General features: G+C 35.8%; 7 protein-coding genes and 2 non-coding genes across 9 annotated transcripts; 4 read left to right on the top strand and 5 right to left on the bottom strand.

Moving 5' to 3' along the window:
- Positions 1 to 44,848: 44,848 nt before the first annotated feature.
- LOC111918707 (small nucleolar RNA R71) lies at positions 44,849 to 44,956 on the bottom strand. Its single transcript, XR_002859316.1, has one exon. It is a non-coding gene; the product is annotated as a small nucleolar RNA R71 (small nucleolar RNA).
- An 18,130-nt stretch (positions 44,957 to 63,086) lies between these two features.
- LOC111918679 (histidine kinase 2) lies at positions 63,087 to 68,631 on the top strand. The gene is made up of 11 exons (XM_023914308.3): positions 63,087 to 63,980; positions 64,067 to 64,609; positions 64,678 to 64,953; positions 65,100 to 65,482; positions 65,564 to 65,750; positions 65,859 to 66,140; positions 66,360 to 66,458; positions 66,550 to 67,187; positions 67,289 to 67,756; positions 67,847 to 68,280; positions 68,438 to 68,631. Exons 1-10 carry the CDS (start codon positions 63,612 to 63,614, stop codon positions 68,067 to 68,069), a joined length of 3,468 nt encoding a protein of 1,155 aa, XP_023770076.1. The 5' UTR covers positions 63,087 to 63,611; the 3' UTR covers positions 68,070 to 68,280; positions 68,438 to 68,631.
- Positions 68,570 to 70,066, bottom strand: LOC111918680 (F-box protein At3g07870). The gene has a single exon (XM_023914309.2). It carries the CDS (start codon positions 69,936 to 69,938, stop codon positions 68,688 to 68,690), a length of 1,251 nt encoding a protein of 416 aa, XP_023770077.1. The 5' UTR covers positions 69,939 to 70,066; the 3' UTR covers positions 68,570 to 68,687.
- A 926-nt stretch (positions 70,067 to 70,992) lies between these two features.
- LOC111918677 (major pollen allergen Ole e 10) lies at positions 70,993 to 72,661 on the top strand. The gene is made up of 3 exons (XM_023914306.2): positions 70,993 to 71,149; positions 71,521 to 71,772; positions 72,493 to 72,661. Exons 1-3 carry the CDS (start codon positions 71,080 to 71,082, stop codon positions 72,525 to 72,527), a joined length of 357 nt encoding a protein of 118 aa, XP_023770074.1. The 5' UTR covers positions 70,993 to 71,079; the 3' UTR covers positions 72,528 to 72,661.
- On the bottom strand, positions 72,618 to 73,981 carry LOC111918678 (uncharacterized). Its single transcript, XM_023914307.3, has 5 exons — positions 73,747 to 73,981; positions 73,557 to 73,627; positions 73,373 to 73,453; positions 73,121 to 73,164; positions 72,618 to 72,919 (listed from the first exon to the last, which is right to left on the bottom strand). Exons 1-5 carry the CDS (start codon positions 73,784 to 73,786, stop codon positions 72,820 to 72,822), a joined length of 336 nt encoding a protein of 111 aa, XP_023770075.1. The 5' UTR covers positions 73,787 to 73,981; the 3' UTR covers positions 72,618 to 72,819.
- A 2,563-nt stretch (positions 73,982 to 76,544) lies between these two features.
- LOC111918676 (uncharacterized) lies at positions 76,545 to 79,418 on the bottom strand. The gene is made up of 2 exons (XM_023914305.3): positions 79,059 to 79,418; positions 76,545 to 78,564 (listed from the first exon to the last, which is right to left on the bottom strand). Exon 2 carries the CDS (start codon positions 78,535 to 78,537, stop codon positions 76,777 to 76,779), a length of 1,761 nt encoding a protein of 586 aa, XP_023770073.2. The 5' UTR covers positions 78,538 to 78,564; positions 79,059 to 79,418; the 3' UTR covers positions 76,545 to 76,776.
- Positions 79,419 to 98,826: 19,408 nt separating this feature from the next.
- LOC111918675 (phosphoribosylglycinamide formyltransferase, chloroplastic) lies at positions 98,827 to 100,646 on the top strand. The gene is made up of 5 exons (XM_023914304.3): positions 98,827 to 99,594; positions 99,692 to 99,803; positions 99,876 to 100,052; positions 100,150 to 100,276; positions 100,356 to 100,646. Exons 1-5 carry the CDS (start codon positions 99,207 to 99,209, stop codon positions 100,467 to 100,469), a joined length of 918 nt encoding a protein of 305 aa, XP_023770072.1. The 5' UTR covers positions 98,827 to 99,206; the 3' UTR covers positions 100,470 to 100,646.
- A 12,318-nt stretch (positions 100,647 to 112,964) lies between these two features.
- Positions 112,965 to 113,932, bottom strand: LOC111918674 (F-box protein SNE). The gene has a single exon (XM_023914303.3). The coding sequence runs from the start codon at positions 113,685 to 113,687 to the stop codon at positions 113,169 to 113,171; it is 519 nt and encodes a 172-aa protein (XP_023770071.1). The 5' UTR covers positions 113,688 to 113,932; the 3' UTR covers positions 112,965 to 113,168.
- Positions 113,933 to 124,144: 10,212 nt separating this feature from the next.
- LOC111918708 (small nucleolar RNA R71) lies at positions 124,145 to 124,251 on the top strand. The gene has a single exon (XR_002859317.1). It is a non-coding gene; the product is annotated as a small nucleolar RNA R71 (small nucleolar RNA).
- Positions 124,252 to 144,179: the final 19,928 nt, after the last annotated feature.

Genomic DNA, 144,179 nt, shown 5'->3' with positions numbered 1-144,179 from the left:
CCTAATTTTTAGGGTTTGTGCTCTGTTTAAACACCTTAAGTTGCCTTTGGGGTTTATTATGACATACCCCCATCTCTTAAAACCCTTATAATGAAACCCTAGTGCTTATTTGATTGTTTGTGAGCCTTTTTGTGATTTGATGTGTTTATGGAGCCTTTGAAGGAATGGAAGCTTGGTAGTGAAGCTTTGGTGGACTTGGAGCTCGAAGATCCAGAATCTTCAACAACTTAGCAAGCTATTTTAGGTATAAAGATCCTAACTTGATGATTCCCTATGATAATATCTAGCTTAGAACTTGTTTTATTCCTTTTACGGTCCTTTAATCCATGTTTGAGAGTATAAGCTACTCCAGAAGCTAGGAAGAGCAGATCTTGGTATTTTTGAGGTCCCTTGTTCATAATAATGCAATATTTATGAATCATCTTTTCCCATGCATGAGTTAGACTTACTCTTATTGTTCTTTTCGAGTTATGGTTCCCATTAAGTCATAAAAGAGTGTAAAGTTGGTACCTTTACATGTTAAGACACCATTTTGGATCAGATTTGAGAGTTTGGCTTAATGGCTTAATCGATTAAGTGCTTAATAGAAGGGGTTGGTTGCCTGGGGAGTACGTTTGGCATACCCAGCTCGTACGTTGCACGTACTAGCCCCGGAGGGAGTATTTTAGGCGTAAGTTTGGGTACGCCGGACATACTTAGCAATTTGACTTTTGTTGACTTTCATGTTTTGGGCCATATTTGGACTTTTGAGGTTTGGGCCTTGTTGGTCTAATAGTCTTTTGACCTTTGTGCTATTGTATGGTATTATGCCTTCTTGGATTGGGCTTATAATGGGCTTTGGGTCCCTTTTAGGATTTTGGGCTATATTGGGCTTTTAGAGCTAATGGGTTGGGCTTTGGTTTTTGGGCCAATTGAGGAAAGGGTAAAATGGTCTTTTACCCTGGGAGTTGGACAATTGAATGAGATTCATAATTTTGACCCAACTTATTAATTGGGTTTATTTGATTGGATAGTGTGGAGATTTTCCGGATCAGCAGTTTGAGCTTTTATTTGAGAAATTCAGCAGCTTGAGGTGAGTTTCCTCACTATTCTTGGCAGGTCGAAGGCACCAATGTCGACCCGTGATTTATTATGGTTAGGATGCTAGTTTTCTGTGAGACTCTTTCATGCGTTGTATGTGATATGTATACCGGGCGAGGCTCGATGCCAGGCGGGGACTGATGAGTGTATTGTATGCTACTTGTCTGAATGATTATTCTGTTTATTTGATTGTATTTATACCGAGTAGGGCCTGATGAATACGATGAGGCAGGGCACATCACATGTTATTGATAGATTTGTTCCGAGTAGGTGTCACGACCCAAAAATCAAGGGTAAAAATTTCATTTTTCATTATAGTTAAAACGCATATATCTTTTAAATCCAAGTTTTCCAAAAACATTTCTAATTAAAAACATTTGTCAAAGTTCATCCCAAAATCAAATATTACAGATAACACAGGTGTGTGCGCTGCGATCAAACCAAGCCCTTCCTTTCCAAACCGATGATACCTGAAACTATAAACAAAACTGTAAGCACGAAGCTTAGTGAGTTCCCCAGAGCATACCCACATAATCCACATAAACCATATCAATCATATAAGCCATGCATATTAATAGATAGGGATGCCCTGGACACCCTCCAGGGTCTTACTCCAGGATGCCATGGGCACCCTCACATATTCTTACACCTATGTGCTATGGGCACCTCCATGGTCTTACTTGGAATTCCATGGGCACCCCCACATGGTTTTATAACCAAGTGCCATGGGCACCCCCATGTTATTTACCTAGAATGCCATGAGCACCCCCACATGGTCTTATAACCAAGTGTCATGGGCACCCCCATGGTCTTTCATGTAAGTATCACAAAGACAACTAACATATAACGTACCACATAATCAACTAGCATACAACCTAACACATAACCAACTAGCATACCACATAACACATAATGGGCTGACCTTGGTGCCTTCAACCCGTTGGTATGGTGAGGAGACTCACCTCGAATGCAAAATCTTTCTGAAGAAATCCCTAGTCGCTACCCTGACAACTTCCCGAACTAACAATACCAAATGACACCCAATTACAAATTTGGGTTCCAATCCATAACTATAACTTCATACCTGGGTAAAAAGTCCATTTTACCCTAACCTATCCATGTCCAAACCATGGTCAAAACTATAATCTAAAAGTCCCAAAGGCCAATTAATCAACCAGTGGCCCAATTTTCCAGATTGGGACCAAACCAACCTAAGGCCCACTCAAAGTCCTAAGGCCCAACCAGAGCCCAAAGAAATAATCCAACCCAACGAAAACCCATTTCAAGATTCCAAGTCCAAAAGCACACAAAAGCCATCTGACACACCCCCAAAACCAGAACGGCGGAAACGTTCGGGGGCGGAGGACGTCATGTCAAGTATCATAACAAATGAATAGTAAAGAAAGTACACTCCACCATAATATAAATATATTTTAAAAGTTTACATAATTGTATGTGTTACATGTTTGCAAAAGAAATCAAATACAATATGGTGATCCAAAATATGTTACTAACGCCAGCGCGTTAGTCTTCAAAAGTAGTTGCTACTTGGTTTAGTGGTTTCCTGGGAATACAAGTTATTTCAAAGAAAAAGTGTCAACATTTAAGTTGGTGAGTTCATAAGTAGTGTTTTGAGGAAATGTATGTCATTCGAAAGTGCGTGTGTGTTTTCCAGAAAATCCGATATTTTCTTATGAGTGTATGAAATGAATATGAATGATTGTTGTATAAATTGTATGTATTTGAACCAGGAAAATCCCTTATTTTCCTAAAAGTGAAATGCAGTCTCAAATGACCAAGACCGTAAGTTGTAAGCAACTATGACATGCTCAAAATATGTTGTAAATCGTTATTGTACAAAATGAATGTATATGAACCAGGAAAATCCTATATTTTCCTAAATGTGAAATGCAGTCTCAAATTACCAAGACCGTAACCTGTAAGCAATTATGACATGCTAAAAAGAAGATGTATAGTTTTATTGTTAAGTAAAACTAGTTGTGGAAGTGTTTATCCTGAGTTTTTGATTATGCTGATAATACCCTAGACTATAGTTATTACCCCCTAACAATGATTGAGTTATGTATTACTACGTGCTTGAGTCATTGTTTCCGCGTGTTGTGAGTTCCTCATAACCATACTAGACGCAGTACCTAATATTGACATTTGTCACCCCTAATGACGGACTGTAGCCAACAGTCAGGGTGCGGATTGTCAGCCCCGTATAGATCTATACACACTTGTCACGCTCTCCCTCCAAGAGACTCTGGTTATAGGTGGGGACTTTCTTTTGGTACAAACAAAGCCATATGACACCACATGATTGCTAACAACGAGTTCACGAGTAATATGATGAAAAATCGTTTGTATGAAATGATTTCCTTTTCTACCGTGTTACAAAGACGTGATGATGAGTTGAGTTTTCTTGTAAAAGCATCATCTTATAGTTGAAATGGTTACCCTTGAGATGATGTACTATGCAAACGTATAAATAAAACATATTTCTATTTGTAAAACATATTGTATCCCAAGAGGGTAAAGTTGTGTGGTGAGGTATTTTGCATGATAATAACTTCATAAGATAGTTAAAACAACAGTATCAAAAGTATAGCAAAAGATCGATGTTTCACACGATTTTAGTCGTGTGTTTACTTGTATCCCCCCTTAAAAGTGTATAAAAGCATTTACAAAACATTTGAAAGCGTAGTTATAGGGGTATGAACTCACTTGATTGAAGTGGTTGATTTGAAGTAGTCGAGAGAAGAATCGAGCAGAACTTCGACAGGAAGAGCTGAAAACGCGGGAAAATCTCAGGATTCTCGGGAACCTCGGGAACACAAAACCTTCCTTTGGGACTTGAAGGTGAAAACCCGGGGCTTTGGGAGGGTCTTGGGGGTTTAAACGCAGAGTTTCGGCGCGAGAAAGAAGGGAACTGAGCAATAAAACTCGGAGCCCTTGAAATCTATTTATAGGGGCATTTTTGGGGTGTGCCACGTCGTGGAAAGGTATGGCCACGTCGTGGGGAGTCAAACTTATCCTCTTCCATTGATTGGACGTCCTCGGTCACTTGCCGGGTTGCAGCAAGCTTGTGCCACGTCGTGGGGGCCTGACAGCCTCGGATTTTGGACCCCAAACTTGTAAAATCCGTAACTTTCGCATACGAGCTCAGTTTTCGACGTTCTTTATATGTACGCGTAGCTGAAAATGTTATCTACAACTCTCGTTTAGACTTCATTGGCAAATTTTGATTTATTTTTAATTATTTATTTTTAACGGGCCGGGACACGAAAAGTCCGTTAAAAATCCATAACTTCTTCATCCTATGTCCGTTTTCGTCAGACTTTTCACCGTTGCGCAACTAATGTTGAGACCTTCTATTCTCATTTAGGTTGTTTTGGTCAAAAGTAGCTCGAGCTCTATTTCGAGTTTTTAGCTGTCTACTGTTATATCCGAATCTTGGAAAAATCATAACTTCCTCATACAAAGTCAGATTTGGACGTTTTTTTATGTACGCTCACGGTTTGATGTTATATATAACTTTCATTTAGATACTTAAGGCTAAAAACTATTGTATTGAAACTTCGCGTTTTTCGTTTAATCGGTGTTGCCGGTTTTGTCGGGAATTTTAGAATGGTTATAACTTCTTCGTTATAACTCGGATTTTTGTGTTCTTTATATGTATGAAAATCTTGTTACGATTACTACCACTTGATTTAACCCAAATAAGATTTTATTAAAGTTATATTTTGACCTAAATTTGATTGGTTTTACATTACATTGTCTCTAAATATCGGGTTGTCACATCATCCCCCCGTTAGAGAGAATTTCGTCCCGAAATTAAAGTTTAAGCAGAATTGATAATCATGCTACAGTTAGAAGTTTTATTTGCTCCTCGTGTTCTTAAGTGAACTCAGGTCGTCGCTTAGCATTCCAGTGAACCTTTCACTATCGGGATATGGCTTTGCTTCTTTCGTTTGACTTCACTGGTGTGCTACTCTTCTTGGTCGAATGTATGTTGAATGTTTTTGTGGTCTGTGAGAGTATTACACCTTGTACCCTACCAGTAGTGTTTCCCAGATCTTCAGAGCAATTACCATTGCTCCTGACTCAAGATCATGTGTTGTATAGTTAACTTCTTGCATCTTAAGCTGTCTTGAGGTATAGGCAGTGGCCTTTCCTCTTGTATAAGAACGCAACCAAGCCCTTGATTGGATGCATCGCCTTTCACCACGAAATCTTCTATCCCCTTTGAGAGGGATAATATCGGTGTGGTACACCAAGCTCACTTTAGCTTTTGGAACGCTCTTTCTTGTTACATACAAGTCTGGTGCTCCTCCAAGTGAGAATCTTGGCCTAAAGAATCCTCTTCTGAGGAGTTTGTTAAACTCACTAGGAAGTTCCAGTATCTTAGTTGGAGTTAGACGATAAGGTGATTTGGCTACTGGGGTAGCCCCTGGAACTAAGTCGATTCTGAATTCGACTTGACGCTGTGGTGGTAATCCCGGTAGTTCTTCTGGAAAGGTGTTGGGGAAGTCGCGTACTTTTGGGATGTTCTGAATGTCCTTCACTTCTTGGCTCGTATCGACGATGTGTGCAAGGAATGCATGATATTCCTTTCATAAGCATTTCTGAGCTTGCATACACGAAATGATGAGAGGGTTCGTACTTGGTTCGTCGCTGTAAATAACTAGAGCTTCGTTGTTTAGGGAGGTTAGGATGAACTACTTTATCCAAGCACCTGATGTCGGCTCGATGTAGACTTAACCAACTCCTACTGATTATGATGTCAAAGCCTTGGGGTGGATTAGATGTCGTGAAGATCTAAAAGAAAGTATGACTACTCATGAATTAGGGAAAAGGATAGGTATTTCTAAGTTTATTCTCACGGAAGCACGACCACTCTCAGTCTTGGGCAGTCTCCGTCCTAAAGTTCATAGTAGAACCCATACCAGGTTCACCAATTATAGTCTCGGGTATACGAGTCGTATATAATTAAGATTGAAAAGGTGGGTCTTTGGATTGAACTTGACGTACTACACGAGTGGTACTTCGGGGAGGTTTGCTGAGGTTTCTTTGGAAAAGGATAAGAAACATAGGGTACTCTACGCATGAGTACTTCGGAGTTCTAAAGTGATAGTTTCGTTAGAAAGATGATTTTGGAGAAAGAGATTTACGCACGAAACTGGTATTGTGACGAACAAATAGACTCTGATCGTATGATGAAATCGGAATCACATGGAAATAAGGCACTAGATTTGATCACTAAGGCGTTACAGACAAAACACAACAATGCAACTTTTTAACAGAGTTACAGTACTTTAGAGTAACTACAGGAATACTGCTGCGAACAAAGTATACTACAAAAGGCAAGTATACGTAGCACGAGGGTCCCTTAACTGACGGGATCTCGCAAAAGATAAGACTCGAGTTGCACTAGTTTTACACATGTTTAAAAAACATACATAATACTGACGATTGGAAGTGAAACTATACTATAGTAGGGTCCTTCGTTGCCTCTTTCCATTATGAGGTCAAACTTCTCCGGATTCACCATCGCTCTCCTCTGTTGGACATTCCCTCTTTAAGTGTACCATTACGCCACATATATGGCATATTCAAGATATTTCGACATTGGTGGTTGAAGTAATGTGTTGGGTCCGAGTCTTGTAGTAACGTACAGTGTGTCCCTTTTTATTGCAGTTTAAGTACTGCATTTTCCGACAAGGTCCATGATGGTGATAGTTGCATTTGTTGAACTTTGGGAGATTGCAAGCATACTGTCTGGCCGGGTTAGGGATAACTGGGATACTAGAATGGATGGTAGTAGGAGGTACAGAAGTCGTGGTTTTGAAGGTTGCTACAGGTTGTTGTCTTTTGCTTGCCCCTTAGGGTGATTTGCCTTTAGCCTTAGCCCAAAACTTTCGTTTGTTATTCTTGGGCTTGGGATTCAGGGCGTCGTGGTAGTTTGTTGCTCGTTGAGGTACTTGATTGTTACTTGGATTGGAATTATCGTTAACAATCCCGCTAACATTCGCTTTGTTAGCGTTAAGGTGGGTCAGAACAGCTAACACGGCAGCCGAGACTGCAGCTTGAAAGGTAGCTGCATAAATCTGAAGAGTTGGTGTTTGGTTGATGGGTTGATCGTTTTTCTTCGGCGACATGATTCTGTTACACGGAAAAAAAATGAATTTGTGAGAGAGTATGGTTGAACCTAGACGTAGTTCGATCGTTCGTGTAAAGAATAAAAGTATGTTCTCGAAGGTTTGACCTACATCCCTATGATGCAGTCCCAGTATGGAGTAGAAGTAAATTAATAGAATGGTCTCAAAAATGCTTATCTTCCAAACCAGGGTATTATTGGTTGGTGGATAACATGATCCAACCTTTGCGAGAAACTTGGAAATGATCCCGGAGTTAAATTACCATAGTCCAATAACTTGACTAGATGGGGTTTTAGATAGACTCAAATGAAAGCATGATGAAAGCATTTGAATAAAGATTGACACGGAAGTTAGCCGACTGTCGATATCATTGATGTTTAAGACGCAATAGGTTTGGGAAAATTGACCTTGTTGTAGGTCTTACATCATATTCGGAGTAGAAAAGTCTTCGACAGCATAAAGACTTAAATAAAAGTACTTACAGTACAAGGTAATTACATAGAAAGTACTACACAGAACATAGACAGGAACACGGTATCTCCTACTGGCGACGGTCACCCCTATGGTGAACCCTTAGTTCGGTTAGTTGACGTTCCATATAAAGCAGGTATCTCTCGTACACCCTCTGGCGTACTTGGAGCTCTATGACTTCGGCTCGGGTTTCAGCTAGTGCTTGCAGCAGGGTCTCATGGTTTCTATCAGATCTCTCACTTGTGATCAAGGCGATTGGTGTGAATGGTATGCATTCTTGCATTAGTATTAACCTCTTTGATACATTGGAGAGCCATCATGCCCTGAATTTTGTTTCGGGCAGCTCTACGGATTAGGATTGGTAGAACTCTGTCTGCTGAGCTCCCTTCATTTAAGTTGTAGAAGCTTCGGTCTCCATTAAACGGCATAAGTTGATCTTGCTCTTCGCTCCATGTTTCCAAGCATTCTACCCAAGGAGGCGTCGGGCCATGAAAAGCGGGGCGAGGGTTAGGATTTAGAAATGGAGCTACCGGGGGTAGGTTCTCAACCTCAGGTTCGGAGTTATCAACATCCGAAAGTTTTTCAGCATAGTGATCATTCAAAGGGATTGGATGATCATTCTCGGGTTCTTCTTCAAACCCTCCAACATTGCCGTCGTTCGGAAGGTAAGGGTTGCCATGGGGATGGAGTCCAGCCACTGTGTTTGTACGAGAATAAGGAGATAAGGATTGTCTAGAACTAAGGCAGATAAGGTTGACATCAAAGTTAAACTATCGTATGCATAAAATACTCCTATAGTATTCTAAATGTTATGTTTGATTCTAAAGTTTATAAGTTTGGTAAGTTTTAGACTTGTTGTCCATTGTAGCTATCCCCAGGCATACACAGTTCGGCTCTCGGACAAATATAGTTGATCAGGCTATATTTATCCCAGTCCCGATTACATATCCCAAGGCATACATGTATTGCACAACTCATCTATAATACTTTTATATTGTTTTAATTATGACACTGACCTTGTTATTAATATGAAATGAATGCATGCCTACTTTACAAAAACTAAATAAATTTAATTTTAAAAGTATGACTCTTACTCAGAGTGTTTTTGCCCAGTTGTGTTTATAGTTGTATATCAAAAATGGTTTTGATATACTTAGTTCACTATAAACAATGCTCTGATACCAATCTGTCACACCCCCAAAACCAGAACGGTGGAAACGTTCGGGGGCGGAGGACGTCATGTCAAGTATCATAACAAATGAATAGTAAAGAAAGTACACTCCACCATAATATAAATATATTTTAAAAGTTTACATAATTGTATGTGTTACATGTTTGCAAAAGAAATCAAATACAATATGGTGATCCAAAATATGTTACTAACGCCAGCGCGTTAGTCTTCAAAAGTAGTTGCTACTTGGTTTAGCGGTTTCCTGAGAATACAAGTTATTTCAAATAAAAAGTGTCAACATTTAAGTTGGTGAGTTCATAAGTAGTGTTTTGAGGAAATGTATGCCATTCTAAAGTGCGTGTGTGTTTTCCAAAAAATCCGATATTTTCTTATGGGTGTATGAAATGAATATGAACGATTGTTGTATAAATTGTATGTATTTGAACCAGGAAAATCCCTTATTTTCCTAAAAGTGAAATGCAATCTCAAATGACCAAGACCGTAAGTTGTAAGCAACTATGACATGCTCAAAAGAATGATGTTGTAAATCGTTATTGTACAAAATGAATGTATATGAACCAGGAAAATCCTATATTTTCCTAAATGTGAAATGCAGTCTCAAATTACCAAGACCGTAACCTGTAAGCAATTATGACATGCTAAAAAGAAGATGTATAGTTTTATTGTTAAGTAAAACTAGTTGTGGAAGTGTTTATCCTGATTTTTTGACTATGCTGATAATACCCTAGAATATAGTTATTACCCCCTAACAATGATTGAGTTATGTATTACTACGTGCTTGAGTCATTGTTTCCGCGTGTTGTGAGTTCCTCATAACCATACTAGACGCAGTACCTAATATTGACATTTGTCACCCCTAATGACGGACTGTAGCCAACAGTCAGGGTGCGGATTGTCAGCCCCGTATAGATCTATACACACTTGTCACGCTCTCCCTCCAAGAGACTCTGGTTATAGGTGGGGACTTTCTTTTGGTACAAACAAAGCCATATGACACCACATGATTGCTAACAACGAGTTCACGAGTAATATGATGAAAAATCGTTTGTATGAAATGATTTCCTTTTCTACCGTGTTACAAAGACGTGATGATGAGTTGAGTTTTCTTGTAAAAGCATCATCTTATAGTTGAAATGGTTACCCTTGAGATGATGTACTATGCAAACGTATAAATAAAACATATTTCTATTTGTAAAACATATTGTATCCCAAGAGGGTAAAGTTGTGTGGTGAGGTATTTTGCATGATAATAACTTCATAAGATAGTTAAAACAACAGTATCAAAAGTATAGCAAAAGATCGATGTTTCACACGATTTTAGTCGTGTGTTTACTTGTATCCCCCCTTAAAAGTGTATAAAAGCATTTACAAAACATTTGAAAGCGTAGTTATAGGGGTATGAACTCACTTGATTGAAGTGGTTGATTTGAAGTAGTCGAGAGAAGAATCGAGCAGAACTTCGACAGGAAGAGCTGAAAACGCGGGAAAATCTCAGGATTCTCGGGAACCTCGGGAACACAAAACCTTCCTTTGGGACTTGAAGGTGAAAACCCGGGGCTTTGGGAGGGTCTTGGGGGTTTAAACGCAGAGTTTCGGCGCGAGAAAGAAGGGAACTGAGCAATAAAACTCGGAGCCCTTGAAATCTATTTATAGGGGCATTTTTGGGGTGTGCCATGTCGTGGAAAGGTATGGCCACGTCGTGGGGAGTCAAACTTATCCTCTTCCATTGATTGGACGTCCTCGGTCACTTGCCGGGTTGCAGCAAGCTTGTGCCACGTCGTGGGGGCCTGACAGCCTCGGATTTTGGACCCCAAACTTGTAAAATCCGTAACTTTCGCATACGAGCTCCGTTTTCGACGTTCTTTATATGCACGCGTAGCTGAAAATGTTATCTACAACTCTCGTTTAGACTTGATTGGCAAATTTTGACTTTATTTTTAATTATTTATTTTTAACGGGCCGGGACATGAAAAGTCCGTTAAAAATCCATAACTTCTTCATCCTATGTCCGTTTTCGTCAGACTTTTCGCCGTTGCGCTACTAATGTTGAGACCTTAGATTCTCATTTAGGTTGTTTTGGTAAAAAGTATCTCGAGCTCTATTTCGAGTTTTTAGCTGTCTACTGTTATACCCGAATCTTGGAAAAATCATAACTTCCTTATACGAAGTCAGATTTGGACGTTTTTTATGTACGGTCACAGTTTGATGTTATATATAACTTTTATTTAGATACTTAAGGCTAAAAACTATTGTATTGAAACTTCGCGTTTTTCGTTTAATCTGTGTTGCCGGTTTTGTCGGGAATTTTAGAATGGTTATAACTTCCTCGTTATAACTCGAATTTTTGTGTTCTTTAAATGTATGAAAATCTTGTTACGATTACTACCACTTGATTTAACCCAAATAAGATTTTATTAAAGTTATATTTTGACCTAAATTTGACTGGTTTTACATTACATTGTCTCTAAATATCGGGTTGTCACACCTACTGATGAGACGAACGCGTCGCGTTCCCTGGTGGAGCATTGGGTGTTCGTCGTTTGACCGAGGATCGGGACCGCCTGTCGGAACGCACTACGTTCCTGAGATGAATGTGTGGCGTTCTCGACCTTTGAACAAAAATTCACCCCAAGGTCTTAATACCTTAAGCCATGACGTCCAAGATTCAGAATAGCATAAACTCGGAGACTTAATCCATAAAGTCAAAGGATTTAAGCCTTTGCATGGCTTAATGAAGCCCAATCACTAAAGATGAACTCCAAAAGGTCAAAATTAGTTCAAAAGTGTCTTAAAACTTCTTAATACCTTAAGGCCTCAATCTAAACTTCTTGATCTAATTTATAGGGACCTCATCAAATGACTACCAAATTATGCATGGGAGGTTTATACCTATCAAGATCCAAACTGTATGACTACATAACCTCAACAAGGACCAAATATGAAGCTCAAAGGTCACGGAGTAACTTCTACTCACAAGGACCACCTCAAAGGGACCAAAACCATAACACAATACCACTTATCTAGATCTACATGAAAGAGTTGTCAAGGTTGAGACTTTATACCTCCATAAGATAGATCTAGGTGCACAAAGCCTGGATCTAAAAAGCTCCAAGTCAAGAAATGACTTGTCAGGAAGTTCCTTCTTCTTCCTCAAGCACCAAAACACTCATAAATCACCATAAGTCTCAAGAAATACACAAATGGAGGCTAGGGTTTCGTTCTTAGAGTTAGAGAGGATGGAGGTTGAAGAATGAAAGAGGTTTGGGTCCATAATGATGCTTATAAAGAGGAAAAACCCTAAAAACGAAGCTTTGAAACAGCATAGGGAACGCCCTGCGTTCCCAAGTTGGCCCACGTCCATTTCCCTTCTGAACGCCATGCATTCCCACTTGGTACGCCATGCGTACCTGATTTGGCCCAAAACCCTTCGAACTTCTAATGGTCATAAATTTTGCATCCTTTATCCGTTTTCGGCATTCTTTATATCCACGAAAAGGTAATGAGAAGCCCTACACTTCTATAAACTTTATTTAGTCTGAAAATCAATCGAAATTAAATCCAGAATTCATAAAATACCCAAACCAACGTGTTTACCAATACCCTTGGGCTTCGAAACACAAACCGAATACCCATATCACACAAACTACATCATCCACCTCCAAATGAGCCCATAATCAATTCTTCAAGGGTTCTAAGTCTACTAATACTCACTCCGTGATCATCACCCCGCAATAAGAAACAATTTGAAACACGGCATTATAGTAGGGCTCAATGTCGAGCAGGGCCCGATGGTGGTTGGGCATGGTCCATTATATGTTTGATATGTATGGTATGTGGTATATTGGGGAACTTAGTTAGCTTTGTTCTTATGGTTTTTAGTTTATGTTTAAGGTACTTCCGAATAGAGGGGAAAGAGCTCGGGATGATCGCATCACACACACCACATTGTTCCGCTTTTTATTGACTCTGATGTAGTTGGATGATTATTGTTATACTATGATTTCAGTATGGTTTTATGATACGATTTGGATGATGGTTTTATTATTATAAATTTAAATTTTTGGTCTTAAATTTTGGGACATTAAAGTTTAATTCCAGTGATTGTTCTCATGTGAGTACTCCCATGGATTCAAGTATGATATTAATGCCTAAAAATGGCATTCCTATTTCACAATTAGAATATTCTAAAGCTATTGATAGCTTGATGTATGGAATGACCAGAACCATGCCAGATATTGTTTATGTAGTGGGAAAGTTGAGCAGCTACACTAGTAATCCTAGTGCTCAACATTAGCAAGCAGTCAATAGAGTGTTTAAGTATCTCAAGGGAACCATGGACAATGGATTGAGTTATTTGGGAAGTCCTTCATTCTTAGAAGGTCATTCGGATGCAAGTTGGATAACCAACATGGAGGACCATCCCACAACAACTGGTTGGATATTTTTGCTTGGGGGAGGTGTTATTTCTTGGGCTTCCATGAAGCAATCTTTCATTAGAAACTTGACAATGGAATCTAAGTTTGATGCGTTAGCTGGTGGTGGTAAAGTGTGAGAACAAAAATCAATGCGCAAAGACAAGGTTTGAAAACTCAAACCTTGAGTTAATCTTTAAGATCAACGTCTGCTCTTAATATGTAGTTCCAGTCGAATATGGTAAACCAGTTAAGACTTGAAGATAAATAATCAACAAAGTATTTAAGTAATAAATGAAGTAAACGTGAGTATAATCAATGCATAGATAGTTTAAGAATAATAAGAATGTTAAGAAAGAACCTTGACTGGAAGGAAAGTTGAAAGTGATGTGAAGAGAATAATTGTTATTTGGATTAATACTTTGATATCAACTCATGAAACATTCACATCTTAAATAGTGAAGGAAGAACCCAATACAAACTGAAATACATTCAAAGGACTAGATAATGATCAGTGCTTGACAAACTAATATCTAAAAGATACATATGTTTAAGTCATATGAACTGTTACATCATAAAAAGACAAAATGCATTAAATGCATGTACAGACTTCTGACTTCTGAAGATCTTGAACTCGGAATTGAACTAGCTCGGAACTTCATCATATCTCAGAGACAAGCTAACTTCGGAACTTAATTTCTTAGGATTGCTATAGGTTCACTTTCCATGTATCAATAATCTCCCCGTAAGTGAATTTAGCAATCTTGTCAGCTTAGTTAGCTTCTTCTGATATGAAAAGGTAAGCACTGTAGAGCCAACTTCGGACTTCCACATACCACTTGAGATGATTGATAAACTTATTCTTCACGTGTTCTAGAGCATCACTTTTGGCAGCATTGGCGATGAACTTTTGCAGAATGGTTGTAGGAATGAGATTCTTGTCCATGACTCGGAAGAACTCTTTCTTGTTGGTCCTCTTTCTCCAATAGATGTATCCGAGTTTTGGTTCTTCAATCGGACCTTCTGTTAGAATTTGGGCTTTAGGAAGTTCACATGAAATTTTAGCCAACACTTTTTCAGTTCCGAACAAGTGTGAGAACTTAATGTAGGATCTACAGAATCCGGCTACATAATCCTTCAAAAAGTTGATTGCAATAGTGTATGCTATGCTCATTTGATCATTTTGATGACTTCGGAAATGAGCAACAATAGTGAGAATATCATTTGGGTTGATGGATGGGAAATCTGCATCTGTGATGGTGATGGTGGCTTCTTTTTTCCGATTGATGTGATATCTACACAACATGCAATTCAGGTCGAACTTGCTTTGAATCTTTCTTCCAAACCCAACAATCTTTATTATTCTCTTCCAATACCACACTTATTTTTGAGGACGTGCGTTAACGGAGTAAAATGTCTTCAATCTCTCTTGCTCAGTTCTGATGATTGTTTGAGGATCATCATTGGGATGAAGTGGAGCGAACATCATGTAATAGTTTCCAAATGGTGAGATTGAGAGATCGATCTGGTCGGAGTCTTGATTAGGAAGATCAAAGTACATGAAAGGCACTATGTCTTGATCATGAATTATCCCTTCTCGAAATATTGGCGATATCCCTAGCAAAGGATTGGGATTATCTTTTAGCACTTCAATCCAAATGCTCTCTTCAAGTGCTTGATCATTTTAAGCTTTTTACCAGCCTTCAGACTTTCTGAAGGTCCTTTGAGGGTTGTGAGGTTCCGAGGCAATGTTTTTCCCTTTGTCTTGATGTGGTTTGTTTAAGTCAGAGATGAATTTTTGAATGGTTCCAGGGATGACGAACTATGGAGGAGGAGGAATCAGAGGCTCTTCCGGAATATCGTCTGGTTTCCGAATAGGAGAACCTTCATCGATTGGAATGATTCTTGGAGAAGGAATAGGAGGCAGCATAGACTGAGTGACTCGGAATTCATCGACGGTGACGACTTCTTTGAAGAACGTCTGCCAAGGAAGATGGCCAAGTGACAACGAACCATATCTTTCTCTCTCCCTCAGATAGAACCTTAGCTGGAAATTTCCGAGGAGCTTGAAGTCCTACAACAACATTTATGATTAACTTTTCATCTTCTTCTTCATATTTCGATGGAGGGTCCATGGATATAACCTGTGTATCATCATCGGATTCATCTCAGAGACTGAACTCCGAGGCAGGTTTCCATTGAATGGTCTGGATATTTCGTCTAGGTCCTTCTCCCCCTCTTGCTTTGGAAGGCCCTGCATTTGTGGCAAGTCTACCTGTAGCTTGGACTTTAGACAACCTTTCGAATACTCTCTGGAAGCTCATGTTGATTTGCTTGGAGAGAGCATTATAGGCTTCAGAAGTGAGGGCTTGGGCTTTAAGATGATCAAACAATGTACTCAAGATGGATAACATTTCTTTGAACTTGTTGTTTGGAACATCAATGATGTTCCAACAAGCTTGGAGTAACTTGATGAGGACTTATTGCATGATGAGATTGATTTCGTCCTTCTTCCTGATTTCTTTCTTTAACCTTTGGATCTGCTTCTCATGATGGACATGTGTTTGTTGAATCATCGTGTTTGTCTCTTTGATCGTGTCGTCGTGGATTTTTATCATGATGGAGGTGGTTGAGATGTGGTGATCCAAGCTGTCGTTATACTTTTGTTCGAATTCTTCCAAAGTGTGATTGAATTGTAATGACATGAGCTTATCAAGTTGATCAACTCGCTCAGCTTCGGAGGCCCAATTTTTTTAATCTCGGAAAGAGACTGGAGAATGACATCAAGCTTAGAGTCGAGGATAGAAACTTTTTCATCAAGCTTGGAATCCAACTGTGCCACTGATTTGTCGATTGAGTCAACCTTGGATGCAGTTGTAGCCATGTTGTCTCGGAGTTCCAGATGGGAACATGGATCAACAATATTTTCATCTGATGATCCAGTGTTCGAGATGGAACTCTCGGACTTATCATCATTACCATATTTGTTGACTTGAGATTCGGAAGGAGAGGGATTATTTTCTATTTGATTTCCTTGAGAAGGATTTGTTTCAGTTTCACCTCGTAGACTTGCTTTGACATTGTCATCGATACGGATTTCTTCATCAACATGTTATGAGGAAGATGATGATAGTTCAAAGTCATATATAGGCTTTAAAGAAGAAGTCTTTGCAGAGACTTGAATGAGGAGAATAGTGGAAGAGCACCAATGGAAGCGTTATCATCATCACACATAAACTCCGTTGAGTGTTCTTCGGTCAAGTGAGGTTCGAAGACATCGGTACGAGGAGACTTAGGAGGATCATCCGAGATGATTGTGGTTTGATGAACTTCTCCTGTTGCAAATTCTTGATATGTTTCTTCGTCTGTGGGACCAACGAATGGCAGGTTGCTCTGAATTGCACATTTTCTCATGGAAATGAGAGTGATTCAACTTGAGCATGAGTCGGCTCAGGATGTCTAGTATGAGCCCTGTTAACAAAGTCAATCCAATCTTCATCAGTAGAACCTGGTCGTCCATTACTTGAACCAGGTATCAGACCGGTTAGGGCTCGAAAAGTCGGAGGGACAACCCTAACTTTCAAGAGCTTAGGATCCGAGGCAGGGGCCCCAAATCATGCTTGTGTTGAAGAAAATGGGATTTCAAATATGACACGTAGGTTTGTTCCAGGGGGTGCAAGGAACTTTGTTCAACACCGGCATCATCTTTTTGGGAAGATGGGGATGTATCATCTGGAGACTCCCCATGAGTGTGTGCAAGTAGTATTGAAACTCCAAAGGGTACTTCAGAAGAGTGTCTAGGTAGGGTAATCGGATGACCGAAGTCAGTCGAAATGTCAGTATGTGATTCCTTCCGAGAGAAACTACTGACTTTGGATCACTTTTTGGCAGGAACTTTGGAAGGAGATATTTTTTGTTTGGATGCCTTTTTCTTTTTGCCACTAGTCTTGGCTGGCTTAGTCACATTTGAGGGCTGATCACGAGAGAATGGGGTGGACTTTGTTGGGTCATACACAGTCAAAGTCTATAAGTGATGTTTAAGAAATTGTGAATCGGATGGAAGAACTGCAAGCACGTGTTGAGGCAACCTACGAATAGGTCCGAAAGTGGACTGATTCAGAAGTCTATACATCTTAATAGCTTTAAAAGATAGAAATACCTCTTTCGGTTTTGTGTTGATAGGGATTGACTCTTTTTTTTCCCTGTAGATTTATTGAAGTGTAAGAGCCCAAAACCTTGGGCTAGAAATCTCATGTGGCTTTCTCTTGATGGAAAACTTCTAAAAGTCTTTCCATAGGACCTCAGTTAAATAAACATTGTTGGTCCTTCCAGAGTAGATGTTGTAAACAACACACAGCCAGTCTTTTCTCATCGTATCTGTGTCACCATATTTTCCTGAAAGACCTCAAATAATGAGGTGCATCAACATTTTCCATAGTCCATGAACTGCGATTTCTTGAACTTCTTAGCCATAAACTCTTCGGTGTACCCAATTTCATTGAGGAATGTCTAAAACTCTTCAGACGTGGGTTCTTGCTCTTGAAAAACCATGGGGTTTTCTGGAATTCTAATGGCTTTGAGGAAAGTTTGCTTTGAAACAGGAACAATTCTATCTTCGGTGATTTTTGTCTCTAGAACATCATTCTGAATCTTGATTCTCTCGAAGGTAGTGTGAAGGATGCGTGGAGGGATTTAAGGGTTTGGGCTTTTGGTGAGTGGAATGACAATGAAGTGATGTGAGATGAACTCGATCATCACTCAAATGGATTCATCATAATCCATAGGATCGAGTGAGAAAAGTGGATCATTTCGCGAAGGATCGGTTCTTGGGATGAAGATGAGGCGAAACCTTTCGAAAATTTCTTCTTGGAGACAGGTTTGAGGATTTCTGTGACATTTTGACAGGAAGCCATTATTGCAGGTGTGAAAGCTTGAAGAACAGTTGCAGAGAGAATATTGGAGAAGAAGATGGTTTAAGCGTAAAACCTGAACAGTTGGATTTTAAAAACCTTTTACAGGTTGGACTTTCGATTCGTGTTAGTTAAAAGTGCAATGATGACACCCGATTGGAAAATGGATTGCATTCAATGTGTTGCCAAAATTGGCATGCATATAAACTGCAAGGGCAAAAGATGGGGTGTCCATTCGTGAGAAATAAGAAAACTGTCATTTCAGTTGAGTTGATGTGCACTTTATCGAGACGTGTGCAAAAACGCGTTTATTCAGGAGTTAAGGATAATCATTAAAAAAATTAACCTTTAATTCAATTAAGAAAACATTTTGGGAAAAAATTTGAATGAAAACCTTTAAACTTCTTTGCACAACAGTCGATCTCGGAATAAGGAAATTTCAAGACGAGATGTCATAAGATACTTCGAGGAAAAGATGAACACAACACTTGTTCATGATATAGACTTCACGATGGCACAATCTCGTACTGAATATTAGAGGTAAAATGAATGAAGATCTTAGAGGAAAACTTTTAAACAGATTTGAGATTCCGAGACATGAAGGATCAGATCTCGGACAAGGATAAGAGATGAATACTTATTACCATTTTAGATTTGAATTTCGGGATGAACCAAAATGTACTTCATTTGAGATAGATTTTGATGGGAGATCAAAGCAAAATACCAATGCAACTATATAGGTCATAATCTTCAAGAGATGAGGAAAGTTGTACAACTTAAAACTACAAGAAGAGGTTAGACAAAAAGATACGTAAAATGATCATATTTATTCCAAGATGAAAAAGATTTTGACTTCAGAATTATTTCACTTTTTGGTGTTTCCATAAGAGAGTACAAGCCTCTTGGAAGAATTGAGGATCAGGCAACATCATACCCATTTTGTTCAGAAAACCATTGAATTTGGTTTTGTCTAATGCCTTAGTAAAGACATCAGCAATTTCATCGTCGGATGGAACAAAAATAAGTTCAATGTTTCCTTTTAAAACATGATCTTTAATGAAATGGTATAGAATATCGATGTGCTTCGTCATGGAGTGTTGAATTGGATTGTGAGAAATCATAATGGCACTTCGATAATCATAATAGATTGGAATTTGTTGAAATCGATAACCATTGTCCAAAAGTTGAGATTTCATCTAAAGAACTTGAGAAGTGCAACTAGCAGCAACAATGTATTCCGCTTTGGCTGTTGAGAGAGCAATGCAACTCTATTTCTTAGATGACCAGCTAACCAATCTTCCACCCAAAAATGGACAGCCTCCTAAGGTGCTTTTTCTTTCCAATTGAAGACCTCCTGTAACATCCGAATTCCCAGGTATTATATTTTGTTCTTTTATTTTTGGATGTTGTGGGGAGACTCGGCGAGTTGGCGTCTAAACTCGCCGAGTATAGTCGCGGATTCGTATGCGAGTTCACAGCTGGACTCGGCAAGTTCATGAGTGGACTCGGCGAGTCCATGTTGTTTAATGAAACCCTAATTTCCAGGGTTTGAGACCTATTTAAAGGGTCTTAGGGCTGTCATTTGCGGCCACCAACCCCCAGAGAGAAACCCTAAGAGATCTAGAGTGTTTGTAAGGAAGGAGAGGCCATTCTTGATCCTTTTGTGGGTGTTTTTGCAAGAAGGAGGTGACCAAGGCAAGAGGAGGCTGAAGGAGGTGCGATTTTGGGGATTCCTGAGCTCATAGAGACCATATTGAGGTATTTTGCTCGGACCTTCTTCAGTTTTTGTGTTAATTCTTAGTGTTAGGGTTTTCTAACCCTTTTAGAGGTTGATTAAGTGGAGCATTTGGTCCCTTCTCGAGTTTATGTCTTGGATCTGGACATAAAGAGGTCCAGAGACCTTGGAACTTGGAGCTTTATGAGTCATTTTGGGAGCCATGGGCTTGGGATGTCATTTTTGGGGCTAAATCACAAATTTGGACCATTTAGATGTTATATGAGTGTCAAGGTCTGAACTTTACGTGATTATCATGCTTGGGAAGGCCAGATCTATGAATGTATGGAGCAGATCTGACCTTAGGAGTTGTATGGAGTTTGTGCATGGCATGAACTCGCCGAGTCTGAAGAACAGACTCGGCAAGTAGTATGAAGGTTTCCCGTAAATCACTCAGTGAATGGACTTGCCGAGTTGAGGAATAACTCAGTGAGTCAGGGAGAGTCAGGGGGGACTGAGTTCAAGGTGGAACTCGCCGAGTTGTTCTTAAGACTCGGCGAGTTGAGTCAGGGTGGCCCCGCGATTCATCCCAGGTGGAACTCGTCGAGTCAGGGGAAGTACCCGACGTGCCAAGAGAGGGACTAAGAGAGTCAGTGGACACGTGTAGACTCACCGAGTCGCCCTAGTGCACTCGACGAGTCGGGTCAAAGTTTGACCGTTGACCTTGTTGACTTTTAGGGTTGAGTACAGTTGTATTTATGAGATTATTTGCTTTGTGTGATTAGGCGGAGGCTAGATCACATTTCTACCGAGTCAGATATTTACCGAGACACCGAGGTGAGTCTTCTCACTATACGTTACCTAGATCGGTATATTGTGTGGACCAGAGGGTCTTATGTGTTATGTATGAGATTATGTGCTATGTGTTGTATGTATGTTGTATGATGTTATAGACCGGACCGAAGGGTCCAACGATACAGACCGGGCCGGAGGGCCCAACGAGTTATGACCGGACCAGAGGGTCCAACGAGCTACGGGACTGGAGGGTCCCGCTGAGACTCATCGACCAGAGGGTCGTATTCTAGCCTTGAGTGGCGTATGTGTTGTATTCGGTATTTTGGGGAACTCACTAAGCATTTATGCTTACAGTTGTTGTGTTATGTGTTTCAGGTACCAATGATGAGCACGGGAAGGCGCCAGCATGATTCGTACACACACACACACTTGTGGAGTTTATGTTTGAGATTTTGGGGAGATGTTTTGTGATGATAACATTTGATACAATATGTTTTGACATTATTTTATGAGTAAATGTATGTTTTAAAAATGAAAAATTGTTTTGAAAATTTACGTTGTTACGCCTCCATAGTTTGAATTGGAGTATGCCTGAAGAAGGAAACTCTCATTTGTTGGATACCAGATTCCGAGACTCCTTGTACCTTTAAGGTATTTGAATATTTTCTTGACTGTCAGAAGATGCGACATCTTCGGATTGACCACAAATCTGGCATACAGGCATGTGGAGAACATGATATCCGGACGAATTGTTTTAAGGTAGAGTAGTGATCCAATCATTCCCATGTACTTATTTTGATCAACAGCAACACCTGATGGGTCCGAGAAGATCTTGTGTCCAAAACCCATAGGAACCTTTGCAAAGGCACAGGTGTCCATTGAATACTTTTTTAGAAGCTCGGAAATGTATTTCTTGGTGAATAAAGATTCCTCTGTTGGTTTTCTTGACTTGGAGTCCGACGAAGAAATTTAATTCGCGGTTCATGCTCATTTGGAATCGACTAATCATTAACTTGGGAAAATCAGCAACCATTGATGAATCTGTGGATCCAAAAATGATATCGTCAACATAGATTTGGACTAACATGAGGTTGTTTCCATTTGATCTTCAAAATAGGGTAGGATCGAGAATTACTATTTGAAAACCAGAACACTTGAGAAAGTCGGTGAGAGTCTCGTACCAAGCACGAGGAACATGCTTAAGGCCATAAACATCTTTTTGGAGTTTGTAGCAATATTTGGGATAATAAAGATTGAAAAAACCGAGGGACTGTTAGAGATACACTTATGTATCGAGTTCTCCATTGAGAAAAGCACTTTTAACATCCATTTGGTAAACCTTAAAGCCTTTTTGAGCTGCATAAGCAAAAAAGATTCTAATGGCTTCAAGACGAGCAACAAGAGCAAAGGTCTTATCATAATCAAGTCCTTCAGTCTAAGTGTATCCTTTGGCCACTAGTCTTGCTTTGTTTTGGATAATAACTTTAGCATCGTTTAGCTTTTTTCGAAAGACCCATCTCGTACCAACAATAGGTTGATCCTGAGGAGGAGGGACGAGAGTCCACACTTCATTTCTATAAAATTCTACCAACTCTTCTTGCATGGTTGTAATCCAGTCAGCATGTTCTAATGCTTCCTTGATGGATTTTGGATCAACCATTGAGATAAATGCTGAAAAATGACATTCATTTTGGATATTAGTAGCAGAACGAGTTTCAACACCAGCGTTGAGATTTTTGATGACCTGATTTGGAGGATGATCCTTTGTCTAAATCTGTAATCTCGAAAGCTCCTGTGCAGCGGATGATCTGACATCAACAATGGGGTTGTGTTGCTCCCCCTGAATATTTTGAATTTGTGGATGATGCTCCCCCTGTACTTCTGAACTAGATAGGTTTACAGCATCTTCAAGTGGAAAGTCAAATAAGTGAGCATTGTCTTCGTTGTTGATCGGAGTGGGATTAAATTCAGCGACTTGATCTGCTGCATCTTGAAATCCATCCACATTTGATTCAAGGGAAGGATGACCCCCCCCCCCCCCCCCCCTCAAACCTAAGAAGGTTGAAATGGATCATAATCAAATGGAGGAAAAGTAGGTGTCGGACCAGAAACATTTTGAGAGATTAGAGCTACAGTTGATGAAGACGGTTTTGATCGAGATTCTGATGCAAGATTTGTTTCTAAAGGTCCGAACAGGGTATCGATGTCAACTTCATTGATAATTTTGGAATTCGGAAAACTTGGAGATGGACCATCAGACTCCATGATATGGATTGTGACATGAGTTGGGCCTGAATTATGAACATAGTTCTCATTGAAGGTGACATCAAAGATTTCTCCAAGAACATGAGTACGAAAATTCAGTACTCAGTAGGCTTTGGGTTTTGCTGAGTATCCCAAGAAGATTGCTTCATCGGCTTTAGGTTGAAACTTCGTGAGTTGAACATTGTTGTTTTTGATAAAGCACCTGTAGCCAAAAACATGTAAGAACGAGATACTCGGTTTGCGACCATTCATGGCTTCATACGGTGTCATGTTGAGGCGTCGATTGATGATGCTTTGATTTTGAGTGAAGCAGGCAGTGGACACAGCTTCAGCCCATAGATAAAGTGGAATATTTTCCAAGTTTAGCATTGATCAAGCAGCTTCAACGAGATTTTTGTTTCTTCTTTTAACTACACCGTTTTGTTGAGGAGTGTACGGAGCAGAGAAATTATGGTTGATGCCTTTATCGGAGAGGAATTTCTCAATGGTGACATTGATGAATTCTGAGCCATTATCACTTCAGACCCGTCTTACAGGAAGTTTGACGAGAACTTCAATTCCTTTCATAAAGTTGATAAGTTTCGAGGCTATCTCAGATTTCAGACTGAGTAAGAAGACCCAGGTGATCCTTGTAAAATCACCAACAATCACAAGAATGTACTTTTGTGATGCAAACTTTCTATAGTGGAGGGTCCACAAAGATCAATATGCAGAAGTTCTAATGGTTCCGAAATTCACTTTTCAATAATAAGAAGATGACCTTTTTTGGATTGCTTCCCACGTTCACATGCAACACATAAGTCTTCATTTTCGAACTTGAGGAGTGGTAGACCTTTGACCATTTCACCGGAAACAAGATCATTCATACATCGGAAGTTTAGATGAGCAAGTTTTCGATGCCATAACCAGCTGACCTCAGGAACAACCTTTGAGAGAATACAGAGTTGAGGCTTGCCAATGATCATGTTGATTTCTAACGGATACATGTTTTTGTTGTGATTTGACTTGATTAGACATTCTTTCCGATCTTCTGTCATGACGTAGCTATGCTTTTTGCAGAACTCAACTCTTTGGTTAGAGTTAGTGAGTTGAACCACACTAATCAGGTTGTGCTTTAGGTCAGCTACATATGCCACATTTGAGACATAGAAGTTTCCATTGGTGAGGATGCCATAACCTTGGATGTGAGAATTAGAGTTATTTCCATACGTCACATAGCCAACGTTGGGAGTGAGTTTGAGATCATGCAGAAAGTCTTTTTGTCCTTTCATGTGAATGGAGCAAGAACTATCAATATACCATATTGTATCTTGTTCCGAAGCACGGAGTTCTTGCAAAATCAATGAATTTGGAGTTTTTAGGCTCCGAGTTAGCTTTTGGGACTTTGGCAAGGGCTTTGGACATCAACTGTGACTTTGGAACAACGAATGTTTCGGAGGGTGTGTTCCGAGAACCTTTGGGAAAGAAGCAAAATGCCATGGTCTTTTCATTGATCGAGAAATCATATTCAACCAATGGTGCTTTGGACACTACTTTTCTAGGACCAATAGTTTTTTGAGATGTAGGAATCACTATGTTGTCAAAAGTTACAGAAGTATTTTCAACCTTTTTAATTTTCCACTCAAAATTTTGTTTTCAATATTTTTAGGATTTTATAACAACATTGTTCTTACTAACTCGTTCTTTGCTTGCTCCTTTTGGTGGTACATTTGATTTCTGAAATTGTTGTGGTTTAAAAATAGTACTATCAGATTTAGCAATGAATACAGAAGAAGATGTCCAAGAAGAGTCAGTTTTGGTAGGATGAGTATCAACAGTAACCTTTTTCGGATTAGGACTGACAGACTTGTTTTGAGCTACCAAACTAGGAGGATTGGATGGACTTTTAAGAATTTTAACAGGTGAAAAGGTGTTGTGGTTCCTAGTGGTTGGGCTAACTGTCCAAGATACTTTCTTTTTGGATCTGTCAATGAATATGGAATCGTGCCTTTACCTAATTTACTTTTTGAGAGCATTTTTGGATTCGATCTTAGGGTCGAAAACATCTTTCTTATTTAGCCAAGGTTTCTTCCAGATTCAGATGATGACTTGGAAGTTTGTCCAGCTGATATGTTGTCAAACTTAGGCTCGATTAACACTAGGGTTGTTTTTGAAATCACTTAAGGATTAGAAACACACGAGCCATATGAATCATCACTTATAATTTCTTCATCAATGTCACTATCTAAAGATGACCAAACGAAATCTGATCTATCAAATTCAGGTCCAGTTGTCTATGGAATTAATTCCTCAACAACACAATTGTTAGGAGGACCGAAGTTCGAAACTTGATCTCCAGTATGGGTGATGCTAGGGAATGATTTCAAGGTCTGATTCAGGTCCAGGTGTATCATAAGCGGAAGAGGCGTGAAATCAGGACATTTGACAACTATAGGTTGAAACTCAGGTAACATAGATTGAAACTCGTCCGAGATCTCATGAAGGGGTGACATTGGTGAGACAAGGGTATCCGAATGTTTGCGGTTCGGAATGTCTCCTATGAAACTTAGATTTTGTAACTACTTCAAGGGACAAACAAAAAGTTTCGGTAACTCGCTTCCGAGGCCTGATGCTTTGGACCATGGATGATGAAAATTATGGGTCATTCGTTCATTTGCTTCAATAATATCTATTGCATGATCTAAAGCATCAATTTTGCCATTCAAACATTTGTTATCAGAAACAAAAACATTTTCTTTCAGAATAAGTGATTTCACATTTGTCTTTTAAAATGATACATTCATCTTGAGACATTACAAGCTCTCTTTCTAGTGATTATATCTTAAGATATCTATCTTCGAATCGTAATCTAAGGTGAGTCAGTTCACTTTCCAACTTCTCACTTACTTCTATGGCAGACTCATAGGTTTTATGGATGATGGTCATATCTGATTGGATCTGGGTTATATATGGTTTACAAAGAGATAAATCAAAATTACTTTCAGTAATCATAGAATTTACCTGTTAAATGATTGGTTGCCTTGTAGTAAAAGTTTGGCTCAACATCTTCATCATCTCCTTTTGAACCTGATGACCAACAGCCTTCTTCACATTCGATCGATTGTCTTGTCATAAGACACATATTTCTTCCAGTACTCACATCGTCCTCGTCTACATAATACCAATATCGTTCAACATCTCTTTACATAGTAGTGACGAAAGCTTTCTCACTTGCAGCCATCTCTTGAGCTCTACGGACATAGTATGTAGAATCCTTGATCTTTAGTTTCTGAGTGGTTTTATCCATACAATCTTTGTCAAACTGATTACCATGACCACACTTGTGACAAACTATCTTGGGTTTGTCCGACTTCAGATTATCTTGGGATTCTGAGGGGTGACTTGATGACGAGATGTTGGGTTTGTAAGCAGGTAGGTTCTCTGAAGTTTTGGAAATGGTTGAGGATTATTCTGGTGAGTGGCTTGGAAATGGTTATGATATGGTTTGTGAGTGGGATTCCATGGACGCTTGTATTTCATGGACAGTAATGTAAACTCTTATTGAAAGTGAAGTTCAGACTTAGCTTCACCGGGATCGAAATTCTTTGGATGATTCGGAACAGGTGGAGTTGGGAGTGGGAAAGGTTGGTTGAAATGGCGTAACTGATGGGTTTTGAGCATTCTAAAAATTCCTAAGTGTACATGCAACCCTAATAAACCTTGGATCTATGTTTGTCTAAGATACATGCAAATAATTATTTTTCCAAGGTTCACATCCTAACTAGCATGGCATGGGGAACATGAATCAAATAAAGCTAGTAGAAATACTTACCTTGTAGTTGTAGTTGATTGTTTGGAGTTTTAGAGCCTAGCACCAATAGTGTGGATGCCTCAAATGGAAATCACAAATCACCACAAACTTGGAACTTTGAGAGAATAGTCACTACTATCTTGAAATCGGTCCTCACCTCAACAAGTGTCAACTAGTGTGATTTCAAGAACCAAAGCCTTCTTTATATAGTGTGGTGGATTTGGGTTACATCCATGTAAACCCTAATACCCATGTCTCTTCATTTCCATGAGATCCATGGGTTAAAGCTCCATGGAGTATCCATGGACTTTTCCATGCAAGCCTAGCCCATTCCAAATAAGCCTTAGCCCACACTATATAAATATAGAAGCCCATATTTAATTAGTAATATCTTTGATCTCTAAATTAATCCTAGATTAATTATAGATCAATACTAATTAAATAATATGATCTTATATTAATATATTAGAACTTATAATATATTAATAAATCATAACTTGTACTATTCTCAACAGATTATCCATAAATTGTTCGGGTAAAGTGCAACCCAAATGGACCATGCCGGGTTGGGTCAAGTACATACCAAATATAGTTATAGACTTAGAAACTATATCCAACAGTCTCCCACTTGGATAAGTCTAATAACTATAGTTGCAAGTATGACTTCAGGAACCGATCAGCAATCGTAGCTCTTTAAACTCTGTTGAACTAGAACGTGCCATTTTAGATAAGTGATCATATAATCCTCTGTTCTAGATATCAGCCGGACAAATACATGGAACATGGTCTTACTTATTGCCCAACATTTGTTTCCCGATTTCCGATTTGTTTGACATAGAACTTAACTGAACACATCAATTTAGTTTTGACCGGGCCCGGTACATAGGTGAAAACAAAATCATCGAGGGGCCCAGATATCAGCTTCTAATCCAAGAAGGAACAGATAAACTTCGACTCATATGTTTGTTCTACCACTCATTGAATTATACACTTAGGCACGTTTTATAACATCGAGTTACCAATGCGTTTTCGTACAATCAATGCATAACCAACTCGTAAGTAACAAATCATATCTCTAGGTTTGAAGACTTATATGATATTACCGTCTCACAATCACTCGAGATAAAATTCCATGAAGTGATTCCAGTGAGCGTGGGTTGAGTCCAATGCTCAGAACTTATGAGCACTCATGATTGTTGTAGCCATGTCCAACACCTTAGACCTTTGCAACCAATCATGACAGTCTTGATTCATACCTACTTCCGACATATGACCGACTGTGGAGGTTTGAATAATATGATATAGCAAACATAATTATTCTGGAAGTCAAAACATGCAAAAGAAATATAGTAAACGATTGACAAGAGATAGCAACACTTTACTCATAAATAAAACACCTTTTATTCATCATCTAATGTCAATTACACTTTGCAAATTTCATAATTTATCTAACTACTAAATCTTATACCATCCTTCAGCCCTATGCTCCGAGCATGCTGGAGATGCTTAACCCTACTTAGTCCCCTCGTGAGGAGATCTGCTGGGTTCTCATCTGATGATACCCTCTTTGCCACGAGGATTCCTTCTCCTATTTGATGTCTGATGAAGTGATATTTTCTGTCAATGTGCCTGGATCTCCCATGATCTCTTGGTTCCTTGGCTAAGGCAACCGCACTATTACTGTCACAGAAAATCTCCATTGGCTCTTTTATAGTTGGTACAACTCCAAGGTCTCCGATGAAGTTCTTTATCCATATAGCCTCCTTTGCTGCCTCGCTTGCTGCTATATACTCTGATTCACAAGTGGAATCAGCCACTGTCTCCTGCTTGGAACTCTTCCAAGTGATTGCTCCTCCGTTTAAGGTAAAGACCCAGCCCGACTGAGAGCGGAAATTATCCCTATCAGTCTGGAAGCTAGCATCACTATACCCTATAACTCTCAAGTCATCACTCCCACCGAGGGTAAGGACCCAATCCTTAGTCCTCCGCAGGTACTTGAGGATATTCTTTACCGCAGTCCAGTGTGCCATGCCAGGGTTCCCCTGGTACCTGCTAACCATGCTCAAAGCAAAGGCTACATCAGGTCGAGTACACGTCATAGCATACATGATCGATCCTATAGCTGAAGCATAAGGTAGTCGACTCATTTCTTGTGTCTTACTCAATCTGGCATTACTCTGAATGGGTAACTCACCTTTCTTGGAGTTATGCATGTTGAATCTTTTCAACACTTTGTCCACATAGGTGCTTTGACTAAGTCCAATTAGTCTTTTACTCCTGTTTCTCAAAATCCTTATCCCTAGGATATAGGCAGCTTCACCAAGGTCCTTCATAGCGAAACACTTCCCAAGCCAGGAATTAACTTCCTGCAGAGTTGGGATGTCATTTCCTATGAGTAGTATGCCATCCACATACAGTACCAAAAAGCTGACTATGCTCCCACTAGCCTTGATATAGACACAAGATTCATCTTCACTCCTTGAAAAGCCAAATTCCTTGACTTTCTCATCAAAGCAAAGATTCCATCTGCGAGGTGCCTGTTTCAATCCACAAATGTATTTCTCGAGTTTTACACACTCTATTGGGGTACTCTGTACTGACAAAACCCTCTGGATGAACCATGTAAACATCTTCAGCCAACTTTCCATTAAGGAAAGCAGTTTTGACATCCATTTGCCATATTTCATAGTCATGAAATGCAGCAATGGCTAACAGAACCCTAATAGACTTTATCTTGGCCACTGGTGAAAAGGTTTCATCATAATCAACTCCCGGAGTTTGAGAATAACCTTTTGCAACTAGTCGAGCCTTATAAGTGTGTACATTAGCATCCATGTCGGTCTTCTTCTTGAAGATCCATTTGCACCCTACAGTCTTACGACCTGGTACATTCTCAACCAAGTTCCAAACTTGATTGTCATACATGGACTGTATCTTGCTATCCATATCCTCTTTCCATTTAGCAGCCTCAGGGCTTGCCATGGCTTCCGTGTAACTGTTAGGCTCATCCAGACCTACTAGTGTCTCATAACTAATAAGTGTCTCACCTTCCGCAGTAATATGGAAACCATAGTAATGCTCAGGTGCATTCCTAACTATCGTGGAACGCCTCAGAGGTACAGATTCGTCAATTGGCTCAATAGGAGTTTCCTCCTCAAGTTGAGGGCTAGCGTTTGAAGTTCCATCACCACTCGACTCTTGAATTTCTTCAAGATCAATTTTCCTCCCACTGTCTCCTTGGCTTATAAAATCTCTCTCTCGAAAGACTCCTCTTCTTGCTACAAAGACCATATTATCACTAGGTCTGTAGAAGAGGTAACCAAAGGATCTTTGTGGGTAGCCAATGAAAATACACCTCTCGCTTCGGGGTTCTAGCTTGTCATGAGTCTCGCGCCTCACAAAAGCCTCGCAACCCCAAATCTTGATGTGGTCTAGGTTGGGTACTTTACCAGTCCACATCTCGTGAGGAGTTTTAGCAACTTTCTTTATAGGGACTAGATTAAGAATATGGGCGGCAGTCTCTAAGGCATACCCCCAGAATGAGATTGGTAGCGAAGCTCGACTCATCATGGAACGAACCATATCCAACAAGGTTCGATTACGCCTCTCAGCTACACCATTCAACTGTGGTGTCCTGGGAGGTGTCAATTGTGAGACAATCCCACATTCCCTAAGATAGTCGAGGAACTCTGAACTAAGATACTTACCACCTCGATCGGATCAAAGCATCTTAATGTTCTTGCCCAATTGATTCTCGACTTCTTGTTTAAATTCCTTAAACCTTTCGAAAGTCTCTGACTTATGCTTGATCAAGTAGACATATCCATATCTACTGTAATCATCAGTAAAAGTCAAATAATAACGATTAGCATCCCTTGTGGCATGTTTGAATGGTCCACACACATCCGTGTGTACAAGGTCCAACAAACCTTCACCCCTCTCACAAGAACCTGTGAAGGGTGACTCTGTTATTTTCCCAAGTAAGCATGATTCGCAACTATCATCTGACTTTAGGTCAAATGACTCCAAGACTCCATCCTTTTGGAGTTGGCCTATGCGTTTCTTGCTTATATGTCCAAGACAACAATGCCATAATGATGCTTTATCCAAGTTATTATTATTAACAGAATCAATACACAATACATTATTTCCTAAGTTATCAACCACAGATACTGTTTCATACACGCCATCACAAGGTAATGCTTTAAAATAAAGAACATTATTAAAGAAAGCATTAATCGAACCAACTTCATTATCAAATGAAAAGGTGAAACCTTGTTTATACAATGCATGAAAGGAAATAATATTTCTTGCCATTTCTGGCGAATAACAACACTTATTCAAATCTAAACTAAACCCACTACTTAGCGATAAAGTATAAACTCCAATCTTGGTGACAGGTGAAGCTTTCATGTTTCCCATGATCAAGTTTATTCTTCCTTGCTCCACATTCTCACTTCTTCTTAGTCCTTGTAAATCAGAACATATATGAATACCACAACCGGTATCAAGGACCCAAGAATTAGAATGGGGTGAGTTATTAGATAAGATAGTGTAAATACCTGCATGGTTGGGTTTAACTTTCCCATCCTTCACATCTTGCTGGTACTTTGGGCAGTTCCGCTTCCAATGTGCCTTTTCATGGCAATAGAAGCATTCAGCCTCTTTTGGGTCAGAAGAAGGAGTGATGAAACCTTTCTTGGTTCCACTTGAAGAAGAGCCATCAAGGGTCCTAATCTTGGTACCCTTCGAAGAACTCTTTCTCTTCTTCCCTCGTCCTTTCCCGATTGCCAAGACAGGGGCGGAGTTGGTAGGAGTAGGAATAGTAACAACCGTCTTACCCTTAAGACCACTTTCCGCAGTCTTTAAGAGTCCTTGAAGTTTGCTGAGAGTGACCTCTTCCTTGTTCATGTGGTATGTCATGCGGAATTGATCATAACATGAAGGTAAGGAGTGCAAAATAATATCTATTGCTAGCTCCTCCGGGAAGTTCACATTAAGCTTCAGCAAACGGTCCACAAATCTTTGCATTTTCTGCATGTGGCCCGTGATGGGTTCACCATCCTTCATGCGAGTTGTTATCATGGAGGAGATGATTTCATACCTCTCTTGACGAGCACTTTGATGGTATCTTTCCATCAAGTCTTGGTGCATCTCATAGGGGTAGAAATCTTCATAGGATTTTTGGAGATCCGCGGTCATAGTGGCCATCATGATGCATGCCTCTTTGGTGGCATCCCTTTCATGTGCCCTAAACTCAGCGATCTCATGAGGAGTAGCAACTGTCTCATCAATCTCCTTAAGCTCCTTATCGAGGACATATTCCTTGTCCTCGTAGCGAGTAATCATTCTGATGTTTCTGATCCATTCATTAAAGTTGGATCCATCAAAAGTGACTTTCCCACACAAGTTCATAAGAGAAAAGGAGCCACTAGGATTAGAGCCAGAAGTAGCGTTGTTTGCAGACATCTAGTAGGAGAAGAAAGAAAGAATTAGTTTAGATATAGAGATAGTCCTTAATAAAACACCCAAATGTAATATTAAGGCTAGGACCCAATCATAATATATTATACTTAGAAGAGGTATGTCTTAATCTAAGTAATAACATATTTGAAAGGTAGGTGAATGACGATTCACCAATTTCCACCAAAGTCGAAATATTAAAATATTTAATTTGGTTCTTAGAAACTCCTAGATTCTTTTGAGAGTCAATGAACTTTTCAAAGGCATGTTTCAATCTCGAGTGTGCCCTCCAAGTTTTGTGACTGGGATGCTGAGGATCACAAAACGAGGTGTGAAGTAACCATGCAAATTACTTGGTACCCTTAATAAATTACCCCTCAATCGATGTGCCGGTTAACCACATACGCTCCATCGATACTATGATAAATATTAAGTCACCCTTTACCTACCTTGTTAAGTCCAAGTTAGTGTGCCGGTTAACCACACACGCTCCACTAACGACTTAGACAAAGTGTAAAGTGTAATTTCATGGATTAGCACCTTATTCACATTTTCCTAAAGTAACTAAGATTGGGAATTTAATAAAACATTTAGTTACTTTATAATATTCATCATATTTTTAATGAGAATTTATAAGTCCTTGTCTTACCCGTTCGGCTAACGACCCTCCACCAGTCAAGCAAGCGGTGGGTGAGAGTGGACACCCATTAAGTTGCCATTTTATAGGCAACAACCTTATACCCACCTTATAGACTGGCTTCGTGAATGAGACGTACTAGCGGTAAGACGACTTTAATCTTATACATATATATATATATATATATATATATATATATATATATATATATATATATATATATATATATATATTATTTACTTATAATATTATAAGTATAAGGGTTGAATTTTAACTTTTAAAATTCGAAGGGTTGGAACTAAAGTTTTTAATATGACTTTACTTGTTCCAAAACTTGAGGGCAAGTTTTGTAAACTTTCAAAACTTTTCATTTCTTGTAACTTATGAGTTTAATAGAGTAATAAAAATGAAGACTCTTCATTTTTCTAACTCTTGTGTTCTTTTAATGGTTTTTTAATTCAAGTGACTTTTGGTTTTCCATAACTTGAGGACAAGTTATGGACTCCATTAAAACACATTATGATCAAGAATTAAACTACCACATAGGTTACAAATAATTCCTATGATCATCTAAACATCATAAGATCAAGAACATGAATATGAACACTTTCATGAATCAAAAATTACACATAAAACTTTGTAATTTTGATAACAAGTTGTTGTAAATGGATTAGCAAAGACATTACACCATCTAAAACAACTTTTCAAGTACCAAAACAGTTTAAGGTAATGTTTCTAGTCCATTTCCAGCAACTAAAGTCGAAATCTGCACTCTGTGGCTTCTACTCGCCGAGTGCATGAACCTACTCGGCGAGTAGGTTGAAGATACACATGAACTCGGCGAGTCCCCCCATGGACTCGGTGAGTTCATCAGGCAGACAGCAAGTTTTTCGACTTTTTCAACTATTTTGCATCAAGTATCAAACAAACAAGCCTAGGCTCTGATACCACTGATGGGTTTTGAGCATTCTAACATTTCCTAAGTGTACATGCAACCCTAATAAACCTTGGATCTATGTTTTTCTAAGATACATGCAAATAATTATTTTTCCAAGGTTCATATCCTAACTAGCATGGCATGGGGAACATGAATCAAATAAAGCTAGTAGAAATACTTACCTTGTAGTTGTAGTTGATTGTTTGGAGTTTTAGAGCCTAGCACCAATAGTGTGGATGCCTCAAATGGAAATCACAAATCACCACAAACTTGGAACTTTGAGAGAATAGTCACTACTATCTTGAAATTGGCCCTCACCTCAACAAGTGTCAACTAGTGTGATTTCAAGAACCAAAGCCTTCTTTATATAGTGTGGTGGATTAGGGTTACATCCATGTAAACCCTAATACCCATGTCTCTTCATTTCCATGAGATCCATGGGTTAAAGCTCCATGGAGTATCCATGGATTTTTCCATGCAAGCCTAGCCCATTCCAAATAAGCCTTAGCCCACACTATATAAATATAGAAGCCCATATTTAATTAGTAATATCTTTGATCTCTAAATTAATACTAGATTAATTATAGATCAATACTAATTAAATAATATGATCTTATATTAATATATTAGAACTTATCATATATTAATAAATCATAACTTGTACTATTTTCAACAGATTATCCATAAATTGTTCGGGTGAAGTGCAACCCAAATGGACCATGCCGGGTTGGGTCAAGTACATACCAAATATAGTTATGGACTTAGACACTATATCCAACAGTAACATGTGGGATAGTTCTAAAGGGATTTGACATGGATGGGGTTGGAATGAGTGGGTTAACATTACTATCCAAGGCAAGAGGACCTCCTGATAGTTCTCCTTGCGTTTGTGCAACATTTGATTCATGGCCTTGTAGTTCGTCAAAGATTTGGTAAAGCTTCAATTTCTTTAGAGATCCATAACTCTGAAGACACGATTTGACATTCCCCTAGCCTTTTCCAAGGATTTTGATGAACTTCATGTTGTACTCTAGAGGAGTTCTGGTTATTCCGTATACAATCATGTTGTTTACAACAATCCGATACCTATTTGAGTCGAGGCTACAGATTCACCTCGAGTAGTGGTGATGGTATCAAAATCATTGAAAATCGAAGTCAAACGTTTATCTTTCATGTTACCAGGCCCTTCAATTAGATCCTGAAGAGTGTCCCATATCTCCTCTGCAAATTTACACAACTTAATGTGCTCAAATATAGATGGAGGAACACTGAACACCATCTCGTAAAATGCAACCTGATTTGCATGCAGTTTCTCGATGTTTGTAGCAGTGAGAGGTGTTGGGATTTGTTCTTCTTGGCCCATGAGAATTTCAGAGGCATCTCTCACCATTTTTCTGACCAATACATGTGTACCTTCTTTCATAGATCTCCATATTTCTTCACCTTTTTCCTTACCAAATAAAAATCTTTCCATTCTAACTTTCTAGTGATCATACTCTTCAACAACTAGCAGTGGGGCACGAGAAGGGCAACCCACACTATTTGCTATTTGCATTGAATACATTTGATGAGATGAATTAGGAGTAGCCATTAAAGTTAGGTTATTAGAGGAGAAGCGGCATATAGAAGAATTTTTTTCCTGAACACATAAATGATTGAAATACCAAGGTAATCTTAGATCAACTATAATTTGTTCTTATGGATTCAAAGGACAACCATTCAAGATCTGATGCCAATTATGAGAATAAAAATCAATGTGCAAGGAAAAGGTATGAAAACACAAACCTTGAGTTAATCTTTAAGATCAACGTCTACTCTTAATATGTAGTTCCAGTCGAATCTGGTAAACCAGTTATGACTTGAAGATAAATAATCAACAAAGTATTTAAGTAACAAAAGAAGTAAACTTGAGTATAATCAACAGAAAGGTAATTTAAGAACAAGAAGAATGTTAAGAAATAAATTTGACTGGAAGGAAAGTCGAAAGTGATGTGAAGAGAATAATTGCTATTCTTGGATTAATACTTTAATATCAACTCATGAAACAATCACTCTTTAAATAGTGAAGGAGGAACCTAGTACAAACTGAAATACATTCAAAGGACTGGATAATGATCAATGTTTGACAAACTGACATCTAAAAGATACATATGTTTAAGACCTATGAACTATTACATCATACAAAAGACAAAAATGCATTAAATGCATGTACAGACTTCTAACTTCTGAACATCTTGATCTCAGAATTGATCTAGCATCGAAACTTCATCATATCTCGGACACAAGTTGACTTTGGAACTTGATTGCTTGGGATTACTAGAGGTTCACTTTTCATGTATCAACATAAAGAGCATAATGGTTAAGGAACTTAGTCCATGGTATTCCTTTGTGGTGAAATTTTATATCACCTATATATATCCTTTGTGATAATACAGCCGCTTTGGTTAAGGCTTATAGCCAGGTTTATAATGGAAAGTCTAGACACTGAGGTGTTAGACATGGTATGATTATGGAAATAATCATGAATGGTGTGATTTCGGTAGAGTTTGTGAAATCGCAATAAAATTTGACAAATCACTTGACTAAAGGTCTGACAAGAGACTTAGTGCACAATTTTATTATAGAGATGTGATTAGAGTCCATTTAATTCTTTAATGGTGAGACATCCAATTCCCTTATAATATGACATTAGGAGTTGAATTCAATGTGGAAATCTCGCACTTATAGATTGGAACACATTAACTATACATCATGGGTATGTGTTTGGTTCTTCAAGTTAGCCACGTTGAAGTTTAACTTCTTAATAATTCCTTTGATAAAATGCATATGCAGATACATGAATTAAAGGAATTACCTACGTGATTGTGAAGTGTAGCCACATTTCAAGAGGTTGGGGAGTTTTCCTTGATACAATCATGATAGGATGAGGACATGCGACTTTATAATAATGTCAATTTGTATTTCGCTAAATGTTCAATAAACTAGTACGCATTTTACTTTCAGTTTCGATGTTTGAACATTCACGAGTATTTAAATTGTTTGATACTAAAATGGGAATTCAATCGTTTCGATATTTTCATATACTAGTTTGGTTTGTTCATATGATTTTATGTTAATTCGTGGGTTACACTAAAATGGGGGAGGATTGTTGTTGATTTTAGTGTCACCTGTCATTTTATGTAATTGGAACTACATGTGAGCTAAGCGTCTTATCATTTGTACTCCATATTATATGTTTGCTTAATGTGGAGTGCATGCATATGTCAGATTAAATTATAAGTCGGTACGACATAAACACGGGGTTTGGGGTAGCACCCCGAAAGGTATTTGGAAATTTGAATTAGTTACATTATGGAAAAACTGAATTCTAATGGGTGATTATGGTAAATTTGATAAATCTTATCAATTTTGGTAACCATTGATTATACCACTAAATTCGTGATTCTCCTAACTAATTTTGAGGATGGAAATTATGTTAAAATTGACAAATTTCGTCAATTTTGGTAACCATTGATTATGTCATTAATTTCGAGATTTGTATAACAAATTTAGAAGATTTACATAGTGAGTAAATATGGTAAAATTGACATATCTCGACAACTTCGGGAACCACTGATTATGTCATTAATTTCAAGATATGTATAACTAATTTAGAAGATTTATCCTAATCTTTCAAGTATAAATACGACTCTTCTATTTAGTCATAGATCATACCCTTCTCAGCTCTTCTTCTTCTATAAGAACTCAGAACCCTCTAGAGATTTGGCTTGTATTTCTATGCCTAGATACACAAGTGTCCTCCGAGATTATCGCAAACTGGATTTCCTGTAACTCATGCACATGGGAGTAATATTAGTTCGGAAAGTGAATTACATGATCCAAGAGAAATCTACTTGTCCACCATCACCCTACTCAAATATCCTCCAACACTCAAAAGGCGAACATCAATTTAGGGGTTGGGGATGAGGGTGACAATAACTCCAAAAAAATCATGTTAGGTTAACCGGAAGAGAAGACAGGTGGTGATTAGGGGTGTTATGGACTTATGGTGGATGGTGTATGGGTGGTTGACCTGAATAAAGTTAAACATGATTTTCTTACGACATTTCGAAGACCGTTATACTTCGAATCATGTGTTTCGTCCAAATTTGGTGTTAGATAGCTTTAAAAAGCTATCTTCTGAGAAGATTGGCTTATTAGATGCTCTCGTTTCCTATGATGAGATTCAGGCAGCTGTGTGGGATTGTGGGAGTGATAAGGCGTCGAGTCTAGATGGATTCTTCTTTTCTTTCATTAAGAGTATTGGGGTGTGACTACACAAGATATCTTTAATATTGTTTAGTTGTTTTAACAATAGTGTTGTATTTCGAAGGGACGTAATTTAGTATTTTATTGCCTTCATTCCCAAGATTAATGAACCATAAGTTACAAATGATTTTCAACCTATTAGTTTCATTGGATGTCTATACAAAATCATTCGCAAGTTTCCTACTAATAGAATTACTATTTTCATTGACTCAGTGGTTAACCTGGAGCAATATACTTTTATAAAGGGCCATCAAATTCTTGATGGCCCTTATATGTTCAATGAGATTTTTGGAATGTACCAGGCCAATAAGGTTAAATTCATGGTCTTCGAAATAGATTTTAAAGAAGCTATGAATCTTTATCATGCGTTTTTTTACCTAAAGTCATGGGGTAAGATGGGTTTTAGAACCATTTGGTGTGATTGGGTGAGAGCTACTCTTTGTTCGGTTGGGGTTTTGGTTCTAGATAATGGTGTCCCGACCTCTGAGACTGGGGTGGAGCATGATATTAGACATGGTGACATGTAATCCCCTTTCTTGTTTGTGTTGGCTATAGAGGGTTTTCATGTCGCTTTTCAAAGATACAAGATAGACATAGGCTTTATAGGGCATTAACATTGAAGAAGATGGGTTAGAGATCACACATTCGTTGTATGCAGATAATACGATTCTTTTATGTAAGTGGGGGTGGGATAATGCGATGAGTATTGTTCGTATTCTACATGTTTTTTTAATATGGCTTCAAGTCTCAAAATTAACTTATTTAAAAGTAAATTAATTGGGGTATGGGTAGATTTTATCGTGGTTCAAGAATATTAATATTTCATTGGGTGTGAGGAAATTTAATTTCCTTTTAATTATCTCGAGGGAGAGGTGGGTGGAAATCTCTTCTTAGAACCTGGTGATTAACAAGTTTAAATCGAAGTTTTCAAATTGGAAAAGCTAAGATTATTTCGATTGGGGACTAGTTAATGCTCATCAAGACTGTTTTCGATAGCCTTGACATATATTATATGTCGATTTTTAGATTTCATGAGATGGTGTTAAAAAAAACTTGAGGCGATTAGAGCAAATTTCTTTTGGGGCACTGATTTGGATAAATGAAGGATTTATTCGGTGGATTGGAAGAAAGTGCTAGTTAGAAAGGAAGTTGGGGGTCTTGACATTGGTAGCCTCTCTTCTTTAAAAATACGTTGTTATTTAAATGTCAGTTGAAGTTTTTTGAACATCCAGATTCCTTGTGGGTTAAGGTTGTTAGATCCGTTCATGGTGATGTTGAAGTGGGGATCACTTTCATGCTATTTTTCCAGTTAGAAGCATCGTTGCGTCTACATTTGCAAAGTTATGGAAGACATGACTTTTAAGGGGGTGGACTTGGGATCCTTGTGTAACAATAAGGTTGGGGATCGAAAAAGATACAAGGTTCTAGCGTGAATTTTGGACTGGAAATCAGTCTCTAAAAGAACGATTTTCTAAGATTTTTGTTCTTAGGTCGTATCCTTTCTCTTTGGTGTCGGATCAGAATTCTAGCGAAAAGATCATGATAGTGTGTAGCAGGGGGTCGAGGGAGGGGAAGCTCAAGTTTCTCAGTGGAAAGTGCTTATTTTGGCTATTCATGAGTACTCATTTCATGGTTCACGTGATTTATTTTAGTGGGAGTTGGATATGGGTGGTTTGTTTTCTATCTCTTCTGTCATGGTACATTTGGATGACTTTTCCTTCATAGTTCTGGGTACATTACTAGATGGAACAATTTAGTGCCAAGAAAGATGAACATTCTGCTTTGGAGACTTCGAATTGATAGACTGCCGACGAGACTAGAGTTGAGAGATAAATGGATGTTGCTAGATTCACTTTGCTGTCTAGTTTGTTTAGTTGTCAAGAATCTTCTTCCCGCTTATTTGCGGAGTGCTAGAAGTTAGCTCCTTTTTGGTTGCAGGTAACTTTTTGGTGGGATATTTCTATATTGATGGTTCTCTCTATGCAATTCTTTATTCACTAGGTTGATATCACTCAACTTAATGTTGCTTCGACAAAGCCATTTGATATGGTGATCTACATTAATTTTTGGATTATGTAGAAGTATTGTAAGAAGTTGATTTTTGGAATGGTGTAGCCTAAACAAGATGTGATTTTTGATGACATTGTTTTGTATTCTTACTTTTGGATTCTGCTTAGGAGTATGTTTAGGCATTTGTCTTGGGATCGTTGGTTATATAATCTAATAATCCCAGTTTGTGTTTCTTATATAATTACTTCGTTCTACAAAAAATATAGCTCTCTTATCTTAAATAATAAGTAGTTTTAAAAGTGTAACGTCCCAAATTTCAGAATAAGTTTTTCATTTTTAAAATAGAATAAACAACCATTTTTATAAAGTTACATTCAAGTTAAACCATGTTCATAAACCATAAATCATACTCAGAGTAATAAGGGAAAAAATGTGGAATCTCGAATTATAAAATCACCGATGTGTGTGTACAGCCTCGCCTTCACAAATCAATAACATTTGAATCCACAACAGTAAGCCAAAGCTTAGTGAGTTCCCCCAAAATACCCCATATAAACAATACACATATAATGCATGCACATATGAGCCTTCAGTCTGACTGGACCGCATTGCAAGGCCTACAGTACACCTGGACTGCTCTCTCGAGCCTAGTGTCTAACTGGAATGCCCATCAGGGCCTACATTACAGGTGGACCACTCCCTCGGACCTAAAGTCTGACTGGACCGCCTCACAAGACCTACAATACACATGGACCGCCCGGGAATCTTATCCTACAACACAAAGAGGGACGACCTCAAGCCAACCACAATATGTCGACATATGCATACAGATAAACAATAAACAGCAAAGCACATGTAATCATAAAAAATCTACCAATCTAAAAAATCTCTACAGGATACCAACATCCTACAAACTAGGATACATACTACAGTACAAAGTATAGTGAGAAAACTCACCTGAGCTAACCAGTAGAGGCTTAGCAGCAACACCTAGTAACATAACAACTAATGAAAGATACCTAAAACCAAATAGGAATTAGCCCTTAGCTAAACACTCAATTCTATCATAGTTTGACCAAAATTCAAATTGGTCAAAAATACAATGGTCAACCAATTAAATAGCCGCCACGCCGTGGTGAACTCTTGGCCATGTTGTCGCCAAGTCATGACGAAATAGTCAATACGCAGACCATCACCACGTCGTGGGCCTTCCTTGGCCACATCGTGGTCTCTTGTAGAATGCATTTCTCTTCATTAAGAGCTTAATCCATAAATATCAAGACTCGTAACATTATTTATGGTAACTAATAGCTTCATAATGGCTAGAGTTTCTAAGTTTTTCATTTAGGATGATCCAAACAACCAAGGTCTAAACTTTAAGTATCAAAGGGACCAAGAATGCATTTTTCTCAACTTAATCCATTAAGTCCAAGTCTCCAACCTTCATATCTGAATCAACATGTGTTTAAATGGATAAACTTTCCAAATTTATACATAACAATGCCACAAACTTTTAAAATTTAAACTTTAATACACCAAAATGACCTAAAGGACCAAGATAACGTGTATGGCTTAAAGGGAATACAAAAGATCATAACTTTCCTAGTCCATGAGGTCCAAGAAGCATTCCAAGCTTGATCAAAAGATGTTGGAGTCTACTCAACTTCAAGATCATCCATAAAATGTACCAAAAGTGCCAAAAACCCCGGATGACAAGATCTAAAGAACTAAAGAGCAAGATAGGAACTTTATGCTCACAATAGTCCATAAATGAAGTGTCATTGATGGATCCAAACTTGAAACAACATTCCTTGCAACCAAAAGAACTTTCTTGATTTTCAAGCTTCATCAAATCACCACCAAAAGCTCCCAGAAGAGGTCATAGTAGAGAAGAGGAGCTTAATATATGAAAGGAGGACAAGGTTTGCTAAAAAGAGGATTTATTGGTGCAATGGAGGCTGAAAATGACCTAAAAAAAGCGGTTGAATCCCTTGAATATGAGCCAAAACATAATTTAATGGGCTTGGGCTGTACAACGATCCTCACCATTCCATTGATAAATTGTTTTTCCCAAAATCCACTTCAGCTTCAAACGACCATAACTTCTTCATTTCAACTCCGTTTTTAGCTATCTTTATATGCACATGAAGGTATTGATGAGCCCCACAATTATATCGAATTACTTTTGACCAAAAACATACCAAACTAAAATCATTAATTCATGAAAGAATCCCAAATTATTACTTTTCCCATTTTACCCTTTGCTTCATGGCACAATTCGAGGGATTTAATCACTTAACCAACATTATCAATATCCGATAGGGTTTTAACTCTATTCCTTTGAATCCCAATACCTTTAATCGATCAAATTACAATCTATTATCTTGAAATTAGAAACATCATGGAAACTAGATGTTACAATTCTTCCCCACTTAAACTAGATTTCGTCCTTGAAATCTAACTTAGTTAGTGATATTTACAGATTTATTCATATATTTTGATCATTATATTAATATTTTTAGTTACAATTGTGCTTAGTTTTGGATAAAAGGTGCTTAATATGTTTAAAATATGTTTTGTAGCAGCAAATACATGCTCGGGATTAAAAGGAAATAAAATGTGGAGCTAGAAGCAAGAAAAAGTGGGTCAACTCAACCAAAGTAAAAAACTCTATGAATTCTGGAGCCCACGACATGGAGATCCTTTTCCACACCATGGTGAGGAGAAGATTCGCGATCAGAGAGCCACCTTGGGGAATACGAGTTTTTCATGGGTGCCATGCCGTGGAGCCTTTTCACCACGGCATAGGAGGCAGATTTACGGAAACTATATATATTATGGTTTTGCCTTTAAACCTACCTTATGCTTGAATTGATTCTCAACTTTTAAAGATCAAAGACGTGCTGGAAGATTGAGAAATATCTGAATTCATTTGAAGCTTAAGTGTTGAAGAGATATAGAAGAAAATAACATTAAATCTTTTGGTTTCCTAGCATTAATCGTGTCTAGTCTTATATGCTTTGATTCTATGTCTTTTTCTGCTATGATTATGGGCTAAAACCCTTATACTTTCATTTAGTATAGATGAACCCTAATACTATGTGTTAGTTTCTAGCTTTCATGGATTTTATGAAGATATTTTAGCTTGTGTTTGATTATCAATACCTACGATGCTAAATTTTAATCTTTGTTTCTTAGATTCAAGTTAAGTGTAGTTGAATGACCATTTTAATTGCATGAACTTGTTTACTTAGTAGTTTATGATCATTAGATGCTAGAGCTAGGATTGACCAAGTTCTAGATTAAGTAATAAGGGTAACGACTTTAATTGTGTAGAGAACATAATTTGATCATAATTATGTTTGGTAATTTGTCTTGATTATAGAAAATTATATTATATATATATATATATATATATATATATATATATATATATCTTACATAGCCCAATAATCTTAAATAATCAATTATGTGCTCACTTGTGTATGATCTTTGCATAGAAGTCCATGAATTGGTGAAAACATTAGGAGATTGGATCAATATTCTTAATAATATATATATTGGTAACCAACTGAATAAATCCATGGTTTGAAACTAACCATATGAAAAAGAGGGATTCAAAGCTAAACGAAAGTGTCTTCATAATCTTGATTACAATTGTCTTTAGTTAAATGTTTGCTTAGTTTTGAGTTAATTAAGTAATCAAGTTATTATGATCTTGTAAATCATTAAACCCCCCCCCCCCCATTTTTAGTTATTGTTGTTAGTTTAATTATTAGTAGTTATTTTCTAAATTAAAAATTTCGTTCCCTGTCTTCGACACACGACTTACCTAAACTATTCTATAACTTTGATTAGGTACACTGGCTAAGTGCAATTAGTTATTTAAGTAGATTAGGTTTATAAATTTAAAATTGGTAGTATATAAATTGCACATCAAGTTTTTGGATCCGTTGTCGGGACAAATTATTTTAATTTTTAATTTAATTACTCTTAATTAATCGATCCTTTTGTGGGGTAAAAACCACAAAAGTTTATTTTTCTGCATTGTTTTAATTTTTTCGTGTATCCAGCCACCATGTTGTGATCACTACACAAATAGGTTTTCATTTATTTTAGTTTGTTTTTACGCGTTTATCTTCTATTTCCTTTCAGTGAATTATGACCAGTGGATCACAACTTCTTATCATACCACCACTTGACGATCCAAAGTTTGTTTTCCATATAAAGAAAGACAAAAAGGTTGACGAATTGAGTAGCACTTTTCATTTGGACAAATTCGAAAATTTTGTGAGAAGAGGTCAAGAGTAGGTAGAAGAAATGGCACATATCAGAATAATGACGATGTAGGAATACAAAAGGAGAGTGCATAATGATAATGGTCTCGGTCTTGTTCTACCCGCAATACCAACTGCCACAAACTTTGAGCTCAAGGGTCACATTCTCGCAATGCTCAAAGACATACCATTTTCCAAGAAAGATTATGAGATGCCTTTAAAAATATTGATGAAGTATTGTACATTGAAAACTATTTCAATGTTCCAAATGTTTCGAGAGATGCAGTTTTGTTAAGGATGCTTCCATTGACATTTACAGGAGATGCCAAAATTTGGCCGAAGTCATTAGCACTTGGAACTATAAGAACCTGGAAGAACCTTCGTGAAGCATTCATTGAACAATTCAGCCCTCCTTCAAAGATAGCCAAACTCAAAAAGAAGATTGCTAATTTCCAACCAGAACGATGGCGAGTCCTTATACAAAGATTGGGAGAGATACAAAGGATTCCTTTGGAATTTCCCTCAACATGATTTATATATACAACAAGAGATTTCCATATTTTATGATAGGGTGAATGTTAGCACAAGGAAAATCCTTGATTCTCAAGGGACCAATGATGAAGAAAGATCCGACTACGATCAAAAAGTTAAAAGAAGAATTCACAAACATTCAAAAGAGTATCACACCCCTCGAGAGGATGTTACAAGAAGTAAAGGCAATGGAGCTTCGGAGGATTTAGAAGTTGTGATGGAAAAACTACAAAGAGGATGACAAAAATGGGTCAATCAATATGTGACATACAAGTCTGGTGTGACAATTGCAATGGACCACACTTAACAAAAGATTGTAATTTATATGAGAATGGGAACCGAAAAGCACAATTTTCAAATTTAATGGTGATCGATTTGATGAAGATTGGAGGAAGCCCAAAAGGGAATGGTTACCATATGAAGAATAAAAGAAGCAAAAAGAAGAAAAGTATCGACAAACCGGATGAGAATTTTACCAAAAAGTACAACCAGCACCAGAGAAGAAACCATATTCCGAGTGAATGCTCAATAGATTCATGGAAGCTTCTGAAAAAGAACACGATGCTATTTATGTTACCATTAGAAACCAACAAGCTTCCACTAAAAAACCATCAAGATGCAACTCAGGCAATTGACTAAGCTCGTTAACGAACGGTTACCATCCAAAACTACAACCTCACGTTATGACCATAACCACTGGAGAAAACACTATCTCTGAGCCTCTAGTGATCTTAAATGAAGCCTCGAAGCAACCAAAAGAAGCAGAAACAAAAGAAGAAAAACAAGTTGTGCCCAACGCCTACGATGTGGTGACCACGAGGCCACGTCATGGCCACTGGAGAATGAAAGTCCTTCCTTTTTGAAACCGTATCAGCCTCTCCCTCTCAATCCATGCGAAACCCACTAGAGTCAGAGCAGAAAAAGTTTATGGAACAAGTACTATATCTCTCAATCAACGCCCCATTCCTCAAATCCATGTCTAAACTTCTAAAATTTGATAAAGATGGAATGACAAATTGGAAGGAATTGGAAAAAGTGTCAACCATCGTGCTTAACAAATTGTGTTTTGCGGAAATTATTGACGGATTACCAACAAAAATGGGAGATCCGGGCTGATTGACTTTACCTTTTTAATTTGGAAATTCCACAAATGTAAATGCTTTAGCTGATTTAGGGGCAAGCACTAATCAAATTCCTTATTCCTTTTACAAGAAGCTTGGGTTGCCCAAATTGCAAAGCATAAGAATGACAATCCACATGGTGAATCACTCAAGTACCCATCCATGTGGAATTGAAGAAGATTTATTAGTCAAGGTTGGGAAATTCAATTTCTAGTTGACTTTGTTGTGCTCGACAGAAAAAAGATGAGGATCTTCCCATAATTTTGGGATGACCATTTTTTGAGTACTGCACGAGCCCTTATTGACATCCATGACTCCAAGCTTACACTTAGAGTGGACAATGAAGAAATAACTTTTGGGATGAACCAACGAGCAAATAAAAACAATCTATGAATGAAATGTTAAAAGCAGATGATTTAGAATGGGTAACGGAGAACTAGGAAAATGAGGAAAGTGTCAATGAGTTAGAAGAAATAGAGAAAATTATGGAGGAGGAGATATAAGTTTGGAAGATACCATAAACGCAAAAGGATGTTAAGCCCAAAAAACCTAGAGATTCAATTCCAATGACCTTTAAAGTATTCGTGTTCACTAAACCAAAGCTGGAAAATGAAGGAAACTTTTTTGATGGGGAACTGACTGACATGGAGATGGAACAAGACATAAAAGAGCCAATCCTTGATAATTTGGAAGTGGAAATAAAAAACCACCAAGAAAAGGAAAAGAAGGTTACGATGTATGGACAAAGAAAAGGGTTGAAATGCAAACACGAGGATAAAGCCAACATGAAGAAAAAAAAGAAAACTAAAAGAAGGCATGTATGAGATGAGTTAAGACTTACAAAGGAAGGTGGAAGGAACAAAAGGAGGAAAGAGATACCTCACTCCCACCCACAGCAATGTAGAGTGGGAAGGATTTCGGCTCACGAATTCATCAAAAAGAAGCGCTTATTAGGAGTCAGTCCGACGTTTTTTTAGAGTTTTCATTTTTTTTAATTTTAATTTTTAGTTTTTTTCGTTTTCTTTTATGAGTTCTATTTTCAATTAACCAAATGATGATGTGTTTTTTCCAAATCTAATTCTCATTTTGTAGTATTAAAATAAGTGAAAGAAGCAAAAGAGCTTAATTGAAAAAAAAAGTCGAGAGTTGTTAGAAGACGACAATAAAGAGCCTAAGTGAGGGGTACGACGTACGAGTTAAGAAAAGTTTTTGAGCGAGTTTTTGAGTCTGATCGCCATAATATCTGAAGAAATTGATCTAACATCATAATAGAAGGGGATGCCATCCCGACATTGCCTTTTCTCAACCAAAATATGAATGGACATAATGCAACATTTTTTGAAGTTCCAGTGGCCATGACGTGGAATCACGAGACCATGACATGACCATGAGAATTTTTGTAATCCATTTTCTGAATTTATTCGAAGACCACGGCATGGCTACGCTCTGCCATAGCATGAGGAGTCTCAAATACATTTCTCAAGTGCCCGTTTAGCCGCTATTTGGAGTCCATTTTCTTGAAGCGTTAATGTGGGAACAATAAATGAGATCGACTGTAACGTCCGTGTTTCTGGGCTAAGCATTAGTAGTTGATGTAATAGTCTAGGTCAACCACTGTAACCTATTTTAAAGTAATAAAGATGAATTATTTGAATATTATGTGAATTATGTGATTATATACTTATTTATAAAGATATAATAAAATAAGCGTCAAAAATAAAATGATAGATAAGCCCGATATCGATGAAGAAAGTTGTAGTGGTGGTGACAAGGACTCTGGAGATATCAAGAACACCGAAATCCGAGTTATAACGAAGAAGTTATGACCTGTCGGAGTTTTGCGACAAAACCGGCACGACGCTGTGTGACATAAAAAGTGAGTTTACGATAAAGTGATTTTTAGCCTTAGCGATCTACACGAAAGTCGTAGTATATGTTAAACCGAGAGTGTGCATAAAAAGAAGGTCCAAATTTGACTTGTATGAGGAAGTTATGATTTTTCTAAGATTTAGCATAGCAGTGCACAGCCCGAAATTCGAATTTTAGATCGCTCGATTTTTTGCCGACACAACCTAAATGAGAATTGAATATCTCATTAATAGGAGCTCAACGATAAAAAGACAGATGAAATCTTCTCATACTGTTAAATTTAAAATCTGTCGATAATTAGCCGATGGGGTCAAAAGGAAAGTTGTAGAGCTTGTCATTACCTACGTATGGATATAAAGAACGTCGAAAACGGAGCTCGTATGAGAAAGTTATGGGGTTTAGAAGTCGTCAGGGTGCTGCAACGAAGTGGGTGACGTGGCACAATCTGGTGACGAAACGTGGCACCAACTCGACAAGTTGGACCAGCAACTCGACGAGTTGGGGGTCAGAAACTCGACGAGTTCACCCCTTTTTCAGCCTATAAATACCCCCAAGATTTCCTTCATTTTTCATACCAAAACCCACTTATTATTCTCTCTACTCACTCTCTAAACCTCCTAAAACATCCCAAGAAGCCTAGGAAACCTTTCTAGCTCTACAAGGAAGCCTCGGAGAGCCCAAAGTGTCCAAGAAAAAGAGATTTTCAGTTCGAAACTTTTCCCGTGTAGAGCCCGGTTTTCAAGCAAACTTCCCGGTTTCGGCAAAGAAGATTATTTTAAGAAGCGAAGTGCTGTCAGAATCACTCTTTATCAGGTGAGTGCATAGTTACTTTCATCTTACACATAGATATGAAGTAATTTATATAAATTATGTGATATGTGTATAAATATATGTTGTCGGTTTACCTGAGATGTTTGCTGGATGAGAGATCTAAACCTCTTTCTTTTCAGATCTGAACTTATTCCTTTAGATCTAAACATTTTCTTCTAGATCTGAACTTTCTCCTTCAGATCTAGATTTTTTCTTCAGATCTAAACTTTTTCTTTTTAGATCTAAGACTTTTCTTCAGATCTGAATGGTATATGTATTTTTGTCAGATCTAACCATTTTCTTTCAGATCTGAACTTTTTCCTTCAGATATAGACTTTCTCACTGCAGATCTGAGATCTGTGCTGGATGAAATATCTAAACTTCTTCGTTTCCAGATCTAAACTTTTCTTCAGATCTAGATTGTATATGTATTTTATGCTTTGAAAGATATGATGAAAGATTTAAACTTTGTTTTTCAGATCTAGACCTTTCTCTTCAGATCTGAACTGTATATGTGTTTTCTTTACAGATCGAAACTATTTCTTCAGATCTAAACTGTATATGTATTTTATATCTACAAATATGTTGGGTAAAACATGGGTAGATGAAATAGTTGGTGTGTAATGAAAGATGAGTTAGAGGATGAGATAAAAGGTAATATAGATTATGAGATAAGGGTGAGAGGTGAAAAATGAGAGAAACCTTTACCCAAACGATGGCCCCGTCATCTAGCAGAGTACGGATGACAACCATGGACTATTCTAGACAGTTTGTGGAACACTAGCAGGCTCGCTACTTGTAGGTGTTGTGAACGATATATTCACCCGGTGTACTCTAAAAACCCATTGACATGTATTGCAGGTGGACTCCCGCAAATAATACTGTCGATAAATGAGAGCTATGGACATAGCACCCGTTGGATCAACCCTGACAGCTATGGATTTAGTGTCTATTGTATAACCTTGGCAATGATGGACTTCATGCCTATTCCTTAGGAAAACCCTTAGGAATGAGTGACAGATGATTCTTAGGGTATATCCCTAGGAATTAAATAAGATAATGAGGATGGGTAATTGGGTTAATTATTTGATGATAAAACATAATAACTTTATTATTGTGGGTTGAAAACCCTATGTACTCACCAGGTTTCCCAACCTGACCCACTCAATTTATTTGAATCACTACACTTCACTGAGGGATTAAAGAGATGTAGATCACTAGTGTAAATGAATGTAAGTTCTGTTTATGATTATGTTTCTGTATTGACATTGACATCCCAAGGTTTTAACAGGAATAAAATACATTTCTTCGGAAGTGCTTTGATAACATATTTATCATGTTTTTCTGGGAGCAAAGTTCCGCAACACTTTTCTTAAGAAGTTACTCTGGTTTTTATTAAAAAGCATAAACTAAATCGGTCTTTTCTGGCCGTAAAAATGGGGATGTCACATCGACAGATTCTATAATGAATACATGAATTCATTAGAAGAATAATAAATAACAAATGTGTGTCGAATGCTTAGATTAATAAACTTTAGAAGAGTTCAAGAGAACTTCTCTGTGAAAGCATAGAGCGGCAACTAGGGTTTTACAAGACTTAACCCTAATAATACATGCATGCACTCTATATATAGGCTAGAAAATTAAAGTAAAAACACGAGAATGGATGGGCCCATCTTGTAACACCGTAATTTTCAAAACAAAATTTTCATTTAAATTCGCTTATCTCTTTAACACTTTTCATAAAAATCTCATTTTTATTTAAATTACAAATCATGACTCTTTTGTTCAATCAATTAATAAACTAGGATCCTCCAAAACAAACGCTTCCTCTGGTGTGTATAATCGAGCCGGTGCCGTCCCGTGATCCTGAGAAAACCTGAAACATATAACACAAAACTCTGTAAGCACGAAGCTTAGTGAGTTCCCCAAAATACCACTCTAACACATATTAGCCACTCAAGGCTATAACTCTGTTGACCCTCTGGTCAGTGTGTCTCAGTGGGACCCTCCAGTCCCAACTCTCTATGGACCCTCTGGCCCTAACTCTATGGACCCAAAGGTCCTAAATCTGATAACTCTGAATCATGCATATCACATATCACAATAAATCTCATAATATAAATAGCATAAAAATACACTGGCACATTACTCTAAACCTAACTCTGTGGACCCTCTGGTCCTAGCTTTGTGGACCTTCCGGTCCTGACTCTAATATACACACAACATAAATCACATAGAAATAATGCAGTGCCACACATCGCATAGTCATACAATAACTCTGTCACATAACTCTGTTACCACTCTAGGTAAACTATAGTGAGAAGACTCACCTCAAACGAAGTCGGATGAACTCTCGTGCTCAACGTCCCGACCTGGCCTCCTCCTATTATTCAAATAACATCCTCGATCAACACTCTTTCATTGTCTCAGCTCTAAAGATTGGGTAGAAGACCATTCTACCCTTCCCTGAACTCTCTTAAGTCAGTCTTGACCAAAACCCTAAAGTCAACAAAAGTCAACGGTCAAACTTTGACCCGACTCGTCGACTGCACATGGGCGACTCGGCGAGTCCACACATGTCCACGGAATCCTCCTTCTAGCCTCGCTTGACACGTCGAGCCAACCCCTTGCTCGACGAGTTACGCCTGGTATGAATCGCGGGGCAACCCCGACTCGAGTCGTCGAGTCCTTTCATGAACTCGGCGAGTTGCTCCCATGACAACACTCATCTGGCCTTCTGAGGTCAGATCCGTTCCTCTAATCCATAGATCTGACTTCCCTATGACCAACAACCATGAAAAGGTCGAATCTTGGTACACATGCAAGGCTCTCTATGCTTATTTTGGTGAAATCCTTCATATCATGACAACCCTAGCTCATAACTCCAAGGAAAAGGCATAAAATATAACGGAAGGGACTCTCTGGACCTCTTAAGGTCCAGATCTAGGAATCATTTCACCATGTGACCTCTCATACTCTAGATTCAAGCTAAATAAAGCATGAAGAAACCCTAGATTCATGAAATCAAACGAAGATGGACATGGATCCTTACCTCTCACAGTAGCTCTGAACGAAATGATGGAGGATTTGAGTCCCACAAGACAGCCCAACTCGAAATCCTTCCTTCCCTTTGCTAAGACACCCCAAAGGATGATGAATTAGCCCTCCTCTTGCACCACAAGCTTCCTCTCTGCTCTCTATGGTTTCTCAGGGTGTAGTGGACGCAAATGAAGGCCATAAGGACCTTTAAATGGGTCCCAAACCCGATAAATTAGGGTTTCTCTGCCCAGAACCTACTCAACGAGTCCTTCCTCTGACTCGTCGAGTCCACTCATTAAATCCACATGAAAAACCCGACTCAACTCGGCGAGTTGGATCCTCAACTCGTCGAGTCTCTCCTTTAATCAAAAGATTAAACTACACAATAATAACCCTGAAAATTTGGATGTTACACATCTCGACAATAAACCTATACTAGCACATACATTTGACACAACACAATCAATCCTAACAATCTCCCCTTTGTGTCAAATTGCGAAGAAGATTCTTCATTGTTGTTGTCGTTTCTGAACCTTGAAAAGTTTCGGCATTAACCCCATAAGAGTGTTTCAGACAACAATGTACCACTTGATCATATCCGAGAAGCACTTCTAATTGCACCATTATTCGCTTTACAAGCTTCAGTCAGACCGATTATGTAATTCAAAGCAGTAGTTGAGTGTAAGTTTTCGTCCAACAAAAAGAACATACACTTCTGAACTTTTTGATCAATCTTTCTTTGATATAGCACACTCAAATTTTCCTTTCGGATCTTGCCCAGCTTCATCATGTTGAGATCCTTTGATTCCTCTTCATGTTTTTAAGTTGGCTTCTTTTTCAGAATAGATACGATTTCCACATCCATCTTTGCAAACTCATGGATGTAACACACTAGCATCCTCTTCAGATGAGCTAAGATTGGCTCAAATTTTGTTTACCCTTTGACAAAATAAAAAAAATACAGTCGTGTGGATTCATACGTTGCAAATCAGCGAGTGTAAATTCATCTTCAATACGTTTTTCTCCTCTGAATCCTATAAAATTGATGTTGATGAAGTTTTCAGTCATAACAGGAGCATAAACTTTCACAACAACTGTCTTCAACAAACTCCATAATGTGTATTGAGGCTTTCCATACTTAAGATAGAAAGAGCAGAGCATGTGATTAACATCATAATCCGAGAGTGGTGCCCTCTCAATCTTCTCAAAGCATCGGAATAAAAAAGCGCTAGGAATGATCAGAAAGTCGAGTTGAGAATCAACAGTGTTATCTACCTCGAATGATACTGAAGGCTCCCACCAATGGATGCTCGAATCATCAATAGCCTCCATCTGAATTCTTTCCAAATACCATGAAGGAAATAGAGACTTCTGAGTTTCCAAGGTGACCTTCACAACTCTAGCTTCAGCCTCCTTTGCTTCTAACTCAGGTCGAAGAATCAGAATATCATCAAGCTCCTTGTCTTGTTTCTTTCTAACAAGTTTTTCACCTTCAGAGAGCTCTTCTTCTTCTTCAACAAACTTCTCTTTTCCTTTCCCTGATGCAGAAGCTTCATTACCCTTCTGGTCATTGGGATTGGGTTTCGGTTTCTACTCAGTTTCATCAGTAGTTTCACCAGTCTTTTGTATAATCTTTGTTGAGTATTTGAGATATTGAAACTGATTTGGCATATTTGGTTATTTAGGGAAGCCTTTTTAGGGTTAATCATTTTATGATTCCCTATGGTTCCTTTATAGTAGAAGTTCTTAATCAAGCTCTTCTAAGGCATTGGTTTTATATTAGGCATTTATTTTTTATTTATGGTAGATATTTATTGTTCCCTATAAATAATCATTAAGTTTACTTTTGGTGTAAGCTTTTTGACAAGATTAGGGTTTTCTCTGTACGTTCATCTCATAATCAATACATGGAAAACCTTTATTAGATTTCTTGCATATTATGGTGATTGATTCTGATTGTTCTTGATATTCCGCATTTGTCATCTCGGATTTATTCCTAACAAGAGATATAGCATTTGCCCAGAAGTATAACGGAAGAGAAGTGAAACTCGGCATGGTTCGGGCCACTTCAGATAATGAACGATTTTGCCTTTCAACGATCCCATTATGTTGTGGAGTATAGGGAACAGAAAAGTTGTGAGTTACTACCTTTTCATCCATAAACTCTTCAAAGTCTTTATTTTTGAACTCAAGACCATTGTCGCTTCTTATGTTTCTTACCACCTTTCGCAGCTGCGATTCCACATGCTTGATGAAAACCTTCAGCTTGGGAGTCGCCTTTGATTTCTGTTTAAGAAAGAAAACCCAGGTGAAGCATGAAAAATCATCTACAATCAAAAGTATGAACTTACTACCACCAATTCTTTTAATAGCCGAAGGACCACATAAGTCGATGTGCAGCAATTCAAGTGGTTCAATGATTTTTGTATTGATACGAGAAGGGTGACTCTTTCTGCTCTGCTTGGCCATCTCGCATGCTGCGCACAAATGTTCTTTGTCAAATTTGAGAACAGGAAGTCCACGCACATGATCACTAAGCACCGGTTTATTAATATATTTGAAGTTCAGGTGTGAAAGTCTTCTGTGTAACAACCAGCTTTCATCTGAGTTCACCTTTGTCAGGAGGCATATAGTTGGCTTTCCTCTTATTGGATTGATATTCAGTGGATACGTCTCACCTTAGCGCATAGATTTCAACAGGACTTTCTTAGTTTTCTTTTCAATGATCTCTGAACCCTCGTCATCGAACGAAACCTTTAATCCAGTTCCCACAACTAGTTGAGAGACACTGATTAGGTTATGTTGTAATCCTTCTACGTAAGTTACTTTACGAATTGAGAAATCGCCATTTGTAATCATCCATATGAGTTGTTTCCATATTTTACACATCCACCATCCTTAAGGGACCAAAACTCCCTAAGCTCTTCCCTCCTTCCTGTCATGTGACGAGAGCAGCCACTGTCAATATACCATTCGTCGTCAAACTGCTCGTCACCTATAACCTGCAAAATTAAGCAGATTTAGGAAGCCAAAGTTTCTTGGGCCCTGATGAGTTTTTCACAGAATAGGGAATTGCAACAGAAAGATCAACCATATATGTTCTTTTTATTAATGTGGTTTCATCTTTTCATTTGATGGTGTAAACTTTGATTTTATTTTTGTTTTTCTTTATTTGGGGTATATTTTTGTTAGTTGGTTTTTCAATTGAGTTTTTCTTTGGAGACCTAAGGTTTGATGACTTCTTCTTAACTTGTCCTTCATCATTAGAGACAACCTTTCCCTTGATGTCCTTCACCGGGATTGGTTTTGGTTGAAAGTGAGAAGGATTGGATTTTGGACCTTAACTTGTCTTTCAGTTCTTTGCGCTTGTGTTGGGACCGAAATTGGAATTTCCATTTTTGGCATAGTAAGAGTTGGGACCGAAACTTGACTTTCGGTTCTTGTGAACATCATTAGGACCGAAACAGGTTGTTCGGTTCTCCTAACTACATGTATGGCAGTGGTTAACTTGTGCTTCCTTTTTCATCTTTAGATTAGAAGCTTTTTCAGAGCGAACATAAGTGGGGTTTTGGGATTGCCAAAACTGTTTTCTCTCGTTGAGGTTCTTCATGTATCTTTTGTTCCTCTGGCGTTTCTGCTCAGCAAGTTGTTCTTGAGTCAAGTGAATTTTAGCCTTAGGATCCTTTCTCTTTCTATGATCTTCGGTTGTTGATGATTTGCTTCAAGCTTTGGGTGGTTCGCTTGGTATTTCTTTTGTACCGCTTGTACTGGGTTTATCAAAGCTTGATGGCTTGTTGATGGTTTCAACCACGTACCTACCCTTGAGTCTCCATGAGGTGCGTTCCGACAGACCAACCGTTTCTTCTGCATTGTCTATTGGAGGCCAGAAGTAGTTGTCACAACCTTCAGCGTTATCTTTGTCAACCATGGAGGTCAACTCTGTCGTTTGTTTCTTAGTTATTCCTTCAACGGTATATACTTGGTTCGGCACTGTTTGCACCTTTCGATAAACTACCGCCTTTTCTTTGAGGACTTTGGACTTATCTTTAGAAATGCGAGCGAACTCAACAGAATTTTTAGATACAAGCGAGTTTGCTTTTTCTGATTCGCTCTTGAGAAATTCTGAACAGTCAATCTCGTCTTCTACTGAAATTTCGCTCATTTCACTTTCCCCATCAAATTCAGAAGTGGTTTCCAAATTCATTTTATTTTCTAAACTTAATTTGGCATTTGATGAGTCGAACTTCTGTAAGGTCTCAGTTTTGATTTTTGATTTATCGTTTTCGTCCAGTAAATTTTTTACCATACATTTATGTTCATTGGACTCAATAAAAGTCTCAGTTTTGTCCAGTCCATATTTACAAGTCACTGAAAGCTCATTTGAGGACATTATGGATTCACATTCAGCGATGACTTCGTCCTCCTTAAATTCAAGGAAAGGCAAAATCATTTTGTGAATCTTTTTACCTATCTCACAATCTAAATGCAACTGGGTGATATTAGTATATAAGCGTTTAGCAATTAAACAGAAAATATTTCTTTGTTTCAAGAACTTCAAATTGTCTCGTTGCAAATAAATAAGTTCATCCCTAGACCTAACTAACTTTGACTCCTTCTACTGTATCCATATTCTTCTCTCTTCACTCTTGGAAGACTCCCTGTTGAGTTGGTCAGTTAGGTTAGAATTTGCTGAGCGAGTTTGCATAAGACTGCCACTTAAGTTAGAAATCTTGAATTTTAATTCATTTAGTTCTTTTTCGTAATTTGTTACTGGTATTTTAAGTGATTCCAGGATAGACTATACCTTTTTGATCAACTGATCACAATCGCTGATCCTTTCGCTCATAAGCTTGGTTGCGAAACATTTGTCTTCCTTAAGCTTCATTTTCTCAGTCTTACCTTCAGTTGTAACCATTAATCATCTACCATCTGACTCATTAACTCCTTGTCTTGCCACATAAGCTCTTCCATGCGAAGGTCTGCGTACCTCTTCGTCTTCAGAGTCTGTAGACCAGACTTCTACTCCACCAAAATCATCATCAACAACATGTTCATGCACAATTAAAGCATTCATAGAAACGTTATATGTTTTCTTCTTCTTTATCTCCTCCAACATTCGCATGTGGTATTCTTCGTCATCTTCATCATCCCTTTTCTCAGACATCTTTCTCAGCATTCAATCCTTGGCAAAGTGGTTCTTGTCGTGATAGTAGTTACAATTATATCCTGAATCTCCCACAAGCTTGCTATCCCTTCTTCTCATCATTCTTATGAGTAGTACTTTTGCTCTCCTCTTTCGTCTTTTCAGAGCTATAGCTTCCTTGCCAGTTTCGGTTCTAGTTGACAGGGAACTTCTTACGAGCAAACTTCTTTGGGTTTGTAACCATCATTTCATATTCATCATTAGTCAGATCGCACTCCGACATATCAGATTCTTCTTCTTCGTCTGCCACACTCATGCTTTTAGAAACAAGGGCCAGAGAACCCACACCCGAAACAACTTTCGCTTCCTTAGTCACCACACTTTCATGAGATTTAAGTATTCCTATCAATTTCTCCAATGAGTAGGACTTAAATTGCTCATGAGCCTTTACAGTTGAGACTACTGCCATCCATTCGAGTATTAATCCGTATATAAATGTCACCTTTTGTTCGATAAACTTCCTTTCAATACCATATTTCATCATCTTGCTAAGTAGATGGTTGGAACGATCGAATGTCTGAATGAGTTTCTCTTCGGGTTTTTATACAAAAGCACTGAACTCAGAGAGCAAAAGGGTTTGGATGGAGTGCTCTAGATCCTCATCGGTTGAATATAATTCTTTCAACCTATCCCATATTTCTTTAGCTGTAGTGTATGAGCTCACTAAACGGAAAGTATCGGCTTGCAAAGAGAATCTGATCATTCTCATGGCTTTAACATTGCATAGCAACTTGTCTTTTTCGTCTTGAGGGATCTTCTCTACGTCCACCAAGAGTTAATTATACTCCTTTTGAGATTTGATCGTTCTGTTCGTTCTAGAGTGAACAAACGGACCCAGTGTAATTGCTTCCCAGATTAGATAGCCATTGTCTTCAGATCCAATGACGTAGTCTTCAAAGTGATGCACCCATACTTTATAATCTTGAGTATAAAGAATGGGAATTCTCGTAGTGGATCCTATACTATTGGAGATGTTGATTGGATTGACTTGAGAATCATCATGAGACATGATGAAAAACTTCTTATTATAATCTGCTTGAATCAGACTTGTAAAGATGAGACTAGGGTTTTATCGAACACTAAAATACTCCATCGACAGGAAGAAGACGGCTTCTAAATATTCGATAAAAGTGGAAACCCTAATGGATTCTTCAAACAGAAGAGATGCGTATGTATTACACAGTCTCCTGCTTTGATACCAATTGATGAGAATATTGTGCTATTAGATCGATGGATTCAAAACAGATAAACAGGAAAGAAGTAATTAAGAACACAAGAATGAGACAATTGATGTCGAATTATTAATCTCTCACACCTCAGAAGAGCCCGATGAAGAACTTCGACTGTAGAGGTGTGTATAGGGTTACAATGCAAAAGCAATTAATGAGATCTCTTTCTTAACGCTATACATGCATGCATAATATATAGTCTAACCCTAAGCATAAACGACGGTTGGACAGGCCCAATTCGGATAAATAAACAAAAACATTTAAGCCCAATAAGACGCAACTCTAATACCCAAAAAAACCTTTAAATAGGGCTCACAACCCCAAAGATTAGGGTTTTGGTTTTGGGCTCCTACGTCATACATAGCTCAATCTACGCCATGCGTAGATCATTTAACTCCTGTATCCATACTCCCTCATACGCTCAACGAAGGGAACTGCCCTACGCCCAACGTGAGTTAAGGATTCTTGAAATTAAGCTTTTAAATAAAATAAAAAATAATACCTCTAAGATACGGTGTTACAATTCTCCCCCCACTTGAACTAGATTTCGTCCTCGAAATCCTCAACTACAAATAAATTTGGATAGTGATCACACATCTCCGCCTTGGGTTCCCAGGTCCACTTGGAACCCTTCCGATGTTGCCACTGAATCTTGACCAAAGATACCACCTTGTTACGCAAGGCCTTCATCTTCTTACCTAGAATAGCCACCGACCTCTCCATATAATTCAGGTGCTCATCGACCTGAATATCATCTAATGGAACCACCACTGAATCATCAACCACACATTTCTAAAGTTGAGAAACATGGAAGGTGCTATGAATCTGACTAATCTCCTCAAGCAGATCCAATCATTAGACCACCATGCCTACCCTTGCCACTACTCGAAACAATCCAATAAATTAGAGGGCCCAACTTGCCCCTCTTCATGAAGCATATAACACCCTTCCAGGGTGATACCTTCAGCAAAACCAAGTCCTCAACCTGGAACTCCAGCTCGAACCGCCGCCTATCAGCATAACTCTTCTTTCGGCTCTGAGCTGTGTTTAACCTCTATTCGATCTGCTGGAGAAGCCTTGTCATTTGGAGAACCACCTCAGTCATCCCCATAACCCTATGGCCGACCTCTCTTTAGCAAACTGGAGTATGACACTTGTAACACCGGAAATTTTCAGAATAATTTTTCGTTTTTATTTTCATAAAACACATGTCATTTTACATAGACACCATTTAATAATCAACAAAGTTTTCAAAACATATCAAAATCCAGGATCCCCATTCGTGACTCTTTTCTCTTGTGTGTACAATCGAGCCGCCGCCTTCCCGCGATCCTGATAAGAACCTGAAACACATAACACATAAAACGGTAAGCACGAAGCTTAATGAGTTCCCCACTATACCACATACCACACATATTAGCCACTCCAGGCTATAACTCTGTGGACCCTCCAGTCCCATAACTCTGTGGACCCTCTGGCCCTAACTCTGTGGACCTTCCGACCCTAACTCTGTGGACCTTCCGGCCCTAACTCTGTAAACTCTAAATCATACACAGCATGAATCACATAGAATAATGTTGTGTATCACATCATACAAATAACATATAAAGTACTCTGTCACACAACTCTAATTACCACTCTAGATAAAGTATAGTGAGAAGATTCACCTCATAAGCCGACCAGTATAATCTCGCACTCGGACATCTCGAGCTAGCCTCCGCCTAACACATATGTTACATGCCCTTAAATAACACTTGATTATACTCAATATATAATAAGGATCACTCTTTCTTCCTGCTTAACACTTGGAGTGGATAAAAGACCATTTTACCTCTCCATGATCTCTATTACACATGGTTGACCCAACCATAAAGTCAACTGAAGTCAAACTCAAGTCTACAGTCCAGATCTGACCCGACTCGGCGAGTGCACCCTTGTGACTCGTCGAGTCCACTCATTCTCTTTGAAATCTCATGAAGATCCATCTCAACTCGTCGAGTCAACCCCACGACTTGCCGAGTTAGCATGCGATTCAGCCTGGTCAAGAAACCCTAACCAACTCGTCGAGTCAGCTTATGGACTCGACGAGTCTATCCTGACTTATTCTCATTCAGACGTTTTCACCCAGATCTGCCACTCTAAACTATAAATCTATCATCTCAAGGCTCAATGGTTACGTAAAGCTTCGATCTTTACGTTCATACATGGTGCTATTGCTTCAAAACACGATTATATGCCCTTAATGAAGAAGTTAGTTCATCAACTCTTATTTGGACAACTAAAGTTGGGGCATATAGTTTTCAAGGACCTCAAAATGTTCAGATCTAAGGTTTCCCACCTTGGATCATGTTTCAATTAACTCATAGATACAAAAGAAGGGGAGTAAAACCCTAAAACTCCCAAGATCATGAGATCTAGCCAAATAGATGAAAAGGATGCAAGTTTATACCTTCTACAGCAGTCCCACATGAAGAAATGCTAGATCCACAACCCCCATCCCGCCTCTTGCTTAATTCGTGCTCTTTTCCTTCCATAAAGCCCACCAAATTACTTGATTTCATCATAAGAACTCTCTCATGGCTTCTATGGCGGTTTAGGGTTTCTCACAAGAGATATGAGGCACATCCTAGGTCATAAGTTCCTTTAAATAGGCTCCAACCCTGGAACTTAGGGTTTTTCTCTGCCTAGTACCTACTCGACGAGTCCATCCTTGGACTCGTCGAGTTCACTCATTAAATCCGCGTTTCAACTCGATGTGACTCGGCGAGTCAGATCCTTGACTCGTCGAGTCCCTCCTGAATCCTCAAAATTGAAAACACAAACTATCATACCCGAATTTTCGGATGTTACAACACTTCCTCTCATATAGAAGCTTGTACGACGGTGCACCAATACTAGATAAGTTGGATAAGCTTTGTCATCTGGAGAACCACTCAACTCCAAGATCATCCATAAAATGGACCAAAAGTGCCAAAAATCCCAAATAAAAAGATCTAAAGAACTAAAGAGCAAGATAGGAACTTTATACTCATAATAGTCCATAAATGAAATGTATTTGATGGATCCAAACTTGAAAGAACATTCCTTGCAACCAAAAGAATTTTCTTGATCTTCAAGCTTCATCAAATCACCACCAAAAGCTTCCAAAAGAGGTCATATGATAAAGGAGGAGCTTAATCTAAGAAGGGAGGTTGGGGTTGGCTAAAAAGAGGGTTTTTTGGTGCAATGGAGGCTGGAAAACGACCTAAAACAAGGGGTTAAAGCCCTTAAATACAAGTCAACCCCTATTTAATGGGCTTGGATTGCACAACGCTCCTCACCATGCCGTGGTGAACTTGTTTTTCCCAAAATCCACTTCAGCTTCAAACGGTCATAATTTCTTCATTTCAACTCTGTTTTCAGTGATCTTTATATAAACGTGAGGTATTGATGAGCCTCACAATTCTATCTAGTTAATTTTGACTAAAACATACCGAACTAAAATCATTAATTCATGTAAGAAGCCCAAATTATCACCTTTCCAATTTTACCCCACTTAACAAACATTATCAATATCCGTTAAGGTCTAAACTTTATTCCTTTGAAACACAAAACCTTTATTCGATCAAATTACGGTTCGTTATCCTGAAATTGGAAACATATTAAAACTAGATGTTACAAAAATCTTCTTGATAACTTACTATTAGTGACGACAAAAAAAAACTATTTTAAAAAGTCATTGTCAATAGCCAAACATTTAGTTTAATTTATCGGCTTCTAAAAGAAAAGTTAATATCATAAAATATACATTATATATCCTATTTTTTCATCTGAAAGACATTCTATTTTTTTCATTTATTTCGATTTTTATTTCCGAAAAAAACTTATTAAATATGAGGTTTTTTTCTAAAAAAAATAAAAAGCTAAGAATAATTTTTCCAGAAAAATAAAAGTTGAGAAAAATATTATGATAGCGTGTTCCAGACCAGTTATTTATGACTAGTTTTGCATATTCTGGTTTTACATGTTCCAAAACGATTTATCCTGAAACCAGTATATGCTCATTATTAATGCCAAATAAGACTAATTATTGATGATAACTAGACATCTACCTATTTTGACCGTAAATTTGATGAATTTCGGAATGATTTTGCATGTTTCGCATATGATTATCATATTGCAGACAATTTTTTTTATTATGATATGATTTTACATTATCTGAATCAATAAAATATTAAAAAAAATATATCTATAAATAGAGAGAACATACTTACAACACCCCAATCTTTTATCATTTAAAGTCATTTTCATCAACAAACACAAAGTCTAAAATGATATTTCGAGATCTAGTAAGTACCACATTCCGAAACAATGTATAAATAGAAGGACCACTAAATCTGCATCGGGTGCCCAAGTCCAACCAATGTCGAACCCAGAATGATCCATTTTTGAAAAATCGATCATGTTGAACAAAAAAAAAGAACTATCTTTGATTATTTTCTTTATATTAACTTTAAATATGATGTTTTGTTAATATTCTGTCATAAGAATTCTCAAATATTTTTAATAAAATATTAAGTTGATTTGGGTTGCTAATAAACAATAAAATTAAACTAATTATATTATTTATATGAATAAGAGATATACTAATATTTAACGATCGTGTTGGTTTGAATCACCAAGAGTTGCATAGTCACTACAGATTTTTATCAAATAATTTATTAATTAAATATATATTATTTTCATTACTTTTAAGAACAATCTGTATTGAAAGCATTGTTTCTTAAAAAAATACTAAAAATAGATATAGTATTATTAACATTCATCTAAGTTATCCTCCCACAAGATGATGAGATAATCATATATCCCCAGCCACAACCAAACAAGCATTTGTAGAGATAGAAAGAGAAAGAGAAAGAGAAAAAGAAAGAGAGATTAAAAAGCAAAGGCGCCTCTTTTCCCCCCTATCTTTTAATCATGGCCCTCTTCTCTCTCCGTAAGTAAAAAAGGTTTGTTCTTGATGTCTCTTTATGCTCCCCTCAGGTTTTGGTGAGGCAGGCGTACCTCATATTAGGAAATTTACATAACCCCCCTTGTTCTCTTCTCCTCATTTCTTGTCTTTTCTTGATGATGCCTTCCAGTTTTGCCCAATTCTACTTCTGAGTTTCAAACAAAGGCTTGTGATTTCCCATGATTCCCTTTACCTTTCCCTTTTCTTCCACCAAAAAAAGACGTGATTTTGATTGGGTTTCGCAGCTTCAACACTGACTACATGATTAGGAAAGAGATGGAATCATGTGTTCTTGTAATTATCTCACTGTAGCTGCGAATCTTTGTTTCTTGATGAATTGTGAGCTGGGTTTGCTGGTAGATCCATCTGTACCTTATAAAGATTCTGCTTTTTGATGATATTTTCTGCTATTATTGAGTTTCCAAAGCTTTTTCTCAAGTGGGTGTTTGTTACAATGTCTTTGAATTCCAAGATTTCTGGGTTAAATGGTAGATTGGTGACCAGTTCAAAGATGAGGAAGACTAAAGAGCCTTCGAGGGGATCTCATAGCGGCTGGAAAAAGAAAAGATTGCTCCTTTTTGTGTGGGTTTTTCTTATTGTCACTGGGTTTGGTTTATTTTTATTCAGTGGCGTTTTAAGGAAGAAGACGGATATAACAGTAACAGGAACATGTGAAGATAAATCGTTACTTTTGGTTGAACAATTTAACGTCAGCAAAGACCTTCTTCATGAGCTTGCTTCCTCATTCTTTGAATCAGATCAGGTTATATCTTCTTTGTTTTGCTTCATCTTTCTACTGTTCGATTTATACATTTCAATTATGTTCTAATTTTCGTGGGTATCTTTCAGATAACCACCTTGAAATGTATCAAGCATATGGGATACGAAACATCAACAAAAAATGAAATCACCTGCGCTCTCACAGCGCCAAATCCTGCAGAAAATGTCGAATTGTGGGGCCAATGCCCTGTTGACCATGGCGACAATCCTATGATGCTTGAAAAACTTACAATCGAGCATTACAACAGTATTATGAAGGTCACCCTGTTGGCCATTTTCGTAATCGCACTTTGTTGTGTGATTTTGTGGAAGAATCGTAAAGGGAAACTTAAGAAGAAAGAGCAAGCATTGACCTCGTCAAAGGGAGCAGGAAAATGGATGAAGAAGCTTCTGGTTCTATTTGTATTAACTGGAATTATTGTATCGATTTGGTTGTTTTGGTACTTAAATGAAGGTACACGCATTAGAAGAACAGAAACGCTAGAAAACATGTGTGATGAACGTGCAAGAATGTTGCAAGATCAATTCAATGTGAGCATGAATCATGTTCATGCTCTTGCTATTCTCGTTTCCACTTTCTATCATGGGAAAGAACCTCCTGCTATTGATCAGGTAATTTTACATTTACACCTTGGATTTTGTCACACTCTTTCTAAATTAAGAAACTTTTTGTTGTACAGAAAACTTTTGGGGAATATACTGAAAGAACATCTTTCGAGAGGCCATTAACTAGTGGAGTTGCATATGCTCTTAGAGTGCCTCATTCTGAAAGGGAGAAATTTGAGAAAGAACATGGATGGACTATAAAGAAGATGGAAACTGAAGATCAAACGTTAGCACAAGATTGTGACCCTGAGAACTTGGATCCTTCACCTATTCAAGACGAATATGCCCCTGTTATCTTATCTCAAGAAACCGTTTCTCATATTGTATCTATTGATATGATGTCTGGAAAGGTATTAACTTCATCAAGGTTAAAAGGGTCTTTTTAGTTTCTTCATTCTTGGCTAATTTCACTAGTAAATTTATAACTGGATAACAAATAATCCGCCTTTATGCATGTTTATTGCCGCATTTTCATTTTTTTTTCAATGAGCTTTAGGAAGACCGTGAAAACATTTTACGAGCAAGGGCATCTGGAAAGGGAGTCTTGACATCTCCATTTAAGCTACTAAAATCAAACCACTTAGGTGTTGTGCTTACTTTCGCTGTCTATAATGCTCATCTTCATCAAGATGCTACACCAGAACAGCGAATTAGATCCACTGTGGGATACCTCGGTGCATCTTATGACGTGCCATCTCTAGTTGAAAAGCTTCTACACCAGCTAGCAAGCAAACAAACCATTGTTGTCAATGTTTATGACACAACAAATGTTTCAGCAGCCATTAACATGTTTGGTCCTAATGAAACTGATACAGGGTTACTCCACATCAGCAGTCTTGATTTTGGTGATCCTGCTAGGAAGCATGAAATGCGTTGCAGGTGATATTGAACAAAGGTTTTGACTTTTTAACAATTGGTCCACTTGAATTTACGTTAATTGGATTCCGTTTTTTTGAACAGGTTTAAACAGAGGCCTTCTGTACCTATGACAGCAATAATAGCGTCGATTGGAGTGCTTACAATCACGTTTCTTCTTGGGCATATCTTCTATGCAGCTATAAACCGAATTGCAACAGTGGAGAGTGATTTTCGGGAGATGATGGAGCTCAGAAATCGTGCTGAAGCTGCAGATGTGGCAAAATCTCAGGTTCATCAACGAATTACAACATTCACATAATCACATCGCTAGGGTTTTAGCTTTAACTTTCCATATCTGCTTTTTCCCCTTCATAATCATGAATAATATCTCTTGTAGTTTCTTGCAACGGTTTCACATGAGATTAGGACCCCAATGAATGGTGTTCTAGGGATGTTGCAGATGCTAATGGACACAAATCTGGACGCGAAGCAATTGGATTTTGCACAAACTGCTCATGCTAGCGGGAAAGATTTGATAAAATTGATTAACGAAGTTCTTGATCAAGCAAAAATTGAATCTGGAAGGCTCGAACTTGAAGCTGTCCCATTTGATTTACGCACCATTCTTGATAACATTTTATCTGTATTTTCAACTAAATCTCAAGAAAAGGGGATCGAGGTACATACCAAATTTCCTATTCTCCATTATATATTACTAGGGTTTATATCTTAAAGTTTTACCCACCATTCAACTTTCAAAACCCTGAATCGTCAAAAGGGTAAATTGGTCAAATGGGTAAAACTTTTATGGTCATATGTAACATAAACCCTTATTGCTATGATAGTATGATGCATGTGTTCCAACTAAATCTTAAATTTTGTTCTTTTGTGCGAGAAGTTGGCTGTATATGTTTCTAATCAGCTTCCCAACATGGTTGTTGGAGACCCTACTCGATTCAGACAAATAATCACAAATCTTGTTGCGAATTCACTTAAAGTTAGCATCTTTTCTCATCTTTATTACATTCAATTCAACACACGCCACTCTCCATGTCACATTCTCTAAATTACCATTTTGCCCTTTGCAGTTCACACACGATAGAGGACACATATTCGTGTCAATCCATCTAGCAGACGAATTGACAAATGAATCCAATACAAAAGATGAAATCTTGGCCTCTCTTCATGGGTCGATAGAAAGATGTAACACTTTAAGTGGGCTTACTGTGGTTGATAGGACAAAAAGTTGGGAAAAATTCTTGAAATTAAGTGGTGAAGATTCGATAAATGAACCTGAAAAGATTAAAATATTAGTGACAGTTGAAGATACGGGTGTGGGAATCCCTATAGATGCACAAAACCGTATTTTCATGCCTTTTATGCAGGCTGATAGTTCAACATCAAGAACTTATGGTGGAACTGGAATTGGATTGAGTATTAGTAAACGATTGGTGGGATTAATGAATGGTGAGATTGGATTCGTTAGTGAACCGGGTATTGGAAGTACTTTTTCATTTACAGTTTTCATGAAAAAAGAAACATCTTCTCTTGATACTGGATTACATCAATATCATCCAGCCATTTCAGAGTTCAAGGGACTAAAAGCATTGGTGATTGATTCGAAAAATATAAGAGCACAAGTCACTCGATACCATCTTCAAAGAATGGGAATATTAGTTGAAATTGCATCTTGTTTTGATTCTGCACAATCTTTTCTATCCGAAAGGTAAATTATCTTGCTCAAGACTTTGAATTTGGATAGTTAGGGGTTCTTTTTTACTTAATAATCTTAATGGGTTAAGCACTTAATTTTTTTCTTTTTTGTAGTGATTCTGGTTTTGCGATGATTCTTATTGATCAAGAAGTATGGGAAAAGGAGAAGGGTCTTGTGTTCCTTCATGGCGTTAAAAGTAGCACGAAATTGTTTCTATTGGCTAATACCCTAAACCCTAGGGTAAACAATGAGATGAAATCGGCTAATTTGGTGGCAACTGTTGTGGGAAAGCCACTAAGATTAAGTGTGTTAATTTCTTGCTTTCAAGAAACGTTTAATGTAGGAAACAAAAGAGTTGTAGCAAGAAGAAAACCGTTGACTTTAGGGAATTTGTTACGTGATAAAAGAATCTTGGTAGTTGATGATAATGTTGTTAATAGAAGAGTGGCAGAAGGTGCTTTAAAAAAGTATGGAGCTATTGTTACTTGTGTAGATAGTGGGAAGGCTGCTAAACAGAAGCTTAAACCACCTCATGATTTTCACGCGTGTTTCATGGATCTTCAAATGCCCGAAATGGACGGGTAAAAATTAAGAAATTCTTATCTTTTTTTTTGTAATCGTATACTCAAATGTCTAAAATAACCTTTAATTACCATGTTTTGTTATAATAGGTTTGAAGCTACAAGGCAGATTCGCAGCTTGGAGAGCAAGTTTAATGAAGGAATCAAATCTGGTGAAGCTTATTGGCATACTCCTATTTTAGCAATGACTGCTGATGTCATCCAGGCTACTGATGAAGAATGCATGAAATGTGGAATGGATGGTTATGTATCAAAGCCATTTGAGGAAGAACAGCTCTATTCAGCTGCAGCTACCTTTTTTAAGTCTGGTTGATTGTCTGAAATCTGAATGGTTTAGTGGGTCCCACTTCCACTGTAAGTTAACCCTGGTTAACATCTTAACCATGGTCCAGTTCCACCATAGTGGTTTGCACCAGGCTGACCTCTAACCTTGGTTAAGAACTTTAACAGTCTGGTTAGATGGCAAAACCAGCAGCATTGCAATTGAAGCTTGCATCATATTATAAGTCGCTGTTCTTGCCATGGTAACACACTTCCAAGATCATTGATTTTTGAAAAAAGTTTCTTACTTTCTTTATCTAATCATTCTTTTTGTTTATGGGTATAAACAATCTTGGATCAGTTTTTAGAATATGTTATGATAATTTGAGGTTAAACGCGCTTTTTCTTTCGATTTTTCAGTTGATTATGAGCATGGGATATACGAGAGACTTCATTCACCTGCTGACAGAAAACTCGGAAATCTAACTTTCTGGTGTATAAAAAATTAAAATCCCGATATGGGTTGTTTGTAAATGTTTGTAACGAACCATATGTAAAAATAATGATATTGATAATAATAATAATAATAAAGAAAACTCTTTATTTGTTGTATACATATACTTACATAAATGTTTGCTATTTTAAGCAAGTTTCAAATCATTTATATATATCAATTATAGATTGGTGTATGAGTCCAATTAAGGCTACCTACATGTACAATTGTTTGAAACAACTTAGGCATCCCATGAAACACGACATCTTTAAACTCCTTCCATTTTGGATCATACTTCACCAAACTCCCACCTCTATACTCCATCAAAATCTCACCATTCTTCAACACACACAAAACCCTAACCATCTTCTCATGCATTGCTTTACGCCATATCCCATAATCATGACTATGACTCGGGAATTTTGCAAGATAAGCCCCATGGATATCAAAACGCTTCACCCACGACTCTTTCACATCGTATTCCTTCATCACCCAAATCTCCAACTTCCCGTATCCACACGACACCGCCGCCGCCAGACACCCTTCAATCACCGCGAGGTGGTAGTTGCTCCTGTTGACAGGCTTCGAGACGAGTTTGAACTGCTCGTCTTTCAGGTCGAACGAAACAATCGTTCGGCCTGGAAGCCCGCCCAGGCGGCCCGGGCGGCTCACAAAATGGAGCCGCCCGTTAACCGCTACTACTTCTTTAGCTTGCCTGTCTAGTTGATAAGGTACTTTCCCTAGGCATCTCCACGTGTTGGAATCTTGTTGGCCAATGGTCAAGACGTGAACCTCGGATTTAGGGTAACTCCTGTTGTTTCGAGTTAACTTACGTGGGGTTCTGTAGTATACGATCCTAACAACCTTGTATTCGTTTGTAAGAGGGTGAAACCCGAATCCGAATACTACTTCTTGGTCTTGAAACTGTTTGGATTTTGGTAGCTCGATGTGGTTTCTTGTGAACGGGTTGAACACGTAGACCGGGTCACCATAAAGTGAATCGGACAAACACAATAAGCCATTGCAAGAGCCCACGACGTTGAATTCCGGCATGGAACGACAAAAGGGTGTGGATATCTTTCGTACAATCTTATCACCACCGTGGTCATCATTGTAGCCGACAAAATAAAGCTGGTTACGGATCGGATAATCGCAGTGGAACACCAGGATGGGGTCTGATTTCGCCGCCGTGGGGTGGTGGAGGCGCGGCAGTTCAGGATCGTGAGACAAGGCGTGGCATGACCGGCTTACGAACCGGAATTGCATCAGTGAGGATATCGGCAACCTGGTAAGAACATCGAGAAGCAAATCTCTTGGTAAAATCTCGAACCCAGAAGGGTGGTTCTTGATCAAGATCCCCGTCTTCTCTTCTTCATCAGCAAGCTTCGGTTTCTTGTTTCTGGGTTCATCTTGAAAACTCGAACCCATGCAGCCGAAACAAAGAAATGAGAGAAGATGAAGATGAAGAGGGAGAGGGAGATTCAAGAAACCAGAGGAAATAAGCAGAAGATGAGATGAAAGATGCTTTTGGACTACTGAGAGACGGAAAGCACAATGAAAATAATATAGCTGTAGGTGGTTGAATTTTGATGGTAACAATGCTTTACATACTTGTACGTTGTGGCATATAATATAAAATTTTCACAATTTTCGTATAGTTTGTATACAACTTAAATTAATGGGGTCCATCCTTGAATAATAATTTGTAAGCATCTGTGACAAAAGTCCACCTTTTCTCCATCAAAAACGGGTGTTGAGACAAAAAAAAATTCAGGCCGAGAAGGCGAGAAGATAATGACCATTTCATTTTATTTATCTATTATATTTATAAATCTTTATTTATATATTATATATATAAATATAAATATAAAAAGAGAGAGAGATGAAAGTGGGTTAGTAACAATATGACTTTTGATCTGCTTTTGTTTCAAAAGTTTTCTACTTTTGACTTTTAAGGGTCAAACAGGCTAATTTCAATTTTAAAAGAGAAATGTAAATATGTTTATATTATTAAGAAAAAACGATTAATTATGTTAAAGATATTCAAAATTATAAATATATATAGTTATGATAACATATATTTGATATTTAAAGTCAAAAGAAAACACCAAAGTGGAATTTAGTCTTAGAAAATCTTGAATTACGCGACTGTAATGATTTCCAGGAATCAAGATCCGTTAGGATGGTGTAAACATGATCTGATTCGCTAACAAAGCAACAATATGAAGAGGAATCCATATATATTTAGTGATTTGTACTTTATGCATTAAAAGTTATACTATCAACCCAATTTCATATACGTACTTTTGAATATATGATTTACAGTTTACTGATTAATATGATTGGTGCAGATTCAATGTTCATGACACCAATGAGAAACCTTCCCATGTGGAATATGTAACACATTGTAGTCGAACTGGGACACCTTCCACATGATCCAACACAAACAACAGCCATATTTGGATCTTGATCTGTAAAAGTTCACTTCCCTTGTCATATATATAAACCCCATCTGTTTCTTCCCATTTCCCTTCTCTCTCTCTCTCTCGACCATTTTCTCTCTCTAAAAATGTCACCTTTTGTTCTGAAGATGTTGCTTCCATTGATGCTTCTTGTGGTTATGCTTCCACAAAGATCTAGTAAGTAATCTAATTGATCACTTGTGTCAATCTTGATACATACATTTCTTGATTTTTTTTTTTTTTTTGGTTTTATATACATAAATTGATAAATATACATATGTACATATATAGACATATAATAAGAAATTATTAACATCAATCTCAAAACTGCCATTTTCAGTTTCTTATTCCATCTTCCACAATACCCATGTGCATTTCAATCCAGTATCATGCTATCCCTACATACATATATACATTTTTATATATACACATCACTGACCCCACTGAACCATATCCATAGTTTTATTGTATAAACAATTAAAGACTTTTGCATTTTATTAATGAAACTTTGTTTTTATCTATATGTTGCATTTTGGGTAATGATATAGAAGGAGATTTTGAGCAATGGTGCATATCAGATAGTCAAGCAACAGATGCAGAATTACAGGCAGCATTGGATTACACATGTGGGGAAGGTGGTGCAGATTGTAGCAAGATTCAAGAAAACCAATCTTGTTATTTACCAAACACACTAAAAGATCATGCTTCATTTGCATTTAATGCTTATTATCAAAAATTTAAACATAATGGTGCTTCTTGCTACTTTCATAGTGCTGCAATGACAACCGAAAAAGATCCCAGTAAGCATTTTTTTTCTTGATTCTTATATATAATTTAGGGTTAAGGTTATATATGGATAAAAAAATGTATATTTTAATAAGTAATTTTGAGTATAAGGTACAAAAAAGGGTAAAAATTGCATATTTTGATCGGTAAATAGTTGATTGATAGTTGCTGATTGAGTGAAGATCTGATTGAGTTAGACTCGGTCTCTAATCGGACTAGTAAAACACATATCAGAGACTACAAGTCAGACCCAAAGACATATCAAAGAGTCCCTTACTTGAACTAAGGAGATAGGATGTACATCTAAAACAATAGTGACTATGTGTGCATTGGACATAGTTGATTACTCATATATTATATCAAACATTAGAGTTTCAACTTTTAACCCTTTGCTAACCCATGTGATTAAGGAAAGAAAAAGTATTTGTAGGTGTTAAGGATTTTAAGTTTAGTTTAATCTTCCTTTTTTTTTGTGGAATTTCATATCAATTTAAAAAAGGTTACCCATTTCTTTTATAGCAACCTAATCTTTAATCTATATTCTAATTCCATTTTCCTTTTCTTTTCCTCCATCCTTTTTGGCTTTCTTTTTATCTTTTAAAGCATGAAAACATTCTTTTTTATCTTTTAAAGCATGAAAACAGATCCCTTAAATTCACATGCATGCTTTTGTCTTTACAAGCTGTGTTAATAATAATTAATTTTCATTCTTTTTCACTGAATTATTCCCACAGGTTATGGTTCATGCCACTATGATTACACTCCTTGATGCAATGGGTAACAAATTATAAAAAGACAGATCACAAATTATAAGAAGACAGATCACAAACGAATGTTTACTTTTCACTTTCTTGATTCATTTGTCTTGAAAAGAATCCTTTTTAATAGATATATGTTGGAATATTACTGGTTCTTTACAAATTGCTAAGGCATGGGATCATAAAAGCAACAGTTTTTTAGTTCAAAAATACATGTAAAAAACATGCCTTTAATACCCCCCACTGAAATCTATAGGGGGATTATTTCTAGCTTGATTCATCTTCAGGGGTAGGAAGGTAATTCTAGAACAGCAAGCTTCCCCAGGCAGCAATAAATGCAAATCCACCAAATGGGGCTAATCGAGCATATGTTCTGTCTTCAAGAAACGCCACCACATAACACCTGCAAAGATTAAAATCTAATCAATTATATAAAGCATTACTTGGCTATATACAATCACATTCCAACACTTCAAAAATGAATAACTGTTATACCAATATATACTTATCATGTTCACCAATTATCAACTGTTTTCATACTTATATGTAATGAATTCAGATAATGACAACTAAGAGTGTGAGGAAACACAAAACCAGAACTTACGTCCCCGAGAAGGCGACAATTCCAGTAGTCAAAAGCCCTCCAAACTACAACTCACAAGAACAAAAGAAAGAATGGATTTAGATTCTGAAACAGATTAGTAGATTACAATTGATTGCTTTCAGCAAAAGTGATTATGATTCTAATTATCATCAATATAAATGTAAAACGAATGACAATTGATAATCACTTTCAAAACGCGCATCTAAACATGTTATAAACAGAAAGAAGCAAGAAGTAGAAGAGGGAACTTACTATATTGGGGTTTTTAGTTATAGGAGCACCAATCAATGCAGCTGTATGAGCTAAATGGTAAAGAGATGCTGTGTTCCAAACCTGTCGTTTTCCACAATCATACAACATAATAGTTAGAATCAATCTAGGTTTTCCTTCTTTCCTTTCAGATCATACAAACTAAACGGTTAATCGAAGTAAAAACCTCTTTGTAAGAAGGGTTGTTTGGTTTGAAGCCATGGGCACCATATGTGCCTAATCCAAGAGCTGCCATTCCTGTTTTTTCAGAAAAAATCAAAATTGCGATTTCGATAAGCACCAATTCGACCAAGATTGAATTAGATCATGGATTTTGAACAAGGGTTTCGGTTTGACGCGAACACTAACAAACTTACCGGAGACTGCAGCAACTTTGTGCCAAATAAGAGGATTCATTGTTCTTCGCTCTTGCGCATACACAAACTAGGGTTAGAACCAAACAAAATCAAATAAATTTATGATATTTTGAGCGGTTTCTGCTTTCAAGAGTCAACACACTGGCACTGCCCCCGCCCACCAACTGATTCGTAAGGCGAGGAAGCACTCAACGTCTGAGTTTTTGATAAAATTGTGTTTTTTTTACAAAGCAATCGTTGCACGGGAAAAGTTTATGGTGATCGAAAAAAAATAAATTAGTTGGGAATGAATTTTTTATTTTGTTTATATTTAATTAATTTTATATATTATTAATAATAAAATTTGTTAAATATGTTTAAATATTATATTGTCATTTGGCTCGCAACAATAATAATATTTAATACATTTAAAAAGTGTGATGGTCAATCCTATAAAAAAAAATTATTAAAATATAATTCATTATCCTTCTAAATCATTTTTTAAATTTTATTTAAAACATTTGAAATTATTTGTATTAAGAGCATCCAACATGGTGAGTTCAATAGGAGGGTCGAATGAGGTGACAAATCTAGTTGTCATTCAATGGATGAAACTCTACCATAGTAAGATGCCACCGTGGCATTCAATGGATTCGGAGTTCAATGGTCATTAAACTCTTTAATGGGAAAAAAGAAAGTTTTCTAATCTTAAATACAAACTATAAATTAGCTTTTGTAACTTTTTATTGAACTTTGTAGAGTCCAATGCATTGTAGACAAAAATTGATTGAGTTGTATGGAATGTAGGAAAATGAGAAATCCATTGAACTCTATGAAGTTCAATGCATCATTGGGGTTTTGACCCTATTTAAACATCTTATGACCCCCTTGTGGCCTTTTCATTCTCAGCCTCCTTTCACCCCAAAGCTGATATTCGAAACTCTAGCCCCCTTTAGCAAAGTTTGAGACCTTTGAGTGATTTTGTGGGTTTTTAGTGCTCTTAGAAGAAGAAGAAGAAGTCCATCATTGAAGCTTGAAGAAGCTTAAGCTCTTAGATCCAGAACTTCCATCATCCTTGCAAGCTTGTGGGGGTATAAAGCTTGTACATTTATGCTTCTTTTTCTAAATCTAGATTTGGACCATGTTATGTTGTGTTTTTGGTCCCAATATTTGGACGTTTGAGACTTGGGTTGTTCTAAATCATCTTGAGTGTCATCTGTGATCATTTTGAGCTTATAAAATCATAAAGTTGGGGGCCTAGACATCCCCATTCATCCATACATGAGATCTTGGACAATAAAGTATACTTTGGACTTAGGGTTTGGATTTATTCCTTATTAATCCATGCAAAGGCATCAAGTTGTCGACTTTATCATTTAAGACATCCCCAAGAGCAAGATCTGTGATTTGGACGATTGGTCTTAAAGCATTAAGTGCTTAAAGTCAAGTTTTGGACATTTGATGAGTACGTTGGGCGTAGCCTCCTGGTACGCACGAAATAACAGGCTGAGGCCTTGTCCCCTTTCAGATTAGATCCAATATGCTGGGTGTAGGCATCGTGTACGCACATCGTACTCACCTGAAGCCCATTAGGGTCATTTTGGGCCTTGGGCCATGGCTTGTAGGTCCTAGAGTAGGAAGGGTAAAAGGGTCTTTTACCCTTTGTGATAGGGATTATGATTTGGAACTTTAGTTGTGGATTATTACCCTAAATAGTGATTAGGGTTGGTTTGATTGTGTTTAGTGTGAGGAACCGTGGTAGCAGTAGCTCGACAATGTGATTATGCATCTTCAGACTGAAGTGAGTTTTCTCACTGTACTTGTGGGTCGAAGGCACCAATGTCGGCCTACTGGATTATGTTGTAGGATAGTAATGATCTTTGTGACACTTACTGATATGTTTGTATGTGCTTGTTGTCTTTGTGACTCTTGCTAAAAGTTTAAACGACTTTAAACAACTTTATACATTTATTCAATGCTATTATATGTCTACTTGTAATTATCCATAGATGTATAAAAATCATGACATTTTTACCACGGTTGGAAAATGATTTTAGAAACTTTTTTAGACAATTATATCTGACAATAAAATTAAATTGACAAAGATGACCCATCCGTCAACTAGTTAACCATTTGTTTAGGTTTTTTGATTTATATCTAGGTTTTTCCACTACGTTTATAATGTGAAAATATGTACAAGTTTCGCGGCTCTTTCCCCTTGACCCCCAAGAAGACAAGACTCTTTGGCTCTTGTCGTTTTCAATGTTCATGATCAAACTGGTTTACGTATGCACCGCACATCATCTTACTCATATAAGACTATAGTCCGGAATCTTTTTTACCAGTTGTGTGTAAGTTTTCAGTACAAATAAATTGGTTTATAAAATACAAATAACCTTAATATTTACTATCAAAAAGTAAACAACAAAGTGATTACATCTATACCGATCACAATTACAAAATACAAAGTAAATATTAAAAAATGGGGGTGTATGGTGGGTTTCCTCAATAAGGGGCTTGTCGACTTTGTTAGAATTACTTTGGCATGTTGGATTCGATCTCCGACACCGATAAACAATGAGGTTTTTAAAGGGTGAACTCAAACTATTGTACACGATTTCTTTCTTCTACTACTAGGATCACTCGCACTAAATTAACCCCTTACATAGCTCAATATCTAGTTAGAATCACTCCACCAAAGCTACCTAATAAAGTATAGAAGTTGAGATTGTGAGTGGTAATATTCACAATATTTGAACCCTCTTAAATAAATGTAGGATGCATTTGGACCTTCACAACTAGGAAGAAAGACTAGACTATTTCTTGTAGATGGTTGGGAAAGTGACTCCCAAAGTTGCATGTTAGTTTTAAAAGGTTCTCATAGGAAAGTTTAAAGATGATACAAATTAAGCCCTCTAAAAACAAATGTGAGCTTGCACCTATATCTAAATTCTTTTACCAATTCTCCCTCATTGATCACTATATGTGTTTAGATCATCTGTACATTATCAATCTCACAACTTGTCAGAATAAATATCCTAACCACCCTCTTCAGCCACCTCCACCACCATTCACAGCCGCCAGGGTGGCAGCCGATTCCTCCATTGCCGCCCGAAGCAGCTCTTCCGGTGTTGCAGCAGGGTCAAGATCCCAACACCCATCTGGCATATTCAAACCTTCACCTTGTAACAAACAAGATGGAACCTGATGTGAAAACCGCAACATTTCTCTCTTTGAAATCCACCGAACCGAATTCTCATTAGGGTTCCGCATGTACACCGTTTTGTACCCTTCTAACTTCACCAGATCCGCCACACAAACACCACGTTCGTCGGAATAATCACCAAGAACCACCACCATTTCGTACTGGTGCACCACCTCTTTTGGTGTTTTCCGGTTCCAATTTTCCGACCAGTTCCGGTACACCGCCCATATGTCGCCGGATTTCGGGTATATCCTAACACAACCACCTCTCCCAGCCTTCTCTCTCCCCAAAAGATGAGAAAAAATGTTGACATGGTCAACAACATCCGAATGAAAAACCCTAAAATTGCCACACGATTTGGTGAATCCAGATTCAATCCATTTACAACAACCAAATTCTGAATCCGTTTTTGAATTCAAGTAACTGATATAAACCCTAAACGGTTTCACAGACAAAACCTGGCGAATCAAACAGTAAAGCCGAGGCATTCCATCTTCTTCATCATAAATCGCCCATATCTGCTTCGCTTTGAACACTTCCTCTGATCTATCCATATCAAAATCATGGAAATCCGGGTCGGGTACTACTATAGTTCTCTTCGTTAATTTCCCATTCTTTTCGGCCTTTAAATCCAACTTCATCTCTTCCAATTTGACACGAATCACGGATCTTGCTTTATCAATTAACAACTTTCTGGCATCAAAACACGTGGCAGCAACCACCGCATCTGGTTCTGTAAATGAACCCATTTCACCATTCCCATCACTCACTTCATTCTTTCGTTTCTTCGGAGCTCTACCAACCTTACCAATCGGAATTTCACCATTTCCGTTCACTTTTGCTCCGGCGACTTTTCCGTTAGCGTTATGAACAGTGTTCACGGAATTGTAGGAGAATCCGTTAGGATCTGAAATCGAACAAGTGTTCCACTGAAACGAGACGTTGTTGGTGAACTCGGGCCCATATCCAGAATGAAAACCCAAATCCGACCCGTGTGTATGGCTTGCTAACCCGTTATCTACAGTATACGACCATGGGCAATACGTAACTGGAACAGCTCCCGTTTCAACGGCGACGAAAACCCCACGACAGTTCTTACATGATAATCTTTTGTTCACATACTTTCGAAGATATTCATACTGGACTCGACACGATGTGCACACAGTCCAAAACGTGTCAAGTCTAGGAGGTGCAACCATGGCTAATAAGTTCTTGTTTCTTCTCAGATCATATATGTTTCTTTTTGTATTATTGGACAACACAGTCCATGCTTCTGAAACGAGCTTGAAAGCTTCATCGGCTCCAATGGTTTTGTTCTTGTCTGGGTGTAAAAGGACAGCCATCTTTTTGTACTGTTTTTTCAGTGTGGATTTGTCTGCAGATGGGTTTAATCCGAGAACTGAATAAAGGTCGATTTCTCCGTTTATTTTGGTGTTGGAAGCAGCGTGTATTTCAAAAGTGGCCACCATTTGAGCGATACCTTCAAGCTGGGGGCAAAAAGCTTGAGCCTTTAATGCAGACCATTTTGCACCTGCAAAGTCTTTCATGGCGAATAGCTTTTCTGCATTCTCTTTAGCTCTACGAGCTTCTTCTACAATTTGTTCCATTTCAATGTTTAAGACTCGAACCAGATCCTGTAAAATAATAAACCAAATCCAAAATGTTACTAATTTGAAAATCACATTCTGAGCATATGATAACAATTTAGACATTTGAGTCGTCCTCTATAGAACTTTAACTAGTGCAATTGTACAAAATCCATGAATTGGGAGACCTTGTGATAACTCAAGCTTGAGTCAATAACTACTTAATCGCATGTTTGATCCACGACAGAAGTTGAATTTACAGATAACAGTAAGATTGAATACAAGTTCACAACCGATTTTCAACAATCACGAGTTAGTATGTTCATAATCAGTCAACAAGATTCAATCTGGTAAGAAATTGTTAGTTAAACGAATAACCCAGTTCGTCTAAACAATATGAAAATCCGAGCTCAACCATTACCTTACACTGCGATCGCAGCTCAAGTGAGCTAAAAGATCAAACCTTTACACATTTAAAAACCCTAAATTTCAACCGTTTTACAATTAGCGGTAGAAAAACACGAAATTGAAGTAAAACTTACTTAGATCCGCATTCTGCAGCAATCAAACATCAACTAGATCTCAAATCAGCCGGTGGATTCCTTTTGGTTTGTTCGGGTATCAGTTAATGGAGTAACTTTTTGTAAATCTTGAAAAATGGAAAGGGAAAAAAGATTACATTTCCCCTTAAAAACTAACCAAACTGAGTATTGCTTGTTATGTATACCAAGATTAAAGACTAGGATTTTGATAAACTCGAAACCAGAAAAGGGAAACACCGTGGGATTCCGGCCGCTGAAAACGGAGGAGGTGGAAGAAATTATGATAGCGGCAAATCGCCGACCAGATATATCGATATGTATTTGGTTAACAAATAAAATATGATCATGTAATGATTGCGTAGTGAAAGTTCTAAGTGAAGCTTTAAGGTTTAATTTAGGTTAGACCTTTGTTACAGAGCAAAGATTTCCTAGTTCAAAACAGTATACAACTGTTACTACATCTTGTACAAGTGATTATAACAGGTTTGGACTGAATTTGGAGATTTGAGGTCTGTGGAAAAGGAGTTGCTTTTTGTTCATGTGATAAAAGGGAAGCGAAGGTGCGCATATGTGCGTGGTGCGCACCCAAGGTGGGGTAGGGTGGTGGTGTTTGGTAGTGGGAAAAAGTGAACCTGGTTTGGTCCCAATGAGGATCTAAGAGGAACCTTTTTTTTTGGAAGTTGAGGTTTCAAGTTATGCGTTTGTTTAGATACAAATTTTGCCAACCAAAACTAATTTCATATTTATTTTCCAACCAAACGCAATATAAAAAAAAGCGATTCAAATTCCTTACAGATTTATTTTTCAGTTTCAATTCAAATTCTTTCGTCAACATATTCTACGAATCAAACAATAACTAAGAATGTTATATGCAAGTATCTTTTGTGAAGTGGTGTATATATTGATTTAGTACGATAGATATGGCATTGTTTTATATTTTCATTTTTTTGCATGGTAGCTTTGTATTATTATTATTTGTCGGGTTTACAAGATATTCACCGGACTAAAGTGGATGTTTTCAAGGTTATAAGTGTCAGAGCCGGTTTTGAAGGGATCAAAGGGGGCATTTGCGCACAAGGTCAAATTTTTTTATATATATTATATTCGGACACAAAGTGATAGTCCAGAATCCTGATATAAAGTTTGTTATGTTTGTTATTTTTATTGATATGAGGTTTTTGGAGCCTTAGGAAGCAAAAAAAGAGATAAAGGTTATCTAAGGATATTTGTCTTATCCAAGCCTCCTTACTCACCTATATAAACCTCTTAAAGGGTTCATTATTTTCGTCCATCCCATAACCCTATCAAGAGCCGAATTTTTAAGCTCCCCCCCCCCCCCCCCCCTCTTAAAAGGTCTTCCAGTTACTTGGTTTGGGGTACAAGCCATTAGAGACATCCAAACTTTTGGTGCTTGCTTTCCAAGGAACTCAAATGAGGTTTTACTTGATTAATTTCTACATTATTCAAAAGGTATGTGACCCTAAAAACTTTTGTGATTTTCGAAAATTACTAGGGTTTCTTATGGTTTTTTGATTTTCATAATTAGTTGCTATCAATAAAGAAAACATAGATCATTTTTAGGTTGCATGTGAACTTATGGGTTTAAGAGTTTTTCCACCACAAGATTTTTTGTTTATAACCTAGAAAACCCATCAATAAATAAACATGAGAAAAAGGTGCAATTTATGGACCTAAAAATCACCATAATACCAAAATAGAACTTATTCATGATCTTATTCCTATGACACATTCGATTCACATCTTAAGTTGGTTTTCATTGAGCCTCATTGGTTTTTACCAGTGTTGTAAAAATCGGCCTAGGCGCTTGGCGGAGGTAAACTGTATAGGATTTTTTATAAGCGTTGTAATTAATCAGAATTGGTCAACGATGGTCAAAAGCGGAAAATGGCCGTCTAGGCGGTCAAAATAGGTCAACATAAGTCAACTAAAAAAAGTCAAAATTAAACCTTTTTACTTAACCTAATCGACTAAAAGAAATACAACCTTCATTCTTTGTCTTTTTTTTTTGCGCCTCTATCATCTCGTTCTCTTCTCCAGTGATCGACTATCACAACTTCATCATCGCTACAACTTCTTCCGACCATACCTATACCAACGTTATTCGAGTCCGGCGACAAGAGTTATTCGACTCCGGCTACAACTTTCTCCATCAGACACCGACACATGGGACGGCGACACATCGCAGGTATGTTTATGATTTTTGCGATTTATTGGTTATTCAGCTTATTAACTGATGAATGTGTTGTTTCAGTGTGATCATCGTGATTTCTAATCATTACTGCAACTTCTTCCGACCACACCTTTGAGTCCACACATTTTATTCCATCGATTCTGAATATTTCACCATTGACTTTGACCAGCAGCTGTCATCGGTAAGTTTTTCCCCTGGTTTGGGTTTTCATTCCTGTTTTGGTTTGCTTACGAACATATGAACATACAAGTTGCATAATGGTCCAACCATTTTGGTTTGGGTTTTCCTTCCTGTGTTTTGACTTTTGCCCCTGTTTTAAAAAAACGATCATACAAGCTGGACCATTTTTCCCCTGTTTCAATCCTAATTTTTGCCCATGTTTCATTCCAGTTTTTTCATGCCTGTTTCATTCCAGTTTTTTCATTCATGTTTAAAGTCATTAGCCCTTTTTTAAACTAAACAGATTATGAGATACATAACTGTTGTTTCATATTACTGAAATAGGTTATTTCAAAACAGATTACACTCCTTTACACATATTAAAGGTTATTTCAAGTTATTTTTTTGCCCATGTCTCATTACCATTTCTTTCATATTTTCATAGATTAAAGGTTGTTAATGGCATCTAAAAATTTAGTTACACAGTCGATGGATTCAACAACTACTTGTTTTAAGCGGAATTCAAATGATATTGCTTGGGAATTTGCTATTTGCCCAGATCCTAAAAATTTGGATAAATTGAAGTGTACATTGTGTGAAAGAGTTTACAGTGGGGGTTTAAAGAATGAAACAACATCTTGCTCATGTGAAAGGAAATGTAGCTCCATGTCAAAATTCTACCAAAGATGATCAGTTGGGATGCTATCAACGAAGGAAAGTTAAAAAAGAAGGGAAAACAAGCACATGAAGAAGCATTAAAATTGGAGGTGAGATTTGATACTAATGAAAACATTAGTATAGACACGGATGAAATAGATAATACCTTTGGGAGCTTGAGGGAACCATATGTTATAGGCCCGATGGATAACTTTGCAAGCACATTAAACCCAGAAGAATCTTTGAAGTCAGGAAAAGGCAAAAAAGTTGATATTAACAATGCTATTCGGAAAGAAAGAATATCAACTGTGAAAAGTTTCATCAGTAGGTGGGCATATGACTGTGCAATTCCTTTTCATGCCTTCAAAAAGGATAACTTTAAATGATGGTGGAGGTAATTGGACAATATGGAACCGGGCTTCCAACTCGGCAACTCCTACTAGGTATGAGTTGAGTAACACAGTTTTAAAAAAGAAGTTGAAAGAACAAAAAATTTAGTGAAAAAAATGAAGAAGAATGGAAACAAGATGGATGCTCGATTATGACGGATGCTTGGTCTGATAAAAAGAGGAGGAACATTATGAATTTATGTGTCAATTCAAAGATGGGTGCCATTTTTTATCTTCGAAAGAATGTTCGAATGAAGCACATATGAGTCAACATATATATGAGTATGTGGGATCTTGCATTCAAGAAGTTGGTCCCGAACATATTGTTCAAATAGTAACCGATAATGCCACGAATAACATGGGAGCCGCAAAGTTGCTAAAAGAGAAAAGACCAAAGATTTGATGGACATCATGTGCGACTCATACCATTAACCTTATGCTTGAAGGTATTTATAATTTTATTTACTGTGTTTTATACTTCTATTTGTGTTTTTAATCGTGATTATTTATTGAACGTATTGGTGGGCTTCCAAGGTTCAAGAAAGTCTTAGATCAAGCAAAGCAAGTAACCATCTTCATTTATGCCCACCACAAAACATTGGCTATGATGAGAAAATTCACTAACAAAAGGGATATCATCCGACTGGGTGTCACGAAATTTGCTTCCGTCTATCTAACATTACAAAGTTTGTCTGAAAAAAAGAGCAACTAAGGCATATGTTCTCTAGCAACGAATGGGAGGAATGTAAATTTTCATATACAGTTAAAGGGGGATCCAGTCATACATTGGTGACAGGTTCCACATTTTGGGCGGGTGTGACACTTTGCTTAAAGGTGTTTTCCCCTTTGGTGAAAGTCCTTCTATAACACCCCAAGTTCAGAGGTGCAAGTTCAAGGTTCTTGGTGTAAATAAGGAAGGTCGACTCGAAGAGTTAATGGATAGACTCGACGAGTCGATTCGCGGTTCTGGTCAAGTGTTAAGTGACCAACTCGGCAAGTCGGCGGCTGGACTCGGCGAGTTGGTGCTGAAAAGAGAAAACCCTAATCCCGGGAGTTGTGCCCTATATAAAGAACATAACATCCTTTCTTCAGCCTCCTTACCACCCTTGAGAGCCTACAAACCCTAGAAATCGAGTGGAACTCCATTGATAGTGAAATTGGAGCTTTGGGAAAGGAAATCTTGAAAAGGGAACTTGAAGACTAAGGGATTGCAGCAAGGGAGTGGTATAGATCCGAGGTCTACTTCAGTGGGGGCTTTCATTTGAGGTAATAATCTATTACTTAAGCTCCTTTGAGTCTAGATCCTTTGTTGCTTGAGTTTTGGGGCATTTCTAGAGTTATTTCGGGTTTAGAGGTTGGATCTGAGGTTGCTACCTCAGATCTGGACTTGAGATGGTCCAAAAGATCATAAAGTTCCTGTCTAGGAACCATTGGTGAAGCCTTTTGTCTTGAACCCTAGCCCTAGAAGTGTTTTGGGCTTATATCTCCTTGCTCTCACGTAAAGTTTGCAACTTTATGTGAGGGTTAGGCTGTAGAGGAATGGATCTATGGATTTGAGTCCCTGTATGGCTTGAAAAGCCTCTGTTTGGAATGAGAACTGAAGAGACTCGGCGAGTCACATGGGTGCACTCGACGAGTTGTATGAATATGTGCATGGACTCGGCGAGTTGGAAGAACAACTCGGCGAGTCTGTTAAAGATCGCCTGGGACTCGGCGAGTCTATGCTTGGACTCGGCGAGTCTGGTCGTGGAACCCTAACCTTTTCTGGTTAAGTCGTGAATCGGTGAGTCGAGGGATGACTCAGTGAGTTGAGCAGGATGGGACTCGATGATCGTTGGACTCGACGAGTCTTGGGGTGACTCGGCGAGTTGAGTCGTGTTCTAAGAGTTTTCAGAGCATAGGGACTCGACGAGTCAGCGGATTGACTCGGCGAGTAGAGTCAGTCAGGAAGTTTGACTTTGACTGTGACTTTGACCAAGAGTTGACCAGTTGTCTTCCAGGGGTATTTTGGTAATTATTGGTATTTATTGAGTTCAATTATTTGGTATTGGCTAGTGGTGGAGATCGTGTCGGTGGTCGAAGCAGCTTGGTCTTATCTTATCAGTCGGCAGTTGTAGGTGAGTTATCCTCACTATACCAACAGGGTCTAAGGCACCAAGGCCGGCCCTTTATCGGATTGAAATTCGGGTATCTGTTTGATATGTTATTGCTTGTTATGTCTGTATCCTGGTTTTTATAGGACGGTGTATGTTAGAGACCTGGTTAAGGTCGGTATTCTGGTATATAGGATGATGCTATGTTAGTGACCGGTTAGGTCGGTATCCTGGTTAGGATGTTGTTATGATATGCGATCTGCTAAGATTGGTTTGATTAGATGTGAAGTGTTATATGATTATATGTTTATGTGCACATGGTTGTTGGACTGGGGTTGGGTTGAGGCGGGTCCTGCTTTGTGTTGTAGGCCAACATACCCAGGGTGGACCGGTTATCCCGAAAGCCCAGCGAGCGGTCCGGATAGATTGTAGGCCTCAAGAGGGCGGACCAGACGTGCCGAGGCTCGGAAATTGGACCAGGTCGACTGAAGGCCCGATGCGGACGGACCAGTCATACTGTAGACTCAGATAGCGGACCAGGTGGATTGAAGGCCCGGTGCGGGCGGACCAATCACACTGTAGACTCGATGTATATGGCTAGACTCGGAGGGTGGACCAGGTGGACTGTAAGCCCGGTGCAGCGGACCAGTCACACAGTAGACCCGAAGTGCATGGCTGTTATGTTATGTTATGATATGACATGTTATGTGTATGGTATATGTGGTTGGTATTTTGGGGGTATCTCACTAAGCTTTCGGGCTTACAGTTGTGGTTTAACGTTTCAGGTATTTCAGGAGACCGTGGCAAGGCAAAGGCGTGATCGTATCGCTCCTCATGTTTATGTTTTATGATATGGTTCTGGGAATACTTTGATAATAAATTTATTGAAAACCTTTTTGTAATAACTTAATGAAATTTGATTGTTTTTGAAAAGTTTAAATTGGTTGGAATTTTTAGAGCGTTACACCTTTCGTATGGTTGATGCGGATTGAAAGCCCTCGATGGGTTTTGTTTATGGTGAGATTAAAAAATCAAAAAAAAGAAATCGTTGATGCTTTAGGCGGTAATAAAAAACATATGAGCCTATCATAAATACCATATCAAAGAAAATGAAAGGTATACCAGATTCAAAATTGCATTTGACCGCTTATCTTCTAAATCCTTATTATCATTATAAGGATCCGCAACTCCAACATGATCCTGAAGTAATGGATGCGGTTCTTGAGTTTTTTGATACATTATTTTCCGAAGATTTAGATATGCAAAAGCAAGTCGTGACTATTGAGTTGCCAAAGTACAAGAAAAAAATGGATAAATTTGGTTAGGAACTTGCAGTTAAAGCATGTGAAGTGAATTACGGTGACTATGATCCGGGTAAAACATTTTACTTTTATTTAATTATTTTATAAAAATTCATTTTTATCAATTTATGAATCTAATAATGTGATTTATGTTAAAAAATCATAGCAATTTGGTGGGGTACGTTTGGTGGAGCAACTCCTCATTTGACAAAGATTGCAATAATGATTCTTTCTTTAACTAGTAGTTCATCTGGATGTGAAAGGAATTAGATCACATTTGAAGGGGTTAGAATTCATACTTCAAATTTCAGCAATTTATTTAAATTATAAATTTATATCATAATATTTTATATTTTTTTTACCATTTATTGTTTTTACGTTTGTAGATTCACACGAAGAAAAAAATAGGTTGGATGTAAGTAAAATGAACAATCTTGTTTATGTCCAATTTAATGCTAATTTGATGAAAAAAACAAAAGAGAAAAGAAAGGAATATGGAAGTGCTATTAGCTAATGATAGTCACACGGCTCAAGAATGGATTGTTGATTGTGATGAAAATGGAGTTGACATAGTTGGTGATTGTCAAGGAACCGATGAACTCGGACATGGTTCAAGAACAAGAGAACTTTTAGATGAAGATTTTGCGTCAGGGAGTGAGGAGGAAGTATTTGAAGAAGTTGATTATGAATCAGATGGAGTTCAAATCATGGAAGAATGCAGAGATAAAGAGTAGAAGCCTATGAACAATCAAAAGTTTGATCTTATAAAACTTATTTTGGACTTTGTATGACGTTTTGTGACCTAAATATGTAAACGTTTATGGATATTTACTTACTTTGGACATGTATTGTTTGATGACTTGAATATGTAAACGTTTATGGATATTTACTTACTTTGGACATGTATTGTTTGATGACTTGAATATGTAAACGTTTATGGATATTTACATATTTTGTTAGTATTTTGTTTGGAGATAATCATATAGGTAATATTTAAGTTTTTTTTTTTTTTTAGAATTAAGGGTCCCCGCCTAGACCGATTAGTCGCTTGACCCCAGTCGACCGCCGATGTACTGTCGAACGATTTTTACAACCTTGTTTGTTATAGAGAAACCGGAAATAGGTTTCCATAATCAGGAACTCTTGGTAAGTTACATAGTTATTTCTTGCAATTAAACCATTTTGAAGTGGAACCAAGACTTGGACCACATACAAAAAGCAGAAGAAATAGACATCCTAAACTATATGGTAAAAGGATGAAAAAACAATCATTCAAATCGAGTGTGTCTTGGTAAGTTAAAAATATCTAACCCAACGATCTTATGTTGTATTATGATTTCATATATGAAAATTAGCTTAGTAACTCCATGGAGATCGGTGCTCTTTATGTTATTTCAGGATTTCATATATGTTATTTAGAAGTCTTGAAATTTAATACTACTGCTAAACATTGATGGCACCAATATTAAGTAAAATCCAAAGTGAAATTACTACCAATGGAATGATATTTTTGTGAACCATTGTTTTTTGTTGTTTATGTCTTTGCATATGTTTATTTCATTTTATGTGTAAATTGTGGAAGATTAAAAACTTAGTGTCAAAATTGGAAAAGTTTGAAATCTTAGTGTCAAAATCACAAAAAGTTGAAAACATAGTGTCTTTTGCTTAACTTTTTTTTCGTTTATGACACGTCAACATGCCATGTAATCATGTCACATCAGTAGTGCAACCGGCCGACCTAATGCCAACTAGTCAACGAGTCAGAATTGCAACAAATTTAAAAATAATGATTTATTTGTAACAGAAAAAATGCGATATTAAAATCCAAAAAAAGTAAAAAGTTAGTGACTTTTATGTTATTTACCATTTTAATACAGTGAATTCAAAAAGATTTGGATATACTTTAATCAAGTAGCACCACTATTTTTAATATCTTTATTGATCAAAGTTAGTTATGGGAGGTCCCTTCTAGGTGGACATGCGTTCACTAGGATAAGTAGTAAGTGGATAAGTTGAGTAAACTATAAGGTTTTTTTTTTAAATCTTAGAGGATTTGTTGGATATATTGCCGAATTTTAGGGTTGTGGTGTTAGATCGACTTGTGTCTAATCATAGGTCGATTATGTTGTCTCAGGAGGTAGTTGATTATGTGCCAATTTCTTTGAAGTTTTATAACTCTTTCGACGATATTGGAAGGTTTTGATGTCATGATTAGAGGTGCTTGGTTGGATACTCAAAGATATGCTGGGTCGAATAATTTCATTAATTTTAAAAATAAAATGAAGTTTTTGAAAGGCCAAATTCGAATGTGGAGGAATAATTAGATTTCGGAAAAAACAAGAAAAAGGTGAAAACTTCTTATTGTTATGTATTAAGCTAAGAAACTAATGCAAAAATGGTGATGAATCTGAGCATATTTGTAACGCCCCATCTCTGGTATGTTGTTTCCGTGGCATTTATTTAGAAGTTTTCTTGAGGGACTCGGCGAGTCTATGGCCTGACTCGTCGAGTAGGGTCGAGTTTTCGAGCACGTGTTAGTCGGCGACTCGGCGAGTCCATATTCGGTACTCGGCGAGTCTGCCTGCCAGGTAGAAACCCTAAATCCCCGGGTTTGCACCCTATTTAAACCACCTTATGAGCCCCCAAACTCGTCCCCTTCACCCTCAGAGCATCATTTAGCAAACCCTAATCTTTTCCTTGTTTATTTGTGCATTTCTTGTGTGAATCTTGAAGTTTTGAAGAGAAGAAGGAGGCTAGATCCAAAGGAGAAGAAGAAGATCCAAGGTCTTGCTCCCATTTTAGAGTTCATTGAGGTATTAGCCGAATTCCTGCTATTTCTATGATTGATTTCTCTTTAACAAGCATATTTAGCCTCTTTTAGCCATTTCTTAGCTTGTTCTTAGTAGAGAGATCACATTAGATTGATTAGCCTTCGGATCTAGCCATGTTTCAGTCCCAAAATCGTAGATCTATCACCTCTATGGAGCCATTTTGCATGATAACCCTAGATCTACTCTTCTAAGTTCCTTTTTAGCCTTTATCTCCTTTTTCATGTGTATGTACACGTAAAGTTGGAAACTTTACGTGGTAAATCAGCCTTAGGGACTCAGATCTATAATTTGTATGCGGTGGTGTTGAGCAGAATCGAGTTCTTAGGATCTGCATGCATGCGACTCAGCGAGTCGTTCTTCGGACTCGGCGAGTCAGGTCGCGAGTCCCCGATTTTACCCTTTGAGTGATTCCGAGTGGAGGCCAGTGAGCAGTAGGATGGACTCAGTGAGTCGGAGGTTAGACTCAGTAATGGAGGGACTCGACGAGTTGTTCATACAACTCGGCGAGTCCAAGGCAATCTTCTTAGCTCAAGAACAACTCGTCGAGTTGTTCATATGACTCGGCGAGTCGGATGCAGATTGTCTGAGTTCTTGAATCGAGAGGGTACTCGTCGAGTAGATGCCATACTCGACGAGTAGCCACGAGTAGGGTCGAGAAGTGAGACTAGAGACTCGGCGATTTGGCGGCCCAACTCGGCGAGTCAGGTCAACTGTAGGTTGACTTTGACCGGGAGAGTTGACTTTGACCAAGGGTAAAAGAGTCATTTTACCCCAGTGCAGTGATTAGCATTTGATTGAGTGTTTTATGGATTTGTAGCCGGGGAGATACCGGAGCAGCAGCAGTTAGCTTCTAGAGCCATTCACACAGCAGCCAGTTCACGAGGTGAGTTTCCTTCCAGTAGGAACGGGTCTACGGCCACAATGCCGGCCCGTTTAGTTAGTAGTAGTTCCGGACTTCAGTCCGAAGCAGTAGTTCAGTATGCTTGATGTCTATGTGATTCAAGCGTGTTTGTGTGTTATATGTTCCGGACTTCAGTCTGATGCAATATGCAGTATATGTGTCTATATTAGTTGATATGTGTTATGCTATGCCATGATCAGTCAGTTCCGGACTTCGGTCCGATGCAGGGGACAAGGTCCCAGTCAGTTCCGGACTTCGGTCCGATGCAGTTAGTTCCAGACTTCGGTCCGATGCAGCTAGTTCCGGACTTCGGTCCGATGCAGTGGGCAAGGCCCAGTATGTGCTTTATATGTATTGTATGGTATGTGGTAGTTTGGGGGAGCTCACTAAGCTTCGTGCTTACAGTTTCAGTTTTGGTTTCAGGTACTTCCGCAAGCAAAGGGAAGAGCTCGGGATGATGGCATCGCACACACCACAGCTTCAGTTTTTGTCCTGGGAGTTGATTCCGTTAGTTGATATGTTTGGATATAGTTGTGATACAGTTTTCTTTCTCTCAGTATTTTATCATGGTTTTTGAAACACGCAACGTATAATTTTGTTATGTGATACTTGGTTTCATGTTTTTGTTATGATAAAAATTGAAAATTTTGGGTGTTTCAATATTTTGCTTCATATGCACGAGGTGCGCCATAATATCAAGGAGATTGAAATGTTGGAGAATCTTGATGCATCTAAAAAAACTAAGGTAAAATGGAGCATTAAAGCCGATGAAAACTTTAAGGTATTATAAACAAAATACATCGACAACTTACATTTCTCAGGGTTAAGGAGGAAGGGGAATGGGTCACAGATTCCAGTCGGGTTAAATCTATTTTTTGAATTTTTTTTTCCAGGAAAAATTCAAGGTTGTAAAAGGTGTGAAAATTATTCACCGAAGTTCCATATTCAAATCTTTGTCGTCGAAGCAGATTACGTTCTTGGAAGCCACGAGTACAAATAAAGAAGTGAAAGAAGTAGTGTGAGCGTGTGGTTCTGACAACAGATCATTGGGTCATGATGGTTTCTCCTTTCATCTTTATAAGAAGTATTGATATTTTCTTTGTTTAGATATTATGGAGTTCGTGGAAAATTTCTTTTCCACTGGGAGGATCTTGACATGTTCTAACTCCTCTTTTATCACCCTAATTCCTAAATTTGATAGTCCGGTAATGGTGTCAGCTTTCAAGTGTGTTAGTCTAATTAGTGCATAATTTAAGATAATTTCAAAAGTATTGGCTGCTTATTTAGCCATGGTGATTAGGTCGATCGTTAGTTGTGAGTACTCAGATTTTGTTAAGGGTCATCATACTCTAGATGGTCTGCCTATGGTTAAAAAAATTCTTGATTGTTACAAAATGAGAAAATGCAATTAATGGGTTTTTTAGACTTCAAAAAGGTGCAAGATTCAAGAAGTTAGTTTTTTAAGGAACAAATGTTGGTTATTCATCACTTTGGGAATAAACGGGTTGGTTGGATTCATGGGGTTTTACTTTCTTCTAAAGCTTTAATATTTGTTAATTGGAGCCCTACAATTGAGTTTGCTTTGGTGGGTGGTCTTCGTTGAGGAGAGTTGCATGGTCATTTAAGTCACTCCATTAATTAAGCACTATAAGATGTTTAGTGGCTTAATCGAATCGAAATTGAGAGTTGCATTGTAACATCCCAAATTTTTAGCATAAAATTTTCATTTTTAAAGCAAACATATCATACTCCAAAAGCCCATTTTCATTAATATATCATCATCATACATTTATTAATATAAATAAAGTCTTAATGGAAGTCTTATAAACATATTTATTTATTGATGCGAGCATATTCATATTGAAGCCTTTCCACGATTATAAGAACAACCTGAAAATAGTTATTTAATAATTATAAGCCAAGGCTTAGTGAGATCCCCAAAATATCACATATCACAATATATGCATGCATACAAATAACGGTTACGACCTTTCGTTGTTCTACCAATAACGCGTGTATTTGGACTCACGACCTATTTGTAGCGTCCCGATTTTCAACCCCAAATTTTCATTTTTTATTTATTATAATAAATCAGAGTTATAATTACATTATGCAGAAACATGTTGCGATTACGCGTGTGTATATCCGAACCTTGCCTTTCTCACGAAGTACCTGAAACACATTTATAACAACTGGGTAAGCGTTAGGATTAGTGAGTTCCCCTAGATACTATATACCACAATACATATACATGCATACAAATGGGCCCCGTCCAAACTACATGGCGGGCCCTGCTTGACATACATAATCATACATAGGAACTACACATTAAGTTCTACTGATACATGCACATAGAAGCTATATTACCGACTATATTCTATTAATTCCTATGTCCTAACATACATGGCTATATACTGTAATACATGATATACTAAGATAGCTCATACGGACAGTTTCTCAGAAGGTTAACAGCTTTTTGGACGATCCCACTGGTGGTCAACGCGCTTAACGAGTATTAACCTATAATACTTTAACCTATTAGTTTCTATGGTGATTTGGTAATGAAACTAGATCTTTCACTAATCCTAATGAATACCAAGAGTTCTATCAAATAAGGATCAACCAGGCCGGACATTTGGGAGGCATGACCATTTCGACATATAGCCTTTCTGAAATCCAACAACCATGCCAACGTGACAATTTTAGGCACCTCTCCCGTAAGTAGATCAATCAGTATTATGACTTGTAATTATTGATAAATATTATTTATAGGTTCATAATAACAACTTATCACTATAAATATAAGTTACACTGAAATCAAAAGAGTGTAGCTTAACATACAGAGGTTTTAGCGAAAACCGGGAAAAAAACGCAGGTAGAATTCCGACCCGAGAGCTTCTATTAGTCGAGCCTGAATACCCAACGCTTCACAAACTAAAATACTCAGAAATCCCAAAGGAAGAATTTATTTCCGTGCCCTAAAACTAGAGAGAAGGTTTTGAATAGTGAGGAGAGGAATGGGGCTTGAAACTGACTTTTATAGGAAAATTTTGGGAAAGTGTGCCGTATATACCTACCAAGCACGCCAGGATCTTGGGTGATACCAGAGGTTACCATGTGGCGTTGTCTGTGTGGTGACACATGTCGGTAAACTGGTGATGTGTCATAGCGTGTCGTGCCTCTTCTCGGGGAGCGATGCGCACACACGTATTTTTAGTTTTTACAAAAATCATATTTCCTTCATACGAGCTCCATTTTTAAGTTCATTATATCCATGCGTAGCTATCGATGATATCTACAACCTTCATCCATTAGATATATCTCACTTCATTTTTTAGATAGATTTTTTAATAGGGTTAGACTCTTAAAGTCCGTATAAAAATCATAACTTATCCATACAAATTCCGTTCTTGACTATCTTCATATCGACAAAATTATATCGACGAGATCTTTGACTCTCGTTTAGATTGCTTTTCTTAATAATTGAATGATTTAAATTTTAGTTTAAGTGTTGCATACTACTGTGCCGAAAATTCTGAAAACCATAACTTCCTCATGCCAAGTCAGATTTGGATGTTCTCTATATGCACGCTCTCGGTTTAACGATTACTACGACTTTTATATAGATTACTTATGCTAATAATTGATCTATCTATGATTCATATTTTATGACGCGTATAGTTGTGTCGGTTTAATCGAGAAACTTCGAAGAAGCATAACTTCTTCATACGAAGTCGGATTCGGGCGTTCTATATTTGTACGGAAATCATATTGATGTATCCTATATGTTTATGTTGATTACTTTTTTTTCTAAAAATTAATATATATCTACTTTGAATTTTTATAAATGACGGTTTATATTGAATTCAATAGGAATTCGGAAATAAGGTGTTACACTATTACTGTTTCGTCGTCAACACGAGTCTTTAGGCTCACGGCCTATTGTCGTTCTACCATCAACTCCTTACACATTCATAATGAACTAATCATATAAGAAACATTCAATCATACATAGACTACTAATTAGTATATATATAACTTCGCTCTACTAGCTCGTACATCCTATCATATATGGACATATATTGTAATATATAGTATAGTGAGATAACTCACATAAACAGTCTCGAAACAACTAAGTATGTAGAGTTGCAGATAAATTGACCAACACGAATCAACCTGCAATATACTTTAAATGCTATTATCTACTTGAGTATAACGACTAATATTTATATCATTCATTAATCCCAATGAATACTTCAATTTATAGATGATAAAGAATGACCAAATAAGATCATATTAGAGGTAGGATCCGTCTGGAATACATGTATACTGTTTGAAAAATCCACTTTAAACACCTCACTAGTTCTAGCCTAGACATTACTCCTATAAGTAGATTAACCAGTATTATAATTGAAATTATTGATAAATCTTATTTATAAGTTTATAACAATGACTATGAGCATAAATATAAGTTACACTTAAAGTATAGCTAGTATAACTTAACTTATAGGTTTTCTAGTGAAATTACGAGAAGCCGCAGGCAGAACTTCGACTTCGAATACTTATTTTTCTTCCGACTTTCCGATGCCACACCACTTTGTTACAAACACTTCGTGACTCAAAAATCTAGTATTATATAGAGAGAAAGAGTTCATAGAGATAGAAACTTGAATGGGGATGAGCAATGAATGGGGGGGGGGGGTGATTGAGTTGCTATTTATAGGCAATCTGCTGGTAAGCCACCCCGCGCCTCAAGCTTAGGCACCATGTTTGCTTTGTATCTTCCATGTATGAGCTCCATTTTTTAAGTTCTTTATATCCCTAATTTCGTATCGATGAATACTACAACTTTTATTTAGACTTCGTTGACTAATTCTTATTATATTTTAAATATACAAATCTGTAAACATTGCGAAAAGACGTTGCATATCAAGCTTAGGCGCCAAGTTTGTTTCATATATTTCGCATGTGAGCTTCACTTTTGACTTCACTTTTGACGTTCTTTATATCCATGACTTCGTATCAACAAGTACTAAAACTTTTATTTATATCACTTTTGCTAAAAAGCAACTCGTTTCATGTTTACTTTTTATGACACATATTGTTGTATCGAGTTGAACGCGAAACTTAGAAAAATCATAACTTTCTCATACGAAGTCAGATTTGGGCATTCTTTATACCTACATAATCGTCACCATGACTATTACAAATTTTGTTAAGATTATTTTGACTAAAAAGTTATATATTTACTTCAAATTTTATAATAAACTTTTTATATTATAGTTTATAGTAAAGTAAAAACAGGGTGTTACATGCATGGTCATTTAAGTAATATATATGTTAATAATTTAAGAAAACGTGAGATATATTACCCTTGGAAAATGTTACATTTTTTTTCAAACAACATATCAACTCAAAGTTAAAGTTTTTGTGATTTGGATATGAGACACTTTATGAAGTGTTTGATTCCCAAGTGACCATTACTAAGTCACATTGATGATTACAATTGTTACCTAGTGCCCATATGTTGATATGTATACCTAGAAATCATGTTTTATTCCATAAAAGACCTTGCATTTTTTTTTCGATTTTAGACCTAAAACTTTTTTTTTGTCGATAAAGACCCAAATTTAACCTATTATGTGTTATTTTAGTCATGGAACTGGTTACCAATAGGTAAATTGGGTTTATTCAATAAAATACCATAGATTTTTTATTTTGTTTCGTTTTAGACTTAATTTTTTTTTATCAAAGTCAACTCAACTTTAACTTATTCCTTATTACTTCACAATGGAGCCGGTTTGAAACAACCCAAAAATTTCATTTTTTCAACATAATCAAAAACCATAATCTGAGTGTCATATCATAAACCATACATGATGTATCTCAAAATAATAATAAAAACACTGTGCGGAAAACTGTGTCATATCCATGTCATATAAAAATCAAGAACCAAATCAACTCCCAGAATAAAAGCTGAAGCTGTGGTGTGTGCGATGCCATCATCCCGAGCTCTTCCCTCTACAAGCGGAAGTACCTGAAACCAAAACTGAAACTGTAAGCACGAAGCTTAGTGAGCTCCCCCAAACTACCACATACCATACAATACATATAAATCACATACTGGGCCTTGCCCACTGCATCAGACCGAGGTCTGGAACTAGCTGAATCGAACCGAAGTCCGGAACTGACTGGGACCTTGTCCCCTGCATCGGACCAGAGTCCGAAACTAACTGCATCGGACCGAAGTCCGGAACTAACTGCATCGGACCGAAGTCCGGAACTGACTGATCATGACATAGCATAACACATAACAACTATTATAATCACATATAATGCATACTGCATCGGACCGAAGTCCGGAACACATACTCGAATATGCTTGAATCACAAAGACATCAAGCACTCTAGTTACTGCATCACACTAAAGACCAGAACTACTGATAATTACACGGGCCGGCATTGCGGCCGTAGACCCGTTCCTACTGAAGGGAAACTCACCTCGTGAACTGGCTGCTGAGTGTATGGCTCTGGAAGCTAGCTGCTGCTGCTCCGGTATCTCCCCGGCTACAAGTCCATAAACACACTCAATCAAATACTAAACACTACACTGGGTAAAATGAATCTTTTACCCTTGGCCAAAGTCAACTCTCAGACAAAGTCAAATCTCGGTCAAAGTCAACCCACAGTTGACCTGACTCGCCGAGTTGGGCCGCCAACTCGCCGAGTCCCTATTCTCACTCCTCGACCCTACCCGCTGCTACTCGTCGAGCATGGCATCGACTCGACGAGTACTCATTCGATCCAAGAACTCAGACAATCTTCATCCGACTCGCCGAGTCATATGAACAACTCGACGAGTTGTTCTTGAGCTTAAGAAGATTGCCTTGGACTCGCCGAGTTGTATGAACAACTCGCCGAGTCCCTCCATTACTGAGTCTACCCTCGAACTCGCTGAGTCCACTCCACAACTCACTGGGCCCACTCGACATCGCTCAAAAGGAAGAAATCAGGGACTCGCGACTCGACTCGCTGAGTCACCGCCATGCAACTATTCTACACTCGATTCTGCTCGAATCCAATACATACAAATGATAGATCTGGGTCCAATAAGCTGATTTACCACGTAAAGTCTCCAACTTTACGTGTACAAACACATGAACAAGGGAATAAAGGCTAAAAAGGCACTTAAAAGGGTAGATCTAGGGTTATGATGCACAATGGCTCCATAAAGACAATAGATCTGGACTCTAAAACCCCTAAATGAACAGATCTATGGATATCTCGACATACAATGGCTTCCATATCAACATAAGGCTTGAGAAAAGCATCAACTAGATCTAAAGGGGATTTTAAAGCATAAAAGGGAAGGAAATCTGAAGAATACCTCAAAGAACTCTTGCTTTCCCTTGAATCTTCGCTTTACACTTCTTCTCCTTCTTCAAGCCGGGAACGGGTCGTTACACGGTTACTAATAGGTAACCTTATTCCCACCTAACTCACGTGTGTCCCAAGTATCGATAACTTAAAACAATAATTGATTTTAAAACTTTATGTCATACTTTTGCTTTTTCTTCTTATACACTGTATTGGTTCCCTAGAATGGAGTATTATTGAAGCATTAAGAACATAAACTTAGAAAGAAATGCCGAAATGAAATTATGCTATTGTGAGAAATGAAAGAAAAATGTCTCTCCTTTGGTGGTCGGACCACCTTATTAAATTTGGTCCTTAAGAGCCTTCCTTTATATATTTTCTCTCCTTTTTGCCCCCCCTCCCCACCCCCCAAAAAAATTTGTTAATGTGTTGGAAGACATTAGGAGACAACTTCTATGGGAGGTGAAGACAAGAGGAAAATCAATTGGGTGACTTGGGAGGTGGTTATTAAACTAAAGGCGTTGGGAGGTCTTGGAGTTGGGTGTCTTTATTCGGCTAACTTGACACTTTTCGCCAAGTGGTGGTGAAGATTGAAAAATGGGTATGATTATTTTTTGGTTTTCTCATATAAAAGTTATTTATAATATTAAGCTTATTGATGGTAGATTGATAACCAATAAGTCTATCAAAGGTGTTTGATTAAGTATTTCTCAAATCAACTGTGATTTTGAAAGTGGTATCTATATTGATAATTTTTTTAAAAGAGTTGTTGGAAACAGCGACAAAACACTCTTTTGGAAGGATCATTGGTGTCGTGATATAACTTTAAAAGATGCTCATCCAAACTTTTATGCAATTGAGAAAAAGAAAGAATGTATTTTGGAAGAGAGTCAATATTATGAATGTGCATATTTCGTCCTTTTCTTGGGACTGGGCGAGACAACTTAGAGGTAGGAGGGAAACACGTTAGTTTCAGGCATTAGCGGATCAGATCATTGTTTTCAGGTTTGATGACAACTGTTACAAGTGGATTTGGGGAGGCGACGGTGGAGATGTGTTTTCGGTAAAAGCTTTAAGAAAGGTGATGACAATTCAGTCTAGTAATAAGACTTTGGATTCTTTCAATTAGGTAAAATCGGTCCCTTTAAAATTCAACTATTTTGTTTGGAGATTGACTAAAAACATAATTCCTACTTTCTTAAGCTTAGTTATATATGGAATTAATGTCTCGTCTACCTTATGTCCTTTTTGCAAAGAAACTAATGAGAGCATTGATCATGTTTTTTTCTCCTATTCTTCTTTCGCTGCGGTTCTGTGGACATAGCTGGTGTGGTGACCTCGTCTTCATTTCTTATGAGGCTGCCTAATTCCTGTGATGACTTATTGAATATGTTTAAATCTGATGTGGGGAGTAAAAAAAATCAAGAAGCTGCGTTTTTCTTTAGTCTACACCACTCTCCGGATGATATGGAAGGACAAGAATGCGATTGTTTTCTGAAACAAAAAACGGACGATCATGATTATGGTTGATGATATTAGTTTAAACACTTTCAATTGGATCAAACATATATCTGATTGTAACTCTATTGTTTAACATATTTGGAAATTGGAACTCCTCTCTTATTTTAGATTGTTTCTTATAATTTGGCTCAAACTCCTCCCTTATGTTGTTATTTGTTTGCTATTTTGCTTTGATAATATTATATGTTTCAATTTTTTTTTTTTATCTCTTATACCAAGATTGTTTTCACACTGAATCTTTTTCGAAAGATTGTTTGAACGACGAATAATTATGTACCTCTTTATTCCACAAATGTATCCAACTTGTCATATCGATAAGGACTTTTTGATTAGACACAAAGTATAAAAACAGCTGTTGGTTATAGACTAACAAATAGTATAGGGATAACGTTTGTAATTCTATATGGGCTAGGGTTTAGTTTTGAAGTTTACAATAGTTTAGGGATATTTTTGTACTTTGACGTTCTAACCCGAGCCCTCTTCCCGCTCCATCGCCTCCAGCGCTACTTCTCTGAGAACCTCGAATCAATCATCACTTTCTTCTATTTGTTCCTTATCTCCTACAAATCTATTGCAATTCGATTAGTTTTGTCACTGAAATCCCTTACAATTGGCAGTATTAAGCACGCTATTTAGGTGGTTCTTGAATCGCATTAATCATTATACTACCATTCCAAAACCCTAAAGTTGCTAGCCTTTATACAACGATGGAAGCCCTTTTTAGTGTTTGTTCAAATTCATTGTTTTCATCACTTCAAAACCATAAAAATAAAACCTTATTGCCGTTCCTTACTTCTGATTCTCGGTTATCGAGTTCACAATTAAAGTCGCAAAGCCGAGTATCCTTAAAATCCCATGATTTTCATGATTTTCCGCCGCTTGTAGCGTCGAGGAGGAGAGTATTGAAGTGTAGAAGTAGCAATGAACAATTAGAAACTAGTTTTGATGAAAGCGAGAGTTTAAAGAACGGTGTTCGAAGGAAAAACCTTGCTGTTTTTGTCTCCGGCGGCGGTTCGAATTTCCGAGCTGTCCATCAGGCGATTCTCAGTGGAGATGTTCACGGACGGTTTGTTGTATTAGTCACCAACAAACATGGTAGATTAAAGCATCTTGTTTCTCATATTTTACCTTCTTCGATTTTGCATGCATCGTCTTCAATATCTTTACCAATTTCAATTTTGTAAATCTATAGATTGTGGAGGTGCACAGTATGCAAGAGAGAATGGTATCCCAGTTATAATATATCCTAGTACAAAGAAAGAACCAGAAGGCCTGTCTTCAAACGATCTTGTAGCTGCTCTAAGGTGAATTTCTTCCTATAACCATACGTTCCCTTTTTCTTTTTGTTTCTCAATACATTCTATTGTGCTCTGTAGTACATACAAGATTGACTTTATTCTTCTAGCTGGATACTTGAAGCTTATACCATCTGAATTGATCCGAGCTTATCCAAATTCAATCTTGAATATCCATCCTTCACTTCTTCCTGCTTTTGGAGGCAAAGGGTATTATGGTACCAAGGTGCATAAAGCTGTTATTGCTTCTGGAGCTAGGTAATGAATGTTCTTAACCTCTTCACAATCTTCCTTTTTGCTGTATTTTTCCTCATATGATCTCTTATGTGTTTTTGTTTTTCTGTTATTTGAGAAGATATTCGGGTCCCACGATCCATTTTGTTGATGAGAACTATGACACGGGTCGAATTCTGGCTCAAAGAATCGTTCCTGTGGTTGTTAATGACACTGCTGAGGAACTTGCTGCAAGGGTTCTTCGCCAGGTAGTAAATTTTACATTGATCGGAATCAAGTTTGTGCCTTTTGCAATCTTTTTGTAATCTTTAATACATGGTTTGTTAGGAACATAAAATGTATGCTGAGGTGGCAGCTGCAATATGTGAAGAACGTGTGATTTGGAGAGAAGATGGTGTTCCTATCATAAGAAGCAAAGCTGATCCTGAACATTATAGCTAACAGAGGGGTAATTTACTAATTTTTATCTATATGCTTTTTGAGCCCTAGTTGTGTGTGTTTTGTGTCTTGTTACCTAGAAATGGGTGATATTGAAAGAAATTGTTTTTGCCTATGGTGTTTACGATGTCATGGAACAATTTGATTTGTTTGAGTTTTGAATTTTTTTTTTGTTAATAAGTTGTTCAATTAGTACATTGATATCCTTTTTAAAGGGGTCCCAAGGGTAGGCAACCGGTTTTCAGCTTGTGGAAAGCTATATTGGTAATTGGGTATCACACTCCTTAATAATTGGTTATGCCGTGTTGGTTAACTCTTTGATTGGGTCATGCCAATCTATTTGACATATGTTTTGGGGGTATTTTTAGTCATGATGATGAATGAGAAGGGCATTTACATCAAATGCAAATATGAGAAATCTTTGTTCCATTTAGAGTGTGACAAAAAACTGTAATTATTATTAATGTTAGTCCAATGCGCGCTAAACACAGTGAATGTTTTGTGTCTTAAATCCATTGATGTACGAGAATCATTCGGTCTTGTGTTCGGATCATAATAATGATGGACAAAAAAGGTAACCCTAGGTCATGATAAAATGAAGGTTGAAATTAAAGTATTGGGCCCTCAAAGTCTAGACAAGGCCATTGACTCTAAAATTAATTTGAAGGGGAAATTAAGCCAAGTACACTCAAACCTATTAGATCATTGACAAGTCCAGTTTTCCCTTCCCGACGACACTATGTACAAAACCACTAATTGGGGAACAATCAACACCCTACCTCTAAACTTTGACACATACTGCTTTGGCATCCACTAAGTCAGCTTCTCCAAAAAGCGCCCCAAAACCCTAGGGCTTAATGACAGGTTTTTGTAACCCAAAATTTCCACTCAAGCTCTACCACATCAAAAACACCCTCCAACACCATGTATTTTCACTCTTGGATCCATGAAGGCTCTCATTTGCTCCGATACCCAAAAATCTGGAAGGCTTCTGCGACATATTAAAGTTTCCTGGGGAGGTGGTTCCAGTTTTAACTACCACAAATCGCACAAATTTGGTCTTGAGCAAAAAATTGTTACAAAGACATCAAGCAAAGTATTTGTTTGGTGACAATGAGATAATGGAGTCTTTCCTAAAGTCCGGAACAAAATCAGCTCAAATAGACAACTTATTATGGCAACCCACTCGAGCATGGAATGTGCATGGGGTTCTCAACTTGGTTAATTATGGTTTTCTATTGAACCTCATCCTATATATACACTATATTATAAAGTAAATCTTACTATTACTAAAAATAGATTCAATATAATAATAATATTTTTTTAAGACGTTCAAGTCATTAAGCTAACAGTACATGTAACCATTAATAAAATAATAATATTTTTAAGTTGTACAAATATATAAGCTTAAAGTATAATTATCTCTTATTAAAATAATAATTAAAAGTTAAACTAACTATATTTTGAAATCTTATCCAGGGAGATTTTTAAAGGCACCCAATAAAAAGTCAAAACCACTCATTCAAATACATTTTTGAAAACTATTTTCCCAGTTTTTCTTAGAGTAAATTATAGAAATGACCCTTGAGCTTTGGTCTGATTAAAGCTTTGGTCCCTAAGTTAAAAAGTTAATAGGTTGTACCTTTATGGTTTATATATATATAACAGTTTTGGTCCTTTGGGATAAAAAGACTAATTTAATCTTTTTTTTTTCATTTTCTTTTAACAATTTATTATTATTATTATTATTATTATTATTATTATTATTATTATTATTATTATTATTATTATTATTTAAGATTAAAAGCAAGAATATATTGGTTGTTTTATACTTTATTTTTATTTAGTTTCTTATTTAAAAGCGTTTTGTATAAAAATTATATTAACCAAAAAATAATATAAGTAATAATAACAATTATTTTTATTATTTGGTACACTGACCGACTTGTATAAAAAATATTTTTATTTAATTTCTTATTTGGTACAGTGATCGGCTTGTAAATTATTTTCCGCAAAACCCTCCGAATACCGACACAACAAAGTAAATTTTCAAAATAGAAAATGATATAAATTGAAAATATGTTTTAATTGAAAGGGGTAAAGATGTAAAAGTTATTTAATATTTTGATAAAATATTGTTTCCATTGGTAAATAAAAATAAAAATGTAACAATTTATGCTAATATGTAATTATTACCTCAAATCATATCAATTAGGGTTATTTAACCCATGTAAAGATGGTATTGACTTTTTAAAGTGGTTTTTCTCTTTAAAATCGGATGTGTTTAACAACACCCTCTTATCCACCTTTGACGCAGCTCATCTCACATTATCATCCTATTGACCTAACTTATTAATTCTCCACGTATCTTGGCAAATCCCTTTTTTTTAGTTAACGTGAGCAATTCCCAGTTCATTTGAAGTGGGAGACTCCTTCAGAAACCAAAAGCCTCGAACTAACAATTTTTCTTTCTCTACAAGAAAAATGAAGGCGACTTGCACCCTTTACTCATTAACGCCACCATGCCAAACTGCCACTGCTCTTCCTCTCAGCCACCATTCTCAAATTAACCCTTGACCCACCATCATCTCTGTTCCATGTACAATATTAACAATTCTTCTTTGCTCCATGATTGATGGTGGTGACTTCTCACCACCATCGAAGGTCACCACCACCAGCGCACACCTTCGACGGTGGTCACCACCAGCGCACCACCCACCAAACCGGCCAAAGTTTCGGAACAACTTAAGATGTTATAGTTATTTGGAGTTTGTCTTATGAGTGATTAATTGAAACTTGCAAGGAAGTAACATATAAATGGATTTATCACTGTTTGAAGATTGTAAGAACTAAAGAATTATCAATATGTTGTAATTTGGTTAACACGTAATGGTTTGATCTTATAGCTGCTATGAAACTATTCAACGAAATGAATTAATCATTGCTAGAAAACTATTTGTCACCGCTGCTTTGTGCGGGTAAACGACTATAGGTGATCTTTGATAATTTCTAAATCAATCCAAAAGCAAACCAAACACATAAAACAAATGCAAAACCGATTAATATATAAAAACACACATACAACAAATGCAAAATCGATAAATATATTAATCGAAAAGCAAAGTAACCATTAATTTTTTTTTTGTTCGCCACATGTTTTTTTTAGAAAGACAAAAGAGATTATTGTTAGAACAATTGTAGAAAGAATCTACTCAAAAGCTGCAAAATCAACAAAGAGATAGAATAACATGTTAAAACCAACCTACCCAATTAATATTCAACATATTTTATTAAAAATATTCACCATATGTTTTTTGGAATGTGAAATGTCTCCGAAAAAAAACTATTCACCGGTGACACTTTTCTTGGTATCATACCAGATGAAAATGTAGTTGTATATTATCTGTTTTTGGTATAACGAATCCAATGTAAGAAAATACATACCGAACAAACACAAAGACAATCAATAGACTTAGAACACATGTCCAATAAAACGCGAAAGTTCAAAAATTTCCATATTCGATTGACCAATGTGGTAACTGTTTTTTTGGAATATGTTCTCTAAGAACAAACTAATCTTTTGCCGCCGCTTTGCGCGGGCCAATTGCTAGTATATTATAAAGGAAATCTCACTATTTCCAAAGATATCTTCAATATAATAATATTATTTTTTTAAAACGTCCAAACGATTTAGCTCATGGTACAAGTAACAACCAATAAAATAATAATAAATTTATAACTTAACCCTATTTAGTGGAAAAGATAGACAAATATTCAATTTAAAATTATATTATGCGTAAGCTGAAATTAATAAATCCTTATGTAAAATAGCAAATAAAAAACGTGTTCTATATATTGTGGAAAATTGGAAATGCTAGGCAACGATTCAAAATTTAAATTGAAGGTTATAACTCACGCTTTTATTATTGAGGTTAATTAATACTTGGATAATAAGTTAAATTATGTCTATAAATATTGATTATAATCTTTATCTTCATTATACAAAATACACAAAAATACAAGTTAATTATTTCTTATTAATATAGATTATAAATTTAAAGTGAAAATGAACGGAGACAAAGTTATTCATTGTTTTTTTTAGACGACAAACTAACTAATCTATTCCTAAATAACCACCTATGTCTCCACCAAGACTTGAACTCCAGACCTCTCATATGAGATGGTCACTCCATATGCTTTAGGGTAATTTGTGCATTTAGTCTTTATATTATTTTTTAACTCGAAAAATTTCTACTGTTTGTTTTTGTTACGTACTTAGTCCCCGTCTTACCTAAAAATATTATTTTGTCCTTGATTTTTTAATTTATTTAAATAAACACACTTCCAACCCCACCCCTCACCTTACCTTACTTACCCCATCATTTTTCCCTATTTAAATAATAATTTTTTTAGGTAAGACAGAGCACGTAACAAAAACAAAAAGTAGGCACCAAACACGTAACAAAAACAAACAATATAGACCTTCCAAATTAAAAAAATAAATTAGAGATCAAACGCGTAAATTACCCCAAACCATAGGAACCATTCGTGTAAATTACTCATTTATAAATAAAGTGGTAATAAGCATTATTATACATATATACACATCATTTATATCAAATCTGAAAATAAGAATTATCAAAAATAAAAAATAATTTCAATATGAAGAAAATAAAACTATGCATTTTACATGAAATTTATTATTATTTTTATATTTGAAAATGTTTGACAAAACAAGAAAGAAAATCTTAAATAAAAACAAATTATTGACAATAAAAATCAAACATGTCTAATTTAAATCGACCGGAAACCAACTATTTTAATATATTGATTAACCAATAAATTATTAAATAAAAAGGTTTCATATTATAACTTAATATGTATATCAGTATAAAAAATATATATATAGATAATATCAACAATCCTATAAAAAGGAATAGATGTGTAATTTGCTCTACATTTTTTACAAAACTTTATAATATGGTCATATTTTGATTTTTAATAAGAAACTATCGACATACTTTATATCCAAAACAATAATATAATTTTATTTATATGTTAAACGAAAACAACATACAAATTATTTTGAAACAAAAAAATGTACATTTATTTTGACGAAAGATAATAATAAACTTTTCTTTTTAACCAAACCATGCGCAAACATCGTCCACTTCATTGTATTATTTATGGATTTTTACATGTTACCACAGTTAAACAAATCGTCGCAAGAAATCTATTTATTCAAATTTTTAACTTCTGCTTAGAAACTATTCACCGAAATAAAATTAATTGCCAAAACAAAGTTATTGCCGTCCGTCGCATTGCGCGGATAGACGGCTAGTGTGTGTGTGTATATATATATATATATATATATATATATATATATATATATATATATATATATATATATATATATATATAGGGTGAGGTTCAATAGAAAACCATAATTAACCAAGAAACAAATCTTTTTTTCAACTTTTAAAACTTATTTTTTATCAAAAAAAAAAAAAAAAACTAAAAATACAGAAATTCATAACCTTTTATCTTTTTTCCAATGATATCAAATTCGAATTTTATTTATTTATTTATTTTTTACGTCAAATTCACAATGTGAATCTTTGAAAATTCACAACGTGAATTCGGATTCACACAGTCAATCCGAAAAATATTTTATGTTAATATATGAATTTAGATATTTTCAGATTTTTTTTTTCGATAAAGAATAAACTCTAGAAATTGAAAAAAAGATTTGGTTCCTCGAAGAACCAATAATTATGGTTCTTTATTGAACTTTTCCACACACACACACACACACACATATATATATATATATATATATATATATATATATATATATATATATATATATATATATATATATGTGTGTGTGTGTGTGTGTGTGTGTGTGTGTGATATCCGTTGAGAACTCATAGTTTTCCGAGAACCTAAAAACTAAAGGTCGAACGTTAGATCAAAATTAACACATTAAGGGCATGATCATCATCTTACCGATCTCATTTAATGTTATTTTTTTTGTTATTGGAAATATTAATTAAAAGTTCTAAAAATTAACATAATAAATCAAATTTCGGATTTTTTTGAAAAATAATTTTTGATTTTTTTTTTTAAAAAATGGAGATTTTTTAATTTTTTCAGAAAACATCACTTTTTAAAAAAAATTGGAAAAAAATATTTTAAAAAAAAAAAAAAGAACTGCATTTAAAAAAAACACAACATTTTTTTTTCAAAAAAATTGCAGTTTTTTTTATAAAAAAATGCATTTTTTTAAAAAAGTATGTAATTTTACTAAAAAAGCTGCATTTTTTTAAAACAAACTGTAATTTTTTCAAAAAAACTGTATTTTTTTAAAAAGTAAATTTTAAAAAATGAGCAAATTTAAAAAAAAAAACTAGAATATTCTTAAAAATAACTCTATTTTTTTTAACAAAAAAATCAATGTTTTAGATGCATGTTTTTTCAAATGCATATATGTATATTTTTTATACTATAATAATCGTAAGTAAATAATAAAAAATATCGTTTTTATTAATCAATTAATCAATTTATAAAATAATAGTACAAATATTTTATTCGATACAAAATAAAATATAAAATATAAAAAAATGCTACAAAGATTCACATTGTTATCATTTCTTCATATCAAGATTTTTATATTTTTTTCAATTTATCACTTTTCATCTCTTCAATATTTTCCATAATTTCTTCAAAATCTACAAGATTTTTTTTTTTATTAATGCACGAACACTCACGAAGATGCACATGTATATATCATGTAAGATTCACATATGGTTAACTTTCTTAAGGTTGTGTTGTCAAATTTTAACTTTAATTTTTAATTCATATTTTATGTTTTTCCAAAAATTGTATTTTTTTTTATACAGACTCCGTTTTGATATTCTTTATCTCAGAGTTCTCATCTCTCGGAGTACTACGATTTTCCTTTTAATGACTTTAACCAAAACTCAACCGATTTCTTTACATCATTTTGACGTTAGTGACTTTAATTACTCATTTAATATTTACTTTTCATAAAATCATAACTCCTCCAATTGGAGTAAGAATATTCCCTTCGTAAGCGGCCTTCAGTGTTCTGATGATATCCTTGGCAGATGCATAATTTTCAACAAGATGATACACTTCATAAGGAAGAGGAAAGCAAATAATTGCCCTTGCCCTGACATCCATATTAGATTTTTTTTCACTAATGAACATGAGCTCTAACTACAGGTGGTGGTTTGTCATCTTCTGTGACTTCTCTTAAAGGAACATAAGGACCAAATTTCAGGGTACCCGTCATGTAGACATCCATGTTTCTAGAACCATCATGGTTTTGCTCAACCACATGGCGAAGTTGTTTTCGTCGAAAGGAGGAAATTTTGTTATATATTCGATATCCCTCTTTTTGAAGGATATCCATCAAAAGTGTGTTCATAATCATAGTATGTTCACCTATTATTTCTTGGTATATTACGAAACTATTATTGATCAATAAAGTTTTGTTTTAAAGTATTCTTTACCATTCTTTATTCTTCGTATTTACTTGTGATTGAATCAATTGTTTGAGACCAACAACTGGTCAGAGGAGTGTAGCCTCATTAGCCATGATATTCTTACACACCACTTCCAATTTAAATTTAACAACAACCCATAACCCTCTAACATAACGAATATCCACTACGTCAAACCCCTCATCCATGCACAACATACATAAATTAGTAAGAGTATGTTTGGTTGGACGTAATGGAATGACAAGGGAATGGAATGGACCTTGTAATGGAATGGACAAGATGATGGAATCGTTCATTATCATTCAATTGTCATGTTTGGCTACGTTAATGGAATGAAATGAATCATTCATCCATGATGTTTGGTATGTATAAAAAGATAAAAGAATGGAATGAAAATATTTGACAATGATGAAAATACCCATATAACACAAAACTCATAAAATCCAATAATTTCAACATTAACTAGTCAAAAGTTATACTTTTCTATTATAATAAACAGATATTAATTGAATTTTATTTTAACGACAAATAAAAAAAAGATAGTAACGAGCTTTCACTAAAAGCAATGAAACTTCTTCAAATATTATGTTTATCATGTAAAGTGTGACTTTCCTTTATATATATATATATATATATATATATATATATATATATATATATATATATATATATATATATATATATATATATATATATATATATTTACTATCTTATAAAACAAATCTCACTATTTCTAAAAATAGATTGAATAAAATAATAATATTTTTTAAGACGTCCAAATCCTTAAGGTAATTATACAACTAATCACTAATAAAATAATATTAAAATTTAAACAAACTCCTATAAATCTTCTCTTCCAAGGTTTTGACCAGATCTTTTTTCATCCAAATAAATAGTCAACACCCTACAATTTGGTCATTTAATGAATTTTCTTTATTTTTAATATGACATGTTTCCTAAAACAAACTAATGATTGAATTGAAAATAATCATTCTCCATCGAAAAGAAATTAATTGTCGAAACAAGCTATTTGTCACCCGTCGCTTTGCGCGGGTAAACGGCTAGTATGTGTATATATATATATATATATATATATATATATATATATATATATATATATATATATATATATATATATATATATATATATATATATATATATATATATATGTAAGATGATGATTTGTTGGTTGTATTATATGCTAGGAATCTACTATAGTAAATGAAGTTTTTTTGCCACATGTCACACTCTCATTCAATTGCCAAATGTCATTTTGTGGTTGTTTTGAATTAATTTCTTTTCCCCATGTCATTTCATGAGTTTTCTATTTTAATAAATTTCACATAATACTTAAATGTAATAATTATAATAAATTTAGTAATAAATGAATATCAATTTCATTAATAAATTTACCATCTTATTTCAAAATTCATAAATAAAAGCTCTTTAGTTTATTTTGTTTATTTATTTAAATTTAAAATATAAAAAAAATCAATTTTAATAATTCATTATTTTTCTTATTTTTTTTATAAATCCAAAGTTTTTAAATATTAAGACTTTTATATTTAATTTTTTTAATTAACCATCTAATACATGAGTCTTATACCTAGTATCCGTTAAATGAAAATTAGAAATATTAATTCTTTATCATAAGCAATCAATTGCGAATGGAGGGAAATCGATTTTGTGCTACCTGAATTTTCTGCAAATCGTGATAATATGAGGAATGTCAAAATCGTAATATTGGCAATAGGGCGTCAATAGAATGAAAAATAATCATGGGTACCCCCATGTATGAAAATGCCGCGTTCACTGACAATGAGATTCCCCTTTAAGTAAGGATATCCTTTCCTCACTCCAACCAAACACCTATTTATCCATTCCCTATGAATGGTTCATTCCTTTCCTGCCCTCATTACCCCTTACCAAACGCCCCTTAAGAGTTAGAAAATCTCTAGCCTTGCCCAAACATGCATAACTCTTATTCTCCACCAAAAAATCGCCATATTGAAACTCTAAGATCTCCTCCATCGGTTATTTGTTCTTTTTCCTATCACTTCCGAATGGCCCCTCACAACACTCACATAGAATTTTCCAGCCCTTTAGCCCTCTCGACCTTGGACATGACATTAGGCTTTTTATGGCTTTAATCACCCAATGAGAATCTTGTAACGGTTGCATATAACTTGTAAAAACCAAACCACATTTCACAAAGTTTGTCTACTATGACATTGATATCTCGATCCCTAAACCAAATGGCTTCCCCATCCAAGACAACTTATTAGCAATTAAAACATCAACCACATGACCCACTCTAGCACACACCTTCCATATATTTTTGGCCTAAATAGAACTCGGGAAATTAGCAATATAAATAGATCGAGCATCACTTACATCTCGTGAATTAGGCTTAGCCATCCACCTGTGGTGAGTATTTCGATTCATATGAGTGTGTTTTCTCTTCACCCTCCTCCACTCCTTATCTCCCTGACATCGTGATTCCACTGAATGGAAAAATAGCCTTCAACATCAATCCTATCACTTGAGACCCCCCCTCCCCCACCCCACCATATTGGTTGGTGTCAGAGCTGCTCCGTCAATGATGGGGATGTTAAAACAGGCCACTGGCCGCCCTAATCGCTAGATTTTTATTTTTTCTTGCGGACTTGAGAGAATCTTATTGGTATATCTTTAAAATCAATATTCATTCTTTTACAATATTTACAGACATGATTAGTTGAATCGACCACGTTCCCATGTCATTGTCATCGACTCAACAAAAATGATTGGATCCAGTTTTTCTCAGGACTTATAGTTATTTAGAATTTTTGTAATGCTTTGATTCTCGGAGCAGACAAACCAATATATATATATATAATTGAAAAAAAACTTTGTTTCGATAAGATTGGATGCAGTTTTTCTCGAGACTTATTAGACTTATTGTTATTTGGAATTTTATATATTTTGGAAGTTTTATAAGGCTTTGATTTTCGATACAGAAAAGAAAAAACTTTGTTTGATAAATTGTCATACACTATTTCATATAAGCACTAGTGTCAAAATTACTTAAATTGATTGGTTTAACAATTCAATCTGTATTATTGCTTCTTTGTAATGTCTTATTTATTCTAGCATCTTGCTAGAAGTAATAAAATTCTCATGTTCCAAAAAAAAAAAAAAAAATTACGTGGAATGCTTCATTGTACTGTGTTGATTAACTTCCAATCAAAGACCAACATTTATAATTGGTCCAGAAAATGTTATCGTTTATAATGTAGAAACGATTGCTGTGTGCCGTGTGCTTTATATAAATATCTAATAAGACATATAACTTACATGCTACAACTATTGCATGATAACATAACCGAGTTAAAAAATTATTTATAATTGATTAAAAAAACATTAATATAGAAAACAAATGGAATAATTTCTGATTATATCCATCTGTTTTTTCTTCCTGCACCATCAATATAAAAACGAAAATTAAAGCTATTCTAGTTTTCATGGGTACCACACTAGAAAGTGAAAGTGACAATACAATCTCATGCCTCTCATATCCGTTGTTATACTCAATACTCTTCCCTTATAAATTTATAACAAAGATATACTCCTCCGTCCCATATTAATAGTCCATATTTATTTTTTGGTTGTCCCAAAATAATTATATACTTCTAAAAATAATTGCAATAGAAATATAAGACTGTTATTTTATTTAATAAAGTTAATAATAATTAATGTTTTCTTAAACTGTGTGTTTTTTGTTTGTGGATTATTATTTTGGAACAGATGGAGTATTTAAAAAAAAACGGAGTAAAGATATATATAAAATACTCTTCCGTTATAAATTTATAATAAAGATATATTTAAAAAAAACTAAGTAAAGATATATATAAAATAATAAATTACTTTAATTATCTCAATATTCATTTTATAGTTGCGACTATTACACGTATGTTAAACTGCTATTTGAATTTCCTGAATCATATATGAAGTACAAATCCTCGTTAGGGAAGTTCCCTTTCCAAAAAAAAATGATAAAAACAAAACAAAATAATAACATTACATCAATCCCATAAAAACCAAGTAATATGGAGATATGAGGCGTGTTTGGCAAAGTAACAGTTAGCTGGAAGCGGGTAGCGGTAAGCTGGTAGCGTGTAGCAGGTAGCTGGTAGCGGGAAGCTATAGTTTTTATTTGTTATATGAATGTTTGGCAAAAGTAGCTGGAAGCTTTTGAAATATATAAAATTATATTAAAGGACAATTGATTAAAAATAAATAAATATATAAATATATTTTTAAGGGTAATTATGGAAATTGATTTTAAAAGCTTAGGAGCGTTTTGTTAAACGCTACATGAAGTAGCTTTTAGAATCGGAGCGTTTTGTTATAACTAAAAGCTAAACGCTCGTACTGCCAAACGAAGCTTTTTTGTTTAAACTAAAGCGTTCTGTCAAAAGCTAAAAGCTAAAAGCTTCCAAACGCTTCCAAAAGTTCCATGCCAAACATGTCCATGATGGTCGATAGCCTTAGTGCACCATAATGATTAAAACAACTTACATAAAAGAAAGAATATTTAAATATACTATCTTTTTATATTATGAAAAGTTGTTTAAACCATGAAATAAACTAAAATAAGTTGTTATTTTTGGATATAGCCCTAAAAGATGTTTGTTTTTTCTATATAAAAATTATTATTATATTTTGATTTTAGTGCAGAGAGCCTATTTTCTAAACATTTCATATCCAAAATTAGATCTTAGCTCAATAACTTTGTGATCAATTTTAGACCATCAGAAATAGCCTCAAAATAGAAACTTATAGTATGTGGAAAATTCTAATTTTCCTCTCTTTTTTTAGTATCTTAAAAAATGATAAATGCACAAAATAATTAACAAAGAATTGAAAGAAAATATTTTCGGAAAATAAATAGGTATATGTTATCATCATAATACGTTCGAACTCATATAAAAATAACATCCTTAAAAAGATTTCAATTTCTTTATAATATAAAAATAAAATTACAAAAATAATTATGAAAATTTGAAACTAAAAAAACGAGAAGAAAATAAAGAATTTCACCCGCTATACTAGTGGCAGTAGCTTCAAATAATCGATAGATATATCATAATGCCTTTTTGCTTTCATTTTGAAACGTCATCGTTTTTTTTCTCAAACATTCACGGGCATGCATAGAAACTTGAGCGACGACGCCGGCGAATCTCCGGCGACTCTTCCACCTCCACCACCAACCAACAACCTCTCGTAATACTCAACACAAAACAACGACAAAGAAAGCTCCACCTCATTCTGGTTCCAGACTCGTCTCACCACCTCCGATTCACCACCGATTCTCCTCCTTTTGAGTCGACTCAAAACCGGCCTCACACACACCATGTACAGCCTCCTGTACCCACCCAACGCCGAAACCACCGGCCGAACACCAATTGGAGGTGGCGACACGTGACGGAAGCAGAGATGCTCCCACAACGAATCGTTCCGTGCGATCGAACACCATTGTCGACACACACAAGCTGCAGCACCTAACGATCGTCCGTCAAGCCTCTTCAGAACCTCGATCAACAAATCCAGGTGATCGTTTATACAAAACCTCTCACTTTCTCCATTATTATTATTATCATCATCATCATCATTCACTTTCACCTTTCCATTTTCACGAATCTGCACCATTGATGCTAATTACGAAAAAAGCAGAGGTGAAACTGATCGATGTTAAAGGGGGATTCGAGGGTTTTTGTAGAGTGCAGAATTTTTTGACATGGGGTATCGATCGAATTGGGGAAAACCCCAAGTGACAAAATTCCAAGGGGGTGTGAAAGAACAGAAACCAATGCTTAGAGGGTTATTTTTTTATTAATAATAAAAATATTATTTAATATGGAGGGAAATGTCAATATTTTTGTTTTTTTGGGGCAAAGTGAAAAATGTTGGTTTGTATTTGTTTATTAATTGTTTACAATATTCAATGCTTTTGATCCGTTACACTCATGGATAAAAAATTTATTGTCAAACCTTTTTGTATAAAATACTCCTATCATAGTATTAAGTAAAAAATTTACTTATTTTTAGATATTTAAAATGATTAGTTATCAATATCATAATATACTTTAATTAAATTATTATGATATATATTTGAAATAATCGTATACTTTATGTTCTAAATTCCACAAATGTATTTAATGATTTTTTTAATCATAAGACCATCTTAGAATTGAATCTGGTGGGATTTTGTTAATCACATTTAACATATCAACTATATATAAATTTAATTGAATAAAGAAAATATTTACTAATCAATCTGACCGGACCCGGTCTATAAAATAAATATTTAGTTACAACTTATTTAAATATTTACAAACCATAATTTTACCACCTCTAACAACACATGGGTAACCAAAAATATGACATCATAATGTGATTTTTCTTTTACGTACTCGCTTATTATGCATATTAATTTACAAAATGCTACATGTATATGAGAGTTGAATACAAGCTTCTAAATGGTATTTATGCAAATCTCATCACTTAACACATCACACATGCAAACCATCTTATAACTTTAGAATAAGAAAAAGAAACCCCAAGTGTTGAAACATTCCTAATAATTTATTTAATCAAATTAAAAAAAAAACCCTAAGTGACAAGATCTATTGATAAAACTACAAGTCACATGTAACTATAGGGTATTGCTCAAGTTCAAAGTTGGTTGGACTTGATAGGTATTGATGGGAGAGTCACATACTTGGACCATAATATACACATGGAGCCATGGTCCATCTACTTAGGTGTTGAATGTATGGTAAGTGGCTAATCGGTGGGGAGGGATTCAAACTACATACTTTTGCCTTTTACAATAGTGGATTGTGTCCTATCAAAAGTTGTTTAAAAACTATATATATATATATATATATATATATATATATATATATATATATATATATATATATATATATATATATATATATATATATATATATATATATATATATATATATATATATATATAGAGAGAGAGAGAGAGAGAGAGAGAGAGAGAGAGAGAGAGAGAGAGAGAGAGAGTTCAATTGAGAAAAATCAAAATGTTGAGAATATAGGAATTAATCTCATCCAATCATTTGTATCTTGTTACAAAACCTCCATTGAACCGGCACGACATGGGAGATGTAATATTCATATATGAATATAAATTTATGTATATTCATATTTGAATCAACCACCTACGATTCCACCACCAACCACAACTACCACAACTACCAACTGCCATCGCCACCTTTGTCGGTCGCCGCCACCAACTATCTTTCTCTACTTTTTTTTTTCTCACTTAAACCCATCCCCCCTCTCTCCATATATATATATATATATATATATATATATATATATATATATATATATATATATATATATATATATATATATATATATATATAAAATTTGAAAAACCTTTTAGTTATTAATTAGATATTAATAATATAAATAATGAAATAAATATATTATAAATAATAGTGATAAACCGTACCATTAGATGATGTCATATCTTCCTCCTAAAAAACATTTGTATTGAATTACTTGCTTGCTTATGCCACTAGGTATGGTTCATCTAAATGACATTTCAGTATCACATCATGCTTCACCCTCCAAAGAGGTGGTGTATCATCATGTGTTTGCTCATATAATATAAAAACCATAAAATAAAAGTATTATGTAAATCAAAAGTTTAGTTGTTGCTTACATTCTAATATAATATAAATTTCTAAAACATTGTTTAAAAAAGAAAAAAAATTGTTGCTATGACATTAACTGAGACTAATATTACAAGTAAGCTATGTTATTGTCTTACATTTGTATGAATCTTTTGTTTTATTTTTATTAAATAGTATTAGTGTTTCTCATATAAAGTCAATTAGTTTTTTTTTTTTTTTTTTGAGTTATATGCATCCAACTCATCAAAACATTCTGATTATAATATATGATAGTATATAATGAATTTCGAAAATTACGATAGAGAATAAGCTTAGTGATATGAACAATGTGGTATGGTAATTAAACCCAAAGTCAAATCGTTGACTCTATGAAAAAACCCTCGGGGAAAAAACAACCATATGCCTTGGATACTACACACATGTTTCAGCCAATAATATTGTGTGTGAGTGTGTGTCTTTTGAGTTGAAGTTTACATTATGTTGTTGTTTGACAATTTGCAACGCTTGTCTTCACCTTTGACCGTATTCCTTTAAGAATCCTATGACTTGGTCTTATCTTTCTTGATACATGTCAATTTAATTGTAGATAATAATAATATATTTTGGGTTTTCTTATTTGTAAGAATATACTTTTGTATATGGTATGTTTGCACAAAATTATTTTAAAAATAAAAATTATAGCTTTTATTTGTATAGAAATATTAGGTATAATAATCACAAGTTGTTAAAATATGTAAAATAACATAAAACATGAAAAATTAAAGCTAAAAACTTTCATAAACTACTTTAAGTAGTTTTAAAATTAAAATATTTTTGTTTAAAATAAAAGGTTTAAGTTGTTACTTCTAAACAAATCTTTTTCTTTACTTGGAGCTTTTTTGTAAAAGCTTAAAACTAAAAACTCTCAAAAGATTTTTATCAAAAAGATTTTTGTCAAACATATTCATGAAATAATAATATATATGTTATAGTTCATATAATTTATTATCAAATTTTATTCGGTTTTTACAAAAAAACACAATGTACTATTGAGACATTTTGCATAAATTTTTAGAAAATTGATATAAAATAGGGTGATTTGATCTTCAAGGGATTCCTATAGATCTTGAGGATCATGTAAGACAACTTTCCGTATTAATATTTTGACTATATGCCTTAGTATCACAAAATTTAATCTAGCGCAATCCTCAATACAACTTATAGATAGTCCGATAATTGGGTTGAGTTAGGGCTGATGGATCACAGGTTGGCGGGTTGACGTGTCATAATATATTAACTAAACCCAACCCAAATAATAAATGTGTTAACGGGCTAAAAATATCAACCCAATCCACATAACCCCTTTAAGTATATGAGTTTGCGGGTTAGTGGGTTGATTTCAGGTCAAATAATCAAAAGATCATTTTTGTATAACTTTTTACATGTTAAATTTATATGAAATATAGACGTCTCTCAATTAATTAACAACTAACATTTTACCTTCACTAGATAAAAATGAACAACCAAATACTAATCTATCATAACAACTTAATCAACACACCTAGAAAAAAAGAGGTTTATAATGCAGTCTATTGACTATATTCTATTAATTCATAAATAAAATTATATTTTTTTAAATGTAATATATATAGTCGGGTTGGCGGTTGTTATCATGATATTAAAAACTAAGGACGGTTTATGAAGATATTAAAAACACTTTCGTTTAGTTTTAAATCCACCTTTTTCCTATGATTAGTTTTTATTTATGGATTAATAAAGTTGGTTACTAAAATAGATATTATCAGTAATCTTGATCAGATCTCATAATATTGTCCTCAATTTATGAACTACTATCTAATGATCATGCACAAATAAACACAAAATTGATAATTAATGATAATTTGGCTATTTAAGATATATCTAATGCAAATATCATTGGTCATAATGATTTAGCAAACACAATTATGATTGATTCATGTTCTCCAACACATTTAAAATTGTCTTTATTACCTAATCTAAGATTTGATGAATCTTGGCTCTAATAGTTTAGTGATCATAAATTACTAGGTAATCAAGCTCATGCAATCTAACTGATAATTTAACTACACCTAACTTGAATGTAAGCAACAAAGATTAAAACTTTAACATGCTAGGAATCAATAATCAAACACAAACTAAATCCAACTTCCTATAATCCATAAAATAAGAAACTAGCTCATAGTTTAACGTTTCATTTAACTAAACGAAAGTATACTGAATTAGTTACCCATGACAGAAGGTAAACACACTAAATCATAAGAATTCGACATGATTGAATTAATGCCAACTGAATGCGATGTGTGATATTCTAATCTTCAATCTTCAAACGTTCTTTCTTCCAAAAGGCCGTTTTTGTACTTTTCTGACCTCTAAACTCGATTATCTCTCCAGAATATTAGATTCCAACCTCTAAAAGTCGATATACAAAGGAATATTTATAGTTTCCAAATACCGCGTCTCACATCGTGTGAATTAGGGCTCATGGCGTGAGCTTAGTATAATTCGTGCTCGGCAAGTAAACTGCATTCTGCGTACAAATCTTCTAGAATAATCTGTACTCACGTCGTGAGCTATAGATCTCACGTCGTGAGTTCTGTCTTTGCACAAACATCGCGAGTTTTCTCATAAACATGTCGTGTTACTCTATTGCCACACCGTGGGGAATGGCTTTGCTTGGTTCTTCTTTCTTTTAAGCTCCATTAAGCTCCCGATTTAGCTCCAGTCCTTCCAAGTTCCAATATTTGTCACTTCTGATCCTTTTTCCTCAAGAATGTCATATTTGGCTGCAAAATGTAATTTAACTCAATAAGTATCAAATATCTTTGCAATTAACCAAAATATTACTTAATATGTATTCAAATAATGTCTAAATATGGCAATATCAAAATATCGTACACTTGTCTTTTGCTTGCTCTCAAGAAAAACTAATCTTTTAAGTTAAACCTTCATTACCAACATTGCTCAAGACAATCCATTTAGAACCCAACCATTACATCAAGACCGCAATGCGTATAATTGTGTCTAAAATGCCTAATTATTTACCAATCCTAAATACTCACTATCCTTATGAACATTCACTCCTTAGTTTGTATGATACTCATTTTTGCAACCCTCCGAATCCATCCTTAAAAATCTTTCTTATCCTCAAGGTATTTTTGGTCAAGCTACACAAGCATACATATGATCTAAAAAGAATTACAACTTTGATACCACAATGGTGCTCTTCGAATTCATCTATTCTTTGATAATTGCTTAGTGATTTCTTTGAATTCAACACCTTGTTTGATTTTTGGCATCTTCAATTTTTTGATTCTTTAGAATTTTGATCTTTTTATCTTCATACTTTGATAGCTCTAAAATTCTTTCAACTTTTGCAATTTCTCTCTTATATATATATATATATATATATATATATATATATATATATATATATATATATATATATATATCACTTTTTTCACTCAAATCCTACATGCTTAAGCAAGGGATATTAACTTCAACCATTATTGGTTAGATGTATTAGTCTAAGTGCAATGACTACATAAGCTCTCCTGGATAGATTTCAGGTACACGTTGTAAAACTTTTTACATCGTACAAACTACCAAATTACCTTTCAAATCCCATGACTTTTCACTAAAACTGGGAAGCCACAAATATACTATAACATATATTTTATCCATTAAGCATTTGAGCTCACATTGGATCATCCCAAACAATACTAGCAATTTAAGTTTTAAATTATCACTAGATTTAATTTTTCAGATTATTATTTCAAATCTATAGTATTTTTAAATTAATTTTTTTTCCTATCTAGCAATTTTATTTTCCAATTTAAAATTAAATTCCTTGTTCGACCCCTACCCCACACTTATTTCATACAACGCCCTCATTGTATGCATAAAACTATAAAAACAGTAAAAATGAAGAAAAATGAACAGACTCTCCTAGGGTAGTAGTGACAAGATCGATTTCTGATTGTTGGTGGAAAAGCTTGGACATCTCAAAAATGTAACTGTAAACTGGAACCATGCAGGTACTCTTCATTTTTGATAAAAAAATGTGAACCAAAGAGTCTCATAAAATGTGGTGCATAAAATCTTCAAAGCAGTGCATCGTAATATAGGAAAGCATACACCACATTTTATGGATGAAAGAAAAAGTAGTAACCAGATTTATGATATCTCAAGTCATGATAATAGTAAGCCATGATATGATTATAATCCATGACATGATTATAGAATAAAAGGGTTCAAAAATCATGAAAATATGTGGCTCACGAAATGAGGTATGAAACTCACGACGTGAGAACTAGATGTGAGCAAAATGTTTTTCTTCTTTTGAATCTTCAAGTTGTGTAAACTCTAATTCCCAATTAAATCGTTAAAACTCATTTAAGAATACATTTTCTGCACTCTTTCCTTCCTTCTCTAAAATTGCACGTGGTTGTTACCCCGCACTTATCAAAAAGTGTGGTCTTCAGTTCTGAAACTCCGACGCACTCGACTCTCTATTTTAGTTTTCTCACTCAATATGTTAACAATTTTGTGAACAAAACAAACCATTGGTTGTAACAAGAAAAAAAATATCTACCATTCGGTTACATGTCCTTGAAACAAACCAAATAAAAATAATAACACACAAATTAAACACACCAAAAATAAACTAAGAAATGGAAACAAAACTCAAATAAGAATGATAAATAAGTCATTCATCATCTCCATCTCCTCCTGCTCCAATAGGCCTGGTCCCTTCGTGGTGTCCCGATGCCCAAAGCTCTTCCTAAGTTGGTATGTAAGGATAGTGAGGTGGCATGGTGGGTAGACACTCGATATGGAAATGTGAGAACAATACGTCCATGGATTGGTTGTGATAATTTACTTCCCCTCGAAGATTGTCTAAATAAGTACACCTCCCTCAAATTGTTATTGTTGTGGACCCCACTCTCCTTCATCCCTCATGTTCCTACGCCCTCTTGGTCTCGGTTGTTCCTCGGGTTGCTCAACTAGTTCCCCCTTATTATCAGCTGGAATACTCTAATGTGTGCCCATATTAACGACAACATTTATTGATTCCAAGAAACTCATTGTAAGATCGGTACCCTTGGTGCATGTTATAGTACGCATCACCCTTGGCACAAATATCCCATATGAATTTGCCAATTAGGTTACAAAATGTCCTCCCATTATTGGGCTCCGGCTCGTGATGTGGCCACCTTACTTGCCAAATATTGTGCAAGAAAATAAGGAATATTGCAACAAACGGTCGGTGTGATGATGCTCCATATAAAAAAAATTCAAAATCATGACTTTATCCCCATGTTTTTTATGAATAACTGAAAATGTCACGAGGCGGTGAATGAGATGATGAATAGGTGACCGGATTTGGCTTTCTTGTGAGACCCCGGAATGAAACTCGCCATTAGTAATTCTTGTCCAAAAACCATACCCATTTACACCTTGAGAGTAATCCCTAGTAGCTGATCTTAAAAACCTATCAAAAATGGGAGACATTGTTTCATGTTGCTCGTACAAGCCTATTCTCCATGCGAAATCGGCCAAACTACATTCTCTATATTGACCACCGATACGAAAAACTAAGGTCATGGAAAAGTGGGGATCAACCATGTTCATTTCAAAAGAAATTGTTGAGAAAAATTCCACACACAATTCCTGAAGACCGCATCCTTAATTGAAAATAAATTTCTCCACCTGTTACAAGTGAAAGATGCCCCACTATCAAAGAATGTATTTGTGAAATATGGGTTCAATCTTCCCAAAATCCCAATTTCATTCAGCTTGTCCCAATCTATTGTTGGTGAAATGACAAACTCTCGATTGTAGAGCGACCCCAACCTGTTCGTGAGGTTGTTCGACATTTCTTTTGGGAGATCATCAAGAAATTCATAAAACGGGTGTAGACATGATACATTCCTTTGTTGTTGTTGAGGGGCTACTATCGGACCCATAATACATGCAAAATAGAAAATAAACCAAACCCAAAACGGAAAACCACAGATTAAACGTGAACAGAAAACACAAAAAATGATCCACCTAGTTCTCATGTCGTGAACTTGAAGCTCACGTCATGAGGTCGGTTCGTTGAGAAAATCAGAATCGAGCATCATCGATGTAAAATCAAACGAAAAAAAGCATTGGAGTTTCCTTAGTGTGTAAATCTAAATCCATCGAACACACTTGAAACAACAAATTCACTAATAAAAGAACCATTTTCAACAATTGCATCTCAAGAACAAACCCTAACTTTAAATGCACAAAATTAGTAAAATTAACATGATTAAAGTATGGGTATCTTACCGAAATCGAAGATGGAACACAAAATTGAGAAAACTTTGAGAAAATTGGTGGAAAAATCAAAGTGTGGGGACCAATATCCTTTTCTGTTCATAAGTGGTTTCTAAGAAAGTGATAGTCAAATGTTTGAAGTTGTGTGTAAGTTGGTCCCCTCCGTATTTTTTAAATCTCGCGTCGTGAGTTTCAAACTGATTAAAAAAAAGAATAATTTTACTTCCCACACTGTGGTTTCGAGAATTTTTACCAAAAACTATAATTTTTCCCTTTAAAATTCTTACCATTCTTGAATTTAATCTCACACTTGATTTTTTACTTTTATTTTAAAAATAAGATGAATATGATGACTTATTCTAAAACTTAAATGAAAATGAAAAACTAAATAAAAGAAAATGAAAATGCAAACCAAGCTTGGATTGCCTCCCGAGAAGCGATTCTTTTGAATGGAGGATTGGAGTTGGAGGCCGAACTCCTTTCCCGCTCTAAGTTGTTGTGGGTGGAAGTGGGATCTCTCTTTTTTCTTTTTTCTCCTTCCATTTTCTTTTGTAAGCTTGCACCCTTCTTATATATGCTTTCTTGGAATTTTCTTTCTTTGTTTGAACGTTGCATGCATCATGCTTTCTTTTAACTCCTTGGGATTTTTCATTATTCGAGTTTTTCACTTGATTTTCAGCGAGTCCCTTTCTGTCTATCTCCATTCTATTAAAATGTACCTCCTTTCCTTCTTGATCATTCTCTTCATCACTTGAACTTAGCTCTTCAATTTCACAAACATGTTCATCTTGTATTTTTGGTGTGGTAAAGGCAAAGACTTCTAATACCATTGGAATTGAGGTTCTCGGCTTGGTAAGCTTGACTTCGTTTTTAGGCCTTTCTCTTGTTTGAACCTCTTCTTCCATTAATTTTTTTGATTCTTCAAGTTTATTGTCTTTATCCATAAAGAACACTTCATTTTGAATCTTAGACTTCTCAAATCCTTCAGCTCTGAATGCCATCTTTTCTTTTCCCACTCGCAAGATGAGCTTTGATTCACGAACATTTACCAAGGCTCGCGACGTATTAAGTAATGGGCGTCCAAGGATAATAGGTACATCTTCATCCTCTTTCATATCTATTACCACAAAGTCTATTGGAAAAACAAATTTTCCAATTTTTACCAATATATCTTCAATTATGCCTCAAGGACGAGTCACCGGACGATTCACCATATAAATTGTCATCCTTGTAGTCTTCAATTCTAGAAGGTTGAGCTTCTGATAAAGCGAATAAGGCATTAAGTTTATACTAGCTCCATAATCGGCTAAGGAAAATGTCTTCGTGTTATTTCCAAACTCACATGGTAGAGTACGGCGTCTGGGATCTCCCATTTTCTTTGGTATTCCTTCCATAATTACCATTGAACATTGTTCACCAAGAACCACCTTGGAAGTCTTTTCGACTATGGATCAGGTTGATTTGTGTCTTCATCTAATGCCTCTAAAAACTCAGAGATGGTGTTCTCTTCAGTGGATATGGCCATGACATGTGGTTGCGGTTTGTGATCCGGAATTTTAGGTAGTAACCGTTCATTTACTAGTGTAGTTAATTGCCCGAGTTGAGTATCATGTCGTTTTTCAGAAGCCTCCATGAACATATTAAGCATTGACTGAAAGTCCATCTTCTTCTCGGGTGGTGGTTGTTCTTTTTGGTAATAACCCCGTCCAGTTTTCCTATAGTTTTCTTCCTTTTTCTTATTGTACTCTTCATACGGTAACCATTGCAATTTTCGTCTAAATGGAAATCTTTAGTTATATGTGGCCCATTGCAATTTTTGCACCCCACACGTATTGCGTCTATGGATTGATCCATTTTCGTCATTCTTCGATCCATGTTATTTAACATTGCCAAAACCGCCTCCCTGTCTTCCGAAGCACCATTTCCGATTCCCTTGGCTCCGTCTTGTCGAGGGTTGTGGTATTCTCTTGAATGTTTAGATAATTCTTCGATTAGCTCTTTAATTATAGCAAGATTCTTCATTGTGAGAGGTCCTTGAGAATTGACGAGTTTCCTTGTCGTCATGTTTACCCATCATAAAATATAGATACTTCTTGTTTCTCATTAAGATCATTTTGGGGACAATTTCTTAGTAACCCTTTATATCTCTCCCATGCTTCATACAATGATTCCCTTGCTTGTTGCTCGAAATTAGCTATGACCTTCTTAAGTTTAGAAACTTTTGATGGTGGGAAAAATTGCTGGATGACCTCTTCACGCATTTGTGCCCATGTTGTGATTGCACCGGGTGGGAGTGCCTTCAACCAATCTTTAGTCGCTCCTTTGAAAGTGACTGGAAGGATTCTTAACAACACCGTTTCTTGTGGGACATTTGGAATTTTAAAATAATCGGTGATGTCATTGACTTCATTGAGGTGTTTTGTATGCATCTTCATGATCTTTTCCATAGAATGTGATATATTTTAGCACATAAGAAATGTGTTCCTTTAGCTCAAAGTTGGTGGTGACGGGAATTTTGGGTTGCACAAGGCTCAGACCGGTGTCCTCACAAATTCTCTTCTTGTATGCCTCCATAGTCATGTCGGCAATTTTGGCCATCTCGTCTTTTGGCTTGCTTCCGGGTTCGTTTTCTTTTTCTGATTCTGTTTCGAGCTCGTAACCAATATCCTTTTTGTTAGGAGTCTTCTAAAAGCTAAGGGACCAAGGTTCAATTCATGGCAGCCTTATTTTTGATATACTCCCTCCGTCCCAAAATAATAGTCCACAGACAAAAAACACACAGTTTAAGAAAACATTAATTATCATTAACTTTATTAAAGGAAATAACAGTTTTACCCTTCTGTTACATTTAATTCTATGGTAGTTGCGTTTAATTTTATGGTAATTTAACTAATAATGAGGGGTATTATGGTAAAAGACATATTTATTTTTAGAAGTAGACAATTATTTTGGGACAAACCAAAAAGGAAACATGGACTATTAATATGGGACGGAGGGAGTATTTGCTTACTCGTTTCCTTCTAATGGACCAAGGTTTAATTAGCAGCCCCATTTTTAATATATTAATCAGTTTCATTTCTTTTTCCTTTTCTTCCTTTCATTTTTTCTTCTTTTACCTCATCCTAATCCACCTTAATTTCTATTAATAAATTTTGATTATATATATATATATATATATATATATATATATATATATATATATATTGATTATATCAGTGGTGTCTTTGATCCGCATGTCATATACTACTTAAAGAAAACGAAAAAAAATGTAAAAAAGAACTAAAATAAAATAAATTAAGATTGCAGTTCTCACGTCGTGAGCGTGTATGCTCATATTGTGAGTTCTAAAATGCAGAAAATTTAACTAATGCAGAAAAGTAACTTTTTGTGGGTTTTACCTCACAAAAGGATCAATTAATCAAAAACAATTAAACTGCCAACTGAAATAGTCGTTCCCAGATAACGGCGCCAAAAACTTGTTGTGCACAAATTATACCTATCTAGCTTTAAATTTATAAACCTAACTACCTATCTACTAATGCACCTATAGGCAGTGTACCTAGTCAATTTATAGTATAGTAAAGTAATTTGGGTATCGAACACAGGGAACAAAATCCAATTTATTAAAATAATTACTAAAAATTAATCTAAAATCAAACAATAACTAAAAATGATTTTTTATTTGATTTTGCAAGTCAGATTAACTTAAACTAACAAACACTTGAACCAAGAATAGTTGTTATCAAGATATTAAAAACACTTTCGTTTAGTTTTGAATCCACCTTTTTCTTATGGTTAGTTCTTATTTATGGATTAATAAAGTTGGTTATTAAAATAGATATCATAAGTAGTCTTGATGAGACCTCATAATATTTTCCTCAATTCATGAACTACTATATAATGATCATACATAAGTAAACACAAAATTGATAATTAATGATAATTTAGCTATGTAAGATATATCTAAGGTAAATATCTATGATCAAGACGACTTACCTAACACAATTATGATCAATTAATGTTCTTTAACATAATTAAAGTTGTTATATTTATACCTAATCTAATATTTGATGAATCCTTGCTCTAATAGTTTAATGATCATAAACTACTAGGTAATCAAGCTCATGCAATCTAAACTGATAATTTAAGTACACCTAACTTGAGTGTAAGCAACAAAGATTAAAGCTTTAACATGCTAGGAATCGATAATCAAACACAAACTAAATCCAACTTAATATAATCCATAAAATAAGAAACTAGCACATAGTTTAAGGTTTCATCCAACTAAACAAAAGTCTACTAAATTAGCTATTCATGGCAGAAGGTAACACTCTAAATCATAAGAATTCGACATGATTGAATTAATGCAAACTGAATGCGATGTGTGATCTTCTAATCTTCAATCTTCAAACGTTCTCTCTTCCAAAATTTTGTTTTTCTCACTTTTCTGACCTCTAAACTCGATTATCTCTCTAGAATATCAGATTCCAACCTCTAAGAGTCGATATGCAAAGGGATATTTATAGTTTCCAAATATCGCATCTCACGTCGTGAAAATTAGGGCTCATGTCGTGAGCTCATTACAATTCGTGCTCGACAAGGAAACTGCATTCCGCGTATAAATCTTCTATAATAATCTGTACTCACGTTTGTGTTTGCATAAGTGTCGTGAATTTTATTACAAACATGGCGTGTTACTCTATTTCCACACTGTGGGGAGTTTATTTGCTTGGTTCTTCTTTCTTTTAAGCTCCATTAAGCTCCCAATTTAGTTCCAGTCTTTCCAGGTTCCAATATTTGTCACTTCTGGTCATTTTTCCTCAAAAATGTCCTATTTGACTGCAAAATGTAATTTAACTCAATAAGTATCAAATATCTTTGCTATTAACCAAAATATTACTTAACAAGTATTCAAATAATGCCTAAATATATGTATAGATATGGCAATATCACTACCATGCTTTTGGGTGATCGGACCATCTCTAAATATTTCCAAGAGATGAAGGTACTCTCTGAAGACAACATTGAATCACCCATCATCGAGAAAAAAACTCTATTTATCAACTTGATCAATGGTCTCTCAGTGCTCAACTCCAACATTGCCACCGTATACCAATCTAACTTTCTTTCAAGCCTGATTTCTGCTACTTTTAGGAGACCAATGTCTCAACTGTGATTGCCAAATTCAACGAACGTACTCCAACTACTCATCCTCATCCACGATCCTCTACACGGCTGCTCCCTTCAATGGTCTTAATTGATCCTACAAATGGTTAAAAATGAAGCAAGAACAATTGAAACCAAAGTTACAACTGACGAGGGGACACCAATGACAAAACCTAGGGCAACCACAGCACAACAGACCACCAAACAATGTCGGTGTCTTTGTGGAAGCCTTTCCCCTCATTATGGAAGGCGTTCAGATGAAACTCTTAACAAATATATGTTATTCTTTGGGCCCCCCTAACATTCGCCTCTACTATGTTGCAAACACCTCGACTACGACTGCAATACTGCCTCCTTATGGCTAACCCAACAGCCTCCCTTTCAACAACTATCGCATCCTGCCCCATGCAAATATTCTCTCACTCCACGTTTGGAATGGTTCCCTTTGATGAGGCACGATCTACCCACATATATCGCCCAAGAATTTTAATACTATTCATCTCTATGACAACCCCGATGTCGGATGGTACATGGATACGAGCGCTACATCTCACCTTGCCTTGATCACAAGTATTCTCACCCCTTTGGTTTTAATAGTGTAACACCAACGTTTTAGACATCATTTTATATCATTAAAATATACTTTCATCAAAATATTCAAATATTTATCATACTTTTATGGTTTCTGATGTTATAAGACAATATCAATAACCACAATAAAAAATAAAAGGATTTACAACCTTTTCTATACCTTTTGTCATCTTCACTGACCGCCTTCTCTTTCCTTATTTCCTATACCTGGTACATAGCAAAATCTATGTAAGTCTGAAGACTTGTGAGTTACATGAGTTTTAGACTCTATTTATAACTTTTCACAAGTCAAACATGATTTATTCCAATCTAATTCATTCCTGAAATCAATTGTAAATAAAATAAAACATCAATAAAATTCAAGCAAGTCGATCAGACCCGTCAAGGTTCAAATTGTAGAAATCTACTTCGGGGCTTTATTGCCAAAATGCGAAATGAAACCGTACATATTCCATACATAAAAATGGATTAGTGGATTTGATAGCCTCCCAAACCACGAGTAAACAAATTGCTCATGATTCATGGTATCTTCGTAATCCATGATGGGTCAATCCAACTCAGCAAAGGAACGAATCACCTTACTACCATGGGAGCGGCCAATCTTAGGAACATCGCAACCCAATAACTTCAAGTATTACCTTGTGATGGGATTTACCCACCCAATAATGTTGTCTACCATGTCCAGTATCTAACACGAAAACTATGAATGCATTCGTTTCACAATACATGAAGGTTCATCTTGAGCAACCAAACCTAATCATATAAACTCACTCTTCATGAGTGAAAAATACCAAATTGCAAATCAAATTTCATAAATATTATTGAAAACTCATCATGAGTAATCAATAATGAATCCCAAATCAAATATCATATCATAAGACTCAGTTTGTTCACATAAAACACATAATAAACCATTTTACCTTTCTGATGCTAATGAAGACTATCTGCTACCCTAACCTTGCATCTTGTGCCACTTCCAACCCATCGCTTGTATGGACCTATTACGATAAGATAACAAGTTCTTAGAACTTGTATGCGCTTACTACGATATTCCTTTGTTTAGCTATTAACTAAATCAGGTAATCGTTTGTTACCCCACTCATCGAATCTCATCTCACAACTATCAAACGGGTAATCTTGTAGCCCATTAGTCCACTAGTTCACGTCCGTCCAAGCTGCAATCCGGAGGTGTGCCATTCACACCGACTAGATTAACAATCTTATTATGTTGTTAGGTCTACGACAACACAATATCATAACCCGATAGTCTAAATTGGGTCCTGACTCTCATTCTACAATTATGATATCAAAAAATTAAACAAACAACGTAATTAACGAAATAAATGATTATACCTCATGCCGATATTGATTCCTATGTATCGTTGTTAACACGCACCCCGTAACTTACTTCCTAACCGACCGAGATCCCCACTACACGTACACACAAGAAATAAATGAAAAACCCATATTTATAGGGTGGTCTGGTCGGTACCACGTCATGCATTCCCTTTGCCACGTTATGACAAATTCCACATGTTGCTCTGATGTTAACACGCGTCCCGCTCCGTCATCACCTTGCCACGTCCTGGCCATAATTTGTCTACGTCGTGGTGAATATAGATGTCATGTGTCACCCTGATGTTGACACATGTCCAAGCCATTTGTCCTTTCCCCACGTCGTGGCTATAACCCCACCACGTCATGGTGGCGTTGAAATCTTCATTTCTCCAAAATAGCAACATACTTTTAAAATAGTCATAACTTTCTCATACAAATTTTGTTTTTAATGTTCTTTATATCCACACTATCGTCTTGAGAAGCTCTACCACTTCCCATTGTTAGTTTCTGCTAATAATATTACATTTTTCTATTTGATTTTATACTATCTAGGTAACGATTTTTCAATCGTTATAAATAATATTTATAACCATCGGTGACAACTGTTCGTCCATCTATTTCACCGTTTCCGTCCACTACCAAATTTAAGACCGACAACCAAGCTTTACACCTAAATAGTGTCTTGGTTACGCCCAAAATTATCAAATATCTTATTTATATCTGAAAATTTACCGTGAACAATAAATTTACCATTGAAATTGATGAATTTGGATTTTATATGAGTGATTTCCTAACACTCAAAACTCTTTTTAGGTGTGACAACTCACAAGATCTTTTCCATGCCACACCTTCCGTTCAGTTGCTCATTTATCCTCCAGCTTATCGTTGTGGCACCAACACTTTGGTCAGTCAGTGCTCGTGTCCTTCGGTCTTAATTTCTAGTTGTTTTTTTATATTCTAATAAAAACAATTTGAAATTGTCATGTCATCCAGGTCAACTTCGATAACATATACGTCTTCCATTTTCTAGTTCAAACTCTTTTGTTTCTTATATTTCTTATGCCCATTCTGAATTGTGAATCTCACCTATTACTAGTGCGAGTGGCATAAAATATTATGTTCTTTTTTTAGATCATTCGTCTAATTTTGTTTGGAAGTATCCACGTATTAAATAAATTTGATGTCTTTGCAAAGTTCTTACATTTCACATTCAAACTCAATTCACACAGGAAATTGAAATCTTTTCAGTATGATTATGATTACGGGGGCTAGTTGTCACATCGCCAATTTCATTCCTTCTTTGACAAACACGACATTCAATTTTGTTTCTCTTGTCCCCGACCTCCCAACAAAACAGAAAAAACCCGATCACATGATTCGTTCAATATAAAGCGTTATCAGTAGTCTGTTCTTCCATGTGGCTTGTCACTCCTCAACCTCACTCCATCAAACTCCATCAAAGACAACATACCATTTTATCAAATAATATAACAAAGCGTGATCTATATATTTTGTGTTGATTTAGGTGTCTTTCATTTCAGCTAAATGTTGATGATTTAAGTATGACTCGGACAAAACTGTATCAATTTAAGAATAAAATAATAAGTACATAAAACATGTAGCAGCATATATATGTAGATACACGGATAAATGAATAGAAATATGCATGAATGATATATGCATATATAACATGCATGTATGTAAAAAGGGTAATGATTACATGCATGTATGTATGATTGATGGGTTGGTGGGTATGCGAGAATAATGTAGTCTAACATCCAACCAAAGCAAAAGAGACCTAAAAGAGTTCAGAGTCAGGTAGTTTTCAATTAGTTGTCTCTGTAGTCTTGGATTTTGGCCCATGCCAACAAATATGCCATTCGATTTTACATACATTATCTTTTATAAAATATAAAATTATACATACCAAAACTCTAGTACATGTAATTATTTATTTTAAAAGTTTAGTTATATGGTGTGTCGGTTAGGTTAAAGGTAGTTGTGGTGATTTTTACTAGAGATGAAAAAGAGGTCAAAAAAGCCACTTTAATATTAGTTGGGAGGGTAGGATCGGTGACTTTGGTTAGTGTGTATATATATATATATATATATATATATATATATAGAGTTAGGTTATTTTGTTTTCACTATCTATTGTGTGCATGTATGACTGATTCTGGACCAATCATTTTAGTTATTTTAAGAAAGTAATTAATGCATATTACATGTTGAAGATATAATAGATATTAATTACATCTTCAACATTCAATATGAATTAATTACTTTCTTAAAATAACTAAAATGATTGGTCCAGAATCAATCATACAGGCACACAATAGATAGTGAAAACATTTGAACCTAACTCTCTCTCTCTCTCTCTCTCTCTCTCTATATATATATATATATATATATATATATATATATATATATATATATAATGAAAATATTAAATGATTATAAAAATAGCATTACTAAAAAAATAATCTGATTCAAGAGTTTTTGTACAGGTTATTAACATCTGAGCATATAACAGATTTTGTTTTTTCATCAGCCACGTTAATTATTAAGTCATTATTATGTTCTTGTACATTGTATATTTAACCTTCTCATTCAATAATATTAAATTATACTCATACAAATATATTTGAATTCCAATTTTTAATTATTCACATTTTTTTATTTAATATTAAATAAGATTTAAATTATTAAATAGTATATTTATAATGATTATATAGTATTATCAATGTTTTTCTTTATATTTTTATAACTAAAGACGCAATAATTTAATCATATTTTTTAATAGTTTATTGCAATATATCTATTTATTTCAATACTAACATCTAGTGATATTTTAAATCATCTTATATTGAATTATGATGTGCGTTTGAGAAATAATAAACTAAAATGAGTAGAATGAGAGAAAGATGAGTTTTTTTTGGTGTTGAGGAGAAAGGTTATTTTTAAACTAATAATTCAATCAAATGTCTCATAACCATAGACACAACCTCTTCTTCTGCTTGTAACATTAACCGGGACATAGAAACCCTTGTCGTTTGGGACAAAGATTTGTTCATGCAGAAGCAAGTTATTATTCAGGATCATTTTATTAGGGTCCAGCTACAACAGATCCAATCTTCCTTATCGATCATGTTTATTACGATTTATGCTTAGTAAGATTTGGAAAGTAAGAAAATCTTGTGGTTTTTATTTCCCAGTTGATGTTAGAAATAGAGGGAGAAGTTATGGTTATGGTGTAACATCCAAATTCCCGGTACATATTTTATTATGACTTAAAATTGTCTATTTGTTGAAAATCTGAAAACTAGGGACTTTATCCGAAGGCGTCGAGGCGCCAATATATGGATGCGATGTGTCTGAGCTGTGGATTGTAGCCATTTTCTTGGGAATTGGGCTTATTTAAAAGGCAATATTAGGAAGTAATGTGGATAAAACACAAAACCAAAAAACACACAAGACATAATATTTACGTGGTTCGGTCAAGGTGACCTACGACCACGAGTAGGAGGGGAATATAATTTATTTATGAACTCTCAAATAGATGTTGCAAGTACAATTCAATAGATATTCGTTTATCGGTTTAGAATTCAAGACACAAACAAATAACTAGCATGCATCTCTACTTATAGACTAACATATGGAACCTTCATCCTTGATATACATTACATGAGCATCCGCAACACACATGATAGAGCTTCATGATCCATAGTGGCTCATCATGATGCAAGAGTGGCACATCAAGATAACCATAGCGGATCAACCATCATGGTGGCGCATCATGTAATATTCCTTGAGCGTCTTCAACTTTTGAACATCCTTGGACAATCTTGAACATCATAACGAACATTATAGCATAAGTGACTCATCAAGGGATACCATCGCTCATCAAGGAACACATGTGGCACACCAGGAACATGGGTAACACATCAAGCCACCTAATGGTGCATCATGAAGTACAAGTGTCAGATCATGATCATTAATGGCGCATCTATACTTCAACAACACATCAATACTCCGAAGTTCTACAGGACACACTAGAGTGGCACACCTTGTACCGGGGTGTCATATCTAGACCATAAATGGTGCACCTTAATCCTAAGATGGTACATCCACCTCTGAGGTAGCGCATCCACTTTCATAATGGCACACCTTCCTCCATAATGGCACATCTAGCTTTAAGGTTGGCACGTCCTCTCCTAGATGGCACATCTTGCTTCATGAGTAGTGCATCCTTATTCAAAGCGAAGCACCTTGAAAATTAATGGCACACTTGCTTCCTAAGGTGGCGCATCCTCATCATGGATGGTTCACCTTCCTCCAAAATGGTGCATCCATGCACTGGATAAGTATATTCTTAATGGAGCATCACAAGGTGATCCATTCCCTTCCTAGATGCTCCATTCTTTTCTCAGGTGCTCCATTCCGTCGTTTAGATGATCTGTTCCTTTATCACATGATCCATTCCTTTGTCAAATGATCCATTCCCTTCTCAGATGATTTGTTCATTCACATAATCTGTTCCTTTGTCACATGCTCCATTGAACTCCAAGTGATCCATTGAACTCCAAGTGCTCCATTGAACCCAAATGATCCATTGATCCCAAATGCGACATGAGAATGCTCTAAATGATCAAGTTACATTTAACAATCTCCAACTTGACTTGAGTATCCTATGAACTCCACATTAAGCCAAGAACTTCATATCCCTTCCTGTCATCCATACCCAAAGGGACTTAACTACTAAAAACATCAACCAAGTCCAAACAAGCCTTGAACTTCTCTCTGGCAACGACCTTCTCAACACGTCTTTCAGATTCTCCGTGGGACCATATGAATGAAAAATATTGAATAGAACATGATAAGTTTCTCTACCTTCCAAACAAGCCTCTGAACGAGACCAACCACCAATGATCTTCTTATCATTAAATCACCTCCATGGTCCGAGTTTATTTATCCAACCAAGTATATATGTCATGTATTAGTACCATACACCAGAAAAAGGCCAAGTGTTCCCCTCAAGTGTCATAATATCCGCTTGACTACTTCCCAATGAGCTTTATTCTCTTGATTTCCTCGAACCGCTAAAGAAGTACCAACAAGATTGGACTGATTACAATAGAATGACCACAAGATTTTCTTAATGTAGTGAGAAAGATACAACCTTCCTACTCTTCCATCCATTTGAATCTTCATACCTGCTATCTTCTTTGTAGCTCCTAAATCGTTCATTACAAGCTAATTCTCTAGAAGCTAATTCAAGTTGTTTTTCCCGAGATCAGCGAAACACTTCTTCCATGGGTTATACAAGGGATTGATCCTCACATCTATGTTGTTCCATGCCACCTTTTTGTTCCTCATTTATCACAAAACTGTATGAGGTTTGTGTTATAAGGATCCACCTTCTGGCTAGCACCCTGATCATTCCCCGTAATACTTATACCACCTCCTATCGGGTTACACATAGCAGATTCAAAGGTCACATCTCTGCTAATAACAAATTTTGGAGTCTTTCTTTCTTATGTACATCATAGACGATGACTTTTCCCTCCAGTTACATATCCTAGAAATATACACTTCATTGTCCTCGACTTCAGTTTACCATCATCTACACAAACGTAAGCATGGTATACAAATATTCGTAAACCAGACTAATCAAAGGGTTTCCCATAACACACCTCTTGATGAGTATTACAGTCAGTTATAGTTGATGAAGATATATTCACCAAATAGCGAGTAGTGTTAACTGCTTCTACCCATAATTGCTCCGATAAATCAGCAGATAATTGCATACACTAAGCATGCTCCATCAGTGTTTGGTTAATCCGTTCTATCAATCCACTTTGTTATGGTGTTTCTGGTCTATTTTTTGTGGGTTTTATGGGTTATAAAATACATGTACATGTGGAAAATCACTGAAAATTTAAGGGTACATCCAAAATGTAAGGATCTATGTCATAACACTTTGAAGGTAACATACAATGAATATAAAGAACACTACAAGAACCGTATTATAATCATAATAAGTATATCTAGGGTTAAATACCGTTGAATTGTTGTAGAAAATAATTCTTTGATTCCTTTTGCTTAGATCTTCAGAAAGCATGCACCAAAATTAGTATACCTTTAATGGATCAAACTATAAGGATCTATGTCATAACACTTTGAAGGTAATATACAATGAATATAAAGAACACTACAAGAACCGTACTATAATCATAATAAGTATATATAGGGTTAAATACCGTTGAATTGTTATAGAAAATAATTCTTTGATTCCTTTTGCTTAGATCTTCAGAAAGCAAGCACCAAAATTATTATACATTTAATGGATCAAACCTAAAACTAGAAACCCTAGAATGAAGAGGAAAGAGGAGAGATGATGGAATTTTCGTTCATATGCCTATAGGAAATGTCATGAATGAAAATTGCAAGACAAGAGGTCCTATTTATAGTTTAAGTAACTTGCAGAAAAAGTCAACTTTGAATAATTAAAATAATAGATTTAATCTCAGTTCAAATCATTTCCTTATCTATAACTAGGAGGCTTCCAGAAACCCTAGAATAGCTCCTAAAACTGTGCATGTTTGGACCTTTCTAGAATTGCCTATTTTGTTCAACTATTGAACAATTAAAATTCACTCCTTGCACCTTTAATTAATTCCAATTAATTCTAGATTAAATTTGATTAATAGTTAATTAATTCTTATTGATTTCATATTAATTTAGTAATCAAATAAATTAACAAATCAATTGTTTAACTATTGATCTTGTATTGATTTATTAATCACATAATAAATTGAAAAATCAACTATTTATTTCCAATTAACATATTAATCATATAATATATCAACAATTCAATTTGCTCTCTCTATTTCCTGATATCATTTCTAGCTATTTATGGTTTTGAGGACAACCCAAAAAGGACTTTCCTTTTAATCACAAGACTATACCAATTTAGTTACGAGCTTAGACACTTTAACCCAACTGTCTCCCACCTGGATAAGTCTATAACTACAATTGCAAGTATAACCTTGAGCCAAACAGCAACGTGTAGTTTCCAAAGTCACTGCCGACTTATGATTTAAATCAAACACTGGCCTTAAGATACGCGATCATTTATTCCATTGTTCTACAAGATACCATATAAGCATATCCATGGATTAAATGATCAACCTCGTGTTCATTTATTTTTTTCTCGGTCTTCGATTTTATGATCAAATTCATACTACAAAATCGAACACAACAATTTAGTCTAGACTAGGTGTGGTTCTTATAGATAAACTTAAATCATCGAGAGGCCTAAAGATATTGTTTTTCCTGTTAGGGAAAAAGGAATGGATTACTTTGACTATATAGTTATACATTTTACATACCAAATCACACATGGAATAACCATATATAACATCCAGTTATGAGATGTGTTTGAGTAAGCCAATACACTACTGATGTGTAAACTAAGAACTATATATATCTCTACTTTAAGAATAGTAGATATTATTGTATTCGAATGAATTGTTATTGAATCAATGATTTAATCTCTAAGCGTGAGTTTATCCAATACATAAATTCCTATTTCAAAGTACTCATGAATATTGCAGCAATCCCTATGGATAATCTACAAACAATTCATGGCCGTCTTGATTCAATCCCTATAATAAACTAATTAGCTACAATATCATACCCCTTTAATATAAATAAATTCATATTATCTAATCCCCATAACAATTACAAATTTATTCATTATATATTGTTTCGAGTAATCAACTAACTACTTGAATTAAATAACATCTGTCGTGTCATGTTACAAACATGCATACTATGCCTCTCGGTGGTACTTCCTTTGTGAATAGATCGACTAGACATTACTCCAATGATACTCATTTCATAATTCTAAATTATTATCGTAATCTAAGATGTAGTGTAATTTCATCTTCACTTGCATGGTACTTTTGTGATGTCGAGATTCTAAATTCACAAAGACCGAGCCTTCGATATTATAGAATGTTCCACTGGAACTTGTTGCTATAAAAAATTCCATGGTTATGAAGTCTCAAATTCAAGGAACACTCCTTGAACACTTCTCTTGCATTAAAGCTTCCAACTCACATGCATAATTTATAATCATCTCCCATTATGGAAACATTTCCGTTGTCCCATATGACCATCAATTCTGACCAAGAACCATCTTATTCCAAAACGTGTCACTATGGTCCATTTCAATGAATTATACTTCCACCTGTCCACAAGCAAGAAATCTTCAGTAAAACCTTAGAATGTTCTTGACAATTATTTAACAACTTTAGTCACATAAAATTCTAGTCCTTTTCTCACAATGCTCAAGGCATCTGAAAAAATTAGAATAGGTACATATTATAGCATATGTTGTCAATCTTATATCCATAGCATATGAGACTCAAATCATTTTTACCTATACAAGGATTTAATATTTGTTCAATTTCTTAATATAATATTTCCATATATCGAATCTCCTATGTTGAAACACTTCAACATGCTATTCACATATGTTTTGACTAAGTTCCATTAAACTATATGATACAAACCTTTAGATTTGAAACAAAGTACGAGTTCCCTATCCCTTAAGTTCACTATAGCAAAATAATTCCCAAATTTTGCAATCTGCAAACTAGAGACATCGTTTCCTGCAAAAAATATTGTCCTCACGCAATCCCGACAAAATAATTATGCTCCCACTAGCTTTCACATGTACTATGAAATAAAATAGACTTCTAGAAATCAATACCATTTGAATTTCATATAAAAGTGAATATATATATATATATATATATATATATATATATATGTTATGCGATGCTTTGTTAAGTCTCTAATTAGACTTCAGATAGTGTGTGTGTGTGTATGTGTTGAAACCCTTTAAGACTGATAGATATATCTCTTGAAAGTTTAAACAATTCCTTGCCATTCCTCACAATTCGAAATATGAAGAGGGATGCCATAATCATATTTTGAATTTAAGAATGCAATTAACACAACCAATATTCATATTGATCTTTATCGGATCTTAAAAAGTTATCAGGGAAAGTTTTCCTCATAATCTTTTTCATGAATCAGAGCGAAATCTTTTGCCACTTGGATTTGAAGGTGCATACGTTCATATCTATGTGAATCTTTCATTTTCAACCTACAGTCTTAAGACAAGGTTTAGGACAAACCAAGCTCAATCTTAGCTTCCTTCATGGACCGAACTTCGCTATTCAAAATTTCTTGCCTCTTTGGCAACTCAAGGCCTACCAGTGCTTTTGTGTCATTAGCAGCTCACCCCATATTGATCAGTGTACATTCAGTGACCAACATACTTTACTTTTCCATTTAAATGAAAAAAATAGAAATAAAAAACATTGCCAACTTAACTGGAGGTGTAAAGAAATAAGAATGTGTCAATTAAACACAACAAGTTTTCAACCTCAGGTCGCATGCTAGTGATAACTAAAAGCATCATTGTCGATTTTCTCTTGTAATTGTCAAGATCAACACGACTCCCACTGAATTCTTGACATATAAATTTGTCTCTCAATGAACATTCCTCGAAAAGCTAAAACAAGTATTCAAAAGTTTGTGCAGATTCTTGACAAGAAAACACTTCGATTAACAAAAACATCACAACTCCAATTCTTAATGTGCTTGAGTAAGGAAAACATTATTACTCCACATATTATGAGATGTTATCAACCTTATTAGTTTGTAATGAGTTTTAAGATACGGTTTATAGTTACTAGAATATAGCTGTAAAACTTGATTAGACAAAGTATGACTCGTCTTTGAACGAAGCATTTCCATTAAATGTTTGATTCCTCTTCTTAGTCATACAGTTGCACTAAGATGTTCTTTGAGGAGTCGATTGTGAGACAATTACGTAATTACTAAGATGATCATAAAGCATGATACTAAAGTACTTTGATTTCTTTTAAGATTGGAGAATCTTTTATCTTTGTGGCCAATAGATTCTTCTCTTCGTTTTATTACTCTTTGAACTTTTCAAAAGTATTAGAATTCTATTTAATCTTATAAACAAAATCATATTTACTGAAGCATATGTAAATCAAGATGAATAGAGTTATCGTCCATTGTGGTGGATCTAAAGAGTCCATATCAATATGTACTAGATCTATCAATCCTTCACTTGCCTCACATAAACATGTGAACAATGATTTATTCATAATTTTCAAATGAATAAGATTCTCATGCATCATTCGATTCAAATTGTATGACTCCAAGTTTCTGTCCAATTGGTGATGAGATTTCTTTTCACTTGGTTGATTATGATAGTACCACAAGCACGATTTCATAAGAATCAAATACATAATTAATATTGATACTATTAGAAACATTATGAACACAGTCATTTATGACATTGCAAGGAAATATAAAATAAGGTAACAAAACATCACTTTTATTGATAAAAAGAAAATTGGAAGTTGTCCTTATCAATGCATAAAAAGGAAAAACTATGTTTCTAGAAATATTAAAAAAAAAAGTAAAAGTAGTCTACTAAATTATCCTAACTCCTTAGTAGTCAAATTCTGACCACCGAACCATGCAACCGAAGTCCATTCCCATGAACAGATTTAGCTCACTTTGCTCAAGCTTCCTTCTTTCTTTTACATCCTCTAATACCATGTGATCATCAAATTATGTATTAAGAATCTATGAATAAGAACTTATTAAGGTAATGAAGTTGGATAATGGATGTACCTGGAATATAGTCACACAAATTGACTTTACCATCTTTAAGAGCTTTTCGGTATTTTGGACAACTTCACTTCCAATGTCACTTAAATTAGCAGTAGAAACAGATGGAATCATTGGGGTCAACATATGAAACAATCATCGAATGGGCCTTTCTCTTTACTATACGATCAAATAGTTTGACCTTGGTTGATCCCTTTTGATTGGGAAGAGAAACCCTTTATTGACACCAATGTCACCATTGTCAATGTCCATGGAGCACTTGCGATTAGACCCTATAAGTATTTCTGCTTCAACAACTATCAACATTTGGGTCAGATCATTTAGGGTCGCGTCGAGGTTCCTTTTATGAAAGTTCTCAAAGAGATGACCATAAGACTCAGGAAGCGAAAGAAGAACCAAATCACCGTCTTGCTACTTTAGGAATACGACACTCGTTCTTCCCAACTTTTCAATGTACGATTTCATTTTTAGAAGATGCACACACACATAGTCACCATCTTTCTGTTTACATGCCAATAAGGATTGATTATTTCATATCTTTCAACTTGAAAAAAAAATGATGTTGGGAGAGTCACAGGAGGATGAGGTGGAAGAGTTGAAGAGAGACGATGTCCAGTTCCACCATTTCCTAAGGAAGGGAAGACAATTTCACATTGACTCGAATGTGGAATAGCATCTCCAAATGATTAAGAAAAAGCATTTCTATAAGAACGAATAAGGCCATTTCTATCTTGATTAGAAGTGTATAATTAGGAGAAGAGAGAATTCATGTTAGTTGATTTAATCCTTAATTATTAACCTAAATTTATATTAAGGCTAGGATCCATATTTTCATTTCGCAATATGAAGAAGGATGTTGTAGTCTTATCACGAAACTATTTTAGGTAGGTAGAAACATTTCATTGATTTCAATCACATGAAACTCCTAGATATTTTGAGATTGTTATTGAAACATCAATGACATGTTTAATATCAAATTATGCTCTTACCAATTATGACTTGGATGTCGAGGATCACAATTAAGCTGTGAATAACCATGCAAACCCACTCTAACATCCTGAATCAATTTATAATCTCCCATTGATGTCTCGGTTAACCACACACACTTCATCAACAATTATAAACACGAGTTGTTTCATCATTTCATCTTTATAGTCTCACATTAGTGTTTCAGTTAACCACATACACTCCACTAACAATTCACAAAGAAATTTTGTACGTTTTTCATGGATTAGCATACATTTTCACATTTTTCATAAACTAACTAGCGAGGGATTTTAGAAGGTTCTAGTAGTTTATAACATTATACTTTTAATATGATTAGGTCCTATCGAACCTGTTTGGCTAACGACCCTCCACCATATAAAGGAGCGGTGGGTGAAAATGACACCCAATCAACGTTTATATTGTAGGCTATTTCCTTATACCTCTCTTATAGTATGACTTCGTGAATGAGACATATTATTGATTTTATTGACTTTTCTCATACATATAGTATTAAAGTTCTTATACATACTTTTAGGCTGTATTTAAATTTTTTTAAAACTTCAATGTTTAAATATTAATTATCTAAATTAATCATATAATTAATGAATCAATTTAAGACTAACATGGATTTTATAATTATACTTTAATTAATCTTGTAATTAAATTTATTATTAAATCCATAAGGATAATTAAATTTAATTAATCTTATAATTAAATTCATAAGGATAATTCAATTTAATTAATCTTATAATTAAAATTATCTATTCCATGATTATCTCTTAATACTTAGGGTTTTATATTTAATCATATAAGACATTCAAAATTCGGATTTCAGCATAATTAAAACCAGATAATCACTAAAAGTAGCACCACAAATCAGATTAGGCAGAAAAATCTTGAAAATCGGTTTTAGATTGGTGTCACGTCGTGGCAAAAAATCATGTCATGTCGTGACAGACAAAATTTCAAAAATTCTTTTTTTGTTTGTTCAATTCATCTCATGTACAATCAATGTTAGACATACCAAGGCTCTAATACCAATGATAGATTTTATATGTTATAAAATACATGTACATGCAAAAAATCACTTAACATTTAAAGGCACATGCAACCTATAAGGATCTATGTAATAACACTTTGAAGGTAACATACAATGAATATAAAGAACCTTACTATAATCAGAATAAGTAGATCTAGGATTACATACATTTGAATTGTTATAGAAAATAATTCTTTGATACCTTTCCTTTAGATCTTTAGAAAGAAAGCACCAAAAGTATAATACCGCTAATGGCTAACACCCTAAAACTAGAAACCCTAGAATGAAGATGATAGAGGGAATGTGAGGGAATTTCTGTTCATAATCCTAAAAGGAATGTCATGAACGAAAATTGCAAGCGAATGTGTCCCATTTATAATTTAGGTAACTTGCAGACAAAGTCAGATTTGAATAATAAAGATAACAGATTTAATCCTAGTTCAAATCATTTCCTTATTTGCAACTAGGAGACTTCCAGAAACGCCAGAAGAGCTCCCAAAATTGTCCATGCTTCTAGAATTGCTTTTAACTATTGAGCAATTACAGCTCACCCATTGCACCTTTAATTAATTCTAATTAATCCAAAATTAATTCTAGATTAGTTCTGATTAATAATTAATTAATTTTATTTATTTCATATAAATTTAATAATCATATAAATTAACAAATTAATTATTTAACTATTGATATCATATTAATTTATTAATCACATAATAAATTAACAAATAAACTATCTATTCCAATTAATATATTAATCATATAATATGTCAACAAATCAATTTTCTCTTTCTCCTTCATAATATCCTTTCTAGTTGTTTCCAGTTATGAGGGCAACCCAAAAAGGATTTTGCTTTTAATCACAAGAATATACAAATATTTTTATGAGCTTAGACACCTTAATCCAATATTTTTAAATCATATTCTTCCACTCCTTGTGCCGCCCAAACACTTAACTTTTGTCTTTTGTCTTTAGAAAGTACACCCAACCCTTCCTTGGGTAGCCATGGATAAATTTAATAGATTATTGACATTCACCATGAGCATTCATTGGAAAGGTACCCATCTTATGTTGTCATAACTTTATTTTATCATCATACTGATCCAAGGATTTAGATATCGCCATCTTTCTCCTAACCATACAACCTTTCAGGAAATAAATACTATGATTCATCTTTCCATTCAAAAGTACTAGAGTACCCTTGGAGACTCTTACCCAATCACCTTTTCTAGAATACTTTAGTGCATCCTTCACCAAAGTGCCAAAAGAGATTAGATTCTTTCGAAGATTTGGAACAAACAAACAATCCAATCTCCTGACCATATCATCTTGCATCTTGATTTGCACTGTGCCACTACCCTTTACGTTGATCATCCAATCATTACCCACATTAAATGTGCCATTCCACTCTTTAAAGAAGTCAAACCAGTCACAATTATACATCATGTAAGAGGATGCTCTAGAGTCTAAGATCCAAACATCAACGAAACTACTTGTACATATAGTAAAAACTTCACCATCATCCCCTTCATTAAAATTTCCTTGAACCACAACGACATTGTTGTTATTGCTTGATTCAACCCCATTATTTTCTTTCTTCAACAATGGGAAATCTCTTTTAAAGTGTCTGTTTTCCTTATAGTTATAACATTTAATGTTGGCCTTAGATTCAGAACTTGACTCCCTTTTATTACCTTCACCTCTATCTAATATTCATCCTCTGACTGCGAACAAACCGGAACTAGAAACTTCTGTACCAACTAAAATTTTATTTTCATTTCCTTAGACATCAAAGAATCCTTCACATCATTCACAATGATCATTTTCCTACCATAAACATGGAGTTAATGAAATTCACATAGGAATTTGACAGTGAACATAAGAGGATACGTGTTTGATCTTCATCTTCAATCTTTACATTCACACCTTGTATATCAAAGATGATCCTATTGAAGTTATCCAGATTATTTGGGTACTTTCATACATCTTAAGAGTATATAAAATTTACTTTTGATATAGCCCGTTCGTCAGAGAATTGTTCTGATACTTGTCACACAATTTCTCCTAAATCCCAAATGCATTGTTTGATCCACAACCTCTCTAAGTACTTCGTCTGTCATACTCAAAAGAATAGCATTATGTTCTCTAGAATATCCACCTTCTCGTCAGTTGCCATGTCATCTAGAAGTTTCGCTCATCCTTCTACTGTCGTTACACATCCTTTTTGAACCAGAAGAGCCTTCATCTTTAACTTTCACAAAGTGAAATTGTTCGAA

The sequence above is a fragment of the Lactuca sativa genome, chromosome 5 (assembly GCF_002870075.4).
Source record: "Lactuca sativa cultivar Salinas chromosome 5, Lsat_Salinas_v11, whole genome shotgun sequence".
NCBI classification, from domain to species: domain Eukaryota; kingdom Viridiplantae; phylum Streptophyta; class Magnoliopsida; order Asterales; family Asteraceae; genus Lactuca; species Lactuca sativa.
This window is presented reverse-complemented; position numbering and strand designations above follow the sequence as displayed.

Coding starts and splice junctions, on each gene's coding strand:
- LOC111918679 (XM_023914308.3), top strand. CDS start 63,612: ATGATATTTTCTGCTATTATTGAGTTTCCAAAGCTTTTTCTCAAGTGG. Junction 65,751..65,858: donor CAGATGTGGCAAAATCTCAG/GTTCATCAACGA, acceptor TATCTCTTGTAG/TTTCTTGCAACGGTTTCACA. Junction 67,188..67,288: donor CAATCTTTTCTATCCGAAAG/GTAAATTATCTT, acceptor TCTTTTTTGTAG/TGATTCTGGTTTTGCGATGA.
- LOC111918680 (XM_023914309.2), bottom strand. CDS start 69,938: ATGGGTTCGAGTTTTCAAGATGAACCCAGAAACAAGAAACCGAAGCTT.
- LOC111918677 (XM_023914306.2), top strand. CDS start 71,080: ATGTCACCTTTTGTTCTGAAGATGTTGCTTCCATTGATGCTTCTTGTG. Junction 71,150..71,520: donor TATGCTTCCACAAAGATCTA/GTAAGTAATCTA, acceptor GTAATGATATAG/AAGGAGATTTTGAGCAATGG. Junction 71,773..72,492: donor GACAACCGAAAAAGATCCCA/GTAAGCATTTTT, acceptor TTATTCCCACAG/GTTATGGTTCATGCCACTAT.
- LOC111918678 (XM_023914307.3), bottom strand. CDS start 73,786: ATGAATCCTCTTATTTGGCACAAAGTTGCTGCAGTCTCCG. Junction 73,628..73,746: donor CAAAGTTGCTGCAGTCTCCG/GTAAGTTTGTTA, acceptor CTGAAAAAACAG/GAATGGCAGCTCTTGGATTA. Junction 73,165..73,372: donor TAACTAAAAACCCCAATATA/GTAAGTTCCCTC, acceptor TGTGAGTTGTAG/TTTGGAGGGCTTTTGACTAC.
- LOC111918676 (XM_023914305.3), bottom strand. CDS start 78,537: ATGGAACAAATTGTAGAAGAAGCTCGTAGAGCTAAAGAGAATGCAGAA.
- LOC111918675 (XM_023914304.3), top strand. CDS start 99,207: ATGGAAGCCCTTTTTAGTGTTTGTTCAAATTCATTGTTTTCATCACTT. Junction 99,595..99,691: donor ATTAGTCACCAACAAACATG/GTAGATTAAAGC, acceptor GTAAATCTATAG/ATTGTGGAGGTGCACAGTAT. Junction 99,804..99,875: donor GATCTTGTAGCTGCTCTAAG/GTGAATTTCTTC, acceptor TGTGCTCTGTAG/TACATACAAGATTGACTTTA.
- LOC111918674 (XM_023914303.3), bottom strand. CDS start 113,687: ATGGTGCAGATTCGTGAAAATGGAAAGGTGAAAGTGAATGATGATGAT.